The sequence below is a fragment of the Mesocricetus auratus genome, unplaced genomic scaffold (genome assembly GCF_017639785.1).
Source record: "Mesocricetus auratus isolate SY011 unplaced genomic scaffold, BCM_Maur_2.0 Super-Scaffold_100026, whole genome shotgun sequence".
Taxonomy (NCBI): domain Eukaryota; kingdom Metazoa; phylum Chordata; class Mammalia; order Rodentia; family Cricetidae; genus Mesocricetus; species Mesocricetus auratus.
Window position 1 is genome coordinate 20,795,214 of NW_024429207.1, and position 107,134 is coordinate 20,902,347.

Consider the following 107,134-nt stretch of genomic DNA (forward strand, 5'->3'; position numbering starts at 1 on the left):
CATTATTTCCCATAGCCTGAAGGGAACTCATTCACTCCATAATAGGCACAACACTTCACTACACAACAGGCATCTTTTGTGTGAGTCATCTCATAGGATGAATTCATGTAGAGGTCAACCCGGAAACCTACACTTTAGGGACAGAAGACTACCAGAATCACGTATTTGTACTATGTTGATAACAGCTCACCTGCTGTCAACTCAAGTGAGCAAGAAAACGATCCACTGAAAAGTAGGGAAAATGGACTTAAGCCAAGGCTAGCTGCTGAACTTCCCAAGAGGTCTGCCTCTAATATATGACAGGGAGTTGGCCCAGGAAGTGAGGACAGGACCTACAGAGAAGAATCAGCCAAGCCCCACGCAGGATGGACTTACACAGAGTATGGAGAGACAAAAAGACAAACAAAGTGAATGAAAGGAGTGAGGACGGGAGTGGTCAGAAGAGGTGGAAACAGGGTCCCTGGGAAATAGGCATCAGACCACCCAGGAAGCTGACAGTTGTGACAATATCTGTGGATGAACAGACACGCCCACTGCCTTCCTCTACAGTATCCTAAGGAAGTAAGGCATAAAAGTATGTAATCACCAACAGAAGAGCTGTAAAACAAAAATGCAGGGAAGGAAGATAGAAGGAAATGCATAGTGCAAAATTGCACAGAAGGAAGGTAGGGAGAATGCATCTGTGGGCTTTAGAAAGGGCTTCACAGACTCATAAAAACAAACAGACAAAAAAAACCTATCCATACATTAGTAGAAGTTACAGCATTCCCAGGACAGGAAACAGAATAGACAAAGGCCAAGAATTGAGAGAGAGAAGGGGGCATTTGATAAATGGACATGGAGGAAGTGTGCGGGAAGTGAGGCTGGGAAGCAGGACAGCTGTTACCAAAGAGCCCTTGTGAGTGCCAGCACAGACCTAGGTCTGTGTCCACAGCACACCCAGAAGCCAGGTTCAGCAGTGGACTGCATCCATCAGGCTGAAGTTTCAAGAAGGCTGAGTTGTTAAGTCACAGGGTGGCGAGTACACGTGATAGAAGAGACTGCTGAAGGAGAGAAGGAAGTATAGAAGGAAGGAGGAAGGGGAGGGTTTAGCAATTCTTTGTCAGTAAAGTATACTCACACCTGCCTTGGAAGTACACCTCCCTTTTCAACTAACTTTTGATGACCAACAAGGCTGAAAGTTGCTTTTCTAAAAATCTTATTCATCGTTTCACTGTAATTGTCAACACATAGGTCAGTTATACTAGTTATTCTCATATTTGCCTCCTGTACCATTTTAAAAGGCAAGTTCTTATCTATGCTCAGGTCTGAGGCAGAGTCCACAATGTTTTATTTCTAACATGCTTTCTGGTCATTGGTTACATGCTGGTCAGTAAATCACGGCTTGAATAACCAGGCCATGTACAGTTCCAGAGCTAAACAGACAGCAATTTTGTTTTCTGAATGCAATTAAAAGAGTTTAAAATACACATCTGGCCCAAAGGTATGGAACTGCACCCCTAAGTACTGGAGAGGTAGAAGTCAGAGAATCACAAGTTCAATGACATCCTGGGCAACTTAGTAAGATGGCGTCTCCAAATAAAAACACCAAGAAGGGCTTGGATTAAAACTCAGTGGTAGAGCCCTTGCCCGGCATGTGTAAGATTGGCCCTATGTTCAAAACCTAGCATCACCAAGCAAAACAAATTTATTATGCCTCTGTCACTTTGATGTCTATTTTCATAGTACATGGGTGTGGCATGTTTTCCAAGTGAATGTGGGAGATGCTTAACTTACTTTGAAGCAATGCAACTCCAATCATTTCTCCATTAGCCTGGATCCCTTCTGACTGTGACCCTACACCACAGTGGCACCTGCTGGTCAACTGATGAGTTACATTTAAAATCTATACAGGAAGGCTCAAGATCAAAGCGGCATCAAGAGAGGCCACTCACTTCAGACTTTTCTTGAAGTGAATCTTCTGGGGCATAGGACTAGGGGAGTTATGTATAACTTATAAATTTTATTGATATAAAGGATCATAGCACGTGATTCATAACTTATGAAAGATAGAATGCACTGTGATAACTCTGTATAGAATTGGATTCTCATAGAATGCCTTAGCTTATTTTTACCCAATTTGTGTAATAGTTCCTAACCTATAATTCCAGTCCAATCATTATTTGACAGAGAGATAAAAAACTAAATGGTTTATCCCCAGAAACAGCTGACCTGACAAGGGTTAACTCTTGAATCCCAGGCTGATGCCTGGGAATCCAGCACGGGACTGATCAAGACCCCCTGAATGTGGGTGTCAGTGAGGAGGCCTAAGTAATCTATTGACCCTTGGGCAGTAGATCAGTATTTATCCCGAGTATACACATGGACTTTGGACTCCCATCCAACAATATGAGATGCACTCTCACCCTGAACTCTTGGGGGAGGGTCTAGGCCCTGCCCTGGATGAAATGACAGACTATGGACACCCCCATGGAGGGCCTCACCCTCCCTGGGGAAATGAGGGGATAATGGGGGGGTTAGGGGGAGGGCACGGGAGGAGGGGAGGGAAAGGGAGAGTGACCTGGAACTGACTCGTGAAGCAACCTTGTTTCTAATCTAAATTTAAACTTATAAATAAATAAATGAAAAAAACTAAATGCCAGCTGGGTAGTGGTGGCAGTGGCACACGCCTTTGATCCCAGCACTTTGGAGGCAGAGGCAGGCAGATCTCTGTGAGTTCAAGGCCACCCTTGTCTACAGAGTTCCAGGTCAGGCAGGGCTACACAGTGACACCCTGTCTAAAAAAAAACAAACAAAAAACCTAAATGCCTGGTTAGCATATAATTTAGCAAAGAAACCACCAAGTCACTGTTGTCACGAATGCAGCCCTGATACTGATGTTGACTGGCATTTTTGTTTGCACTCAGAAGTCGAAGGAAAACAACACAGATGTGTGCTAGAACTTCACTCATTCATCAGTACAAGCCTGACGTCTTCATGGGACTTGATAACAGTTTTGAATACTGGAAGACTGTCTTCAATTCAGAGGCTATTTACAACGTAGCAGCCTCAGACATGACACAATTTTCTTAATATCACAAAATGGAGAGGTTTAATGAAAAAGAATGTCTTTCAATATTTAGAATGTATTTCAAAATGTACTTGTTAAACTCCAAAATAAGTCACGGCATTCCAATGCACAATTAACAAGTGTTGCAATCCTCAGTGAAAAATGTCCACATTCTATTTATTTCCCAGACTTCTTTATTTTGCACGAGGACCAAATATAACTTCTACCACACTATTAAGACCATGGTAGATGTATCTAATTATGTTAAACATCCAATTCTGTAATGAGTGTAGCTATTAATTTTCTTTTTATTTTAAATTTAGATTTAAATTAGAAACAAGGTTGCTTCACATGTCAATTCCAGGTCCCTCTCTATTTCCCTCCCCTCCTCCCATGCCCTCCCACCAACCCCCCCAATATCCCCTCATTTCCCCAGGGAGGGTGAGGCCCTCCATGGGGGTGTCCATAGTCTGTTGACACAAATTTTAAGTCTAATCCATGTTAACATTTTCCCATCTCTCCTTGAGTAGATGGTCAACAAAACAAAGAATCCAACCTGTGTAGGTGGCATTTTCCAACTTCTTTAGAATAAAAATCACATAGCCAGGTCGGTGAAGAACCCCAAGATGGCCGGGTGTAAATTTGCTCTAAAAACCATTGATTGGGTGTCTTTTGTGGAGATCATACCCCAAAACCAAAAGACAACAGAAAACACCCTAAAGTCTTAGAATGAGACCTCCCACACCAGGTTGGCTAATCTGCGTGAGAAACCACCAGCGAGTGACTGGGCTTATTACAAGGCCAATGTGGCCAAGGCTGGCTTGGTGGATGGTTCTGAAATGCCTTGAAGATTCCAGTGCCCGAGGATAAATGCACAGCTCTGGTGGACAATGAGGACAAGGAAGATGTGAAGAACTATGCTGAGCTCGTGTATGAATCCAAGGTCAGGATCCAGGAAAATGAGAAGCCCCTGGAGAAAATTAAGAACATCATCTCCTTTGATCAAATGACCATTGATGACTTGAATGACGTCTTCCCATCGAGAACCTGTGAAACAGGACAGGAGGGAGTACCCACCCTTCATTCCACACTCTGGACATTAAAATAAAATGTTTACATACTGAAAACAAAACAAAAAAACATAAAAGTATGCTTAACATGATGGTTAGGGCCCTGCCAATCAAACTATAAGATACCACTTCACGGCTATCACATGGTTTCTTTTAGGAAGAATGTATGTGCATGTGTGTGTGAGAGAGAAAAGCGTTTATTAAAAATGGAAAGAAACTGGAGACTTTATGCTTTGCAGATGGGAATGTAAATTAGTATCCCCATTGTGAAAACAGTACCATGGTCCATCAGAAAATTAAAAATGGATCCAGAAACTCCAGTTGTGGGTGTATATAATTTATGTATTTATATAAAAGAAATGAAGCAGGGAATAAAGTAGATACTTTTCCACCAAGTTGTTAACAGTAGTAGTATTCACATTAGTCAAAAGGTACAAGCAACCCTACCAAGCAAGAAATGTAATATATATACGTGGTGATATATATTCAACTTTAAAACAAATGAAAATTCTGACCCATGCCACTATATGGATAGCACTTGTAAACAATGTGTTCAGTGAATGAGCCAAACACAAAGGAAAATATTGCACATTCTATTTTATGAAGTATCCAGAGCAATCTCACTCCAAGGCAGAGAACAGAAGCGTGGTTGCCTAGTGCTGGGAGGAGGAGAGAACATGGTTCTCATTCAGAGTTTTCCTTTGGGAAGATAAAATTTTCTGGAGGCATATATGGGTGTGTTTAATGCTAGTGAACTGTACACCTAAAACAGTTAATGTATATAACCCTATTTTTACCACAACAAAAACTAAAAAGGTAAAAGACAAAGAGATGACCATGAATCCATCTCCACTCATGTAGAGGTTGAGTGAAGAACCTAGACTCTCACTCTTAACAAGACTATATAAGTGTTCAAGCATCCATGCCTGAATGTTGATGAACAAAGTAAAATAGGGAGCCGGGGCCATTATCCTTGTGGACTGACTCATCATTCAGAGAGAAAGAGGACATGAGACGGAGAGCATAGACTTCCTCACTGCTAGACAAAGACAAGATGAATACAGAGAAGGTATAGTCCACAATGTCCATTGTTGCCCAGCAAAGAAGGAAATCACACACACACACTTCAGTATCATTGCACACAATATGGAAAGTTGAGCTTCCATGCCTGCCCACCAGTAATGAATGCTATTAAAAGCAAAGTGAGGTGCCAAGGTTTACCCCTAATTGACAGCGATAAAATTGTATACCTCCCTTCCATTGCTGGAGAGGTGTTATAAAGTCAGTTAAAACATGTTAAGGCATGGTTGTTATATGTCCATGCTTCCGTTTAAAAACTTCACCCATTCTAACAGGACTCAGGAAGCTCTCAGACTAGACGAGAAGGGAAGAACGGAGGGAAGGGGAAAGTCAATGGATACAACAATGAACAGACTGGGATTCTTGGAGGTGGGGAAGGAATTACAGTAAATGTGATATTTTTGCATTTCTGATGCTCAAAATAACACTCTTGAAAAGAACTAAAGAAATAGAAAGTATCAGCATGGTAACTAACAAGTTTCAAGAAAGATCTGGAAGACACAAAACAAATATAGATGAAAATTTTCATACAAAATAATATATAATATCTAGTTCCTGAAAACTCACTGAAAATCAAAAGTGACAGAGATGAAGAAAATAATCTATCAAATAGAAGCTTGGGAGGGGGAAGAAATTATCCTAATTATAACAGAGAAAACAGAATAGAGCAAAACACAGAGAGCCCAGGCCTGCGGGACACAAGATTAGCGCTTATCTTTGCAGTTCTGAAAGGAAAGCAAGGGGGAAAGCTGGAAATGTACATAAAGAAATAAGCTGAAAAATCTCTTAAACTCTGGGAAAGACAAACTGACAGATTCAAGATGAGGAAACACACATGAACACAAAAAATAGACATGAGAGTCCACATCAAAATGCATCATAATTAAAAATCTTAAAATTAAGCCAGGAGGATTCTGCAGGACAGAGGATTCTGGTTCAGTGCCCAGTACCCAGATCAGGTAGTTCATAGCCGCACCTTTATAGGCACCTACACACATGTGGCACATAAACTCAGTCAGGCACATACCCATTCACATAAATAAAAAGCAAGTAAATAAATCGTTTTTTAACTTCCTAGGATAAATGATAAAGAAGGAGTATTTGAAAGTTCCATGAAGTAATGCCTCCCGTACTCAGGCAAAACAACTCAAAAAAGAACTAATTTTTTTTTCATCAAGAAACTACGGCAGAGTTGCAGAGAGGAAGTAATGAGAAAAGGGGATCAAGACCAGGCTGGAGAAACCTACAGAAACAACTTATGACAGGGAATTCAAGGACCCCAGACTAATAGCTTAGAAACCAGCATAAGACTGTTCCAGACTCCCTGAATGTGGATGTCAGTTTGGAGGTCTGGGCAATCTATGGGGCCTCTGGTAATGGATCAGTTTTTATTCCTAATACACGAATGAACTTTGGGAGCCCAATCCACATAGAGGGATACTCTCTCAGCCTAGACACACGGGGGAGGGTCTAGGCCTTGCTCCAAATGATATGACGGACTTTGAAGATCTCCCTGGCAAGCAGAAAAGGGATGAGGTAGGGGGGCAGGGGGGCAGGGGAGGAAGGAAGGGAGACAGCACTGGAATTTACATGTAAAAGAAGCTTGTTTCTAATTTAAATAAAAAATGCATACAAGAAAAGTTCCACAGAGCAAAGCATGAAAGAAAAGAAGAAAAGAAAAAGAAAGTATGGCAGCAAGAAGAAAGTGCCAAGAGCTGAAAGGAAATGAATATCAACCCAGAGTCCTATACCAGCAGACATGTCCTTGAGGAGCAATGAATTGAAGATCTGTTCAGGTGGAGGAAATTGTGTTTTGACATAAAACCACCTTTTAAACATGGCTTAACAACTTCTCTGACAATAAAGTGAGTTATCGAAGAAAGAATATTTAAAAATCAGGAAAAAAGGGCTCACTAAATAAGGGGCACATTGAACAAACGCTTTCAGATCTTTTCAAGTTGCATACCTTAGTATTAGTTATAACATGTCCCGATGAGGCTCTAAAAGCCTCCTGAGCTGATGCTTAAGGCAACTATAGGCTAAGAAGTTTAAAGGGGGGGACAAAAGTAGATTCTGTTTATTTACCCACTCAACTTGGCAAATCAACAACACTGGCTCTGTCTATTTCTTATTTTTTTGGAGGCTTCAGGTTTTGTTGGTTGGTCGATTGATTGGTTTTGATACAGGGACTCTCACTGGCTTGGAACTTACCAAATAGGCCATGCTGGATCAACAGAAAGCTCCAGAGTTCTGCCTTTGCCACTTCATCACTATTGGGATTATAAACATACACCATCATGTGGGCTTTTATTGTTCGTGTGGGTTCTGGGGAATCATCTCAGGCCCACACATTTGCAAGACAAGTGCTCTACATGCTGAGCTATTTCCCTAGCTCCATATATGATTATCAAACTGTACACATAAAATTATATTAAAAGCCAAAATTCTAAATTTACTCCCAACTACAAGTTATATCATTTGGAACACTTGTAAAGAAATACTTACAAAGGCAATGATGGACATATGTTGAATATAAAATAACATAAAGAGAGATATCATGCAAATATTAATCAAAGAAGAATCACTAACTCCTACATTAATTTGAAATAAGATATACTTCAAAGTCAACCACGTATAGAGAGGGTTACTATATAATGATCAAATTTTGCCAAGAAAGCATAGCAATCCGAGGAGGTATCAAAAGGTAGAGCTACAAAACATGTGACACAAAAGATAATAGACCAGACAGTACAGACAGAAGCAGTCACAGCTGAAGATGATAATGTTTAAACATTGATAGAACATTAGATTAAAAAAAACTACTGAAAATTTAGCCATCATCCAGTAGAATCTGATTGATACTTAAAAATCACCTTTTATCAGAACACATACTTTCCAAGGGTGTGTGTGTGTATGTGTGTGTGTGTGTGCATGTGCAGACGCACACATGCATGTAAAATTGTCACAGACATTTTAAATTTTTGTTTTTAAATCTATTTTAAATTAAAATGTAATTGAATCAATTCTTCCTTCCTCCTTCCTGCCTCTAGTCAGTTCTGTGCCTCCCTCTTTGCTTCTCAAAACCATGGCCCTTTTCTTCATTATTGTTATATATACTCATAAATACGTAAGTAAAACCTGATGAATCTGTTGAGTGTTGTTTACATGTGGATGGTTTTGGGAAACACCACTTTGAATTGGATAATCAATTAGGGGGTCTCATCCCTGGGAAAGACTAATTCCTCTCTCAGTAATCTTTGATATTCATATGTAGTTCTTTTAGGGATGGGGCCCTGTAAAATTTCCCCCTTAAGTGATAGCATGTCTACTAGTGTCATTTTTCAGATCCTGTTTAAGAGCCATGCAGTTAAGCTATCATCAGTGTAGCTTCCCTGTCATTTCTAGGAGCCAGAATCTCACAACAGATTCCTCGGTCTTAGTCTAGTTTTAAAATTTTTTAATTAGCCATGGCTCTGATATATAACCAAGCAATCTTACTTTTATTGTATATGTCCAAAAACATTAAAAACAGATACAAAAACAAAAATGATGAGATAAACAATTAAATCCATAGCACTCAATGAAAGTGCAGCACTAAAAGTCTCCCAACACAGAATAGCTCAAGACCAGATGAATTCACTGACCATTTCCTCAACCTTTTAAAGAAGGTAACACCCATGCTCCTTAAACTGCTCTATAAAAGATAGCAGGTCTTATCAATATGACTTCTTAAACAAGACCTGAACAGTAACACCAGTTGACATGGCAACGTGGATGGGGGTGAGGGAAATCACATAGGTCTCGAATCTAGATGACGAGCTAGAAGCAATTAACAACTGCTGAGAACGCATTCATTTTCCCTGGAGATGAGCTCCCTAAATGGTTACAGACAGCCATGAATTTGAGACGAAGCAGTGAACAGTGTGGGGACATGGGAGAAATCAGAGAGAGATGATATAATTATATTTTAGGGAACGCTACTGAAGTCATTATAAGAAATCAGCATTACTGGGATATTAAAATTAGATAAGGACACAGCAAAGAAGGAAACTTATAGACTAATTTCTCTAATGAATGCAAAATATTGTTCGTATTACTAAGATATAAAACTTATCAATAAAATTCTTACAAGTTGAATTCATAGACACATCAAGAAGATCACACACCATAACCAAGCTTGTTTCATTCCAGGGATGCAAAATCAACATATGCAAAACAAAAAGTATAATTTAACCTATGAAGAGATTTAAGGACAAAAATTACATGATCACTTCAATTGCTGCAGAAAAGTTCTTTTACAATGCTCAAGTTTTTTATGAAAAAATCCCCCCCCATAGAAACTAGGAATGGAAGGAACGAACCTCAATATAGTATCTATAACAAACCCATGGGCATTATGCTAAATAGAGGAAAATCTGAGAGCATTCCCCCCAACACCTAGGAGAGGACCCGGGAACTCAGTTTCTCCACTCATATTAAATATAATTCTCAACAATGTTTTATTACCTATAGCAAAAAATTAAAGAGAAAGTGGGATTCAAATAATAAAAGAAGTCAAATTCTCCAATTCTGCAAGTGACTTTAAAGAAACTCAGGTTAAAGTCACAAAAAAATGTTTTAAACAAAATCATAGAAGAAAATTTCACCAATCTAAAGAAGGGGGTGCCTATCATGGTTCAAGAAGCATACAGAATACCAAATAGGTTAGTCAGGAAGAGAAAGTATATTTGGCACATAAAAATCAAAACACTAAATTACAGAACATAGAATATTAAAAACTACAAGGGGAAAAGATCAAGTAACAAATAAAGACAGAACTATTAGAATAAAACTAGACTTCTTAATGGAAACTCTAAAAGTCAGAAGGGCCTGGTCAGATATACTACAGAGTTTAAAGGACACACACACACACCAAAGGAAGAAGAGGAAGAGCTAGTTCCTTTTTAAAAAATGGTATTAACAAACCATTATCCAAATTAACTAAAAGCCAGAGAGACAATATCCAAATTAATAAAACTAGAAATGAAAGGAGAGACATAAGAACCAGGGAAATACAAAGAATAGTAGTGTGTACTTTAAAAACCTATACTCCACCAAATTGGAAAATCTAAAAGAAACAGATTATTTTCTTAATTCATAACACTTGCCAAAGTTAAATAAAGGTCAAGTAAGCAATTTAAACAGACCTATAATCCCAGATGAAATAGAAGCAGAAATTAAAAGGTTCTTAGCCAAAAAAAAAAAGAGCCTGGGGCCACATGACGATTTTGGTGAAAAATTCTAATAGGCTCTCAAAGAAGAGTTAATGCTGATACTCCTCAAATTATTCCACAAGAGAGTAACAAAAGCAACACTGCACAATTTTTTTATTAAGCCACTGTTACCAATACCAAATGACTCAAAAATCTAACAAAGAAAGAGAACTACCAACCAATTTCACTTATGAACATAGATGCAAAAATTCTCAATAAAAATACTCACAAACCAAACCCAAGAACACATCAAAAAGATCAAGCAGTCTTCATGCCAGAGATGCAGGGATGGTTCAGTATATGTAAATTGATAAATGTAGTCCACCATATTAACAGAGATACAAAAACCACATGATCATAGAATTAGATGCAGAAAAGGCCTTTAATAAAATCCAGCACCTCTTCATTATAAAAGTTCTAGAGAGATTAGTGCTACAAGGGACACACCTAAGTGTCATAAAGCAGAAGGGTTTCATGGGACCCACCCCCTACTGCTGAACTGTTGACTTCTGACAGACTCTGGGTGAGGGAGGAGCCATTATCGTCAGTCACTTACCCACCTGGTGATCCTACCAGGCTCCCGTGGATAGTTCCTAACCCACAGTCACTTGGATGGCCAGGCTAAACTCAATGGATCACCAAAGCACACTTCTTGATTATAGAAGAGATTGGTTGAAATGAAAGGAAGTTGACATGGGTAGAAGGGAGATAAGAAAGGGTGGGAGGAATAATCATAATGCACTCTATAGGAATGAAATTTTCAAAGAACAAAATTGCTTTTAAAAAGGAATTTTACTGTCACTCGATAATGTTTAACAACCAGTATCAGATGCCAACATCTAGGCAAGATCCTCTAACATAGTCACTGAAGACTCTGAACATTTTTAAATATGGTACTTTAAAACTCAGGTATATACATTGTTTTTTATATATAACTGTGCTGCACAATCCATAGACTACAATAAATTATGTAAACAAAGTTTATATGTACTGAGAACCAAAAACATTTATGTAGGCTACTTCATTGTGGTGTCTGCTTTAGTTCTATGATCTAGGATTGTGTACCATATCTCCAGGCTACGTCTGGTTAATATCTTACTAATGCTCATACCAAAGTAGCGCCTGCAATTATGAAGTGCCAATAAGGAAACCGAAGCAGGAGGAAGCAAGCCACGCCCTGCACTTGCTATCTGACCTCTCTATGGTAGCACAGCCATGCTTGCTTTCCAGAACTGACACTAAGTCAGGTGTGGTAATGCCTGCAATGTTAGCACTGGGGATGCTGAAGCTGGAAAATCATGAGTTCAAAGTCAGCCTGAGCTATAGAGAGAGAAAGACTAAAAACAAAACATAACTTCTTATTCAGGTCAACAAGTTTTCCTTTGGATTAAAGGCATTTTACTTCTCCTATCCATCACAAACATCTTACTTGTCCAATCACTCATCACAAACATCTCAATTCTGGTGGTTCCTAGAAAAAAATGAGGATGATTATTCCAGAAAATATGCAACTCCAAAATTTCAAAGAGAAACTTTTTCACCTTCGTCATCGGTCAGAATAAAGAGTCCTCAGGGTAGGAAGTGTCTGTGTTGCATCATTTGCAATGTGGTAGGAAGCCAAAATGGGATGTGCAGCCCTCCAAGCCCACATGCCTTAACCATCCTTCCACATACACAGATTGCATCACAAAGTGCTGGGAATTTATAAGCTTTCCAGGCTTCGAGAATTAAGAGATTTTATTTTTTCTCTGTTAGTTCCCTTGGTCTGTTAAGATGAAAGAGATCACTAAGAACGAATAAATGGAGCTGTGTTAAACTGTCCAAGTCTTGATGTGCTTAAGCTTTTCAGAGTGGGAAAGATGCCAGCTTCTTGAATCCTTCATGGCTGAGAACAAGCTGTGCTCAGGGATTTGAATTCATCACTGACTACTTTGGTTCTGTGTGCCTTACAGCCTGACACCTTGCAGGAAGGTCCCTTAGTAACCATGTATCTATGATTGATGAATATTTGCAGGTTTGCGGACCAGGCTTCTGACTCTTGATCTTTGGAGTGAGATTCATGCTAACAGCTCACTGTGCCCTCTAAAAGCCTTCCTTGCTCTTAATTGCTGCCAATCTCCCACCTTATCTCAGGCAGAGCTGAGAGCTTCAAATTAAAATGGCTAATTGGGTGAAGGCAGAAATGCATCCTTCTAATGAAAAGAGGGATTATTGCTTTCTCCTCAGTTTGCTGAAGCAAAACAAAAACACACATAAACGCTGTGATGTGGGAAAACAAATTAGCTCATACTAGAGCCACAGAGTGTATGCCTCAGCTAAAACCTAAAGTGTTCCAGAGATTCCTGACACATAGCCAAAAGACCCATAGCAACCCAAGATAGCAGCTGCCAAATTATCCAAGAGGCAGCCTAGTCAATCCCTTGCTCAATATACATTTTAACAGTGCAATTTACCTCTACACACGTCAAATGATTTTTACCTAAAGATAATTTCATCATTGCATGGTTTCATGGCATTTTTATTACTGTGGCACCTTATGTGAGTCTCAGGAATAAACAGAGCAGAATAATAAGACATCAAAATAAGGACTGAATGTGAAATTGCCTAATGCAATTGAGAGTTACCCTAAACCAACATGACATCTTTTTCATGAACATTCTGGTGTTCCAGTAATTTCTTATGAACTAATATGGTCTGCATTAAAATCAAATCTGCACTTGATTCAGAAGAGAAGACTATGTTACATCAACCTATTTTATGTAAAGATGTAATTAAAATGTACACGGAGCAAGGAGCAATTTCGCCTTCTTTTATTAAATTAACCTAAAGAAAAAGCAGTATTGCCACAGAGTGATTAAGACCCTCAGATTCAAAGGATTTGAGGGTGAGATAAGTTACTCAATTTGTGCCATTTAAAAATCGGGTCCAAGATGAAGGCGATGGTAATTTTCTTCTGACCATTCATGTCCATGTGTGATACATTTTAATGTGTTTTTATACTCTGTCCTTGAGGGGTAGACTAGTGAGTGCAGTGAGGAGGTACAGCCATGATGGTGGAGAGGGCCGTGGGGAGGAACTACAATGACAGCAAATGTGGGCAGTGAGGAGGTGCCACCATGTTGGCAAGGGGGGACAGGGAAGAGGTACTGTCATGGTGGTGGAGAGGGGGCAGTGAAGAGGTACCATCATGATGGCAAGGGAAGGCAGTGAGGAAGGAAAGAAAGAAGTTGGTCAGCAGGAAATGATGGATTCCTGTGTCTATTCAACTTTTTAAAAGTCGTGCAATGCTTAGTTTGGGAGAAAAGGCAATTCTCTGAGAAATGCTCAAGATGCATAATTAATCATGAGCTAAATTTCTTTCAGTATGTTGTAAACATTGGTGCACATTTATTGTATGTGGTACTGGATTTTGCAGGGATATTTTCATTCTTGTACATAATACACTTTGACCATGTCCCTCTCCATGCCCTCCTATCCTACCTGTTCCACTAGTCCCCTTCAATCCCATAGACACCTTTTCTTCTGTTTCCATGTTATAAATACATACATGATTTTTCCTCTCCATATAAAAATCTAGGCTCCACAGCTGAAACTGTTGTGCTTATGAGTCTGACTTAATTTGAATAATATAAGAATCTCCACCGCATCCATTTTTCTACATAGGAAATAACTTTTTTGTTATTTTGGGAGTTTGGAGGGAGATAGTCCATGATGTAAGTAAATTTTTGTTATCCTTGACAATTTCATACATGTATATGCTGAATCGTGGTCATTTTCGTCCCCCACTGCCCTCTGAACCCTTTCCTCTTCCCAGTACATCCCCTCCTATACTTTGATGGGATTGGTTTGGTTTGATTTGGTTTGGTTTGACCTTGGGATCCACTGAGCTCAATTACATTTGCTAGCATAGGCATACATGGGAGTCCATTTGCTAGAACACGGGCAAAGAGTCAATGCCTATAGCCCGAAGAATGACTCCCCTCCCCCAAGCACTTTCACCTCCAAAAGAAGCGTGATAATCCTGCTACCCAACCTGAAACTGTAATGCACTGTTGGTGTTTGTAAGGCATCTAGATCTCCAAGGGGCTTCTTGAGCACTTAACTGAGCACTTGGGTACTTAGCAACACAACCCATTCTCCAAATCATTTATCAAAACCCAAAGAATCTCCAGCATTCCCTCTCCTGGACCTGTCGCAGGTGCACAAGGACAAGAGAACTCTCTGGGTTCTTCCAGTTCCAGAGGAAACATACACAGCCCCACCCCCGTTTATGCCATGTTGCACAGTTTCCTCCTCTCAAAGTGCTGATGGGAAAAACTGTGCAGATCTTGTTTGTTTGCATTGTCTATGAGTTAATTTTCTTCCCTGTTAAATCTATATGCTTTATGAACATGAGTGTTATGTCAATAGGTATACTTATTGCACTAAGATTTAAAAAGCAATCAAATGAATTAATCAGGCTTGGTCTGTATTTCTGCCTTAAAATGTAATTTAGCGATTTAAAGGCATCAACACCCAAAAGTATTGCCCAGGCTTGCTCCTAATTTTAAGTGGGAGAGCAATCAGAATTAAAATACATTTGTAGGTATGCAAGCACATTTTCTCATGTTCATAGGCGGGTTTTTAATTAAGTCAGAACATTGTACTTAATATGTCATTAACTTCGGTAATAGAAATACAAGCAGAATTCAAGTCCATAAATTCATTCACTGATTCTGCCAAGCACTGTGCATAGGAGAAAAGATACCACCTGATCTTCAAGGAACTCAATATACAGGAGACAAATGGGTAAACAGATTCTAAAAATAATATGAGCCATTCTATAGGCTCCTGGTGCTAAGAGCATACTAGACTAACATATTGCACAGTAACAGGAAAGGCAGCTGATAATTCAGGAAGAACTCTATGGACCATTCATATGGTATTGTAGATGCTACATAATCCAGAATACTAGGGACAATGAACAAATTGTCCCACTTATAAACCTTCACTGAATCCTAAAGGATTGGAAGGTAGAATTCTGCCCAAAAACCATTGTATGTGTTACTCCAGCTCCCAAAGATGTGACTGTGCACACAAGGGAATATGTAACCTGCCCAGTTACCTAGTGAGACCATTTGGGGGAATGGGCTACATTGCTCTCTCCATTCTAGGCTTGAGTATAGCCTGGTGATTGCACAAGAAACACACATACACACAATGTATAATGAAAGGAGGAGGATCTGGACACCCTTAATACCAGCACTCAGAGGGAGATGGCAGCAGAATAATCAGAAGTTTAAGGCTAGCCTCAGCTACATAGTGAGCTCAAATTCTGCCCTCTACATGATATCCTACAAAGAGAGGATGAGGTGCAAGGACAATCTGACTACCTGCAAGAGGATTAGAACAGACTCCACTGAGAACATGGTTAGAATCTGAGTCTAGCAGGATAAGTAGAGAATCATTAAGCTAACATTCCCAGCAAAGGAAATAAAACAGTGCCCACAAAATTGAGAGATAAGAAGACAGTAGGGAGAGTCCAAACAACTTGTAATTACATTGTATAGCCAGAACCTGGATACATCCTGAGGATATCTTGAAAAGTCAAGAAAATGAAAGATATGGCAGTTTTGACCATGATGGAGTAAAGGTTATTTGATTGGAGGGGGCTACTGAGGAGAGAAGAGTTGAAGTGAGTAAAATATAGTTTGCCCACATTCAGAGGAAAGACTATACAGGAAAGTCACTTGAGCCAGAAACCAGAACTGTATGGGCATAACCTTCAAGAGTGAGCATAAGCTGGGTATGCACAAGGAAAACCCAGTGGAAAGGAGTCACTGGTGTCAAAAGTGCATCTACTCTAAAGACCACTAGGACCAGAGAAGTGCAAGGATTGTAGTGACCACAGCCAATTCCCAAGAAAATAGTCCTGTCATCTGCTCTTCCTCTGGCTTTTTAACAAGGACCCTGCATGTTTTCTGTGGAACATTTTAAGTGTGAGACTTGTCTCTTATCTGTTAAGTCCATCTGAAATGACACAATACCAATGTGGCCATATCCATTTTCAGGATCCTGTGTTCTCATATACTCCCTGAAATACAGGGAGATATCCTTGGTGACAAGAAACAAAGTATGTGGTGTGGAAATGGAATGTCTCTGCTCTGTGGTGATACATCTCTACACTTTGCACAACAACTTTCTGACAAAGAAAACAAGGGACTATGTTCATATGTCAGTGAAAATTAAGAAAGAGGATACAAGTATGGTTACCCACTAGTCCCAGTACTTGGGAGGTGGCAGTAGATGGTTCAGTGATTCAAGGCTAGCCTCTACTACACGGTGAGATCAAGGTTATCCTAGGCTATATAAAACAGTCTCTCAAAAAATTAATAAACATATGGAGATACTATATAATGTATACATTAAATGCATATTACTTGTGTGTGTGTGTGTGTGTATACGCATTCGCGTGACAGAGCACAAGTATGGATGTCAAAGGACAACTTGTAGGATTAGTTCTCTTCTTCCACCTTTTGGATATGGGGGCTTGAACTCAGGTCATCAGACTTGGCAGCATGTTCCTTTACCCACTGAGCCTTCTCTATGACCCCCCATTCAATAATTTACCAAGCCAAATATGTTTGAATTTTAATTTTTACATAACTCTTCTTCTGTTTACAATGAAAGAGGAGAAAGAAAAATAGATTTTATCAGTGAATAGCTAACAGATGGAACCCAGAAACATTTAGGGGAGAAGACACAGAGACAACTATGGTTGTCATGGTTTCTTTGAAATGAAGTAAACATAGGGACCCAAATGGACAAGTGAAATCCCCCATTGGGAAGAGCCACATGTTGCTGCTTTCTTTCTTGGATAATTGTCAAAGCAGACTTTGAATGATGGGAGTCCATGCAAGATTGGCAGAGGAACTGTTGCTCACCCCTAGTTGTTCTCATATTAGTAATCTATGCTATCCTTCTACACAACAGTCATAAACAAGTACTGGCCATTTAAAATTGGTCAATTATCCCAGTGGGCAGCACCTAAAAGAAATATGTAAATTCAAGAGAAGATGGGTATGGGCCGAGCCAGAGCTCTGTTTCCCTGCAAAACAGAATGTAACAGAACATTTCAAATGATGAGTCAATTCTGGTAGAAACATTCGGGCCCCTACTCTTTAGCATCATTTTCCGGTCATCTACAAATTTGTTCAAAGCCAGAACTGCCATATAACAGCATATCATGCTTACATGTCAGACGTCTCCCCCAAACACGTTTGTGTGGGTGGTAGAAAAGGAGAGTGAGTGTAGGTAGAGCTCTTTTGAGATTTCCCAGTGCAATGAACGCTGGGCCTGAATGCTGTCAAACAGACATTGAACACGGTTTGGCTGAACTTGCATGTTTCGTCTAGAGGGTCTGATCAAGTTGACACAGACTAAAAAGTCTTTTCCAAGGTCACTTCAGAGGCTGCCAGAGATGAGATCACTATTTAACAGACTTCTCCAGCAAGGCTCTTCTCACCACAGCCAAAACAGATTCTAGTCCACACCAGATCACCACGAGTGGTTCTCTTTTTGTTTTCCATGTCGCCTACGACTGACCCTCCAACTCACTGGAGGACTGTGCAACCTCAATAGGGGCTATTCCAGGGTGTGGGGGGTGATGGTTTTGTGGATCAAGCATCGGTCTGCAGTGATGGGTGGCAATGCTGAGGCACCTGAGCCTCCCACAATTGCAGCCAGGCAGTGTAGCTTCTCCTTGGCTCAGTGACATGTCTTTAGAAGGTAAAGTGTCTCTCTTAGGAGACTGTCCCCAAAGCCCGAAGCTTGCAACATATTTCCTGTTTGGGATTTCTTGCAAATGAAGTGTGGGCTTTGTGAAAAAAACTGACAGGAAGCCTTTCTTTCTGGAACTATCTGAGTATCAGCTTCACCAAGCAATCTGCCCCAGCAATTTAACACTCTTCTGTCACCTCAGAAAGGGCTTCTATAACTTTCTCTACATTTGCCATACTTGTCTGTTCCATGTTGCTTGGGAAAATTTGAGAGTCTTTTTTTGAACAGATGGTCCCAGACTTACGATGGCTCAACTTACAGTGTTTTCAACTTCATGATGTTATGAAAGTAATACACATTTATGGGACTGTACTTCAAATTTTGGATTTTAATTCCTTCCTACACTGGGTTCATGAAATCTGAGACTCTCTAGTGAGTTTGGGTGGCAGCCGCAGGTCAGCCACTAGTGAGGCGCAGGATCTTCAGGGAGCAAACAACATGACTGCATGGAGTACTCTCTGGCTGAAATGGAATTCCACAGTCTGAATGGGCAAAAGGAATTTTTAACTTACAAATGTTAGGAAAGAACTTTTTAAGTCAAGCAACATCTGTTTAGTGTAGGTTTATTTGGGGATATTTATTTTTCAAAAATACATGAGAATACAAACTTGGAAAAGAACAAATAGGAGATAGAAATGATATTGATATAGCTGGAAATGAAGACAGGCATATAGATAGACAGACAAATGCCATGCAATTTACTGTGGGATTTACCTTATGTGATTACAGTTGCCAAAAAGCCCCTCTGCCTACCATCATCCTGATCTAGGAATCATATAAGGACTGGAAAGGGCAGGTTGTTGGGTGCCAGGGGAATTCCAAATCTGAGTCCAAAGGCCCCAAACCAAAACCATCACCATTTGGGGAGAAGAGATGGGTGTTCTGGCTCAGGAAGGGCAAGGAGATGCACCTTTCTAGGCCTCCCTTCATCATGGCTAAATAATAAACTCCCCTGTCTTTTAATATGAGCACCTATCTCAAAAATCTCTTTTATAACTGTGATTAATCTATAACTGATTAATCTAATAACTGATTATTAGCTCTTGGTTATTATTACTTTACAAAGAGAAAATTGGGAAATAACTTGCTCACTGGAAAGCCCCTTTTTCAATTGGCATTACTCATTCGCTATCATAAGTACACATGTTTCTCTGTGAAACTTAGTTTCCTCTTTCTTCTCTTTTTTTCCATTTTTCTTCCTGCTATTGATTGAAATGTCTCTAAAAGCCATTTGCAAAAGGCTTAGTCCCTGTTGAGTGGTATTGTGGGGGTAGGTGGAAGCTTCATAAAGTAGAACAAGTTACAGGAGATTAGATAACCGGGATCCATTCCTTGAGGTGTTTGTGTATGTGTGGCTTCTTGTGAATGTAGCAAAGATTAACATTGAGTTTCTACCTTTATCATCTTATGCCTTACTTTTTAAATTATTATTATTGTAGAGTGTGCAAGTATGTATATAATGTGGGAGCAGGTATATGCCACAGTGAATATGTAGACATCAGAGGACAACTCTGTGGAGTCAATTCTATCCATCCAACTTCATGTGGGTTTGAGGGATCAAACTCAGGTCGTCAGGTGTGTATGGCCAGTGCTTTACCTACTGAGCCATCTCTCAAGCCTGCCACCTTAATTTTGAGACAGGATCTCTCAGTGAACCCAGAGGTCATTGTTGGTTTGACTGCCTAGCCAGAGAGCTTGAAGGATCTACCTGTCTCTATCTCTGTCCCTATTCCCTAGTTGTAGGATAGCAGACTTACATCACCATGCTGGGCTTTGTGACATGTTCCTTAAACAGTCTATTGGACCCCTAGCTTTCCCTCTCCATCTCCATCATCTCTAACTCCCTACCCCTTGTTGCCTTCTTGTACCATGAATTCAGCACACCCAAAATTGTGATTCCAAGTTAACTGGATGGAAAACTCCAAAATTATTAGATGAAATAAATCTCTCCTCCTTTAATCTAGCTCACCATTTTGCCTTAGAGGTGAAATACACTCCCTTTCTTTGTCTTATACTAAAGAACTTATATCATATGCCATTGCATATTGACCTGGGTATCAATAACGGGTTACCATCCCTGGCTTCCTTTCCCATAAGTCTCTATCTGTGGGGTCACTGAGGTCTTGTGATGAGGTCTCAGTCATGGTATGGTCACTTCAGTTCATCAAGATGTTCTAAGTAGCCGGGCGGTGGTGGCACACGCCTTTAATCCCAGCACTCAGGAGGCAGAAGCAGGTGGATCTCTGTGAGTTCGAGGCCAGGCTGGACCGATAGCCTCCGAAACAATACAGAGAAACCCTGTCTCGTAAAAACCAAAAAAAAATGTTCTAAGTAATAGTAAACTTAAAAGAGAAGGAGCCTAAGAATTTAATAAGGAAAAAACAATTAGATAATTCTAGACTGTGGAATATTCTGCAACACAAATGATTTTGACCCTTCATAAATGTCAACATTATAAAAGGCAATATAAGCAGCCAAATTGTTCTAGACTAAAAAAGCAGACTATAAAATCTAATTCAATGTGTGATATTCAATTGGAATCTTAAGTAAGTAGGCTATAAATACCCACCGGTGCTTGCACTGGTGTTGCAGGGTGCCTGATGGGAACAGGCTCAGTCATGACATCTGAACTTTGGAAGACATTCTCCATGGCAAACCTTAAAAACCACAAGAACCTGTTCTTTTTTTAAAGATTTATTTGTTATGAACACAACATCTTGCCTTCATGTATATCTGCACGCCAGAAGAGGACACCAGATCTCATTACAAATGGTTGTGAGCCACCATGTGGTTGCTGGGAATTGAACTCAGGACCTCTGGCAGGGCAGTCAGTGCTCTTAACCTCTGAGCCATCTCTCCAGCCCAAGAACCTGTTCTTAAATGATAGGATTGTATGCTATTTTTCCATGGGAGTTACTAAAAGATGAAGGACTTCAACATAGAGAGGCTCTACATGAAAAGGATACCCTTGACACCATTACTCAAATAACAATCATTGGGTCCCTGAGGCTTGGTTCCCTTGTAAACCTCTGAGAACTGCCTCAGAAACTGTTCAGAAATTGGGTGTCTGAGAGATTCACTTCATTGTTGTTTAGCCAGGAGCCAACTACAGTTCTTACCACCAGAGGTTTGTGATATCAAGGATATGCAGGCACTAGACACTTCTGTTCATCATTTGGTAACTTTACCCAAGAGGCTCACCTTGACCTTTCTCTAGGACACCCCACTAAGGACTGCAATCATCTATGACATGTACCATGTCATCCATGTCAGCTGCCCAGCTTCAATAAGCTCTCTGTGGCTGGAAACCATGTTACATTTTTGGCACTTGATTTAAGTCAATGTGAAGACCTACAGTGTATGAATATGGAAAACAGCACACCTGACAGGCTTACTGTAGAGTCACTAGGTGTGGTGACTATAGTGCGCTCTTCAAAGGGATGTGACAGTCATGTCCTCTCTCTAAAAGAGTTGACCTTGTGGAGTCTCTATAGCATTGACTATAGACATTTCTGAAGGAATTGAACTTGTCGTCTCTATCATCATCATCTCCAGAAGTCTCCAGAGCTGCTGTTCTGCCCAGTGGGGCACTGTCACTGATGTAGTGAACTCTTGTTTGCCTTCATCTACTCCAATCTCCTCCCCTTGAGAGAGATGCTGATGGCAGTGAGCTCTGAGAGAACAACTGCTCATTCTGTGGCTTGCTGCATCATGGTGACGGGAAATTGAGAGTAGAGGCTATTGATTTTTTTACAATGATTTGAATATGCTTTGTCTCCTCAAAAATGCTGACATTAAGAATGGAAACTTCATGCTGTCTAGATGTGAGTCCTTCGGGAGTGGATTAGACTTAGGGAAAGTCATCAGGTGGGATCCCCATAACTGAGTACTGGTGGCTTTGTAAGAAAATGGGGTGTGGGGATGTATCTGTGTTAGAGCATTTGCCCAGAAAATGTGAAACTCTTAAGAGTTAATTCCCAAATTGAGTAGAAACCATGAGGAACAGAGAATACATATATTTTCCCTATCTCTTACAGCTAGTGCCCTGCACAATCCTGGGACTCAAACAGTGAGAAGCCATCATCAGACACGCCCTTCCACGCTGCAGCAGAATGACAAGCCAAAATATTCCTCTCTTCTTCAATACCTACCCCATCTCTGGTACTGTGCAACAGAGCATCTGTAAGATGGCCATCATTTGCACTCTGTCACTTGCAGGTTGACTGAAGACTGGTGTTGCATCCAGGAGAACAGGAAGCAGATCACACCTGTGATTAACCTGATCCCTAGGGATGCTCATCTGAGTCACCTGCCATCTCTCAGGCCAGCAGACTGTCTCAAGGGCCAATGGGTCTTCATATTAATGGTGTGTGAACTATGTAGAATCTGAGTGAATGCAGTCTGTAAGATAAAACTTTGCCTCTTTGGAGCTGCGGCGGCTAAGTAAACACTGATTCACCAGGGCCTTTCTACAGATGTGCACGGGCTGGACCACCGTTTGCTTCCATGGACTCACCACTGTTATTTCCAACCCCCCCCCAATCTGAGTTCTTGTCAAAAATTATGCAACTCCCAGGCAACAGGACTAAACACTGGGGTAAAGAGTGAAGAGAAAAAAAAAGACACACAAATGACTACTTCTAGACATGCCAGCTGTAGAACTGAACTCTTCTTGTTATGAATATAGCCCATTTAATACATTCCATAAATATTGCACACTTATATCACATTTCACGTGGAGTAGTAGGGGCCCAGAGGTAAATTTCATCTCACCAGGCTCTTATGAAAAGAAATAAAAGCTTCCTTGGATGTTTTATGTTCTGCTGAAGCACTGTAATTTTTTATCCCCTACTAGAATTAAGAACATGGTTTGCATCCATTAGACTCACTCTTGTATGCTCAATAAAATTTTTAATTTTATTAAGTTCTGGGCTGTTTATCAAAACTAATTATTTTCTTGTTTTAATACATACACACATTTTCTTATTCCTTAGTTTATATTTTTGTTTCCAGATTTTAAAAAAACTAAAAACCTTCTTGTCCTCATTCATACCTATATCTGCTACTTACATTACTCTCATTTTCAAATAATCAATATCTGGTTTTGCTACTTGTTTGTTTTGAGAGACAGAGTCTAGAGATAGGTTGTAACCTCGATTGGTCTTAATGTTATGATCCTCCTGCCTCAGTTCACTGAGTACTGCAATTGGAATGGTGAGTCATCAATGTCATATTTCTATCATATTGTTGAAATCTCACTTAAGGCATGTTTCAAGTAAAATGAATGAACGGACAAACGAATGAACAATTCTCTCTCCACCACATTACCCCTCTCTACTGTAGAATTATAGAAACCAACAGTGAAGAATAGCCCCCCATGCCATCATCTTACTTCATTCTGTGTCAAACACAATATTCCCTCCCACATCTTCTCAGGAAAGTGTGTACTGGGCAATTGTCAGGTTCAGTGCAAGTTGATACTTGTTTCCCAAAATTTCAGTTTACACTGGAAGGCTGTTTTGCTTCGTTTTGACTCACCCAAAATCAGTCTTTTAAAAGTGGCAGTCTCCCTTTGTTGCCAAGAAAATAACTGACAAAAACTCAAGGTTGCATTTGTGCCGGGGTTTTTTTCCAGATCATCGTTCCGAGTAGACACGATGTTCTCTGGAAAGCAGCAGCTCTCTGCTCACAATCCATCACACAGGTCCCCAGAGCCTGCTACACTTTGTAAGAGAACTGTCTTTATTTCAAGTCTATGTGTGTGTGCACCTGTGCATGTTTGCCTATGCATGTGTGTATGCATGTACAGGCACAAGGACATGCGTGCCTGAGGTTTCAATAATAGCCTCCTTGTTTTTGTTAAACGGTGTCTCTCCCTGAACCTGGAGCTCACAGATGTGACTAAAACCGGCTGGCCAGCAAGCCCAGAGATCCTCCTGTCTCTACCTCCCAGCACTGAGATTATAGGCACGACACAGCATCCATGTTTTTTATGGGAGTGGTGGGGATCCAAACTCAGGTTCTCAGGCTTATGTGATGAGCAATTTACAGAGTAACCCCTCTCCCCAGTGCTGGCAGCATTCTCATGAGCATTCCCAATTTTGTCACCATGGTTGGTTTTCAGGTCAACTTGTCACAAAACAGAGTCATCTTCGTAGGAAGCCTCACCCGACGATTGCCTTAATTCCATGTGAAAAGCCGCCTGATTATGAGCAGAACCTTCTGGAAGCAATGCAGAAAGGGGCAGCAGAAGACCCCCTGCCTTTTGCTCACCTCACTTCCCTCCTGGTGAGTTGACTTCAGTTGCTGCTGCTCATTCCTTCACTGCTACCAAATCCAGTAGCGCCCGACTGCCTTGGTGGACTAACGACCAGCAACTCTCCAGGAACCTCCAAGGTTTTAGGTGCCAGACTGGGACTGCAGAGGTACCCAACCTTGCAGACTGAGCAACTATTGGGTGGCTGGCCTCTTGTGGGGAAATACAGCTGTTGCAGGACCACTCCCACAACTGAGGTCCCTGGCCTCAGGGCTGAGCACCTACAGTTTTCAGCTTCTTGGGTGTGATTTGGCTGTTACTGTTTTAAGGTAACCTAACCTAATAAATTCTTTATATATTAAATTCAAATATATACCCATCTGTTAGTGATATTACTATTTATGATTTATTAAAGCTTACCTCAGCCAGGCACACACCTTTAATCCCAGTAGCCAGAAGCTAGCAGGTGGTGGTATACACTTTTAATCCTAGGACTCAGGATTAAGAAGTAGACAGATCTCTGTGAGTCCAAGGCCACCGAGATCTACACAAGAGTGAATCAGTCTAAAAGAGAATTATAGCTCACGCCTTTAATCCCAGCACTAGAGGGGTATGAAAGACAGGAGAGAGTAGTCAGGAGGAAGCATTCATTCTCCAGCCACACTGAGGAGAGGCAGTAGTTTTAGACTTGGTCTTGCTCATGCATGGATCAGCCCATTCAGCCTGAGCTAAAGGTGAGAGCTGGTGTCCAGCTGTTTTGCTTCCCTGATCTTCAACCTGAGCCCCAGTATCTGTCTCTGGGTCTTTGATTTATTCATGTTACACCCATCCCATAATTTCTAAAACAGTCCCACAAAATAAAAGGACACACAGTGGTTTAACTTATCATTTTTTATTGTCAAGGACATTCTTCCACAAAACTGTTCTTTCTCCCCTTGTCTGAGTAGACTCAGGAGTTTATTCTGTGTATTTGAAAAACAACTTGACTTCATTTCAAAGGCTCTTGGAATATGCCCAGCCTCAAAACCATTTAATAGCCCATCAACTACAGGCACAGTCTTCAAGTCTGCTAATCAGCTCAATCATTGTTTCAAGAATTAAGTCTATGGTATTAGAATTTGAATGTTATTAACAGCATGGGTAGGCTGGTTGTAGAATTTCTTCTCACACTCTACATTGGATGGTGTGGTTCTCACTTTGCAAGTTAAGTAACAGGGAAGGCACACTTATGGCCTGATATCCAGAAGCATTCGTCACCATCCAGTCCTGACTCATTTCAGAAGCCTCAGTGGCTCAGACTGAAGGAACCTTCCAGATCACTGTTCCAAGGAGTACAAAGGAACAAAGGAAGACAATCAGGAAGCCCAGGTTTCTCTTGTTCAGGAATGGGATGGACTCACCTCTGATTGGTTATAATTAAGCTATGTGGCCTAATGTGTTGAGAGGATAAAATCCTTTTTTTTTTCAGATTTATTTATTTTATGAATGAGTACTCTATCTGCATATACAATTGTATGCCAGAAGAGGGCATCAGATTCCACTATAGATGGTTAGCGTGGTTGCTAGGAATTGAACTCAGGAAATCTGGAAGAGCAAGCAGCCAGTGCTCTTGACCACTGAGCCATCTCTCCAGCTCCGAGAGGATAAAATCTTTAGAGTCATCTCTGCTCCTGCTCACACTGTGACCCTTGTAAACCTATCTCCCATTAAGCCCTATCTCCAGCCCTGCTAAGGGAATAAGTTAATGTTGGAGAGGCTGGGGGACTGATGGGGCCACAGATAGGGGTAGAGAAGTCTCTTGTGTGTAAAAGCTCATTCCTGTGTGTTGTACCTACAGTCTCAAACCCACATCACATGGAACACGGGAGAGGGCAGATCTGCTCAGATAAGACTGATCGGGCTTCTCTTCTTTACTATTCCCTATTGATCTTCTGTGAACAAGTAATTGGGGTCCAGTTCTACAGACCTATAGCCATCTCTATGTCCTCGTTCTTGGTCCAGGTACATTAAACAGTCTGGTTCCAAAATTCAGGACAAGGTAATGGAAAAGCAACAAAAGACACTCCTTGGGTTTCAGGTCTGAACTGTACCCATCAATCAAGCAGGAAGATTTTATTAGGGTTTGTGCTGTGTACAAAACTATCAGAAATCCCATGGGGGTTACCAAGAATACTCTGGGCATTCCTCAGTCCCTGCTTGTTCATATTTTTATGATTTATTTTTATTTGTGTGTACATTTGTGTGTGTAAGAGTAGAAGTGTATGGAGGATATGGATATGTGTGGAGATGTCCTTGGAGTCCAGGAGAAGATACTGAATTCCCTGGAGCTGGAATTACAGTCTGCCAAACATGGGTGCTGAGAATTGAACTTGGGTCCTCTGCAAAAGCAGCAAGCACTCTCATCACTGAGATATCTCTGTGCCCTCCTAGTCCCTGTTTTAATAACAACATAAAATCCCAAAGCCCTCCCAGAACCCTTCACCTTCTTTCTCTCAGTCTTACATCATTACATTGCCTCTCACAATGCCTATTCCACAGCAGTAAGCAAATACATATCTAATAGCAAACAAGAACAAAGGGGCATCCCCCTAAGACCATCATTAGTCAATCTGTCGTATTGGACAAATGTTAATCACAGTCTTCTCAAAAGAGTAATGGCTACAGACAGCATCATTTATGTAAAATATAAAGTATGAACATTTGCTTATTTAATCATTACAACTGTCTCACGAGGTTAGCTAGCACAGCAGGCACATGGTAGAATATGTAGAAAGACAAGTAACTTGAGCAAGATAATAAAGATAACACATTGGAGAGAATCCACTCAGGTTATATTTTTCTTACTCTGATGTCATAATGCATAATTCCGTATCCCCTGACTTTTTCCAACATTTTTGGCAATATAATTTATTACTATATGTATTATACTATACACGTTTATTATACTATATAGTATATACAGTGTATATATGTTGATAATACAATATGTAGTAAAGATATTCACTAATAGAAATTTTAAAAACAAAAATTTAAAGAACTATAAGAACATTTTATAAAATATTCAAGACTGCAAAGTTTCTATGCATAACATAAACTAATCACACTGTTCTTCTTTGGGCTTTCATACTACATACTTTGATGATTCCAAGACACACTACTTATGCAGAATTGTGCCCATCCTGCCCTACGGTAGTCAACTTACTCTACACTAGTGCTAGGGACTGCATATACTAAAATTTTAATGTCAAATATTAGGCATTTGCCAGGTGTGGTGGTGCACACCTTTAATCTCAGCACTTGGAAGGCAGAGGCAGTCAGATCTCTGTGAATTTGAAGCCAGCCAAATCTTTAAACACAGTTCTAGGCAAGCCAGGGATACATAATGAGACCCTGTTTTTTTGTTTTTTTTTAAACATATACAGAAATGTAGGGTCTTTGGGAAGTAAGTAGGGCATGTAGGTGGATCAGTGTTGCTATAAAATAAGCCTCAGAGAACTCACTCATGTATTTCCATGTGAATCACAAGAAGACTGCTATCTGTGAACCAAGTAGTCACTGACTAGACACCAAATGGACTGGCACCTTGATTTCCCAGCCTCCAAAAATATAAGAAGTAAATTTTAGTTATTCATAAGCCACCAAGTCTGTGATATTCTATAAAACAACCAAGAGAAACTAAGACAGAACTTGGTATCAGAAGTGGGGTGAGGCTGTACGTGGACGCAAAGTGTGTTAAGTGTCTTGGAACTGGGGAATGGGAAGGCTAGAAGAGATCCCTGAATATATTTAGCAGAAACTGTAATGGCTTTGAAAAATACATAATACCATGTAAGGTTTTTCAAGCTCAGGTCTGTGCTATGCTATGTTCCACAGATACTGATCTGGCTTTTTTATGCGTAATGCATAATATATGACTGGAAAAATGATACTCATTTTCAGTTTTTCTTCTGAGAAACATACTATGCATCCAGTTGCTACTAATAATAATGGCCCTGATGGATATTCCAGCTACTAGAAACTACTCCGTAAGCTGGTAAGAATTTAAGTTCTAAACTTTAGATTTGTTTCATGACCAAAGTCAAAGTTGACTCCATTTCCAGGGACAGAAGTGAAGACTACTTGCAAACATTAGTAAAAATGTTCATCTTCATAAAAATTCTGGTAGGTTTTCTCTGCACTTTCTCATGCTGCTTTGAAACCTTGTTCTTGTGGATAATCTAGATAAAATATACTGAGGCACTAAAGTGGCTGTTGCATAGGCATTCCTTATTGTGGCCCCGTGAGGCAGTTCACAGAGAGCGAGGTAAAGACAAGTATGGCATGACAGCACAAATGTAGGCAAAGTACACTTAGGCATTCAGAGTGCAGTTCTTATTAGCAGACAAGAGCATGTTAGATGGGGAGACATTTCTCACACTATTAACAGCAATTGTCAGAAGCAAGAAGGCATCTTATTAGGGAAAGCCTAGTGACAGAAGAAACATAGGCTATGGAACAAAAATAAATCTTGAAGCATGTAAGTCTCAAATCTGTGGGTACACAAAAATTCCATAATACCACATACCACATTTATTTTCATTGACATGTATTCCATTGTATTTTTGGTAATTCTTTGAGAACTATTACAATGTACTTTGATAATATTTACTCACAAGTCCTGTCTCTATATCTTCCCAATATCTTCCCTGATGTCCTATACCCCACAATGTCATGTCCTTATTTTTTAATAACCCACAGAATCTAAATAATGCTTTCCAAATATTCCTGGGTGTGGAATGAGCCACACGAGCATGGCTAACCTACCAGGGGCAAGCCATTGAAGAAAAACGACTCTCCCTTCCCTAGAATGCATCATCTCTCCACAGCTCTTTGATTGCTGGTCAGGGCTCAAGAATCCATTCCCACTCCATGCTAGAGCGACTGGCTTGACCTTGTCCTGGCAAGCATAGCTGCTGTGATTTCATGAGTGCAGCAGTGCTGTAATGTCCAGAAGGTACCATTTCACTCCAGTCCTCCCTGACCTCAGCCTCTTACAAGCTTTCCGCATCCTCTTCCTCAATGGTCCCTGAGCCTTGGGGAAGGGTGTGATGTACATGACCCTTTTGTAGCTGAGCCCTCCACTGACACTCAGTCTCTGTACTCTGGCCAGTTGTGAGGTGTCTGTGTTAACTACTATACACTGCACAAAGAAATATTTCTTTGGTGTCTGACCACTAGACTACTACTCTCCAGTTACAGAGATCTGAGTTCAGAAGGTTTTTACCTGAGTGAACACAGTACTATTATTTTGCTTTAGGGACAGAGTACCTAACTTTACTCCAGTTTTTAATCTCATGGAATTTCCTCTTCTCTATCGTCCACAAATGGGGAGGGTATGACATAATCAAAAACTTTATTTGGTATAAAAATTCTTAGAGATATACTCCAATGAAGTTTAGACAAAATTTTACCATGGAACTCAGGAAAAAGAACTATGATGGAACAAGATGGCATGAAATATGCAATAGTGACATTTATGCCTTGATGAAAACTAATTGGACTTAAGGAACTCATGCCAACCACCCACGGCTGGAGAGTTCACAGAACCAAGAGGAGAATTTACTACCACCCTCTTCTTAAATCAATATATCTTTTAACTGTAGTATAGCATTTATTCTTACAGCCACAGATAATGGTAACTCTCATCATTATGGGGACCTCATCATATAAGGCTACTCTAGAGACCCACAAGTGGTCAAGATACAGAGAATAAGTGAACATGGGGTGTCCAGGTACATTTACAACACAACACTGAGGAGGGGAAGTATAAACAGGCTCCCACCCACTAACCAGGAAACTGTGCTTAATTTGAAACTGCTAGCAAAGGAAAAATTAGCTTTCCCCAAAGCAGTATCTCAGGGCCTAGAACCACACTTCAAAGCAGGCCTCATGCCCAGGGGTATTTGGCCCACAACACAAACTCAATGATGCTTTTGTACTTTTTTTGTTTAGGCATTTTTTTGTTTTGTTGATGGTTTGCTTGTATATTTTGTTTTCAGTTTTTTTGGGGGGGGAGTTGGAGGTGTCTGTTTTTTTGTTTGTTTTTTTAGAGCAAGGTCATAGAACTGGGTAGGTGGGGAGATGAGGAAGATCTGGGAGGAGGTAGAGGAGGGGAAAGCAAGATTAGAATATGTTGGATGAAAGATAATTCAAGTAAAATGAGAGAGAGTAAAAACAAAACCATACAAAACAGAGAGTAAGAACCAGAGGGCCATGATACCTGGTGTAAGACAGTGTCTTCTAGATAGAACAAGAATGCTGTACTCTTGACCACGTCTTCTAGACACAACAGTGAAGCTGCACCCATGACAGTGTCTTCTAGACATGACAGAGATCCTGCACCCATGAAATCTCAACAGAATGGCTGCCTAAAGTAGACCTGCATAAAGACCATACCAGTCAACATGTCAATGGAAATGGGTGAAATTACATAAGGGCCCATCCCTAGATACAGAGCTACTGGCAGTCAGTGGCTGCTGAGAAAGAAAGAATCCATATTCTCTAGGTATAAGAGCCCTGACAGGTGGTCCAATAGCAAACGGTCAGCCCTAAACACATGAACATACAAGTAACACTAAATGGCTTAGTAGGTTTTATATACGTGTGTGTGTGTGTATAACATTAATAATTATAATCAAATAAGTCATGAATTTGAAAGTGAATAAAGAAAGGAAGAAGTTAGGGAACAGACAAAGATGGGTGGAAATGATGCACTCATGTACGGAACTCTAGAAAAAAATTATTTTAAGAAAGGAAATAAATTTTGTTTATACCTGTAACAGAGCCTTAATCACAGAAACTTCTTTTTGCAGTGGGCAGCAGTCGCTGGAGAGAAGCACAACTGGACAACATGCTGAGAACAGAAGGCTAAAGTACTCAGCCATAAATGGGACATCTATCTCAAACACCTGCCCCAGTCAAGGGTAGGGAAACATTGAGAAAGTGGGACAGAAAGAAAGCAAAAGCCAGAAGATGGGAAGAAGTGTTGAGAAATGATGTCCTCTACACATGGCATTGCCATCACACGATGAACTCACAGCAGCCCGGGCTACCTAAACAAGACTCTCACAAGATCATGTGAGTCAAAATCCCCGCAATAGTGGGAAAGACGATCTCCAGGCTATTTACACTTGAGTATGTGGCCTCTGACGGTGTTCCTGTGTGCCAGTGCAAGGCCCTTCACCCATGCACAGATGACCAGCACTGACTGGATTTATAAGTTAGGGGTGTGCACATTGCAGTGACACTGAGAGAGGTTGGGGGAGAATCACTCATCATTTTTTGAATTGGTCATATTCATCGTATTTGAGATTCTCAAAAATGTTAATTGCCTGACATATTGAGATTTAAGAAACACATGATGAACTAAGCATTTGTTTTAAACATTTATGGAGAGAAGGTAAAGCTACTACATTATTTTGTCAAAGGCATAAATGCTTTTGCAGACCATTTTGAGGATTCCAAAAGAATCCCACTTCATTCAGTACACAGTTTAAAGCCTGAACTTGCACCAACAACCCCCTTTCAAACCTCTACTGCTTTGATATTATTAGATTAATAATAATAATAGTAATACTCCCCTCCATTTCCAATAATCCATATAATATGTAAAATACATATGCTCCTCCCCAAAGAATAACCTTCTCTTGAAAAACACATCTAAGCCAGTTTATTCCCATTTTAGTAAAAGCACCTACAAAATTAAACATCTTAAAATTTCCTGAGGAATTAAAGACTGTTACAACCTCAAATATCATCTCAATCACTTCTTAAGGTATAAGACCCAAGACCTAGGGAGGTAGAGGCTTGCCTAAAATCATGCTGAATTAATGACAGGCTGAGGAGACCCTCTCCACAGACAGATTCTCCCACCAGCAAGGTGATCCTACCGCTCATCACCAGTGTGCTGTTTTTAATCCTCATTTCTTACAGACTGGCTGCCACTGCTGGAGTTAAGAACACAAAGGTGAACACAACAGCTACCAACAGGCTTTGTGTTGACCAGACGTCTCTTCCCATCTAACTGGAATGAAGGCCAATGTTGTTTCTTCTTGTTTTCAGAGGGCTGGTAGGTAGCCAAACAATGTGGCTGAACCTTCTCTGACAGCATTAGAAACCAGAAAATGCTCATCTGCAAGTCTGATGAGAGGCTGTTACGTCATCCTAATGATGATCAGCTTGAACCCAAAGGAGAGCCCAGGGCATTCACCTCCCTCACCTTGGCCAAAGCAAACGGCTGTTCACCATGAATCTGACAATTCTTCCTCTTCTGCTCCACAGTAATAAGAGACAGTTAGTGACATCACACTAACGGAAAAACTAGGAGGAGTCATGTCTTTATAGAAAATTCTACTTCTGAGAGAAATGGGAGGAAGCCACAGGTCATCAGAATGTAGACTAGGCTAGTTGAAAGGACATCAAAGTCAGCACAAGACACCCCAAGACCAGGCAGGTTCTCAGTACAAAGGAGATTTATTTGCCCCAGGACAAAGAGCAGGGGAAAGGGACAAAGACAGGAGATAGAGAACAGGGGAAGGGAAAGGAACAAAGAGGGGGGAGGGATATTTGCCTCTGGATAGGCAAAAGGCAGTTTATAAAGAAAAAAAGGGAAAACCGTGTTAGGATGAGGTGTTTAATTTTGATTGGGCATGTTAATTAGGGTAGCCAAAGGGGGGCTTTTGATTGCTGGACTTTAACTTTGATAGCTGGACATTGGTGGTCATCTTCAGGGGCAGAAGTGGCCAAATAAGGGAACAGACTTTGGAGGCCAGCTTTAGGAACAATCTAACAGTTTAGCAAGGAGAGGGCATGGAGGAAGGGCAAGGTCTCCAGAGACGTGTTTGTTATGCTTGGACCAGCTAGAGCCCCTTCAGAGTGAGGCGGCTTGGGGGTGTAGAGACGAAGAAAGACATGCATGTGTCCTTTGGAGAACAGAGACGCCTGACATGGCTTTTCTTACTCACTCACATCGCTCAGAACAACAGATGGGATCGCTCATTGCCAAGTTCTAATGTGTTTCACTCATTCTCAGCATCACCAAACTGGACTTGCCAAATACCAATGAGCAGCTGACAGGGAGGTGAGTATCCATCCACAGCTAGAGCTGCAGCTACGAAAGCACTTGACCTTAGGGTCAGCTTCCACAGAAGACAGAGCATACATGCGTCCAAACACATAAACTGAAGGCAACCAGTGTCCACTTGAAAAAGTCAATTGTTTTAGTATAAAAATATAGAGGCAACCTCTAAAAGTAATTTACAGATATTAATTGACAGAGCTCTTTGTGAGAACTGTTGCAATTAGTTCTTATTCTAAAGGATACTCAACGGAATAGCTATTATCTCCAAATATTAAGGCCTCCAAGAAAATTAATCTAATTCTGTCATCCTATTACCTTTTAAAATCAGTCCTTAAAGACTAGGCCCCAAAAGTATTCAGATGAAAAATTCTGATTCCTATCCAGCAGCCACCTTAGTGCTTGGGCTTCCCTCTTAGACTGCTGGAAGCTGGGCAGCCACAGCTCTCTCAACGATCGCTCACGCAGGGCCGGAGACACGGGAGATGAGAAGGTGAACAAGGTAGGCTCTGGGCAACTCAGGTGGCTAATGTCTGCCTTCCATTGTTTGGGTGGTAAGCCCTGCATTGAGACAAGGAGAAAAAGAGTTTCAGACGTATCAGTAAGGAAATACAGTCCCCATATTCCTGCCACTCAATAGGAGGACACAGCACACTTTCCATAAAACAAATACTTTCCCTCCACAGTGTCTGCAGTTACATGGTTGAAGTGCCCAAGGGGGCAGATCAACATTTATTGAGACTATTCTGTGCACTGGATACTCTACAGGTCCTAGCTGAAATAGTCTCGCTTCATCCTCCTTGCAATCAAATGAAACAAATATAATCGCCATATTTTACAGAGATAGGAAGTGGCATTCTAAGTACTGTCCCAAAATAATATGTCAGCACACCTAAGACAAAGCCTAGCTTCCCCCAAAGCCCTCTTCCCTCTCCTGTTTGTTGACTTAATTACTTTTCTCCTGTATGCCAATGCCCCATCCTCCTCTGCATTGGAAAAGGAAGCTTTTTAATGTAGTTAAGACAGTTCTTGAAATGTTGATGTAATGTTATTTTTCTATTGCTGTGACAAAACACCACGATGAAGGCAGCTTACAAAGAAAGCAGTATTTAATTGGGTTTACAGTTTCAAAGGGCTCGTCTTTGATCGTGTAGCAAAGGCACAGCAAGAGCAGCTGAGAGCTTGCATCCTCATCTACAAGTAGCAGACAGAGCGGACACACTAGGAATGGTGTGTGTGTGTCACCTCAAGGCATGTTCTGAGTGATAAACCTCCTCCAATAAGGCTACACCTCCTAATTCTTCCCACACAGTTCCACCAAATGGGGACCAAGTCATCATATGCTTTCCTCCCCCCCAAATCTCCCCCTCATACACACATGAAACTTTATGCTTTTTCATGTCTTTTAAAAAACAAAACAATTGCCAGGTGGTGGTGGTGCAACCCTTTAAGCCCAGCACTCAGGAGGCAGAGGCGCATGGATCTCTGAGAGCTCAAGGCCAACCTGGCCTACAAAGCAATTTCCAGGACAGGCTTCAGAAAAGCTGTACAAAAACCCTGTCTCAAAAAAAAAATCACAAATAGGCCTATAGCCTCCCTACTCCTTTTGCAGCATACAAACCCAGGATTCCCTAATCCCTCCTGCAAATAAAATAAAATACTAAACGGCGCCAAAAGGACTCAGTTATCTTTAAGGGACAGGCCACTGGGAGTTTGATCATGTTCCAATGAGTATATGGCATTTTTTTCTTTTTATCTTTTGGGGGGCATGAAGGTAAGACGACAGACCTGGGAGGAATGAGAAGCAAGTGTGACTGGGGTATATTATATAAAATTTCTAAATAATCAATAAAATATTATGCTGGAAAATAAAAGAAAAACCTAAACAGCCTGATTTGTGTTAGCCAATTACTCCTGGGACTTGCCCTGGAGTGTGGCTGACATACCATTCCATTAGAGAAAACTGATTTTCTCTCTTCCACCAGCTATCAATAGCTGGAGAGATTTAAAAAAGTTTCTTTACAGTGTATTTCAGTTAGTAGTGATGTACCGATAATAATTTCTTAGTGTTGACACATGTATAATTGTGATACAAAATGTTAGTTAGCATCAGGAGAAGCTAGGTAAAGTGTATCAGACATCAGCTTTTCATTGTTAACTCTTCTGTGAATAGAATTCCTTCCAGAAAAAAAAATTCTAAAGGCAATGGCAAAATGCCTTAAAATTCCCGGGAAAACTGATGTTCCCACAGTTTATAGTTGGCTAAGCTATGTCATAAACATTAGCGGCAAATGAAGATACCCCACACACTTGTCAAGTAGCCACAGGAGGCTGTCACCAACCAAAACAAGGGAGCAATCCGAGATAACCACAAACTAGTGTCAAGCTGGAAGGCTACCACATACAGTGCAGAGAGCAACAGTGCCCACAGGCACGGTCACAAGACTAGACAATATCCACATGGTCAGACTTTGTCATTACCTTGAGCAAACACTTCAGAGAACAACTTAAGGAAGGATTTGGTTAGCTCGTGCTTTTGGAGGTTTCAGGTCATCACGACAGAGGTCATGCATGGTGAAACAGAATTCAGAGTGGCTGAGAAGATGGATGTACACAGGAAGAAGCCAAGCAAGGCAGGCACTTTCTGTTTTAGATGACGTTCATTTATTAAAGGGGACGGGTGTCATGGCATTCATAGAAAAGTCACATGCATGCATAGAAAAGCACCAACTTGCATGTGTTGGTGCTTTCCTTCTATCTTGTGGGTTCCAAAGAGTAAGCTCAGAGTATCAGGCATAAAAGCATCTTTCTCCACCAAACCATCTTACTGGCTTAAGATATACCTGAAGATACACCCTCAGTGACCCACGTCCTTCACCCAGGCCCTGCTTTCCCGTTCCCACCACTTTACAATAGACTCTTAAGGTTAAACCGTGGATAATATGAGAGCCTTCATAATCTAACCCTCTCTGGAAATGTCCTCATAGACATACCCGCTGTGCTTTCTAATCTAGGCATCTCGGGACTGCCATGCTGACAGTCTCTACTGATCATCATATCCGGAGCACAGCAACTCCTCCAAGAAGGCTCAGCAAAGACTAACTTGGTGACAAGTCATCCAACAATAAAAAAATGATTAGAAGGAAACAAAACTCTGTAGAGATGAGGGACAAGACACAGTGTGCTGTGCAGCTATTGCGGTAGCTGCTGAAGAAAGAAGCAGAAGGAAGGGGAAAATCATCGGCTTCTTTTAAGTGTGTAGGACTATCTGCGGCTTCTACCTATATGCGCAAGTATCTTTTTCTAAAAATAAGGGGTTCGGTATAAAAAATGGCAGTAATGTATCAGGTCTGTAATTATTATCATCCTCATCTATCTCAAATTTAGAAAGCAGAGCAGTAGACCAAAGTTAGAAATCCAATAGCAATTTTGAAGCTACCCAAGGTCAGGTCAGTATACTTTCTTTTCCTTAAACTGCTCACCGGAAACACATGAGAAGACACTGGGGTTTTTCCTCTGAGGGAGAAGAGGTCTATGGGTGAACAGCTTGTCTTAAACATCTGAAGCAACCGTCCAGGGAAGTATGAACAAGTTGACTTGGGAAGGCAAGCCTTCCCCCAGTCCTCCTTCTATTAATTTGGTTTCAGTTAGTTTTGGCACTGATACTACAGCAGCATCTCTGTCTCCAGTAAGGCTTGGACTAACATTAGTGCTTTTCCCAGCACATCTTAGATGAAGAAGTAGAGACCAGAAGGGAAACTGGGGGGGGGCTTTTAATGAAGCCAGAACAGGGGAGGAGAGCAGAGCTTTATAATATGGGCCAAAGACAGACAAAAGAGGGGGGACAGTCACATGCTGTCTCTGCCTTTTTGCTGAGGCTTTTACTGCAGTGGACACAAATGAAAACTGCATTTCACTCCCTTGGACCAGTAGAAGAAGAAATAATCAGTCTATTTCTGGTGGTTTTCAACTTTGGGTCAGTTAAAGGCTGTTGGTGGGACCTAAGATTCCAGATACATGTGTGAGAAAGGAGACAGCTAACTGAATTTACTAACTGGGTTTACCTGTTGGCTTGTGTCAGCCGTGCAGCAAGAAGGGTGAGAACAGCACCTGTTGCTTTCAGTTTATCTGTTCGTTTAAGAGCCCACGTTCCTCTTTTGATTTCTTTTTCACTAAGCAGTCACAAGCAGTTTGAAGACTGATTTCTGAAACGTTAGCAACTGGATGTTGTAAGTTGCCTTTTGGACAATAGGCCCCCTCTCCCAAATCCCTAACTCTTGGACTACCCTAACAATGCCACGGCAAGAGTTCTTTACCAAGACATTTCTGAGCACAGAGAACCAAATTGCAGACCATGAGGACATGCTCAGACTTAGACTCAAGACTGGGGTTGCTCTGGCTAGGCATTGTGTTGGGGTACACTTGGGCAGTAGCTAAACAGATGCTGTGAAAGGAATACCAGAGTGATAACCAGAGGCAATGGTTCATCTTCTCAGCAAAGGAAGAACTCACAAAGGGGAAACTTGGGATGCATACAAAACACCACACAACTGCCCAAACTGATAAACTAAGCTGTCTTTAAAAAGTAATGAAAACTTGCTACAGACAACTTGCCTAATCTGAATCATCAGCCAGCTGGTAACTATTTGGCCACATAACTGGGAGTCCTCCTCAACCAGGACCCTGCACTGATGTTTATATGAGGCCATCAGTAATAAGAGCACATTCCTGCCACTCAAGAGAACGGTCCACTGAATAGTGTGGTGTTAGATTCCATCTGACTGTAACACTACAGAGAAAAGAAACGCATGAAATGTACTGTTGCAGTCTAAGGTTCTACCAGAAACATCTCACAACATGACCTGACATGTGTTTGATGAAACGGTTATGGCATTTTTAGAAGTAACTTAGTTTCTGCATCTCTTTCCAGCTGAAGACTTGAGTAGAAAAACCAGCTGTTTCTAAAACATGACTTTAAAAGAGAATATGGTTCTTAGGCCAGCGAAGAGAAAAGATTCTGAGAGACCTAAGATTCTGAACTCTTCCACAGTATGTTAGGAACCAAATTACAAAGGGTAAGAACACCTTTCCAGGAAAGATGGAGTGCAAACTGTAGCTTTGGGCATTAAACTGGAAAGAGGTAGCTAGCATACAGTTAACAAGGAATCAGCAAAATTTTCCCCAAATTCCTAAAGGTCAAGAATGGTCTACCCAGACTATGGACACCCCCATGGAGGGCCTCACCCTCCCTGGGGGAATGAGGGGATAACGGGGGGGGGGGATTGGGGGAGGGCACGGGAGGAGGGGAGGGAATGGGAGAGGGACCTGGAACTGACTTGTGAAGCAACCTCGTTTCTTATCTAAATTTAAACTGGAAAATAAAAAAAAAAAAGAATGGTCTACCACTGGGCGTTGGTGGTGCATGCCTTTAATCCCAGCACTGGGGAGGCAGAGGCAGGTGGATCTCTGTGAGTTCAAGGCCAGCCTGATCTACAGAGTGAGTTCCAGGACAGCCTCCAAAACAATACAGAGAAACCCTGTCTCCGAAAGAAAGAAAAAAAAAAGAATGGTCTACCTTATCAGTGTGGAATAGCTGGGAGGTCCAAGTGCAAATAACGTTCAAATGACTACCACAATACCACGGCAAGAGTTGGGGTACACTTGGGCAGGAGCTAAATGGTATTGTGAGGTTCTTCTCTATGGGCATCTATCCATACCCAAGGAGGAGTAAAAGCAGAACAAGAAGCACAAAGGATCCCCCTCTTTGGTACAGTGTAAGACTACCAAATGTTAGACTACCTCCATGTCTGTCCTGTTGCTTGCAGTACTGGGAATCAGTCAAGGACAATAGGGCACAAGAAAAGTGGACACTGAAGAATCCCAGATTCTTGTCTTACAAAGAAAACCATCTTGAGCCACCAAAGGAGCCTCAGAAAATCCTTCTACCCCTGGATCTACTTCCATAGGGAAAACAAAACAAAAACCATCTTTCTAGCAGTTGAGGAAAATCTAGAAATGATTTTGTGACTAGCAGGCCATGGTGATACTACAAGTCACCTGCCATTGGTGAGAGACATGGAATTCTCCCACCCAAACCACCCAGAAATACAAAACATAGTCTTTCATTGGTAGGAGATGCAGGAAAATCTACACAGCTTTACCCCTAGATCAGATAAATCAGAGCTGGCCTGAGTTTGAGGCTTCCAGGACAAAGAACCCAGCATGCCCCACCATGAGCCTACCACATCATAATACACAATAGCAGTTTACTACATGGCAAGAAGAAAAACATTGAAGTCTATGAAAATTAAAAGCAAGCAACAAAGATCTTGGACAACTGCTCAATGGTGGAATACTTGTCTGATATGCAGAAAGGCTAAAGGGTCATCTGTAGCACTGGGGGGCGAGAATAAGAGGAGGGGAGATAAACACAAATTCGAAATCCAGTTTCACTCTTAACTAGACTGATTAAAGCCAGGTAATGACAGAAGCATATCCAGTTTTAAATACAAATGTTAGACTACCTCCATGTCTGTCCTGTTGCTTGCAGTACCGGGAATCAGTCAAGGACCATGGGGCACAAGAAAAGTAAGGCAATAGCTAAAAAAGTGTTGCCAAGAGGGAAAGAAATGACTGGAAACAGAAAGGGAAATGACTCAGGCACTGGCATTCTCAAGGAGTGCATTTAAAATGATTGACAGTAACATGCTAAAAATTCACAGTGGATAACGGAGAAAGTAGGTGTACTAGGGTGATTTTATTGAGAGTCAAATGGAAATGCTAAGTTTCAGTAGCTGAAGGGATGTTGAATCCGGTGAGGCCTCTGCTATTTTCCATTGACGTTCTAGGATTTTTATTTTTTAACATGCATTTGCTTAGGGAAAGTAGGGGATGCCATACTGCACATGAGGGTGTCAGAAGACAGCATTGGGAGTCAGGCCACACTTTCCCCCACACAGGTTCTAAGGACTCTAACTCGGGTCACCAGGCTTGGGCAACAAACACATTTACCTGCTGAGCCATCCGCTTATGATTTTCTTCAAGAGGGGGAGAGAAGACAAACAAAACAAGGACATGTGTGGATGCTATGTGGGACCTGTAGGGCTACCAACAGTATCCAACTTGGAACTGTCCCCTCACATCTTCTATCTGTAACAGAAAAAGCAGAGAAATTCCCAGGCAACTCTCATTACAGTGAATCCTCTTAGCCTGAAGTCAGGCTGCTTTATTGGGTGGAAATAGGAAATGTTTAAATACTCTTGTACAGTCAGGCCAGAGAATCCCCCATCTTCCTATAGTATTTAGCATCCTAATCCCTCCAATGTCATCCCAAGTACACAAAATATTGTTTAACATTTTAGAATTTTGACCCAGGGTATGATCGTGGATAACTTTTAACAGTTAGTGTCTGTAATATAGGAAATACTAAGTTTATGCATTCAGTAGATTTAGATAAGTTTGTTCATTTAAATAACGAGGGTTAAATGCCGGGGAGAGGGCTCAGTGAGCAAAAGCACTTGCCTTTAAGACCTGAGTTAGAATCCCTAGAAGCCATGGAAAGCTGGGTATGTGATAGTGTACACCTGTAAACCCAGCACTGCCGAGGTGACATGGGAGGCCACGACAGGGGACTCCCCTTTCCAAAGATCACAGGCAGCTAGCCTGGTGTACACAGTGGTACCACACAGCAAAGGCCATGTTACAGATGTGGTGGAAGATGAGAACCAGCCTGAGGTTGTCATCTGACCTCCACACCTACTCTGTGGTACACATGACCATACACACACACACACACACACACACACACACACACACACACACACACACACACTCGACACATGCTCGCGCTCTCTCCTCTCTCTCTCTCTCTCTCTCTCTCTCTCTCTCTCTCTCTCTGTCTCTCTCTCTCTCTCAAGAATAAAGGAATTCATTCTCTCCTGGCAAGTGTCCAGTTGATGACTTATGATTATGATGAGGCTGCACATCTAGTACCAACAGCTATATCTTGCCAGAAAATTCTGAAATGTGACTCCAACTCCATTTAGTTCTATCTTTTATTACTAGAGTGTACACTCTCTGGCTAATTAATGGAGCCACTGTTAACAGTTGGGATCCTCAGTGCTGTGGCAATTGTCCTAAAAAATTTCTGTCAATAATGAGGATGGCCCTTTGGAAGGCTCTAGCAGAATCTGTACTGTAAATATTCATGCTCCCCAACAGCGACTCTTTCCTTCACAGAGCCCATCAAAGTTTATTTCCATAATTATTCGATGCTGTCTGTTCAAACTGCAAGCATATGAGAAAGGCAATGTCTTTTATTGATGGCCATTATCGAAGTAAGTCAGGTTTTACAGCACTTTTTTCAGTAAATAAAATAGAGATGTTCAAGTAAAACAGTATTGACTATACACATAATTTAATTCCATTCTCTCCTGAATTCCCATAAGATGAAAATGATACATTTTGTGTTATGGTGTGGGATAATAAGAAAAATTAAAACGATGACCAATTTTTGGAAACTGTGGCATTAATAGATGGGTGTAAAATTACTTAGCTGAGCAAAGAAAGCCCAATTCCAACAAGCAGCAAGTCCAACAAGATATTCTGGAAGTTGGTGACAGATGGGACCCCGGGACATGGCTGTAAAGATGGGCTAACGGCAAAACTAAAGCGCCTTGCTTTTGAGTAAGAAGAGCTTAGGTGCCCGTGTCATTATTCTGCACACAAGGGGAGTAGAAAGGAGACCAGGGGAGGAAGAGGAGGAGGAGAGAGAAGGGAAACTGTGGTTGGTATACAAAATTTAAAAAGAATTATTTAAACGATGCTCACTATTCACAGCAAAAACAGGCCCACTTTCTACGAATTTCAAGAGTGGGACTTGATTTTCTTCATAATGAGTTGCATCACACTTTATTTACTTTGTGGGCAGGAGAGGGAGGGAAGTGCGCGCTGAAGGGAGAGAATGACCTGTCTGTTCTATCTCCCATCGCGTGGTTTCTGGGGCTCAAATCCTGGTTGTCACCCTCGGCATCAAGCACCTTTAACTACTGAGCTATCTCACTGGCCAAACAGTGAGACTTTAGATTCCAAGGGTTAAGGGAGAATAGGCTTAGATGAGGGTAGGGCCACAGGATTCCAGAAGATACCTTATTGTAATTCAGATGTGAAATATCTCCCGCAAGAGCTCATGTATTAAAAACTTGGTGCTCAGTTGATGGCACTGTTTAGGAGGCTCTAGGACTTCAGGATACAGGATGTAACTGGGTAAGCTGGTCACTGAGAGTCCTTCAGAGTGTCCCTCTCCCTCTCCTTCTCCCCCCTCCCCTATCTTCTACTTCCATTCTGCCCTGAGGTAAACAACTGGCCACATTCCTGCAGCCATAGTGCTCTCCTGTTAACATTAAAAACAACAAGCTCAAGGCCTGAGAACTGACATTTCTAAAACCAGGAGCTAAAAGAACTTCTGCCCTACTCTGTCTGCATTAGGGGTTTGTCGCAGTGATTTGATGGACTGACTGACATCTCAGGTACCTGAAGGCTCGGCTCTCTCTTGTTACAACCGAGTAGGGCTGTGACCGAATGCATACCTTACCTCCCCCAGGGTGACTCTCCCTTCCTGCCCTATCCTCAAAGTTAACCACCGAAGTCATGGAACTCCTGACAACCATATCCCAACCCAACACAAAAGAGGAGGTAGGCTATGCAGAGCCTTCTTTCTTTAACCAAAGGAAGACAGATTCTGTCTCCTTCCTGAGACACAGGGTATGCACCACAGTGGATAAATGCAAAGGTTTAGTCAGTGAAGCTCACAGAAAAGTACTTGGCCCTGTCACATCCTATCTGCCCCCGACCCTACCATGCCCCCACTCCCTCCCCCTAGCCCCCACCCTACCGCTGCTTCCTTCATTTCTTCCCCTCCTCCTCTCCTGGGTTGTACTCCCTAATAAAACCAGAGACTCATTTTCGCTTCCTTCAGAGATCAGGTGAAGTAGTCCCATGGAGCATGTTTTACCTGATGACAGCAAAGGCTCTACAGCTGTGATAAAGGGTATTAATAAGGGTAGCGCCTAGCCGTCACTAGCTCTGAGAGCGACATCCTGGATGAACCATGAGAAGCCTTTAGCAGACCTGACCAGGCTGTGCTGGCAAGAACTAGGGGAGCACATGGAGCCCATCTTGAGGTGTGTGGGCTGAGGTAAAAGGTAAATAGAATGGCTTTCGCAGACCTGGAGGGACACAGTCATGAAATTCAATGCTGGAGCAAGAATAACTGAAGCTGTTGCTAGTGACATGTTGAATAGTTCCTTGAACCTGGCTGTGCTGTAAATAGAGATGTCAAAGCTTCCTTGGCGTAATATTAAGCAAGGTGGTCCAAAAGCTCTGGGAGCTGGAAAAGCTGGGATAGGTTTTTACCATGTGATTATGATCCCTGTGACAGAAGACATCCCCCTTATGATACCAATATGGAAAGCACTGCTGACAGGACTGACGACATAAAATATAATTGTACATAGGAGTCATAATGTATTTAAATAATAGCAAGTACATAACATGACTTTTTTGATATTATAATTACATTTCTCCCTTCTCTTTCCTCCCTCCACGCCCTCCTATAAACCCCTCCCTGCTCTCCTTCAAATTCATGGTCTCTTTTTTCACAATTGTCATGGCATGTGTATATGTTTATGTATATACATAGATATTCTTAAATATAACGTGTTCAGTCCTTACAGTATTACTTGTATACATGTTTTCAGGGCTGGCACCAGACAACCAACTGGTGTGCTCTACCCCAGGGAAGACCAATTCTCCTGCTCCCAGCATTCCTTGGTTGCCAATGGCTCTTTATGTGGGGCCCAGTGTCAATGGTTATACACACACAAGACATTCCCTTCAGGGAACACTGCAGAGGACGGGGCAAAAAGACTGTCAGAGCCAGAGGATGAAGGTGTCTGCTCTGAGGTTGTGTCTCCTAGTAACATCATAAAATATCACCATAAAGTCTCACCAAGATGATCGCCTGAATGTCAGCTGAACAAGGATGGCACCGATGGACATGCCAGTCACCAGGGGAAAGCCTATGAGGCCTCAGCCATACAGTACATATCTCTTAAAACTATATTATAACATATTTATGGTATCTGGTCCTGTGTTACATACAGGCATTTTGGTACAAGTATGTATGACACATTGAATATCATTCCCTCCGTATCACTCTATTCTCCCCTAAGCCCTCCCATTTCCATTAAGTCCCTTTGTTTCCTAGACAATTTTGTTTTCGCTTTTATGTTATTTGTTCACATGTGGTTTTATCAAATCTATACAATCAAGGAACCACATATGAGAGACATTTATCTGAGACTGGATTAATTCATTTAGCATGATTCTCTCCAGCTCATCCATTTCCTTGCTGACAATTTAATGTCTTTAGAGCCGAAAAAACTCCATGTCTATGAGCCACATTTTCTTCCTCCATTCCTCTGCTGCTGGGTGGTGCTGCAAATATCGGTGTGCAAGTTTCTCTGAGATATATTGATTTGCAGTACTTTACATTAATACCCAGAAGTCGTATAGCTGTGTCATTTGATAGATATATTCTTAGCTTCCTGAGGCACCTCCATACTGATTTCCATTGTGACTCAACTAATTTACATGCCAGCCAGGGTTCTGTTATGACCATAACCTCATCATCATTTGTTGTTTTCACAATGCCTGCCATTCTTAATGGAGATGGAATTTCAGGGTTTTCTTTCTCTGATGACTAATGAGGTTGAGCATTTTTTTCATATGTTTCAATGGCCATTTGTGTTTCATATTTTAGGCTTTGTCTGTTCAGTTCATTAACCCATTTATTGTTTTGCTTTCTAGTGTTAATATTTGCAGTTCTTTATATATTCCAGATATCAACATCCCTGCCTGATGTATAGCTGACAACAATTTTCTCCCATTCTCTATGTAGGCTGTCTGTTGCCTCTGCTGGTAGTTTCTTTTGCTGTGCAAAAGCTTTTTAATTTCATGAAATCCCATTTGTCATTTCTTGAGGGTATTTGCTGTGTTCCTGGGGATCTATTTAGAAAGTTCTTGCCTATTCCTATCCCATACCCCGAAGTATTTTCCTCTAGGAGTTTTGGCTGTTTTTAAATTAAGGTCTTTGGTTCATTTTGAACTGATTTTTGTGCAGGGTAAGAGAGGGGGCTCTAATTTCATTCTTCTGCAGGTAGATATACAGTTTGCCAGCAAAATCTACTGAATAGGCAGTCTTTTCCCCAAGTATGTTTTTAAAGCTTTATCAGAAATATATAGACAGTCTTAAATTTCAATTCTTTGAGATTTTAATGCAATGCATTTTTTATTATACTTATTCCCTAGTCCTCTCCCAACTTTTCCAGATCCACTCCTACCCTCAAACACACTTCATGACTTCTTTATTTTTAGGATAACCCATTCAGTCCAATAGGTATTGCTCACATACTCATATAATCCTGGGTTTGGAGACATCCACTGGATTATGTCCCTATTTACCAGGGGTCACAACTTTAAATAAAACTGAATCCCCCTCTCCCAGAAACTACTAAGTGCCTTCAATAGATCTTCAGCTAGGGGTGGGACTTCCTGACCACCACCTCCCTCCATGCAGAAATCTGTCTGTCTTAAGCTTGCATAAGTCTTATCTCTGCAAGTTCGTATGGACAGCTGCCCATCTATGTCCAGAAAACACTATTTTAACTCTAAACCTAACCCTAACTCATCACCTCTGGTTCTTACTATCTTTCTCTTTGCTCTTTTACAATGATCCCGAGGCTTGGGAGAAGTGTGATGTACACATCACATTTAGAGCTGAGAGCACAGGCTCTTATTCTCCACTCCTTGAATAGCTGTGGGTCTCTGTTTAAACACCATAAACTACTAAAAGAAGTGTCTCTAACAGGGCTGAGAGATATACTAATCTATGGGCATAATGATAAGTCATTAGGACTTGGTTTAATACTATATCTATTTAGCAAAATAACAGTAATAGGTTCTTCCCTAGGACCTGGAGTCTGTCTAGCCATAGCATGTGTTCTTGGCCCTTATAATGGTGCCAGGTATAAGCACCATCGTATGAAGAAGGCCTTAAATCCAACCAGAAAGTGGTTGACTACTCCCATAACATTCATGCCACTGCTGTACCAGTGGGCATATCTTGCCAGGCCAGTCATTTTTTAAGCTCATATAATTCTCAGCTATCTAAGACTGATGGTTACTTTTCTCCTCAAGGAGCATGTACAGCACATTCCAATACAAATAAAGCTACCAGATCAGTGCCTGCTTGCTTTCTCCGTGTTCTATGGCTTGAGTGTACAGGGTCTTTGACAAGAATCTTACCCAAGTTCTGGAAGGCAGTCAACAGTGATGGCGATAGCCCACAACATTTTGTGAGGGAGTCCATGGGACTAACAACTCCAAAAGAAGAGGTCACTCATTCCTATAATTGGCTTTTAGTAGCCTATAGGGTCTAGGAGGAGCATTGTCCTCACATTAAAGGGTGTGTGTGTGTGTGTGTGTGTGTGTGTGTGTGTGTGTGTGTGCTTCTACAGTAGTAGGTTTCCACATGACTTTCTCAAAGGTCTGAAGCATTAGTTGTCCCTCCCCATAATCCCTCTTCTACCCTAGCAATCCCACTTATTCCTTCTTGCTCCATTATTTCTCACCCCCCTTCATGTCATCTGCATTCTATATCCCTTATGTTGAACCCAACCCCGAAAGCCTCTTACAAGTTTCTTGGCCTCTAAAGAAATCCCAAAAATATCTAACGATTCAAAGCTAACATCCACAAATGTGAGAAAACACTCCATGCTTGTCCTTCTTGGTCTAGGTTATCTCACAAAGAATATTTATTTCTAGCTCCATCCATTTACCTGCAAATTTCATGTCAGTTTAGGTCTTCTACTTTTCCACATATGTTTTTTTAATATTCATTTGTCAATCGCTACAAAAATACTTAATAGGCTTTTTATTGAGATTATGTTAAATCGCTATCAATTTTAGAACTGACAACAATACTGACAAAATCCTTGGGCATGATTTATCTGACCATTGATTTAGCTCTTCCTCAGCTTCTCTAAACAGTATTTTTCACTTCTGGTGTGTAATGTTGTCTAAGTGGCCAGACAACTCTAATTAGTTCATATTTTATGGTACTATAATAGTATTTTTAAACAATTTATTTTTCTAATTGTTTATTGATTAAACTATAGAAAAATCATCTTATCAACTTTGTATACTTCAATTTTATTAAGCTGACAAATTAATTCTGCCATTTTTCTTGTACATAGCCTTTGTTTAATATCCTACCTTATATCTTAGGGAAGTCACTAAATATTCTGCTATAGCAGGACACTATAAACTAGATGTTTCTCACTGTTCTGGAGTCTGGGTAGTACAAGTTCAAGGAGATAGAAATCTCAGTTTTGATGAGGTCCTATCTCTGCTGCAGGCAGCTGAGGACTGACTCAGAGCTGACTCTTCGCTTACATCCCCTCCTGTGGGCAAGTCCCTTTAAAAAATCACCCAATCTTGTCCCAGGGACCTGAGACCAAGATGGCCCCCCAACTGCTGCTTTTTGCTTCTGTTAAACAGCTTACTTGCTGTACTTCTACTTGCAACTGACAGCCAGGATATGGATTTTGCCTTTAAAAGCTCCCTGCAGAAAGAACTGGTTTTCTCCAGGCAGTGGCCAGCCAGCTTAATAAGCACTATCAAATTAGTACTCCTGTTCTGTTGGGTGATCCTTGGAGTCTTGGCTCCACGGCACTAGCCTCATTGTTATTTGAAGTCTTCATATAAGTTGAGCATCCCTCGTGTGAGGCCTGAAGATCTGAAATCCAAAATGCTCCAAAGTCGGAAACCTTTTGAGCAACAAACTGACATTCAAAACTTTCTAATTTCAGGTTTGGGATTTGGGGATTAGAAAGTTCGAGTGGCAAAGGCTATGAAAATAATTTAAGAATGAGAAAACTTCAAAAGCTGAAATTCTTCTGATCCCAAGCATTAAGGATTAGGAAAACTAAATTATATTAGCAAGTCTGAGTGTGTGTCAGACAGATCAAGATCAAGAATGGAGACAGAGGTGGCTGGATGCAGGCTGTGGTTGATTGAGAGCAGCTGGCACAAATCCTAAACTCCTTAGCAACAGAATAGGTGTCAGATTACAGGGTTGCCCACGCAGGCGGCAGGCAGACCCCTTAAGTTTCTGATTCGGGGACCCTCTCCCCTCTTCGGCAGCCCCGTGTGTCAATGCCCAGAACCTGTAGCAAAAGTACCCCTCAGAAGAAACATGGAGAGCTTCAGAAGGTCCTGCCTTGTAAGTGTGCCAGTGTCCCCAAAGAGTGAAGAGATCTTCTACCTTCTTGGGTGGCACACCTCTCTGCTAGAAATGGAGAATGGTGGCAGGCAGCAGCCACAGATAGAAGGTCAACACCACACAGAGAGGCAGAGACAGGCCGCCCCCCAGCCCCACCCCTACCCGCACCCCCACCACACACACACACCCACGTTCCCTTCACTCGCCTGCTCCTGTAGCCTACTGTTTTCCCACACCCTGCGGCACACCATACACTCAAACGTATCGATGTAGTTGTCCTGGTTGATGTCTTGCACTCCCCACTTCCGTTCCCGGAGAGCCGTCACAAGTCGCTGGTTAGAGATCTCACCCTTCAGCTTCCATTGCACATAGGCTTCGTACAATCGATCGTCGTGATCCAGTTGTCTAATGAAGCGTGCCAGTTCTTTGGGGTGAGGAAAGTCTGAAACAAGGATGGCGCTTCTGTTACTCGGGAGCCAGTCTGCGATGGTGGGGGATCCGTAATACACAGGCACCACCCCCAGCTTCAGTGGCCTCCAGAGCTTCTCTGTGATGTAATCGTCACAGACCGCATTCTCAAACGCAAGGATGAACTTGTACTGGGCGATGATTCTGTAGAAGCCGTCGGCGTCCATGGAGGCTGGATTTTTCAGTGGCTGAGGAAGCTCTTTGTTTTGTAAACACTGACCATAGGAGTCCACTTCAATGTAAGCCATCAGCTCACGAACATAGGTGTCCCTGTCTGACGGTGGATCACAGTCTGACTGTACGTACACCAGTGGAGCAAGTTTTTCTCTTAGCTTGTTTTTAGACTGCAAAGGAAGCAGGTATCTGCGAGACTTCAGGACTTCCACACCTTCCAAGTACTGGGTGGTCAGCGGCAAGTCGGAGTGCCGGCTGAACGTGGCTGTGTGGTTGAATAAGGTGATGACCGGCTCGTGGAAGAGCTTATAGTTGTTTTTGGGGGACTCTTCATGGAAAAGGGCCCAGTCATGATAGGCTTTCCGAGGCAGAGGCAAGCTGTCTATGTTAAAGTCAGTACCTAGGAGGAGAAAATAAAATACGAATGAATCTGTCCAAAGGACATTTGGGATCTCAGGGTAAGATCATAATACAAAGCAGTGAGATGCTATAAATAATAAGCGCATATGTCACGGCTCCTCCCAAGTGTCTAGAAGCCAATTGTGACTCGTAAACTCCAAAACCAAACAAGGAAAGAATCACCAAATATAAGGATTGTCGTTTTCATTCTTTAAAAAAAGTACGGAGAGGAGTGCCTGGGCAGATTTAAACAGAGGCATTATTCTATTGCCTTCTGCAGGTGGTTCTTCATTCCAGAGGCATTGTCTACAAGACAGCACGAGAAATAAAGACATCAAGGTACACCGACAGTGCCTTAAGAAGAGAAAAGCAAGGAAAGGAAGCCAAAATGGAGAAAAGCAACCGGGCTGGCAGATTGATTAATCGGGTTAAGAGGGGAAGAATCGTGCGAGAGTAGCCTTAAGAAATATGCAGGATGGATTTTTTTAATCCAAAGTGATTGATTTCAGTAGAGTGCAGTTGATCAATCTTGGTCAAATGGCAGACAGGAGGCTTTTAAAGACAAAAGCACTGATAATAGCGCTGTGTTTCGGACTGCTGCAGGGGTAGGCATGAATTAACAAGTACTTCAAAAAATAAAGAGGCATAACAGGCTTATAATTAGGAGTGATTCTGGCTTCCATGGGATTAATTGGAAAGCCTCTGAAATATGATAATATGCAGATAGATGAGATGGATGTGGTCAGCAGTTATTTCCTGACCATGTGGGTAGAGATCCGCTCAGGAAGCACTAATTTCTATGACTACGGAAGAAAAATTGAGACTTTATCATAATATGGAATTTCTGAATGCTCCTGACAATGATACCATGAACACTGACTTGAGGTTGTTAAACATTAATGTAAGGAAATAGCAAAACCAAAAACCACACACACACACACACACATACACACATACACACATACACTCCATCTTCTACCACCTACTGGGGGATTAAAATGTACCTAATAACTACAGCAGTATAGACTATATAGTCTCTGGTGGGCTTGTAAAACTTAGTTACTTATGTTAGTTCAGATGCTCTCAAACAAACACAAACTCTTTGATGCCAACAGTACATCAGGGAGAAATCAGGTAATCAAAAGGTCTTTTAGTTAAAATTGGTAAGAATGAATATGGCAACCAGAAACTGCTTACTCAAAACCTACTGAGCTCACATAGCAGGCAGCATGAGAGTCCTGTGGGTCACCCTGTACCTCCAAGCCAACAGTCCAAGGTCCTCATTAACTATGTGGAACTCAACCCCAACTTCACTGCTAGATTATATCCAAAGTGGAGGGACCAGTGCTTACAGAGACAGCATATATCTCATGCCTGGCTGGCTATGAGGTATGTGCATGACAGGGCATTTCTGACACGCTAGAGGGTCCCTGAGATGCCCAGAATCTGGTGATCTGTTCCCCCATCAAGTGCACGATCCCCTACATGCCGCAAAGTGATGAGGGAACTGAGACATGACCGTCTTTGCATTGGGTGACCACGTGTACCAGTGCTGCCCACTAATTCTTTCCTCTTCACTAGGTCTGCCACGTGTGATGCCAGCTCAACCCAATGGCACACTGAGCAGTGTTCCTGAGCCCCGTGGTACATGTATTTTTCTCATTTGTGACTCAAAACAAAGAAGAAAAAATGGTTCTAAACCTTTATAGGTGACATTAGATTAAGTCAGAGGATACATACTAAACACAGAGAAATTGCCAAAAAGACACCTCTACCTCAGTGATGGCCTTGTGTTCTCAGTCACCAGCAAGAGCAACCTATACATGTTTAGCTGGCATTGGCTATATTTGACATTAAGCATCAAAAAGAACTCTCGCCCACACACTTGAAATATAACACACATGGTACAGAGTCTGATGAGATTGTTCACGGAGGTTAATAGCTATCAGCACAGGGAGGCAGGAGGACACGAAGGGAAGTCTGTGAAGAAAGGCATTCACCATGATGAAGTTGCTGCTGCTGCTCGGAGAGTCTAGCCTGGCAGAGGTCAACGATGGGAAAGGGAACCCATAACATCAAGTTTCTACCTATGCCGTAACAGGGGATGGAGGCCATGTACCTGGAAAAGACATTAAACTCCTGCTCAGAGAAACTACAGGAATGGTTCAAATCTGTAGCCATAGAGGCTGAAAGGATATGATTAAAATAAATGAGGTCCAAGACACACATGGGGCCATACTTACACTCCCAGCATTTGTGGGCCTAAGGAATCCTATCAACTATCTAACAACTGGAAGGTTGAGGATTCCTAGCATTTGGAAAAATCAAAGAATCCTACGTAGTGCATGAGAGGCTAAAGAACAGGGATCAAGGATTTGAGGTCATCCTGGACTGCGTAGTGAGATCCCTGTTTAAAAAAAATAAAACTAGACCAAACTTGACTCCCTTTATACAGGTGACAATGGTGTGACTGGGACAATATATGAGGCCACTAGCAGTGGGTCTAAGATCTAACACTAATGCACAAACTGACTTAGTGGAGTCCATTCTATATGGAGAGATACCTTGCCCAGTCTAGACACAGGGGTGTGGGGGAGAGATGCCTTGGTCCTGCCTCAATGAGATGATGGGACAGACTTAGTAGACTTCCCAGGGGAGGCCTTACCCTCTCAATGGAGCAGATGGGACGAGGGGGGAGTAGGGGGAGTGAGGGGAGTAGGAAGAGAGAAGGGAGGGGGAACTGGGATTAGAATGTAAATAATAAAAAAGGAAAAGAAAAAACACACAGATATACATATCTTTTTGTTGTTGTTGTTTCTGTCTTATATCAGGTATACACAGAGACACACAAAGGTCTAGAATTAACTATTGGATCAGTAACAAGGGTTTTGAGCAAGGAATTCCTACCCACTGGCTGCCCACAACTAACTCCTCGGTGGCACTTGGGAGATTCTTAATCCAGGTCACAGTGGCAAAGCACAACAAAAAATCTCAACTGCAGGGCAGTGTAGGGAGTGTAGGGAGCCCTGACTTTGTGAGGTCCCTGTGAGTGTATTGTTGGCATTGGCTTGGCCATATTAACGACCCTAGCATCAGATGTGTGGGCAAATGGCAAAGTCAGCCCTTCTGATCCATATGCAGACGTTGACAACGTGTGCAGAAAACACCCTCCATAGCTTTCTCTCCTCGGATATTTACGGCAGGATGGCTGCTCCCCTATAGAGACTGCTCCTACAGAGATTGGCTATTCCTGTCTCCTGAATACCATAAGCCTCACCCCCTTGTTTATCTATATATATAATAATCTTCCCTCCTTGCTCAACTGTATGCAATAGCTCTGTCTCTCTGTTTAACTCTATATAATATAATAAATGCAATGAACTTTGGGACTGCTGCAGCTTCTTCAGCAGAGAGCCAAGACTACCCAATCCCAGCCAATGATGTGTCCATCTTTTTCCTTCATTCCCTCGCCACATAGACAAATATGTCTCTGGAGCCTTGCTGTATGCGGCAGAGCAGAGACTCAGAAACCACAAAGCATCCTCCAGTGTTCAGGGACGAGAGCCTGAGCTCCACCTCTGCTGCCTACATTAGTGAAGTGCAGCTTGAAGGAAAAACAGCCACACCAAGATTTCTGAGACCACTATGAAGGGCCAGTCATGCTGTGTTCGTAACAGGAATGGGGCTGAAATGAACCTGTTATTCTCAAGTGTGCCGTGCCTCTAGGTGAGCTAGAATCCCAGTGTCAGAAAGGACAGAAGATGATGATGAGCCCCTTACACGTGCAATCTACAGTAACAAAATCAAAATAAAACAATACTTTGCAGAATATGAGCAGAACTATATTTGCTCATTCACAATAGATACACATAGCTGGACATGGTGGCACACACCAATAATCCCAGAACTTGGAGGGCTGTGGGAGAAAGAATGAGTTCAAGGCCAGACTGGACTCCAGCCTGAGCAACACAGCATGACCCTGTCTCCAAAACCACTATTGAGAATTCACCTCAATGGCAGAACATTGTGCCTAGCATGCACAAGAATACAGGTTCAATGCCCAGTGCCCTGCCCTCCAAAAAAGCTAACTGTTTGAGTGTGGAGTTCCCATTCTCTCCTCTTAATTCTCTTGAGTCTGCAGGGGTAGGAGAATGCTGCAATTAGTGATATATGTCACCTTAATAGCAAGAGAAGTTAAAGGACCTAACTTACCAGAAATACTTCACTTTTGTGTTTGCTGTTTTAAAAAGCATTTCCCAGCACTGGGTGGCAGAGGCAGGTAAATCTCTGAGCTCGAGGCCAGCCTGGTGTACGGAGTAAGTTCCAGGATACCCAGAGCTACACAGAGAAACCCTGTCTCAAAGAAAACAAAAACAAAAAGGCATTTCTCGATATCTATCCGGAGACATACATGAAATATAACAAAACCCTAAATTCCTAAGCACAAACAGCATCACATTAAATAAATCTTCTGTTAACTATTTCAAGCTAAAATTCTCCAGGAAACAGGTTTTAAATATTACTTTGGCCCATCCCCCGAGCTACTGTCCTATACTTAACAAATAGTTAGAAAACACTCAGAAATAGTAAAAGCAAAACGACCACAGATCTCAACTACCACACTGGGGACATCACAGCCTACAGCAGAGTGTCAGTGCTGGACCATTCTAAAGAGGAGTGGCTGAACAAACAAGTGAATGATCTAACTTCAGCTCCAGGATAATGTGTATTACAAGAGTGGCACTGAGTAAAACAATGGAAATGAAAATGCGGCGGTCCATAAAAATCTAGGTTCACCAGCTCATACAGTCACTCCTGCAGCCTCTTCTGTGTAACAACTTTGGACTTAAACTTTGATTTCTCTGGGTTACTTTGTGTTTCCTGAGTATTTATTAGTTCCTTTAAAGAGCTGCCTACGAGCAGAACTTACACACTCAAGTGCACTGTAAAGGGAAATGTAATTTGGGATAAAGTTGATGCAGGCAAATCATGCCAGATGGCTAACTACAGAGTCTGATTTGCAATAGCAGTAAGAGGAGCGTGTGCTTTATGGGACGTGTTTATGTGCCTGCCTCCCTCTGCCATCATCCCCACACAAACTGGAGAAAACAGAAGACAACATGGATTATCGTCCCCACTTAACCCGCAAAGGTTGGCTCACTCATCTAGAACTAAAGAGCCAGATGAGGGAACAGGAGTCAGACTGGCCAATGACAGGAGACCAGAACAATCTCTGGCCCCACCATGAAGCTGATTCTAGAGAGTGAATAAATGAATGAATATGAATGAATGAATATGGGCACCCTCAAGTGCTCGCACAACAACACGCAACAACTTTAGCACTCTGGTAATATGGCAGATACAGTCTGCTTCGAAAGAAACCACAGCTTAACCTAGAAGAGAGAGGTGCTTCCCAAAGTGTCTTCCAAACAAAATATCCCTACCGTGAAGCCAAATAGCCTAGAAAGACCCAGTCCTGCAAAAAATACTCAACAAGGAGAATTAAAACTTCCTGAGAAAAGCTGTCTAGAACAAAGGGAAGCCTGGTGTGCTGTTCAGTGAGTACATTCACTGTTCATCCTGCGAATTTTCTTGACTTATCCACACAACTCCACCAGGTTATTTAGTTCTCCTGGGGGTGTAGGCTGTAAACAACATTTTGAAATGACATCAGGAAGAGGATCCTATCACCTGAAACTAAATTCTGAACAATTCTGAGCTAGCACATGCACCTCTACAGACACCCTGTCTCTCTAGCCAGTTCAGAAGGGGCTCTGACAGAGAGTCCTCCAACTAACTGCTGGGCCCATACTCCTCCCCCTCCTCCCACTAATTCTCCCCGAGGCTCCCTTTGCCTGCCCCTTACCCAATTCACCACCACACTTCCACCCTCCGTCAATTACACCCACTCATCAAGCATGCCTATTCCACTGCCTGACGTGGAAATTTCTCAGTCTCCTTATGGAGCCTGTGCTGAGGGCCACACATTAACTTTGCAGTCCCCTTCCTAATATGTGCAAGGCCTGAAGCAAAAGAAAATTCTAGTCCCACGCCCCAGGTGCCTAAATATTCTAAAGGCTAAAGATCAATCTAACAAGCTATTCAGTGTTCTCTCCTTTTTACCTTTGCAAGCATGACTTTCTGATTACTAATGCATGCACACACACACACACACACACACACACACACACGCACACGCATGTGTATAAAGCAGTAAATTGCATATATCTAAAACAAACTTTTAAAGATTTCCTTTTTGTCTTTTTTAAATATATATAAATATATATAAATGTGTGGGTGTACATACAGTTCCCTCAGATGCCAGAAGATGGTGTCAGGTTCCCTGGAACAGGCATTATAGATGGTTTAGATGGTTGTGAGCCACCATGTAGTTGCTGGGAATTGAACTCGGGACCTCTGGAAGAGCAGCCAGTGCTCTTAACCTCTGAGTCATCTCTCCAGTCCCTAAAACAAACTTTCTTTAAAAGCATGGCACTACATGCCCTTAATCCTAGCATACTTGAGGCCAAGGCAGGAAGATCAAAAGTACAGGGCCAGTCTAGTCTACATAGCAAGTGAGAATAGCTTGGGCTATATATAATGACACCTGTCTTTAAAAAAAAAAAAGTCAGGCATGCCTGTTATGCCAGCATTCCAGAGGCTATGGCAGAAGGACCAGATGATGATTGTCTTTAGAGGCTGGTTGGCTTGAGGTGAAGAAGACAGGAGAGAGATCTTGTTAACATTGTCAATGGTGACAGAATCCTGAGTCACCCAGGCAACAACCCTCTAATTGTGTCTATGAGGGAGTCTCTGGGTTGGATTGAGCAGGTGGGACAATTCTGGGCAGCACCATTCCAGGGGCTGGAGTCCAAAACAGAGAGGAAGCCGGGCAGTGGTATTCACCTGTTCTCACTGTGGATTGCACATGGCCAGCGGTCACAAGTTCCTGCCACTGTGATTTCACCATCATACTGGCAGCCTTGATCTAGGAGCCAAATAAGCTCCTTCTTCCTTGAGTGGCTTCTGTCAGAGTTTCTGTTCTGGCAACGAAGGAAGCCACTAATACGCTGACTATCCTTTCATTCGCTGGGAGCTACCACAGTTGAGGTACCCCTGTTCTTTTTCCCCACTGTTGGGACGACTCCAGAAGCACCTCTGTCTGTGGTTTCTGGGGTTTCTCCCCAGTATCTCTTCTACAGATAACCTCTGTCCTACATCCATCTCTGCTAGTACCAGTGGGTACCAGTGGGGGTTAACATATTCAAAGCAAACAGTAGAAGCAGGAATTTGGGATTCACATTTAGAAATGCTTAGATCCTCAAGGGTGTAAACAAAACTTCTCCTGCAGTTGAACCTGTCCCACGCCATGAAAGATCAACCTATGAATATGCACATAGCTACCTCAATCTACAACCCCAGGTTTCATAGCACCGAAGTCTCCCTCCTCAACCAAACTTCAGCCAAGTCTCCCCAGAGAGCCCTTGACAGCCAAATCCTATGCTCATCCTGCTGGGTCTAGGTGTTTCAAAGAATCCTGATATATAGGGTGAACAAGAATCTCCTACCTCGGGATCCTAACTTCCTATACTTGATGTCTAAGATCGCTGCCTGTCTCCATACTCTTGATTTATTCTCTGCCATTTTCCTCCCACTATCCCCACCTTACTGGTTGGTTGACTATAAACCCCAGCTGTGTTTCCTACATTCATGGTTGAGCTTGGGTTTATGATAAAGTATCTATCCCCTACTGTAGTAAAGCAAATAAAATGTCTTTCTGTTTTTAGTGAGTATTTAGAACAAAACGTTTATGGCCCACAATTTGCTATCACCCTTTGGCTAAGCACCAAGCCCTAAGTACATACTAGCAGTACAGCCTGCCCTGGAGACTACAAACCAGGAGAAATGCCAGTGTAGACTTTGGAAGTGGACTGACATTAGACCTTTGGGGCAGGGAATTCTAGAGTACTATTTCTTGAATGTGATGTTGTGCCAACACTCTGTATTATATGGGACTCCATCCGGTAAACCCGCTCCCTCAGAATCCCTGAACAACTGGCCTGCCATTAGGTCTGGCCAATGGGAACACTGGAGGTCGGAGAGTGAGAAGGAACCTCCCTCAGTGGACCCTCAAGAGGTGTAGAGCCAAGGTTGTCACTCTTCAAGAAGCCACTGCCCCTGGGCTTCACCAGCCCATAGTGGTTCACTACAATGGTTTCTTTTTATAGCCTCCTTCTCTCTTGCTCTACCAGATGGTGCTTCAAAACTGTGCAACTGGTCCTCTAGTGAAGGTCCACTGCTTGTCACACCTAGACTAACTTCTGCCTTCTCATCAGAAGACAAGAGACACAAGGCCCATCTCTACTTTACCTCTGCCAACATCTTATTCCAAAATTTACTGTAAATTTCCTCTCGTTCTTCTGGTCCCTCACTTTTCTGAAAACACTACTTGTTTGTTTCATTCACTTGTCTAACATCTTGTCAGCACCAATGGGCTTTTATTTCCCCTAGTACATCTGGCATCTGGTGAAATGTGGAAGCATAAAAATGCATGGTTCCTTTTTATATAAAAATATAAGAAAAAGAAATGTCTCTATGAAAGAACCATCAAATTACTTAGAGCAAAACAAGAAACCCACATTTTTCATTCCTGTAGTCCACTACAATTCTCCTCTGAGATATGAGTTAAAATGTACAGGACCCTAAGATCCATGTAGCAATAGACAGACTAAAACTTGTCAAAAGAAAACTGTATCAGGGTAGAGTCAGAAAGAAAGCTCAGCAGGTGAAGGTGCTTGCCGCCAAGCTTGGGGACCTGAGTTCGATCCCCTAGTCCCCCCTGGTGAAAAGCAATAACTGGCTCCCAGGAGTTGTCATCTAATTTATGTGTGTGCCACGGCACAAGCATGCCTTCCTTCCCCTGCACACATGCAGTCACATGTACACACACACACACACACACCAAATAATATAATAAATGTACATTTACAGAAATAAATGTAAAAAATATTAAAGTCATGTTAACATTCTTCCATGAACCACATCCTTGTTACTCATACGTGCAGTCATCATATATGGAGTCAGCAGTACCAACCGAGAGAGAGGTACAACCACTCCCAAAGAGCACCGATTTTCTAGGTCCTACTAATTGGACATTAAAACTCTGGAACTTCAAAGAGAAACAAAATGAGTCCCAGGGGATCTTATGATGGTGATGTAAATGTTAAACCATTAGCTGAAATTCAAACTAGAGTATGATGCATACACGCAATCACTGCAGAAGAAAAAAAAAGATTCATTATGTCTGACTAGTTCGAGAGACCGGTGCTGAACTATTGACAAGTACACAGAAAACCTAGTCATCAAAATATTAGGCTGGATTGCTTGCTCAAGACAAACAAGAGAAGCAATCATCGTCTTCTCTGCTTAGCTATGAATATAATAATCTGCATGATGATGGTGATGATGGTTACGGAGTGACTACTGATCTACGAAGCGTGGTAATTTACCATATAGGAGGGAAGACTACAAAAGACTGAGCATGGGTGTTAACAGGAATGAGTGAATGAATTAATTCCTTGCAAGACAAGGAGTAATTGGACAATGCTTAATTTTGAAAATTATGACAGGATGCTATCAAATGTCACACACATACTGATCAGAAATATGAAAGTTTGAAAAAGGGAAAAATGGTTTATAGCAAGGAAAACTTTTTCACGTCAATTGAAACATGTACAGCTGTGAACCTGGCGTTGTCCATGTAAACATCAGGGAGCATTTCCACACTGCTGCACACAGAGCTGCCCTGTTCTTTCAATGGTCACATGGCATTACTCCATTGTATATAATGCAGTCGTGTAGATACTCTCCCAAGATCTCCAGCTTGTGAGGACAGATCAATAGTATGAAAAAGGGATCAAGAAAACACTCTTTTCACAATTTAGGCAGGCACACTGAGTCCCAAGGCACTAGATACAGCAGCTATCTTCAATCACAAATAAAATTTCAGTGCGCAGTATCTATCTGTCACAGACCCTTGGGTAAAAGTATATTTTAGTTAAGTCAAAACCTAATACAGAGTCACTCTACAGTCTGATCAAGATACTAATGACTCACTTTTTTTAAAGCAAGTCTATCTAGCAGGTACATATGTAAAGTGCCAAGTCATTTTACCCCACTTTTAACCTTATCTAGAAGACTTACAAAAATGAATTCATTCTCCAAACCTGTGGTTTTAACTCCGTTTAATCATGGTAAATCTCTCTCTCTCTCTCTCTCTCTCTCTCTCTCTCTCTCTCTCTCTCTCTCTCTCTCTCTCTCTCTCTCTCTCTCTCCTTAAGAGAGAAGCAATGCAGAATAAAGCACTGTCCTCCCATGTCAATCACATCTATAATAACTCCAGTCATGTCTCATCACTCAAGTGACAGACTTGATCAAGGATCTGAGATTTACATTAAGAATCTCCCTGAATTTCATCTTAGAAGCCCAGATCTAATGCTACAGACAAGACTCAACTCTCTGTCAGCAAACAAAAAGCAAGGTGGTAAAAGTATGTAAAACAGCAGAAAACATGTAGTTTCAATTAGCTTTTCTTTAACTGTTCTCTTGAAATATTTAGTACTAAAACATACCACAAATTCTATTGAACTCAAGTGTGTGTGTGTGTGTGTGTGTGTGTGTGTGTGTGTGTGTATGTATGAGATATTCCTTTACACTGTGTGTATGTGTCACTGTGATTGGGTTAATAATGAAACTGATTAGCCAAGAGCTGGACAGGTAAAGGCTAGGCAGGACTTGCAGAAAAAAAAGAGAGCATGAGGAGAGGAGTTTCATAGAATTGTGAGAGATGCAGACAGAAGGAGATAAACTTGTGGTACTGAGAAAATGTGTCTAGCCATTTGGCAGAACACATATAAGAAATACAGGTTAATTTAAAATGTAAGAGTTAACAAATAACAAGTCTGAGGCTATTGGCAGAGCATTTATAATTGATAAATCTCTGAATGGTTATTTGGGAGCGGCTGCTTGGACACTGAGAAACTCGACCTACAAGTGTCTACATGAGATCAGGCCCACAGGAATCGTGGCATATGTGTGGAAGTCAGAAGACAACATTGGGTGTGGGTCCTCACCTTCTACCTTCTTTGTAATAGGGTCTCTCTTGCTCACTACTGTCACTCTAGCTGGTCCATGAGCTGCAGGAAGTTCTCCTGTCTCTGTATCCCAATACCCAGCTGGAGGCATATGGGGTTACTGATGTGTACGAAACTGCATCTATCAGTTCTAGAGATCTGAATTCCTGTCAGGCTTGCACAGCAAGCACTTCACTTCCAGAGCCATCTTCCCAACTCTCAACAAGTCTGGAGAAAATGAATTCATAGTAAAATTAGTTTCTTTGATATTGCTTATATGTAAATTTGAGATATGCATCCTAAATTCCATCCTGTACAGACTATGACTCAAAGAAAGAAAGGAACAGGCCCCAAAAAGGAAATGACAATCCCTACCACTCCAATCCTAATATGAATACCTAACAGGCAAAGCTCCCTGCTTCCTGGCTCACTCACCTCTATCCCTGGGTGTGAGTGTCTGCAGCTGAGCACAGGGGCAATCAGCAGGCAAGCAGACACACAGAGGCACACGCACAGCACATGGAAACTTCTCAGGGAGGGAGCTCGTTATATAAAGTTTAGACTTTGCTGGCCATTCTTGAATTAAGTAACATACTAACTCCTCCATCTGGCACAGCCATCATTTTGTCACATGGAAAGCCTCACCAACATGTGGAGAAATGACAGACTGAAAAATATGTTTCAATTACATTGAACTACTATACAAAACAGGTCTGCTTACTCTGGATTCCTGCTTAAGTTAATAAATAAATGAAGGTCCTTATCACTAAGCCACTTTTAGCCAGGCCTTTTGACAGCTGTAATCTAATATACTTGAATGATACTTGTGTTAGAGTGTGGTTTAATATGAGGAGTTTAAGAAGCAGTGTAGGTGGGACCCTTCCCATTTTTCTAAGGTTAAGTTGATTCTGGCAGTGAGACTCTAGGAAGCAAATATTTCTCCAGGGAAAACTTTTCAAGATGCCCAATTCTCTGCTGGATGCTCCTATTCAGTATCTTCAAGTATCTTGACAACAGCACTATAATTGCACATGTACTTAGCTGGCTCCCCATGGGTTAGGGAGCACTTCAAAAATACAAGCTTGTGTATCTTTGCCTGAAGAACCTAACATACTGCCTACAATCTTGTAGGTATACAAAAGTACTCAGAGAAAACAAAATAAATGTATTGTAAACTCTTATTTTGTAAAACCTCAGGCCAGAGTTTATTCTGTCAATGCTATGTCAAGAATAAGGAAAAGCCCATTCCCTATGGAGAGATATCTTTATCACCCTAGATACAGAGGGGAAGGCCTTGGTTCTTCCCCAAATGATGTGATAGAATTAGATGATTCCCCATGGGAGGCCTCACCCTCTCTGAGGAGTGGATGGGGGGGTGGGGAGGCAGTGGGGGGAGTGGGAAGACAGGAAGGAGAGGGAACTGGGATTGATATGTAAAATATGATTGTTTTAAAAATAAAAAAATTTAAAAACAAGCAAAAAAAAAAAAGAAGGAAGAAGAAATAAGAAGCCAGTTGTGGACTAAAAGGGCATAGCTCAAACATGGATACAGTGGGAATTCTAAAAATGCCTAAATACTGAAATATGGGACAACTCTCCATATAACTGTCAAGTGAAGGGTCTCATCATATCAGAACCAGTTCACCCTGCTAGCTGTTAGCGTCTGCAGCCTGCATTTCCACCCAATGATGTCAAAAAGTACATGTGACCATAAAAATAGATATCAAATTAGAAACTAGGGCAACAAATTGGTGAGAAAAATAACTTGTCTTATGAAATTTTTATTGCCTTATTTTCTTGGGTTTTATTTTAATTTCTCATAACAGTATTACATAGTTGTTGAGTATGTTATCATACCACCTCATTAAAACAATACTGTACAGTAAAATATAAGCGACTCTTCGGTACTCAGCTATTTTTAGAAAATATTTATAAAGTCGGTGATTTGAGAAAGAATTAATGAGTTATAGGCATGGAAAACGAGACTAAAAATGTTGCTCTTAACTTGAGCTTTGAAATGAAAGACCCTTTAGTTGGCTGTAACTTCTTGGTTATCCCATAATGAACCGACCCTACTTGTCCAAGTGTTTATCCTCAGTGGTCAGCCATGGAGAAATACTAAGCTTCATTCTGAACCCATGTGAAATCCTGAAGTGATAACTAGCAAATAAATCAACAACCCAAACATATTAAATGTGTCTGAGAGGCTTTATACAAGACAGATGTACAAGTAAGCAACAAATGAAATTGTGTTTGAAATAGGGAAAAGTTCTGACTTCTTGATGCTTGAAATTTTTCACTATCCAGTTTTGTCTCGCTTCAAATTATTCAACTGTTAAAAATATTCAAATTTTGAATGTAAAGTTGATACTTTTCAGAGATCAGTTTAATAGTATATATCAACATTTTGATGGACCTATTGACCTAACAATTCAGATAGGGAACTAAGAACACATATAAGCACATATGTTCATGGTAACGGTTACAGGTTGGATCTGAGGTACCCTACAAAGACTTGTGCGTTAAAGGCTTGGTGATCGGTCTGCCACTGATCTGCAATGGTGGAACCTTCAAGATATGGGGCCTAGTGAAAGGCAGTTGGGACATTAGTGCAAATACCCATGGAGGATGGTGGAAGGCGTCCTCCTCTCCTCTTTGCTTCCTGGCTGTCATAAGAGCAGCAGATTTACTCCATCACAGGCTCCCCACCAATGTCCTGTGTTGTGTCACTGCAGATGGAATACAGTGAAGCAAGGGCCATGCTGGGAAACTGTGACGTATTTCCTTCTTTTGTTTACCTTAAGTATTTTGTCAAAAGCGCAAGAGGGACGATGGGAGGGGGAGCGGCAAATAAAACTAAGTACATGTACACTAAGGAATCAACATAGCTTTAAAACAAAGTGTGAAAAATATTTAAATATATGTGTGTGTTTATATATATGTATGTATACATATACACATATACAGCATATGTGTGAATCAGCTCAATAAAGTAGACAACGCTACAGGCCAAAGAATTCTACATTAAAATTCTAGAATAACAGCCTTTATTAATACAACTGGAATGTGGCTTGTAAAAGATGAAATTTCATTGTTTCCTGGGAGACTTCTTTATGGTTCAAATTTTTCTACAGTGATATATTCACGCACTATTTGTCTAATTTTTCAAAACCAGAAATTTATAGAGAAAGACAAACGCATAAGAAAGCCTCAGAAATTTAGTAAAGTGTGGAAAGGCTCAGGCACATTCCTAAAGCTGCCACAGGGTCCCCTCTGCTCTGAAGAAATACTGCCGCTGGCATCCTGCCCGCTTGTAAGAGGAGCACGGATCATAATTCATATGGAAAACTATTTGGTACAGTAAACTGCCAGGGGTTTCATCTACCTCAGAGAGCGAAAGCACAGATTAGACTTGAACAGCAGCAGGTGAAGCATTCTGCTAATTCCCACCCTGTGAATTATTGCAGAGGCAGTGATCAACACACACCCTCTGAGAAGCTGTGCTAGAAAAATGCCCTACAGTTCAGGCTAACAATTGGCTACATTTTTAAAATTAAGCCGACATTAAAATAACCAAACTGGAGCCTATCAAACCAAGAACCTTACCTTGAAATAATACCTTGTAGTTTAATGCATTAACCTTCATGCTTTGGACTGGGTACTACTTTTCAGTATATTTAAAAACTAAATGTTGGTAAAGTTGGTGCTCTTACTATAGCATGATGGAAGATAGAAAAGCAATAAAGAATAATATGTACATACTTTTTAAGAAGAAACTAGGTTACAAAAAGAAGGTTTTTTTTTTAACTTAACTAGTTGAAATCAGGTGATGCCTGTGCCTCCAGCAAATACTCTAGCTGGATTTGGCTTCCAAACAGAGCCTCTCCAAGCATCTATCCCTGTCTACTAGTGGTCCCTATAGTATGTCCTAAAGGAGACTACAGTGGCCAGTTAATCCCAATTTATCCAGAATGCCTATTTTCTCACTGAAAACCCTGTAATGAAGGGCCTCCCTGTTTCTGTCAAGTTGAGATAGATCCATACTCCTATTTAAAACAAAACAAAACAAATAAGAACAACAACAAAAACCTTCTAGTAGTATCAGCATGAGCAGGAAGAGCATGTTAACTATGCCTTTTGGTCATAAAAGTTGGCAATGTGGGCTAAAGATCAGAATTTAGTTCCTTGATTGGAAAAATGAGGAATACTGAAAGCATGTTGTCCAAGAAGATGCCAAACACAAGAGGCAAGAGGACAGAGTGTGCAATCCAATTTATGTGTTCTTCAAACTGACAAAAATGAGACTCTAGTGACTGAAATCAGGCCAGTGCTTGCCTGGTTCCTGGGGAGGCAGCAGGAAGGAAGGTGACCTTACAGAGGGCCAGGAGGGAACTTTCTGGAATTTGGACATTTTCTGTGTATCTTGTCTAAGGTAGTGAGTACAGGATATATTTGTCCAAGATCACCAACTGGAGGCTTAAAACATAAACTTCTCCTTTAAATAATTTCAACCAAAGCAATACCTGCTCATGCATTGCTGAGTACCATGTACAACAGCAAACATAAGGGATCATCCAACGTGTTTACCTGCAGGTGAGAGCATATGGTATATACATACAGCCACATGAATATGGAATTATGACATTTGCAGCAAAATGAATGGATTAAAATGGAAAGTGTGAGACACGCAGTAATGGAAAGGGTAGAGAAAGGAATGCTATAAGAAAATAGCTTCAAACCATAAACATAAGTGTAATACATGTTCATAAGAAAGCTTAAAAAAACTGAGTATTGTAACAGTAATCCCTGCATGTTGAGGCTGAAAGAAGGGGATAGTGAGTTGGAGGCCAACCTGAGCTATACAGCAAGACCCTATATTAAAAACAAATTGTTTGCCGGGCATTGGTGGCACGTGCCTTTAATCCCAGCACTTGGGAGGCAGAGGCAGACGGATCTCTGTGAGTTCAAGGCCAGCCTGGTCTACAGAGTGAGTTCCAGGACAGAGCCTCCAAAGCTACACAGAGAAACCCTGTCTCAAAAAAACTAAAAAAACAAAGCAACAAAAAAAAAAAAAACCCAAGTTGTTTAAAATAAAAAATAAAAGCAGAGCTACCATGTGATCTAGCAATCCCAACACTGGGTACATATCCAGTGAAAATAAAATCAGTGTATCGACACGACACCCACTCGCCCATGTCTATTGTAGCACTATTCTCAGTAACCAGGAAATGAAAACAACCCCAGTGTACATAAGCTGATGACTACAGAGGACGAAGCCTTGTCGTCTGTAGCACGACTGGAATCAGAGCTCGTTTTTCTAAGTGACATAAGCCAAGCCCAGAAAGAGCTCATGAATATGCAGAAACTGCAGGGGCTATTGAAGGCTAGGGAGATTAAAGTGGGTGTAGAGAGAAATGGGAAGAGTTGATAGATGGGTGCCAGGAGAAGCAGGATGTCTTAGCATTCCACTGCACAGAAGGGGGCTATCATTAATAATTCTCTTGTGTTTTAAGGAGCTAGAGAAGATTTTTAATATTTATGGTTAATCATGGAAAAGTTATAAATGAAACACTAGGTATGTTTAAACAGACTTAAAGTAATTAGATTTAAACAAGCTAGACATGGGCATGTATGCATACATAATGTATATATGTACTGATGCAACATAACCTGGAATCCTGTCTATAGGTTCAACGAGTGTGTATCTGTGTTTGAAACACTCACTATGTTCACAAGGCTGACCTTGAACTCATAATACTCCCATCTGGATCTCCTAAGTGCTGAGATTATAACCATCACATCTGACTCAGTTTTTTGTGCTTTTATGGATCAGCTTAAAAAAATATTTGCAGTGGGGCTGGAGAGATGGCTCAGCACTTTAAAATGCACATTGTTCTCGCAGAGGACCAGGTTCCATTCCCAGTACCCACGTAGTGTCTCACAACCATCTGTATCTGCAGCCCCGGGGGATCCAAATGTCTTCTTCTGACCTCCCCTGTTACCAGGCACACACACATGGTACACATACATACATACAGGCAGAACATCATACACATAAAATAAATAAAGTCTAAACAACCATTTAATAACGATGAGTAATAACACTGGTCCAGGAGGTGGTCTGGGATCTGATGCCGGTGCCTCAGTGACTTACTTCAAAGAATGTTTGCCCGTTGGCTAGACACAAGTAACAGCCATAGACATTCCAGATAGAAGGACAAATGTACCAACAGGGGACCAGGGAATTTAGACAGATGACCTTCTTTGTACAGATGCAGTCTTTGAACATCTGAGTTTTAGAGTGCTAGGCTTGCCCTGATCCGAGGAAACCATGGAATCCACCTTGTCGCTATGCAACCAGAGATAGACAGCAGAAACCACAGACGGGGTGGTGCTGCCTGCCGGTGGTGACGGTATTAGAGAAAGGGCAGCTCAACCCTTGAAATGACCCACAGGGACCCTTCTGTGAACTTGCACTGAAAATGTCTCAAGCGCAACAGCCAGAAGTCTCTCACTCGATACACATTTGGCAAGGGATAAGGCTTGGGAGCATGCGGGTGTGTGCAAGCACAAACGTTTCTACGTGCCAAAATGTCTTGCTGGTTTCTGTTAGACCACGAGGCGGCTCTTTGCATTGCACCAATTGAGCCAAACATCTTCCTGGAATTATTTCCCGGTTGGGAAATGGAAAGTTGCTGGATGGCCTCTCCCATCTCGCGGTATGTAACAAAGTCTAGTATACAGTGGAGATCCTGGCCCAGTAAAACAGCAGAGCCAATTGGATCCTCTGCAACCTGAGTGTCGAACTGGCACTCAGGGGCCCAACACAGTACCGTCTGCCCAAGCCGGATCCTTCACGACGGCAGTCTGTTCCTGATGGCCACCCCTAACAGCCACTGTGCTCAGGTTTCCTACCACATTCTGGTCCCCTCTGCCTAATAATGTGCATTGGACAGCCGTGGGGTGTTACGGCCTGGGTTATTTAGATGCCAAATGGCGAAAATAAATCCTCCCCCAGTACCTCGCAGCTAGCGCTTGGGAAAATAATGGTACTATAGAGATATCATTGTGTCTGCACGAAAGGAGTTAGAGGATTAGAACGGGTGAATGACGTTATGAGAAAAGGACCACGTGCACTGATCCAAGGTGAGAAAATTGAGATAGAATAACACGAGGTAGAAGGAACGGGAGGCAGGAAACACTGAGGCAGTTTTATCTACAGCATGGCTAGACCGGGGCCAAAATGAACTACGGAATCATATTTTTACATTTTACGACCCTGCTCTCTGACAGACAGGGTAAAGAGGGTGAGTTGATTCCAATTTATTAAATGACTCTGTCTCAACGAGGAAAATCTATAGATAATAACAAAAGACAGACATGGTTGTGCACAGATAATCTCAACGTGCACTCTAGATGGTTGAATATTTATTTTGTATTTTTAAAAAAAGTTGTATGACAAACTAGGAGGGTATAATCTAGAACACCATCATAGCACCAGCTATACACCAAGCACTAGGTTATGAAAGACTAAGAGGATGTAATCTAGAACATCATCATAGCACCAGCTACACACCAAACCCAATGCGTGTCACCAGGTTATGGCAAACTAGGAGGGTGTAATCTAGAACACCATCATAGCACCAGCTATACACCAAGCACAGTGAGTGTCACTAGGTTATGATAGACTAAGAAGGTGTAATCCAGAACATCATCATAGGACCAGCTATACAGCAAGCCCAGTATCACCAGATGACAGCAGAAAGTCCTGCAACTCAAACAGATGTGACAGCTGTTCAGGCATCCTGCACTCATATCTCTCAATGCACATGAATTTGCTGGCTCCTGAGTTTGGATTCACAGACTGCACACTGAGAATCAAGTCTCAGGCACTGTGCAGTAACAGGAGACATTTGTCAGAGCTAACCCATAAACACAGACTAGGAAACAAGCTGTTGTATTTAAAAACCCATGCTCACTGAATACACACTTTTATGCCTTCTTCTGTCTAAAGGCATGGTGCTGTAAAATCTTCAACATTCACAAAACTCAGCCCCTTTGAAATCAGTCATTACCAAGTTGGTTTTTTTGAATGAGGCCTCAACATGTCTTCAAAGACATTAGACACAAGGTCAAAGAAAATGAAAGGGACACACTGAGAATTAAGTCCACTGTGAGCTGATATAAAGCCTCTAGAATAGACAGGGATGGCGTTCAGACAGGCTGCACCTGCTTCTGTTCCATTCACTCTGGCAGTACAGAGACAGACACAGGAAGGCAAGAGTCAGAACTCTGTCACTCGCTTGCCTCACTATGGAGGCACAGCCCAGGGAGCTGCTCAGGCTATTCCATTACTGTTGCTCTGAGTCTAAGTAGAATTACAGGACAATGCCTTCCCAGTTATTTGCACAGACATAGTCTGTATGTAAACCTTTCCAAGCAATTATAAAATCTCTATTTTTCCATCTTAAGACCTTGTATAGAGAAACATTGGAGCCCTGAGGACTGCACACAGAGGATCCGGATCCCAGTCCGACGGGATTCATGGGATTCAGCCCTCCCAGAGACTGCCAGCTTCCAAGTCCCATTCTCCACCCATGGGACAACCAAGGCAAGGGTCCAGACTACCCAGAGTTTGCTAAGGTCCCTATACTAGGACAGCCTCCATCCACGCAAGAGAAAAGCAACCAGGATATTAGACCTGCTCCTACCCACTGGAAAGGAACCGTGGTCACATACCCACCAGGGGAGGAAGAGACTCCTTCTGCACCCACAGGAAGAAATGATGGGAAGAAGACAATACAAAAACACATCCACCAACTGAAAAACCATATGATACCCCCAGAAACTAGAGAATCTACACACACAAGAGCTGAATAGTCCATTGTGGAAGAAGCAGATGAGAAAGACCTTAAAAACAACTTCATGAAAATGATAGAGGCCCTCAAAGAAGATATGAGAAAATCTCTTAAAGACATGGAAGAAAAAACAAACCAAAAAAGCACAAGAAATGGAGGAAAAAATCCAAAAAATGCAAGAATTGCAAGAAATGGAGGAAAAAAATAATCCAAAAAATGAAAGAAAAGACAAACCAAAAAATTCAAAAAAATGCAAGAAAGAGAGGAAAAGACAAAGCAAAAATTACAAGAAACAATTCAAACAGTACAAGGGTTAAAAGCTGAAATAGAGACAATAAAAAAATAAACACAGTCTGAAGGAATGCTGGAAATAGAAAAGCTGGACAAATGGTCAGGTACTACAGATACAAGCATAACCAACAGAATACAAGAGATGGAGGACAGAATCTCAGGTGTTGAAGATACACTAGGGGAAATAGATTCACCGAACAAAGAAAACCTTAAGTCCAACAAATCCCTAACACAAAATATCCAGGAAATATGGGACACCGTGAAAAGACCAAACCTAAGAATAATAGGTATAGTAGAAGGTGAAGAAATCCACCTCAAAGGGGCAGAAAACATATTCAACAAAATCACAGAAGAAACTTTCCCAACTTAAAGAAAGACATGTCAATGAAAGTACAAGAAGCCTACAGAACACCAAATAGAGTGGACCACAAAAGGAAATCCCCTTGTCACATAATAGTAAAAACGCAGAACATACAGAATAAAGAAAGAGTATTAAGAGCAGCAAATGAAAAAGGCCAAGTAACATACAAGATTTTCCAATCAAATGGACCCAAGAAACAAGTGCCAGTAGGAATCCTAATATCTAACAAATTACATTTTAAAATAAAATCAATCAAAAGAGATGAAGGAGGGCAGTTCATACTCATCACAGGAGAAATCCACCAAGCTGAAGTTTCAATTTTGAACATCTATGCCCCAAATACAAATTCACCCACATTCATAAAAGAAACATTACTAAAACTCAAATCACATATAAAGCCCCACACACTTAGTGGGAGACTTCAACACCCCACTTTCACCTCTAGACAGGACTACCAGACAGAAACGTAACAAAGAAGCAAAGGAACTGATAGAAGTTATGACCCAACTGGGATTGGGAGACATCTATAGAACATTCCACCCAAATAAAAAAGAATATACCTTCCTCTCAGTGCCACATGGAACCTTCTCAAAAATCGACCACATACTTGGCAATATATCAAACCTCAACAGGTACAAAAAAATTGGAATAACTCTATGCACCTTATCAGACCACCATGCATTAAAATTAGAATTCAACAACAACACAAATTGCAGAAACCCTACAAACTCATGGAAGTTGAATAATGCACAATTGCACCATGACTGGGTCAATGAAGAAATAAAAAAGAAATTAAAGACTTCCTAGAATTCAATGAGAATGAGGACACAACATCCCCAAACTTATGGGACATTTTGAAAGCAGTGTGAGAGGAAAGTTCATAGCACTAAGTGGCCACATGAAGAAACTGGAGAATAGTCATAGTAGAGAATTAATAACACAAATGAATGTTCTAGAACAAAAAGAAGTAAACTCACCCAGGAGGAGTAGACGCCAGGAAATAATCAAATTAAGGGCTGAAATCAATCTAGTAGAAACCAGGAAACATTGCAAAGAATCAATGAAACAAAGAGTTGGTTCTTTGAGAAAAATCAACAAGATAGACAAACCTTTATCCAAACTAACTAAAAGGCAGAGAAAGAGAGCACGCTAATTAACAAAATCAGAAATGAAAAGAGGGATATAACAACGGACACTGAGGAAATCCAGAGAATCATCAGGGCATACTTTGAAAACCTGTACTCCACAAAATTCAAAAATTTAAAGGAAATGTACAATTTTCTGGATAGATATCACTTGCCAAAACTAAATCCAGAACAGATAAACAATCTAAACAGACCTATAACCATTAATGAAATACAAGCAGTCATCAAAAGTCTCCCAACCAAAAAAAAAGTCCAGGCCCAGATGGCTTCAGTGCTGAATTCTATCAGAAATTCAAAGTTGCAATACTCCTCAAAGTATTCCACACAATAGAAGCAGGAGGTTCACTGCCAAACTCTTTTTACGAGGCTACAATTACCTTGGTACATAAGCCACACAAAGACACAACTAAGAAAGAGAACTTCAGACCAATTTCCCTCATGAACATTGATACAATAATACTCAATAAAATACTAGCAAATCGGATCCAAGAACACATCAGAAAAATCATCCACCATGATCAAGTAGGCTTCATCCCAGAGATGCAGGAATGGTTCAACATTAGAAAATCTATCAATGTAATCCACCATATAAACAAACTGCAAAGGAAAAAACCACATGATCATCTCACTAGATGCTGAAAACACCTTTGACAAAATCCAACACCCCTTCATGATAAAGGTCCTACAGAGATCAGGGATAACAGGAGCATACCTAAACATAATAAAAGCAATATACAGTAAACCAACAGCTAACATCAAACTAAATGCAGAGAAACTTCCATGCAATTCCTCTAAAATCAGGAACAAGACAAGGCTGTCCACTCTCTTCATATCTCTTCAATGTTGTACTTGAAGTTCTAGCTACAGCAATAAGACAACAAAAGGAAATAAAGGGGATACAAATTGGAAAAGAAGAAGTCAAGGTTTCACTATTTGCAGATGATATGATAGTTTACATAAGTGACCTGAAAAACTCTGCAAGGGAACTCCTACAGCTGATAAACACCTTTAGCAAAGTGGCAGGATACAAGGTTAACCCAAAAAAATCAGTAGCCTTATTATATACAGATGATAAATTGGCTGAGAAAGAAATCAGAGAAATATCACCCTTTACAATAGCCATAAACAGCATCAAATATCTGGGGATAACATTAACCAAAGAAGTGAAAGAGCTGTATATAAAGAACTTTGAATCCTTAAAGAAAGAAATCAATGAAGACACCAGAAAATGGAAAGATCTCCCATGCTCTTGGATTGGTAGGATCAACATAATAAAAATGGCAACCTTGCCAAAAGCAATCTACAGATTCAATGCAATCCCTATCAAATTACCGGCACAATTCTTCATAGACCTTGAAAGAACAGTAATCAACTTTATGTGGAAAAACATAAGACCAGGGTAGCCAAAACAACCCTGTACAATAAAGGAACTTCAGGAGGCATCACCATCCCTGACTTCAAGCTCTATTACAGACCATAGTCCTGAAAACAGCTTGGTATTGACACAAAAATAGACAGGTAGACCAATGAAATCAAATTGAAAACCCTGATTTTAAACCACATACCTATGAATACTTGATTTTTGACAAAGAAGCTAAAATTATACAATGGAAAAAAGAAAGCATTTTCAACAAATGGTGCTGGCATAACTGGATATTGGCATGAAGAAGACTGCAAATAGATCCATGTCTATCTCCATGCACAAAACTTAAGTCCAAATGGATTAAAGACCTCAACATAAATCCAGCTATACTGAAACTCTTAGAAGATAAAGTGGGAGATACTCTTCAATGAATTGGTACAGGAGACTGCTTCCTGAACATAACTCCAGAAGCACAGACACTGACATTGACAATTAACAAATGGGACCTCCTGAAACTAAGAAGCTTCTATAAGGCAAAGGACACAGTCAACAAGACAAAAAGGCAGCCCACAGAATGGGAAAAGATATTCACTAAGCCCATATCTGACAGAGGACTGATCTCCAAAACTTACAAAGAACTCAAGAAGCAAGTCTCCAAAACACCAAAGGATCCAATTAAAAAGTGGGGCATAGAACTAAATAGAGAATTCTCAATAGTGGAGTCTAAAATGGCTGAGAAACACTTGAGAAAGTGCTCAACATCCTTAGCCATCAGGGAAATGCAAATCAAAACAACTCTGAGATACCATCTCACCCCTGTCAGAATGGCTAAAATCAAAAACACCAATGACAATTTATGCTGGAGAGGATGTACAGAAAGGGGAACACTCCTCCACTGCTGGTGGGAGTGCCAACTTGTACAGCCACTTTGGAAATCAGTATGGAGATTCCTCAGGAAAATGGGAATCAATCTACCACAAGACCCAGCAATTCCACTCTTAGACATATATCCAAAAGATGCAAATTCATACAACAAGGATGTCTGTTCCACTATGTTCACAGCAACATTATTTGTAATAGCCAGAACCTGGAAGCAACCTAGATGCCTCTCAACTGAAGAGTGGATAGAGAAGATGTGGTATATTCAGTGGAAAAAAAAATGGAATCTTGAAATTTGCAGGCAAATGGATGGCACTAGAAGAAACCATCCTGAGTGAGGTAACCCAGTCACAAAAAGACAAACATGGTATATACTCACTGATATATGGATTTTAGACATGGATCAGGGGAGTGCCAGTCTGAAATTTCACTGACAGAGAGTCTGGGAAACAGGAAATAACCTAAGAAAAATATGCATGGTACCCCAGAGAAAAGGAATGAGGCAAGATCTCCTGAACAGGTTGGGAGCATGTTGGGGGGGGGAGTGGGAACTGGGAAGAAGAGAGAGGGAGAAGAGGAGGAGAGAGTAAGTCATGGAAGAGCAAGAAGGTTGAGTTGGGGGAAAAATAGGGGGAGAACAGGATGAGAAATACCATAATAGAGGGAGTCATTATAGGTTTGAAGAGAGATCTGGCACCAGTGAGACCTCTAGCGATCTACAAGGATGACACCAACTGGCAAACTAAGTAATAGTGGGACACTACCTTAAATGCCCATTCCTGATAATGAACTTGATGACTACCTTATATTCCATCCTAGAACCTTCATACAGTCACTGATGGAAGCAGAGGCAAACACCCACAGCTAAACACTGAACTGAACCCCTGGAACCCAGTGACAGAGAGAGAGGAGCGATTAGCAAATGGGCAAAGAATGGGCTGGCAAAACCAGCAGAAACAGCTGACCTGAACAAGGGGGAGCTCTTGAACCCCAGACCAACAGCTGGGAGGCCGGCATGGGACTGATCCAGACCCCCAAATGTGAGAGTCAGTGAGGAGGCCTGGGCAACCTATGGGGCCCTGGACAGTGGATCAGTATTTATCCCTGGCATACAAATAGACTTCGTGTGTCCAAAACACAAAGAGGGATGCTCTCTCAGCCTGGACTCTTGGGGGAGGGCCTGGACCCTGCCCTGAACTAAATGACAGACTCTAGATATCCCCTATATGGAAGGAAGTGGGGATAGGGTGGGAGGCTGGGGGGGATCGTGGGGGGCATGGAAGGAGGAGAGGAAGAGGGAGCCAGGATTGACATGTGAAGCAAGTTCTTTTCTTAAAAAATGTAACACAAAATGGAAAAAAAAAGAAAAAAATCCAGATCTACAGAGGATTGATCTAAGAGCCAAGCCAATTCTAAAGAGCAACATTTGTAGTTAGAATGTATGGTACCTTTTCTTCAAAGATACAACATGGGGTAGTAAGTCACTGGGGATCAACAACCTGATGAACTGTAAGGAAATTGCCCTGTGTGACTTATTGGTTACAAGTGGAACTGCAGCCATACCTAAAGGACAGGAGCAAAGCCTTCAGTTCCCAGGAAAATGATGTCCAGCCTCAAGTCCGCACGCCCTTCACACCCATCCTACCTAGGGTTTCTGGTGCTGTGAAGAGACACCATGACCTCTTATAAAGAAAAGCATTTAACTGGGACTGGCTTACAGTGTCAGAGGTTTAGTCCATTATCACCATGGTAGAAAACATAATGGTTTGTAGGCAGACATGGTGCTGGAGAAGGGGCTGAGAGTTCTACATCTTGATCTGCAGGCAGCAGAGAGACACTGTCATACTGCTCATGACTTGAGCATATATGAGACCTCAAAGCCTACTCCCACAGTAACACACTACTTCCAACAAGGCCATATCCACTCCAACAAGGCCACAGCTCCTAATAGTGCCACTCCCTATGAGCCAAGCATTCAAGCACATCAGTCTATGGGGGCCATACCTCTTCAAACCACCACAACACCCTTCCTAGGAAATGACTAGAAAACGGGCGATACTCAGGGGGAACAAAACTCAGTAGCTAAACAATAAGAGGGTCTCCACCATAAAGCAGCAAAAATGGGGATAAAAAAACCCTCACGCTATCTGAAATTCCAAAATGAGGATATTCCAGAATATTCAGCAATATTTAAAAAAAAAAGAACAAATGTCCCCTATGAGAAAATCAGATTAACAGGTCATTGTAATAGGAGACAGTTCACTTCAATTTTATACATTTAAAACTTATTTACAGATAATTTTATATGTGTTGGATCTGTCTAATGAAACACAACACTAACCATAAGTAATTAATAAAAATTTCACAAACTTTCAAGATTTAGTTCAAGGTAAATAAAATGTACCCCCTCCAAAAAAAAAAAAAAAGGAAAAGAGAAAAAAGAAATGGAGTCATTGGCTCTAAGCAAGGTTTCCATGGTGACGGTATTGTAAACAATGCTGGTGATGATGATCTGGGATCTATTTACAGTAATATAAAAAAGATGACTTGGGAGCAATCGAAGCCAAACAGGAAGCTGACGGCTGCTGCAGAGGGTAAAGAACAGGAGATACTGTTCATTCTGCGCGCTCTGAGTCTCCTGTGAAATGTGCCATGAGGAAAAGTTAAATTACAACATTATATTGCAATCGATTTCTGATGTAATATAATGTAACCATATTAGATTTGGGGTAGAGAAATATATGCGTCTGGGGAAATTTATTAAATATGAAACTAACAGGCCAGTGAGACGGTTCAGCAGGTGAGGTACTTGCGGCATAGGCTGACGGCATGAGTTCGATCCCCAGGACTGACGTAAAGGTGGAAGGGGAAAACCAACTCTGCAAAGGTGTCCTCCGGCCTCCTCCCATGCTCCATGTCACATATGCACCCTTATGTACGCATTGCACACAATAATAATGTTTTTTTTAATTTGATAAAACTAGGTGCTCAGGGGCTGGAGAGGTGGTCAGTAGTTAGAGCACTGGCTGCTCATCCAAAGGACCAGGATTCAATCCCCAGCACCCACACAACAGCTCACGCCTGTCTGTAACTCCAGTTCCAGGAACCTGACTCTGATCCCCCAAACCAGCATGGTGGGAGGAGAGAGCCAATTCCTGCATCTTGTCCTCTGACTTCCACATATGCATCATGGTATAATACATACATGCACATACACGTGTATTTGTGCAAATGCACACACACAGCATGCATGCACCCAAACATACACACACACACGTGCGCGCGTGCACACACGCACCCAAACATACACATTCCCAAAAAATAAATGTAGTAAGTTTTTGAATGACATCCGATCATGAATGGAGAAGAGGATGAGAAGGTCCCACCCTTCCCTGAGTAAGAACAGACAACAGCCTGAGTGCAGGGCTCCTGAGGTTCCAGACCTCTCTGGAGAGCTACTGGAAGCTGAAAGTTGCTGAGGCAAAGGAAGGCGTTTTCTCCCATAGTGTACTTGCCGGTAAGGTGGCCATGCTCCTGTAAATAACCTCACAGTTGTGACTCTGTAAGCATCCCTAATGAAGCCCTTAGACCACACACCCATCCCAGAAAGGAGGAGGAGCAAGAGGAGGAGGGGGGAGGCAATGGGACAAGGTGACACTCAGGAGAATCCCCTGTTCAAGGCCATCCTCAGTTGTAGAGAATTTGAGACAGTCTGGCTCCATAAGACCTTGTCTGAAAATGAGAGGAAAGGGTGAGAGAGAGCAGAAATACAAACATAAGTTCCAGAGGGAAACTTCAGGATAAGTAATTACGGAGGAAAAGAACTACCACTTTTGTTTTTATTTTCTCAGAGATATGGCCCTTCCTTCCTGCATTGCCTTGAATTGGTCTTGCATTACAATTCTGCTGCTTAAGCCTCCTGAGTTGTGGGATTACAGACAAGGGCCACCGCACAAAGGGCATGCGTGCGTACATGCGTGTGTGTGCACACTTATATTGACTTTGGACATTAAATTTTTAAAAAATTGATGAAATTATCAAAATTCTTCATCCTAAGATAGTTTTTGTTCCACTACCATATAACTCTAACACTGTTTTTTTTCCTTTGTGTAGTGAAACGAAGCGTTAAAGACTGACACATGAGCATTTTAAAGCAAAATTGGAGGAATAAATATCGATGTCCTACTCCATTACTAGGCTTAACTGTACACAGTGCCCTCTAGTGTCACCACATGAAAGCTGTAAAAGAAATGTCCTTAACAAGGAACACCCTCTTGAATCCTCTGTTCTCTTCCTGGGCTCAGTCTCCTGATTCTAGGTCCCAGATTTGGCTAGGACAATTTCTTTGATAGCATTGCTTCACTGTAACCTTTTTCTAAAGGTTTCACTAGATCATCATGGAAACTAGTTAATGATAAATTTAGAGACAAATATGCTCTAAGTTCCAAGCAAATGTTTCTTTAGTTGGAGGAAGAAAAAAAAAACTTTTACTGTTCCCAGCACCTTTTGAATCTGCACATGCTTTCCGAATCAAAAGCAGAGTCCGACAGAAGCTTGACATGACATGGGTTGTGCACACGGAGAACAGGAAGTGACTGTGGCAGTAGCTGCTTGCATGAGCAAACTGGTATCTGCAGGCATCTGAGGATACTGTCGCCATTAGTAACGGCTTCCACGATCTATAGACATCTGAAGGGCAGCTATCCTGTTGCCATTAGTAACTGCTTCCGTGACCCATACTGACACCTACAGGCATCTGAAGGGCAGCTATACTACCGCCATTACTAAGGAACTGCTTCCATGACCCATACTGATGTCTGCAGGCATCTGAAGGGCAACTGTTAACTGTGGCCATGAGTAACTGCTGAACCGAAATTACCTAAGAAGGACAAGGAAACACAGATAATACACCTAAATCATTGCTGCAGGTGAAAATGGGGAGAGTCAATAGCAACAGGCCACACTGATAAATCCCATCCCTTGTAGAAAGGAAAATGTAAAAATTCAACAGCAGCAACTGCCTTTCCACTCACTTGTGTGCCTGAGAAGAATGTGTTTCCTTCCTAAGCATTATTTACTGTTTGATTAAGGTGCATATTTCTCCCAGCCAGAACACTGTCTAGTGTTCAGTTCCCTGCTGCTAGGTGACGGAGAAAGAGCCCAGCACTGCCTTTACCATCCGCACCTTGCCACCATCTAACGACGCCCATACAACCGCCGCTATCGCGTACGCAAAGCGCGGTAATGGTCACCGATCGTCAGTAAATGATAATTATATCTATCAGAATGTTTAGTGGAAGGTTTAATAACTGAGTAATGCTTACACGCTTGGCTTGGCCACCTTCAATGCTTACACGCTAGTTTCATTACCGCTTACACGTTTGTTTACACGCGACACGCTTTACACGCTGCTTACAATGCTTACGCACGTATGCTTATAATGCGAGGAACGAATACCACACGCCGACACGCGCGGCGCATGATAAAGAAAAGAAGAAAAACAGAGATAAAATGCTGATAGTAGCAGTGAGCATGGCGGCGGGCACAGCACCACTGCCAGCGGTTTCTGCCAGCGCTGAGCATGCATAAGATGTTGACGATGGTATGCTACATGGCAACGATGCGGTAAAAGGTAGATCATTGTTATTTACACGTTTACAACGCTTAGTTTACACGCTTATTTACAAAACGCTTTGGCTTACACGCTTTACACGCTTACACGCTTACTATCGCTATTTACTAACAAGTGCACGCTATTTACTAATGTGCTGGCTTAATGCTTACACGTTTATTTAATAAGCTGGCTAATGCTATTATTTAATGTTATTAGCGTGAGGACAGTGAGTGAGGACAGTGAGGACAGTGGGGACAGTGGGGGAAATGGGGTGAGAGCCTCCCCTGTGGGGGGACTCTCCTCAGAGGACCTCACAGGAACTCTCTAGCTCAAGGTCAGAAATCCAGTGTCTCTGAAATAATTCTAACGCTGGTTTCTAGCTGCAAGCTTATAAACCGCTGCCTTCTCTATGCTGGTCTCAGTCTTGACCAAGAAACCCTCACAAAGCGTTTGTCCACTTCCACATAAAATCAAGAGAATGATCCTGACCAAACTCCTCTTTACAGACCAGCCACACAGGATTGGACACCAGCCTAAAATGCAGTTATTAGTTCCCTGGAACCAACAAATACATAATCACGGTAACAGTTTCCAGTGTAACTTTTCTGTGTGTGATGCTGGGAATAGAATCCAGGGCCTTCAAGTACACTTAAATTCTCCTCCACCACGCTGAATTCTCCACCTTTCCCACATAAATGAAAAGAACTTTCTACACCTAGAAAGGTTTTTAAAATGCCACAGTCTTCACAAGGTCTGAGTATATTAGAGACACAAACTTGTGAAGCAAAAGGCAAGGTTAAGAATTCGGATTAGCGTGTGGATGATTGAGAGTTGTGACTGTAACTCCCAGAGCAGGGCACGTTCATCTTTCCACTGAGTTACAGGGGGATCTCCCCAGGCTGTTTCATGTGTATAACACAGAGAACTTGGAAATGTTCATTTCTACCCTTTTCCTTGTCTCAAGGTGCAGCCTGTTAGTCCTGGATCCTGTGGAGGGACAGACCTGGTACCATATATGTGCAGCTGCTGGCCAGAACAAAGTGCCCCTCCTCCAGGTCCACATGTATGAGCCAGTCTGCAGCATGGCTTCCCTGGGTACTGACTGGGGCTGGGGCGGGATCCTCCCAGCCCTGGAAGGACCCCCGTGAAGGAGGATGCCCAGCTACAGACTGAGACATGCTCACACACCCTGCCAGATGCCGCTCCCCGGCTCCTGCTAGAAGCTTCTCACTCTCACCCCATTTTTCGTCTGAACAAATTGTTCTCTGGCTTCTCGGTTTCCAAATTGACATTTCTCCCTCCCCTGGTCTGTTCCTAATTAAATGGCCTGACAAACTTGGTTTGCTAACCTCACAGCGGCTTCTACTCCGACAGCTCTCTGCTGCCCCCTCCTGTCATGATGTGGAACAAGAAACTCTTGAAATTCGCCTCGGTCATGGCGGCTCCTTTGAGGGTGCTAGGCATGCCAGGCACTATGCTCAGTACTAGAAATGCAATAGGGAGCAAGTTGATAAAGGCCTTCATTTTTGCACGCGATACATTAGGAAAGGCGCACACTGTCTGATCACATAGCAAATGTTACATCCCAACTCAGAGGGCTTAGGAGGCGTTTTAAGAGCAGGTATGACCTTGTCAGGGATCAGCGGAAGCCTCCTACTGTAGTGATACAGGCTGAGATGGAAGGATGAGAGGAATAAGGAGAATGAGGGGGTAGGGAACATTCCACAGAGGAGGAAGCAGCACTGTGGTCTCAGATAGCAGGAAATACCGTATTACATGAGAAGAAAGAAAACCAGCCTGTTTAGAGGAAGCTGCAACCTGGAAGGCAGGGCAGCATCTGCCTAGAACTGAAGGAGCCAGACTTTCCACCTGCAGTCTTGGAAGCCACCCGCTGCCTCCTGCTGCCATTGGAAAGGAAGAGCCAGGAAGAGGCACTCATCTCTGCTTTCTTTCAGAATTGTGACGTTAACTGGAGAAACACGGCCGGATTCTCAGGCAGTTTTGCAGAAACACGGCCGGATTCTCAGGTAGTTTTGCAGAAACACGGCCGGATTCTCAGGCAGTTTGGCCTTCCTTCCCTTCTTCGGCTCTCATGTGCCATGCCCAACCAGAGTGCTCACTCAGAAGGGAGCTGGCACTCCTGGCTGGTCAAACCTTATAATGAATATTATGTCCTCACATCGCTCATATCATGTGACTGTGAATTTCTTTAACTGGGAAGATTAAAAGTCAAGTAACATTAGCAGATAGTTGGGTTTTTTAATGTTTCTTAGCTGTGAGGATGAATCCTTTACATGTTACACTGTTCCTAAAAGCAAAAGAAGCCAGGAAGCTGTTAATTTGCTCGTAACGTCTGTTACTGCTTTTGTGCTATCTCTGAAGACAAAATGGCTTTGTCGATTACAGTTTTATTTAAGCCCAATTAAATTATGGGCCTTTAATGGCGAAACACCAGTTTTATCAGGCAGTGCACAGACATTGGTGCCCTCCCCAGCCCCACTCCTTATTGCCACACGCCAGAGATCACTACCCCGGCAAGACTTAAGAGTGTCAGCTCCTATTTCCTTGTCAGACAGACCACACAGATAAGCAAGGATTCCTTCCCACCATAATTCCTAGGAAAACAATGGGGTATTTGGGCTGCAGACACAGAGCATAATTGAGATCAGAGTATCACACTGAAAAATATATAGATATTAACAGCTCAGCTGCCTTTTCCAGCTCAAGTCCCAGAAGGTTGTTGTTCTCATGTTACTTTTGAGGATCCTTTTCCAGTCTGATTTCTATTGCCGTGATTACACACACACACACACACACACACACACACACACACACACACACACCACTCTGAAAAAAAGCAGCTTAGAGAAGAAAAGGGTTTGTTTCAGCTTACAAATTACAGCCCATTGTTGAGGGAACTTAGGAGTCAGAACTCAAGCAGGAATTTGAAGCAAAACCATGGGTAAATGCTGCTTGCTGCTACTGGTTAACTTTTTGTGTGTACCAGGACCACTTGTCCAAAGAATGTGTTACCCGTAGTAGGCTAGGCACTCCTACGTCAATTAGGACCCTACCATCAAGATAATCCCCCTTACACATACCCAAAGGCCACTCTGATCTGGGCACTCTCTCAACTGAGACACCCTTCTCAAGTGACTCTTAGGCTATGTCAAGCTGATAGTTAAAGCTGACTAGGTCATAGATGCTCACTGGGAAATCGGATCAATCCAAGAGAAAACCCTGTGTCATAGTGACATGATGCAGTTTTAAGTTCACTGCAAGCTGAGCTGTAACTGTAATCTTGGGTTATACTCATATAAACCCTGATAATGACTGCTGCAAGAATGACTGCTGTGTTCTTAACTGCTAAGCCATCTCTCCAGCTCCAAGACCTGAGATTTTAATGAGATGGGAATCACTGAAAAATCTCAACAGAGCTCCACAGCTGGATTTCTACACATTAAACATTACACAGCTAATCGTTTGAATAGAAACAGAGAGTCTACTTAAGTCTTCATTAGTTATAGCCATCTTTTCTGTGTTTTATTTTATGTCTACCTTGCCATAATTTAGCGCTGTACTTGGTAGATGGGCATTCAGAGGAGGAAGATCCCCTGGGGCAAAGAACCAGGGCTGGTTAATAACTGTTGTCCTCGGATTGGCTTTTGAGCAGCTAGGAACTCAAGTTAGCAAGAGCTCTACCACTGAGCCACACCCACAGACCTTAGCTGAGGTTTCTCTATCCCTTCCTCTTAGCTGACTCTTACAAGGGATTTCAGCTTTCAGTGATTCCCCCACCCCCATCCTCCTACTGGATATAAAATCTCTGCCAACATCTTTGCTTGGTCCCATTATAGCCTTCAATCCTGTCTCTCCCTTATCTAGACCTCTTCTTTGTACGTCTCAGAAAATACACTCCATTTTCTTCCTCCATACCCCATGTGGTGGTTTGAATAGGAATGGCCCCCAATAGACTCGTGTGTTTGAATGCTCAGGCCCCAAGGGAGTGGCACTATTAGGAGGTGTGGTCTTGTTGGAGTAGGTGTGGCCTTGTTGGAAGAAATACATCACTGTGGAGCTTTGAGGTCTCAGAAGCTCAAGCCTGCCTAGTGGCTCACAGTCTCTTCCTGCTGCCCGCAGATCACGATATAGAACTTGTAGCACCTTCTCCAGCACTACGTCTGACTGTATGCCACCATGCTTCTCACCATGATGATAATGGACTAAACCTCTGAAACTGTAAGCCAGCCCCAATTAAATGCTTTCCAATATAAGAGTTGCAGAGTCATGGTGTCTTTCACAGCAATAGGAACCCTAATATAATCCCTCAAGGGCTCCTACTTTATCTGGGTGTGTTGTTTCTCTTCTGGGAATTGCATGCACAGAGTTTCACATACACAAAGCACATGCTCTCCCACTGAGCTGCCCTGGCCCCTCTCCTATTTCATGAAAGAAGTCTCAGAAAACATTTTTGGATGCTCTCTCCCGCCTTTGGAGAGTCCTCTAACACAGTGGTCCTCAACCTTCCTAATGCTGCAAGCCTTTAATACAGTTCTTCATATTACGGTGGCCGCCAACCATAAAATTATTTTTGTTACCACTTAGTAACTGTAATTTTGCTACTGTAAGTGTGTGGTATGCAGGATGGTCTTAGGTGACGTCTGTGAAAGAGTCATTCAACCCACAGCGGGGTTGAGACCCACAGGTTGAGAACCACTGCTCTAAGGGACCACGAACCAGCCTTGTGTGTACCGGGTAATATCAAAACTACTAAAAAAACACAAACAAAAAAAAAACCTACTGTTTGTCTACACTGCCAACCAAATACAAGCTATGCACTAGACTTTTCTGACAAGAGAAATACAGACAAATGCTTTAGGACACAAAGACTGAATAAACGATGATGCCGATCCAAGAACATTTGTGAGGTTTGTCCAAGACAATTGCTGTTCAGTCTCACCTTCACACGCAAGGTTTAGCTAGTAGAACCAATGATTAAGCGTGAAAGTCTGAAATAGACCCATGGAGCCTTGAACGGCACACTAACAAAAACAGCAAGCGCCTAGCACTTGGTTTTCAATGAGAGTATCAGGAAGTTAGAGATCTAAGGTATGATGACAGTCACAGCTGGGGCATACTGTTAGCATGCCAGGAAGCTGGATAAAGATGGAGCCGCCTCTGAAAAACCACAAGTCCCAGTCTGACTAGAAAATTAAGGGTGAGGCAGAGAGATCTGCAGTCCTGGACAGTCACCAAGCAGAGTCCTGCATTACCAGCCACAGTCATTTGAGTTCCTACCACGATGGGAGGAAACAGTCACCCGAAAAAGCAATCATTACTACATTTTAACTGATAAAAACAGGAAGATTCCATATACTGCCTGAGAGGGGAGAGGGAGGTAAAAGCTCACTATGCACAATGGGGTGTGTGTGTGTGTGTGTGTGTGTGTGTGTGTGTGTGTGTGTGTGTGTTGGAAGACATAGGTGCTCAACTTGTTTCCCTGGGCAGAAGGCACTGGTGTGTTTAAATAAATGTTTATTAGAGGTTTCTAATAGCATCCACAATACTCAGTATTTTCTTTATGCTTCAAAAATTATAGGCAGAGGACAGAAGTCAGTGACAAAGCACTTACTGAGCATATATGAGGCTCCGGGTTCAGTCCTCAGTAGAAATAAGTAAATAAAGATTCGGTTTGGTAGCTGAGGAGATGGAGCAATCAGTAAAGGGCCAACCCCAAAGCAAAAGGACCTGAGGTCAATCCGCAGTGCCCATATGAAAAAGGACCTGAGGTCAATCCGCAGTGCCCATATGAAAAAGGACCTGAGGTCAATCCGCAGTGCCCACATGAAAAAGACAGATATGGTGGCCCACACTTGTAACCCAGAGACAGAGACAAAAAGATCCAGGCTCACCGCCCAGACACCTTGGCCCAACTGGTAAGTCCTGGGTCCCAGAGAAAGACCTTGACACAAAACTCAAGGTGGATGGTTCCTGAGGAATGACATCTAAGGTTGACGTCTGGCCTCTCCATGCAGAGGTACATGCACACACATACATATACCCACATAGACATGAACATGCATGTACACATGCCCACATAAGCATGCACACATATTTTCAACACACACACTACAGAATCATACAGTTCTAATCATGATGTTTTCTTTATCAAGTTTGGAAGACTGGTATGGTGTTGTTAAAAATGACAGAAATTAAACCAAATGTTTTGATTCATGGCTGCAACCCCAAAAGGCAAGAAACTGAAGTAGGAAGAGCAAAAATTTTGAGGCCAGCCTGGGCCACATCATGAAACTCTGTCTCAAAAAGGCAAAAACAGGAAAGGAAATTAATTAAACTCAGTATTTAACTCTTGCTTCATATTAAATCACAACACAAATAGCGGATCACAGTCCCTCATCAACACATATACAACATGAGTTTCTGAATTCAGAACATTTGGATTTTAGAAGGGTTTTTAAAAATAAGTTTCATATCTATGTTATATCACAATTTCAATGTAATCTGCAATTAGATGATGTTCAGAAATAGCACTCAGTACTGTTCTGTGGCCTTTGATTTCTCAGAACAGGCAAACTGCAGCCTGGCCCTGAAGGGCCAGACCTCCCTCACTCTGACCCACATCCACATGTAGCAAAGAAGCAATCAGCCAGGTTGGGATTGTTAAATACTGGTTGAGCATCCTTAATCCAAAAAGCCAAGATCCAAATATGCTCCAAAGTCCAAGCTTTTTGACTTCCAACAATTTTGTGGACTATTATTTTAATATGTGTTACATTTGTTTATGCTGTGGAACATTTGTCTAATGATGCAAAGATGCGTTACATTATTTTATGGTGCATTTGCTTAACTCTGTGAAGCTGTGTTACTTTGCCTGTCTACAACACCTGATTGGTCTAATGAAGAGCTAAAGGACCAATAGCAAGGCAGGAGAAAGGATAGGCGGGGCTGGCAGGCAGAGAGAATAACCAGGAGGGGAAATCTGGAGAGAAAGTGACGGAGAAGCAAGAAAAGAAGAGGCCAGCCACCCAGTCACACAGCCAGACATGGAATAAGAAGGGAAGAAAAGACACAGAAATAGAGAAAGGAAAAGCCCAGAGACAAAAGGTAGATGAGATAATATAAAGTTAAGAAAAGCTGGCAAGAAACAAGCCAAGCTAAGGCTGGGCACTCATAAGCAATAATGGGTCTCTGTGTATGTTTATTTGGGAGCTGGGTGGCAGGCTCCCCAAAGAGTAGAGAGTAAGAACAACCAACTATACCAAGGCATTTTATAAAAGGCAGCGTTTAATTGGGAGATGGCTTACAGTTTCAGAGCGTGAGTCCATGATCATCACTGTGGAAAGTACAGTGGCAGGCAGGCTGGTAGTCATGGTGCTGGAGCGGTAGCTAAGAGCCTATATCCTGCTTTTGAAACCTCAAAGCGCACCCCGAATGACAAGCCTCCTCTATGAACGATCACACCTCCTAAACCTTCCTAAACTAGTCCACCAACTGAGACCACTCATTCAAACACATGAGCCTATAGGGGCCATTCTCATTCAAACCAACACAGTTGGCCAGGATTGTTTGGTGACATTTGCTAAATGCCACAGGCCTTCCACACAGCCAACACTGTGGTCCCAACACATGTTCAGAGAGCTCTGGCCTCTCAAGGTGAGCAGTAACTCGGCTTTGAACAAGGCATTAACAAATGAAAGGAGGAAGGGGAAGCCCAGCTCACCATAGAAGAGGAAGGCCTTGGTCATGGGATGATGCTGGAAGGTCCGGTTGATGGTGAAGAAGCAAGCATCTGCTCCACACTGGCCGAGCCTGCCCGTCTCTCCAGTCAGGGGGGACCACCACAGCACAACCGGGTAGCTCCCAATGTCCATCGCATTCTTCACACCCAAGGCTAGTGCTTCCTTTTCAGGAAATGGGTTAAGATGGTTAGGCTCTTCCTCAACATTTTTATGTCCATCTTGCAAATTGGCATTTTTAAGCTTCTTCCTTTCAAATTTTCCAAGCTCGACCACAACCTGAAAGTGAAGATAACCATTATCAGGATCTGTTTTCCTTTGGCACAACTCCCATTCTCTTGATGGATTTAGCTTCCTGTCAGTCTTCTATAACAACATACCCAAACCTCTTTAAAATAACACTTTAAACCATACAGTTGTGGAGGTCAGGAGCTAGACATGGGTGGACAGTCTAAAATCAAAGGACCAGCATATCGACACTCTTCTACAGACCCCGAGGGACAGCCCACCCTCTTGCTTTTTCTATCTTTCAGGAATAGTTCACAAAGTTTATTTGACTTATAACCTGCTTTCAATGTTTAGATCTATCAACACCACTTCTCTTACTCCTGACCCTGCCCCTCTCTGTGACGGCATCCAACAAGGGTTCTCTGCTTTTAATGACTTGTGGGATTGCCTTCAACTTCTGTGACTAATTCTGGACAATCTCCTGCCTTGTTCCACGGGGTGCTGCTATAAGAGAATACCCGAGGCTGATAATCTCTAATGTGCTTTTCACAGTTCTGGAGTCCAAGAGCAGGAAAGGGACAGGAAGAGCTGGGGTGTGGCTCAGTGCCAGTAGGCTTGCCCACTGCACGCAAAGCCATGGGCTTCATCCAGACACAGGCTATCCACCAAAGAGACTATTTTAGAGTCAGGGTGGTAGCATATACATGCAATCCTAGTGCTTAAGAGGCTGAGGCAGTAAAATACCAAGTTCAGGGTCAACATAGTGAGACCTTGTCCCAAAATAGGAAAGAGAGAAACATCTTTTTACCAGCAACCCACTCCTAAGGTAGCAAAGTTCCATTATAATGGTACTAAGTCCTCTATAAGCAGCCAAGAGCAGCTCCTTTCTAATGGGCTTGCTATTCCTGGTGTGAGAAAAGGGCCACTGACCACCATGCATCACCTGGAGTCCATAACTCCCTAAGGGAAGGGTAAAACTTCGACTATAGTCTCAAAAGTACCCATGCCAACTAAGATGTTAAGACCTTCTCTATGAAAGCCAAGTGCTATTCCAGAAGAATAAAAAAATACATTAGCTTGAAGCAACCCACACCAAGTCAGCCCTTGCCAAGAGCTTCCTCGGCGTTTTTATAATATAATAATGTGGCTCTTCCCCAAAAGCTTGACGGGAGCAAGTTCATTTACAGCTCCAGGCCCTCTCATCATCTGACCTTCCTTCTTACTAATGTACAGCCAGTAACTTAAAGAAAAAGGCTGTCAAAACTCCCTGAGATGGAACTCCAATACAAAATTTGTTCCACATGTCTCACCCACGTCTCCTGTGTGAAGTGTAAGTTCATTTATAAATAATAGAGGCAGTTTTAAGAAGAGTTTTAAGAAGAGCTGTTTCTGCTCTTAATATGTATTTATCCCTAGTTGTAGGAAATATGAGAAAAAGGAAGACATGAAGCAAAACCTTACGGATAAGATCGGTGAAACCCACAATCCTAAGGACAAATAAACCAGTTTCTTCAACATTTCCAAGCCATGGAATAAAATGTGGAAGAAACCTCCCAGACAAAAACAAAATAAAATACAAATGCAAAACTTGAGATTTGCCAGCCTAATGCAGTGTATGGGGATGTGTTTAGTGCAATGTTGTAGAATACTATTTTAAGTAGACAAACATGGGTTACATTTGTTTCTGCTGTGGACTATTACTTTAGCTGTGGTGATGGGGAAGTCCTGAGTATATGTCAATAAAGCACTGCTGGCCAATAGGGAAGCAAGATAGGTGGGACTAGGAGTCCAGGAGGATTCTGGGTAGGAGAAACACAGGGAGTCATCATGTAGCCCGCCAGAGAAGTAATATGTCTGTCCGGTAAGAGAAATAGTTAGAATGGCAGTTGAAGCACTGTTGGCCAATAGGGAAGCAAGATAGGTGGGACTAGGAGTCCAGGAAGATTCTGGGTAGGAGAAACACAGGGAGTCATCATGTAGCCCGCCAGAGAAGTAATGTCTGTCCGGTAAGAGAAATAGTTAGAATGGCAGTTGTGGGGTAAATACTCAAGTCAGAGCTAGCCAGTAAGAAACAAGCAAGGCCAACAGCTTCATAATTAATACAGCATCTTGTGTGTTACTTGGGGACTACAACACCGTAGAGCCCAGGCAACTGGTGAGGAAAAACCAAAGCAGCTGACAAAGAAAAAGCTTCTCTCTACACTGTGGAAAGATGTGTTACATTTGTTTCACCTTTCCTGCCTAAGGCACCTGATTGGTATAATAAAGAGCTAAATGACCGGAGAGGGGGATGGGAGAGGAGGAGGAGGAGAGAAAGAGGTATAAAAGAAGGGAGACACCCAAGGCCAGCCAGCTGCTAGCCAGCTAGATGGAGTACAACATAAGAAAAGGGGAGGGAGAGAGGGCCCCAAGACAAAGCATAGATGAAGAGAAACGGGTTAAGCTGAGCATTCAGAGCTAACAGTAAGTCTCCCTGTCATGGTCTGGTTGGTGGCCTGAAAGAAAGCCTAGCACACTGCAGATTCACAATCTCACTGGAAAAGGGCTTTTCTCTGGGAGAAATCTAGCATGTCTACTATAGAGGGAACTGAAAGATAACTGTTCACTGCAGCAGGTGAGACAGCAGTCATGTGGTTATGTTCTTTAAAGGTTCCAGGCTGGAGGGACAGCTCAGTAACTGAGTACACATACTGCTCTTCTAGAAGACCTGAGTTTGGTTCCTAGGTCCAAACTGCCTGTAACTATAGTTCTATAAGATCTGAAACCCGCTTTTAATTTCTGTAGGCACCCACACAAATGTGGCACACTTGCACAGACAGACAGACACACAAACACAAACACAAACACACACACACACACACACACACACTAAATAAATCATTTGAAGTCTATCTGGTTGGTGTAGGGAGCATACTCACAATTCCAGCATTCAGGACAAGGGGCTCTAGAACAGGAGGACAGTGAGTTTGAAGATAGACCAGGCAGGAGGGACAGGGACAGGGACAGAGACAGATCAACACAATCTCAAAAAGAAAAATGATCTATATATGTTATTAAAACATACTGGGGGATTCTAACCCCAGCCCACCAGCAGACTCCAGTAGCATACCTATCCCATGCCATGCAGTAGGGGTCAGTTGAACTCAACCAAATGCACCAACCAAGAGGCTGCCTGCACCAGGTGGTTGGGCACTATAGTGATCTCTTTGTGACGAGGAAACATGCCCCAGTCTAGCACCACGGCAAACTGTGTGGAACCCACACAGCTCTGGAGCTGTCTTCCCCGGGCTCTGGGGAGAAAACATGGGTCCACCTGGCACCTTGCAGCACCAGCCAGATGGGAACTATTAGAGTGAGCATAGGTATGGTATTGGGCGGGGTAGCATAGACAGACAGCAGACAAACAGGATGGTTCATATCCTCTGGACAGAGGCATATCTGAAGAGGAGATAGAGAAATGGAGCAGGCTGAGGTGAATGGCTTGATTGCCACGCAGGGCCAATGTGACGTCTGGGCCTGAGCTGCTACTGGGACTCTACTGGGTTCCTGACTTGACGACTGACAACTGCGGTCTTGGATGTCCCTGGTCTCTGATACCCACAAAGGCAGAGAGGACAAGGCTGTACAGAGTTGTCCCCAGGCTATTATCAAGGCTACTACTGGCTGCTCTCCACAAACTGATGGTGAGGCCCTATTGCTGAAAGTACTAGTTACTGATGTCACTGAACACGGAGACATCCATCTGGTGATCACCTAGAAAGCTTCACCCCTATTGACTAGCATTCACAGTGGTGGAAGGTCCTCTGCACACTATCAGAGGAGAAAGGTAATGATCAAGATCAGCCAGCTACGAACCCTGCAACCTACAACAGCTCCCTACCTGCATGATATAACGCTACAACAGTGGCGCGAGCGTTACGGGAGTAACCAGTCACTTGTTGCTTGGATTTAAGTGCCACTCCATGACATAGAACTGGACATCAGACGGGACAAGACATGGGCCTACGAGGAAAACTACAAAGGCTGTTGTTCTAATGACACTCTGTTATACCAACAGATCAGTGCCTCACTCAGCCCAGACTAGAGAAGCTTCTTCCTGCGGTCTACGGGAAGCATCGCAGAGACCCACAACTGGGCAATGTGCAAGGAGTTCTAATGGGATGTCTTCATTAAACTTCTCTCCTAGGGGATCAGGATCATCATGGAAGGGGAGGCAGAAAGACTATAAGAGCCATAGGTAATGGGTGAATCCAAGCAAACAGTGTCTCCCAGACAAAACAATACTGATGCACATATGAACTCACAGAGACCATGGCAGCATGCCTAGGACCTGCACAGGTTCAAGTGGATGGTGTCCCAGCACTGAAACAGGAAACTGGACACTGGCTCCCATCCCTATCCAAGAAGCTATCTAGAACTGATACAAGCCGGCAATGGGACAATCGGTTTTCTCCAGTGGATTATCACTGGTGTATCAACCACATTCCATGGCAGGCTCCATGCCAACACAAAAAGAGCTCCATTTTTTCTGTGGGCTTTGTGTTTCATCTTGGCATTCTTTGTCTTATTTTTGTTTGTTTTGATTTTAGTTTTTGTGTTTTCATGCTTTTTTTTTCAGAGAGAGAACATAAGGTTGGATGGGTAGGGAGGCGGGAGGATTGGAGAGGAGTCAGAGGAGAGGAAAAACATGATCAAAATATACTATATGAGGGAAATTTTTAAATAAAAATTTTAAATGGCTAAACGTGGTAACACGACCATAGTCACAATACTTGGGAGGTTAGAGGCAGAAAGATCATATGCTCAAGGTTATCCTGAATATGTGTTAAATTTACATGAGACAATGCTAAAAAGAAAATGTTCTCCCAAATGGGCATGGTGACTCCTTCCTTTAAGCCTGACACTTGGAATCAGATGCAGAAGTATCATCCAGATCATGCTGGTCAATTACTCAGAGTTCTCTGAGGAAAGGGATCTGGGGAGGAAGGAGGTGGTGAGGGCCTAGCAATGAATCTGATCTACACAGCCCAGAATCCCAGTACCTGCAGTGTGACCATCAGAAAGACAGTAGCTGTCATGCACAGGCAAGATGCCAGAAGCTTCCTCCTTTGAATCCGCACCATGCTGCCCTGTCCTGGATGACTGAGAAAAGGCTGGCCTGGCCACCAGGTGTCCTCCAGTCAGCCCACAGCCAGAGACAACTTCACATGGAGGAACCATCTGGATGCCAATTTCCTGCTGGGAGCTGGTCTCCATGAAGGACTGAGATCCAAGGTTCCGAATGAGCCTCGCTTGGTGCTCGGAGGGAACAGCATGTAGTCTTCTTAGGCTATCATCAGATCAGCTGGAGTCCTCAGACACAGCACCATCCAAAAACACTGCAACGAATGAATAATCTTTTAGCCACAGTGCAGAGCTGATAGACATAGGCTTACTGTGTAAAAGCACAGAAGTCTTAAACTAAAAGGAACCTTTTAGGTCATATACCTCACGATTCCTAATACCTAATCATGCATATACCTAACACCTCACTCAGAAAGACATCAACTGGGACCAGAATGGTTGACTAACTTGCTCAAGGCCACACAGCCCCATCAACCCCCGTGTCTTGAATCTCTCCCTAATTTCTCTGCCATTAGAAGACTGGATTCCAGGGTTACTCAGAAGATGTCACTTCCTAACAAGTCTCAAAGGAATAAAGAACTAGACCACACGCGCACTTCCAAAAAGGCTAGGGGAGAAAATAATAAAGGTTCAGGTTTTGGTTAAAGATGGGATAGTGATCAACTGAAGAATCCAACGAGCCCATGGAGGAATTGTGTTTACTGGATTATCTGCTGAGTCTTTTGTGGAAAGCACAACAAAGCAATAGGTTGTGTGGGCAATATAAAGTTCTGGAAGCTTCGGGAAAGATCTTCATGTAATGAACTGGCTGCTCTTTCTGGTGTTTTTGAAACAGGTCCTCATGAAGTCAGATTGGCCTCAAACTTACTGTTGTGGCCAAAGACAGCCCTGAACTCTGAGCCATACCCCAACCCTGACCGTGCCTCCTAAATGCTGGGGTTATAGGCATCTACCAACATGCCCAGATTTATGGGATATTAAGAATGAAACCCAGGGCCTTGTGTATTTGAGGTGAGCGGCACATCAACTGAGCTACCTTCCCAGTCTTTTCAGGAGAGAGAAAAAAACTCTTAAAAGGCACAGAATGGTCACAATAAATGTTTTTTTATTCCTAAAATGTCATAACTTGGACATCCTGGGCAAAGCCCTATGGAGGCAAAACTGAAGCAAGATTGGAGGACACAGGATGTCACGTGTCTCCAGGATGCAGAACTAGAAATTAACTAGAAATATGATGTTGGAACAGGGGTCAGGAGGAAAGGCCTGTATCTTAACAGCATGCTCCTCTCTCGTGACTGTCGTTTTTCATGTGTTTTTGTGCTTGCTGTGTGTCTGTCTGTGAACTCGTGTGTGTGTGTGTGTGTGTGTGTGTGTGTGTGTGTGTGTGTATCTGTGCATGTATTTAACAGCATATTTTTAAAAAGGAGGCCATGAGCTTGAGAGGGAGCAAGGGGATACATGAAAGGGGTTGGAAGGATGAAAGAGAGGGGGAGAAATAATGTAATCATGTACCCATGTAATCATATTATAATCTTAAAATACTTAATTAGTTTATAAAATCATAACTTTGGTAAGTACTTTGGCCAGTTCTGCTCTGAAATCCAGGAATTCTTTCCTAGTTGTTAACCCCAAGACCCCACCACCCACAGTAAACGGTGGGCACACAGAGAACAAACAAGCCTGTGCAGAGCAGCTGTCATCTGGTGGGTCCCAGAGGGAGGGACCAAAGGCTCCAGGACCCTCAAAGGCTCCCTGCCCCGTTCTACTCAGTGCACATCAGCTACACAAAGCGTGGACCCTAGCACTGCGAATTCCACTCTCAGGTTCTAGCATTCAAGCCATATAAATTTGGGGAAATGACTAAGTATTTCTTATCCTCGGTGTATTCACTGTAAGTAATAAACTTCATCCTTTCCCTTACACGACAGAAAGATTATTAAATTTTCATTGTATATGCAAAAGCAATTTACCATAGCTATAATTAATATGACCCAGATTAGGTAGTGAAATATGAACATCTTAGATGGGAATAAAACTACATCACTTTCAGACCAGCAAGATGGCTCAGTGGGGAAAATCACTTATCATGCAAAGCCACCAACCTACATTCTATCCCTGAACTCGTGGTGCAAGACTAGAAACAACTTTCAGAACGCTTCCCTCTGACCTCCACATGTGCTCACTGGCACAGGACACCACATTCACCCCACACCAATCAAATGTACCAGCAAATGAATCACTAAAAGTAAATTTAAGATTGTAACGTTTTCCAACGAGTTTTAAATCTATCACTTCATTTAATATTATTTAAAACCACTTCGGAAAAATAGACAAGATAGGTATTATTCATTCCAGTTGTATACAAAAATGAAACTAAGCCTTACTAAATTTAAGCAATTGGCCTGAGATATTTTTTAGAAATAGGTCTAGAAATCAGGTCACCTGACTCCAAGATCAGCAGAAAGAAACAGTAGCGGCTTTAGGACAGAAAGGGTCTAGAGGAAAGGAAAACAGAAGGAGGAGAGAAATTCTGAAGCTAGTATGATACATTTCTAGCTAATGTCTCAGGACTTTTTGCAATATTTGGTCAGCCAATCAACTACCAAGGAACAAGTCAAGAGTACAAATGCCCTTGCATATAGGAACCTCAAGTTAGGTTACTATGAAAGCCAGAGTGTAGTAAGTTTATGAAAGCTGGCTGTGATTAAATATTCACCACTGAAGAGCAGACTCCAGCATGTGAATTACACTCTGCAGCAACCCGCCAGGCCTTAGGGTACATTTACAACAGTAGCACTCAATCTAACCCACATCAGTTAATTAGCCAGGAGCATGTCATCAAGTCAGAAGCCCTCCAACTGGTGAGGACAGGTGGACCTACAGAGTACCAGGAAAGCCCTCAAGTCCAATGTAATGGCACTCCAAGATGGGGAGGCTCCCCCGTTTCTGTTTCACCATTGCCTGCAGGGTGAGCCTGAGTCCTTCAGGACAATGCCCCATAATATTCTTTCCCAGGACAGAGGACTCTATCTGCTTATAGGCCGTGGTATATAACGTCTGAAATGGTCTCTGACTAACCAACTCCTGACTCTGAGATCTGAGCTTCTGCAATGCATTGCATGCCTGGTGTACACTATCCAGGGTTGCCCATCTGCTGTGTAGAAAGGGTCTGAATTCATGGAGCATCTATAAGTTCTCTCCTACCAAAACCAACAACACCATCATCTTAGGATAATTCCTCTCTTCTTCTACAGAAGTTAAGATTGAGTATCTCAAAGAAAGTTAGCAGATTGTGGTGTCTAATTTCAAATTTTGCCTGTAGATGGCCAGCAGTTGAACCAAGAGATGATCTCTGCCATGTCCCTGATGATGGTGATAAACCGGGGTCACTGGTATGCTTGACACACTGGGTTGTCTCTCTGGAATAGCGACTTCTCTCTCTCTCTCTCTCTCTCTCTCTCTCTCTCTCTCTCTCTCTCTCTCTCTCTCTCTCTCTCTCTCTCTCTCTCTCGGTTTTTCGAGGCAGGGTTTCTCTGTGGCTTTGGAGGCTGTCCTGTCACTAGCTCTTATAGACCAGGCTGGTCTCAAACTCACAGAGATCCACCTGCCTGTGCCTCCCGAATGCTGGGATTAAAGGCGTGCGCCACCAACGTAACAAAGAATGTGGCAAAAGCAATTTATGGGATGATTGGGTTTAGCTCACGGTGTGACTGTACAGCCCATCATAACCAGGCAGACATAGTAGGAGCAGCGTGAGGTGGCTGCTCCTATTGTGTTCACAGTCAAGAAACAGGGATGAATGACAGCCCGTGGTCACTTCCTCCCTTTTATCCAGCACGCAGAATGCTGTGGCCCTCGTTCAGAGCAAACCTTCCCTTCTCAACTCAGCCTTTCTGGAAACACCCTCCTGACATTTCCAGCCATGCTGCCAGGATTCTCACAATCAAAATTCACCATGAGAAATCCTGATCCTCAATGTGTTCTCGTTCTCCTCCTCCTCCTCCTTCCTCCTCCTCCTCCTCCTCCTCCTTCCTCCTCCTCCTCCTCCTCCTCCTCCTCCTCCTCTCCACTGGCAGGAAGGAAATGGGGCTGAAGACAGACAGCTCTAAAGTGACTCTTCTGATTGGTTCTCCATTATCAATAGCAACTGTCTTCTGATTGGTTCTTCATTAGCAACTGGATAATTGATAGCAATTGTTTTTACTGGACTAAAGGTAACACCAGGGAGGGGTTTCAGAAGAATCTAATCATCAAACCTAAATTACTCACAGTAATGCCTGATTTCTCAAACAGGCTAGGTTCTCCCAAGACATTGTCCCTTTACACTGCATAAATCTCCATGTGGTGGTGCATGCCTTTAATCCCAGCCCTCCTAGGCAGAGGCGGAAGGCTTGAGGCCAGCCTGGTCTGCAGAGCAGGTTCCAGAACAGACAGAGCAACACAGAGAAACCTTGTCTCATCAACCAATAAAAGCAGCCCATATTTGCAGCATACAGAAGGGTCTCTCATATCACAAACAAACGGAACTTTCCAGTATACCCCTTAAACTGTGGATGCCCTTAGACATGACACGGTAGGCTGGCAGGAATGTGTCACATTTTCGAGCATTTTTTACTGCCTCCTTTCAATCATGCCACATCACGACTCCTCATTTATCACTGTGGTGGTTGCCCTCAAAGCCCCCAAAGTGGTGTTCTTCCCAATCCCATCCCCCTGGATTCTCCACTCAGGTAGGTATAAGTTAATATCCAGAAGGAAAACAGTGTCTTGCCTCTGACTGAAGTCTGTGCGTGCCTTTGCAAAGGTTCTATGAGTTAGCTTAAAAAGAGGCCCGGGTATGGGGCTGTAGCTCAGGGGTAGAGAGCCCCTGCCTCCCATACACAGGCCCTGTGCCCCATCCCTAACTCTGAAAAAGAACACGGATGTGTACCCCACTCTATTTCTCTAGCTCCCTTTCCTGATCTCTTCCTCGAGGTCTGTGTTCCTGATGCTCCCAGAATGTAACTTGCCTTTTCTGTACTGCTGAGCCAACTTCGAACACCAGTACCTCTTATATTGTCCTAGACATCCCCCAAGAGTTTTTTGGGGGAGGAGAGGGTGATGCTACAGACTGAACTAAGGGCTTCCCACACACTAAATAGGCAGATGATCTACCAATGAGCTATATGATTAGCCCCGTTTTCCTTTTTGTTTTGGGTTTTATTATTATTATTATTTGTTTGATTTTTGTGGGTTTTGTTTTCTCCTGTCTTGTTTTGCAGACAGGGTTTTTTTTGTGTAGCTCTGGCTGTCCTGGAACTCAGCTCTGTAGACCAGCCTGGGCTAGAACTCACAGTTCTGGCTGACTCTGCCTCCAGAGTGCTAGGACTAAAGGCATGCACCACAGAGCCCAGTGCCATTTTCCTTTTTTAGTAGTTCAGCACTTCTTTCTAAAAACCAAGATTTTGCATAACCCTTTTTAAAAAGTATTTAGAAAGCATGTAAATTAAAATAAACTTAACATTTACTTTTTCCAAAACCCATTTCAAGAATACTATCTATATTCATTAATTGTTGTCACTGTAAGAAAACAAACAAACAAATTTACAAGAGGAAGAGCTCACTTTGCCTTTTCATTTCAAAGGATTTCAGTTTATCCTGTTGGAGAAGGATGATGGACAAAATGGCTCCCTCCACAGTGGTGGGAGCACCAGGTGGTGGGTGTTCCCACAAATCAGAACCAGTGGCTAATACCACCTTCAAAGCCCATCCCTAGTCACCTCCTTCCATCACCCAAGCCACACCTCCTAAAGGCTTTACAACCTTCCAAAACACCACCACCAAGAGGACCAAGTGGGCAAACATGAGCCTGGGGGAGAGGGTGTTTGGTGTAAAATGATTCGAGCGGAATCGGGAGCTACATTTGTTGGGGAAATCAATTTTACATAAGTATAAAGGCACTTAAATACAGGCTGGAAAGGTTTTTGTACTATACCATATTTGTGCATACATGTAACACTGGCCAAATTATAATCTTTTCCCTTATCTCCTAGGTATCATCCTAAGGAGGGGTTTCTGAGTTGTTTCTAAGAACAAACTTGAAAACTTCTTTACTTTTGTCCTGGAAGAAAGAAAGATGAGCAATAACACAGTAACAACGGAGTCTTTGATTCACTATTTAGACACTGCCATCTAGCAGGAAGCCAGCAGATAAGTTAGAACAGTTTCAGAATTTTAACACACCTTATTGGTCTTCTGATGCATTGCCTTTGACTTGGAGGCAAGAGACAGGTTTTGGTTCTTTATTTTTTTTTCTTTTCTAAGATAGGGACTGGCTACATAGCCTATAGCCTAGGTTGGCTTCTAAATCACCTTCTACTGCCTTGGCCTCCATAATGAGTGCCGAATGGAAGAGAGAGAGAGAGAGAGAGAGAGAGAGAGAGAGAGAGAGAGAGAGAGAGAGAGAGAGAGAGAGAGAGAGAGAGAGAGAGAGAGAGAGCCAGGCAGTGGTGGTGCACGCCTTTAATTCCAGCACTGGGTGGGGAGACAGAGGCAGGAGGATCTCTGTGAGTTCAAGACCAGCCTGGTCTACAGAGCTAGTTCCAGGACAGCCTCCAAAGCAACAGAGAAACCCTGTCCCGGGGGGAAAAAATGAAAAGAAAAGAAAAAGAAATAAAAGGAGGATACAGCCGCTCCTAGGTATGGTGGAGAAGGTTTACTGTAGATATGAGGAGGACAGTCAGAGACAGGGACAACTGGGACAGTCCAGAATGGACATGACTGGCAAGCTGAGCAGAGAGCCATCTGAGGAGACGGGACAGATAGAAGACCAGGAGACCAAGAGGTCAAAAGAGCTGGCATAGCCGAAACGGCTGAGTCAAAAGAGCTGGCGTAGCCAAAACAGCTGAGTCAAAAGAGCTGGCGTAGCCAAAACAGCTGAGTTATACAGCGAAAAGCAGCTGGAGGAGGATAGCCTAGCCCAGTCCCCTGGGCTGGAGAAGTTTAGGGTAGGGGTGGGACTGAGGGATGCCGGGAGAAACTAGCTGTCATCCAGCGTCAGCCAATAGCGCTGCACTACACCCTTGGAAAGCATTTGAGAGACAGTTCTGAGAGGGAGAGCAAGAGCTTGGTGCAGTCTGTATTGGTGGATGGAAATTCAAGTGTTCAAACACCTGAGCTACTTTATTCAATGCAGAAAACCAATTCAAGACCCACCTGGATCAAAGACCCACCTTTGATTCCACAGTGGATCAAAAAGTCCCAAGACTCTAGTTTGTAGAATGCCATTTCTAGCAGGTCTAGGTTTGGTCCTAAGTGGAGCACTTCATCTGAAAGAAGGGAGCCTCATTTGAAGGCATTAAGACCCTGAGCATCAGCTAGCCTTAGTCAAAACTGGACCTATCCATGGCCAGGCGGTGGTGGCGCACGCTTTTATTCCCAGCACTCCGGAGGCAGAGGCGGGCGGATCTCTGTGAGTTCGAGGCCGGGCTGGGCAGACAGCCTCCAAAACAATACAGAGAAACCCTGTCTCATAAAAACAAAAAGCAAAAACAAAAACAAACAAACAAACAAAAAAACTGGACCTATCCGGGTGGCATGCATTGCCAAACACAAGTCAACTCATTCATAGCCAAGTCTACCAGCTGTTTCAGAACATCATGCTGGTGGCTAAGGGGTAATCTGTTGGGAGTTGTTATGTTAAGAAAAAGTAATTTTGTGTAAAATTTGCTAGCAATTAACCAAAGACGGGGAAGTTCCAATCAAGCATCATTAAAAGTCAAAGTTCTGTATCTTATGATACAAAATGAATCTCATATTGAGTGCCCTAGCTGATTACAAAAACCCCAAAAGGCAACTTGTGTGTGTGTGTGCATAATCAAAGCCAGCTCTTGCAGGCTCTTCGCAAGTATATACTAAAAATTCACAACGTTTCCACTACATGAAAGTGAAAACTGCTACTCGGCTGGGCACAAGATTCTATCAACAAATGTTTCTGGATGAGCACCCAGGTACCAGGAGCCGTGCCCAACCTAACAGGGCAGTGGGACTTTTGCCTGGGGCCTTGCAAAGGAAGTTGAGCTGGCTGCTCCGGGAAGAACCCTAAATCACACCCTCGGGATACTGTGCTCCTCCTCACTGCTCATCAGCCCAAGGCTCCAGTGTCACAAGCTCCCATCTGTGCTGTTGGAGGCCACCTCAGCTTGCACCCCAGTTTCGGGGTCTAAAAGGCGTTGCCAGGGTTTCTAGGCTCATCCAGCAGACGCGAGTTCTTTGCCAGGGCCCAGCAAACTGTTTTCTCTTACACCCCGCTTCCGCGCAGAGCGGCGGTGTAGTCCTGCTAGCTCCAGCAGGCGCCCCAGTCTCCAACCGTCCAGAAGACTCACCTTAGAATTGCGAGCATCAAATACAAGACCCCATCACTGTACTTCTACCAGTCTCTAGGCTGCCTGATGCTCTGCGTACCCCAGAGTCCTCATTTTCTATTCATGCCCCTGAGCTCTCCCGAAGACCCGGAGGAGAAGAAATGGAATGGCAGGTGCAACTCCAGGATCATCCCGCCGCAGTCAGCCTGCAAAATCCGGAATCCACGTTTTCTTGGATGCGGTGTTTAAAAGCTAGCGGTCTCCGCTTCAAAAAACTTTGGACCACCCCTCACCCGTGTGTTCTAGAATGCTTCAGGTTCTGGAAAGTCTGGGAAGTTCTCTATAAAAGCCACCTGGAGCTGCTCTTCCAGAAGACCCGAGTTCAACTCACAATCGTCTGTAACTCCAGGATCCAACACTTCACACAGACATGCATGCAGGCAAAACTCCAAGGCACACAAAACAAGAATACATTAATATTTTCTAAAAAGCCCTCAATAAAGGCAGACTCTTGGTGTCCCTGAGACATGAGGAGAGAGATGAAGGGAGAGGGGGGAGGGGAGAACCAGGTGCAGCAACCGAGAAGCCCAAAGGTACAAAAGAGGGCAACGAAAATGGTTGGGTTACATAGGGAAGAGCAGCCCAGAGCCCTGGACTGGAGTCTTAGGATAGCGGGCTGGATGTGCTATGGAGGAAGGCCCAGGAACTGGTAGGGACGAACCTGGCACCTGGTGGCCAGGTTTGCTTTGATGTGTTAAATAGGCAAGCCATTTGTCCCATGTTTGAAACCTAACACTCAAGTCTCAGAAACTGAGCTCACTCTCTTGTAGGACTGAAGCACAAAGCTGGCAGCAAGGGGTTGCTGTGGTCTCAGTATCTTAGACACCCACACGTTCCTGGTGCCCATGGTGTTGGGAACTGGGACACCTTGGTCAGTCCTCACTAATGAGATTCGACCCCTTGTGAAAAGGTAGGGTGCCCACTTCAAATACTATCAGTGTACGCATTCAAGTCTTTTGTTGTTGTTTTTCGAGACAGGGTTTCTCTGCGGCTTTGGCGGCAGTTCTGGAACTAGCTCTTGTAGACCAGGCTGGTCTCAGACTCACAGAGATCCACCTGCCTCTGCCTCCCCAGTGCTGGAATTAAAGGCGTGCGCCACACTCGCCCGACTGCATTCAAATCTTAGCAGATATGTTACACAGCCACAGCTAATAGTTTAAAAAAGGCATCTGAAGTGGTCTGTTGTTGGGTTTTTTGTTTGTTTGTTTTTGTTTTTCAAGACGAAGTTTCTCCTGGCTGTCCTAGAACTCCTGGCTAGCCTGGAACTCAGAGATCCAGCTGCCTCTGCCTGTTGAGTGCTGGGATTAAAGGCTTACACTGCGGGGCTTGAAGCGGTCTGTGTTGTTGGTGGTTTTAACAAGACCATTGTGGTGCGCAAAAGCGGAAAAGAACAGTAGTACTGCGTTTATTTGCCACTTCCTCCCCCTGAGGCTGACCACCAACGCTGAGCAATCAGAAGTCCCCTTTGGTCCACCTAAATAACTACCCAATTAAAATGCACCACCTCACCCTGGCACGGGGTTTCCCAGTTTACCTTTATAAACCGCCCCGTGCTTATGTGCCACATCCGTCTACCCTCTATCCAGATACAGTCAGTCCTTTGTTCCTCGGGGACAAACGCCTCTGCCCGCTTCCCTTGTCCTCTATGTCCTTCACCACTGCTTCCTGGTCCATTGTAACACAGACCTCCCCTTGCCAGCTGCAAGATCATTTGCTGCTGTTTTCTGCCTGAGTCAGAAAGCAGCCGCTTTAACTTGTCTTCCCTGATTAACAAAGGATCTCTGAAAACAGACGCTTGGATGTGGTTTGTGCCAAATCCAGCACCCCCCACCCCTACCCTTACCTCCCCCACCTTCCCTACCCCACCCCTCCCCTTGTATGGGTCTCCCCTTCAGTACTGGTTGGGTTTTTTGGTTGGTTGGTTTTGGTTTTTTTGTCAACGTGGCACAAACTAGAGTCAATTGGAAGGAGGAACCTTAACCGAGAAGATGTCTCCACCACATTGTACTGTGAGCCACTATGGGGGGGGGCATTTTCTTGATTAATGATTGATGTGGAAGGGCCCAGTGCACTATAAGAGGTGCCACCCCTGGAGATATAAGGAAGGTGGCTGAACAGAGCATGAAGAGCAAGCCAGTAAGCAGCACTCCTCCATGGCCTTTGCTTCAGTTCCCGTCTCAAATTCCTGCCCTCACTTCCTGTCACAATGGACTATGAACTGCAGGTTAAAATAAACCCCCCACCCCACCCAGCCCCAAGTTGCTTTAGGCCTTGTGTTATCCCAACAACAGACAGCAAACTAGGACAAAGAGAAAGGACATTGTAACAAGCTGTAGAATACTCATGTCTTGCATAGTTATGAAATATGTGGTAAACTCTCCCCTCTAGCCACTGCCCACATATAGAGCACACACACACTGATATTTTATGCCTTTAGATGTCAGGTAGAATGGTAACTGTGCCTAAAGGTATAGCTGTGTCCCAGGTGGGGGTTTGTAGACCAGAGTGTAGACCTGTAGACCAGGCTGGCCTTGAACTCACGGAGATCCACCTGCCTCTGTCTTCCAAGTGCTGGGATTAAAGGTGTGTGCCACCACCGCCTGATATTGGTTGTAAGTCTTAGGGTTTAACAACCGAGCTTTCTCTCCAGCCCTCTTACTCACATTTTAAAGGAAAGCAAATCCCAATACAAGCTACAAAATAGATATTTGAAAACACAAAAGAAATTTTGCTGGTATTTAGAGTTCAGAGGGGACCGGGAATGTTTTGGTTAACAGACAGTGTAACTTTGGGATGATGAGAAAATTCTGGATATTGATGTATGGTGGCGATTGTTATTCAACAATGTGTATCTGCCTAATGACATAAACTGAACACTTCTCCAATGCAGTTTCCTCCAACGGAGTCAGTCTCACTAGTTATATTAACCAAACTTCAGGGTAAGCCCCATGCCTAGCAGTAGCTGACCAGAATAAAACAAATTCAGTGATATTTTTGTAAACGTTAGGCCCCATTTTGTTTTCATTGGCCACTTTTTATCTTGTTGGTCTTTCGCTTATATATTTTGGTTTCCATCTTTTGTGTGTTTTGGGGTGGTGGTTTACGTATATTTCATTGTTCTTAGATGCGAAAGGACATGCATTGGTTTGGGTGGTGGGAAGTGGGAAGGATCTGGGAGGAGTTGGGGAGGGACAAGTGTGATCAGATATATTGTATGAATTTTTTCAATGAAAATTTTAAAAAGGAAAAATAAAAACCACCCATGGAGAGTCATGAAGCGTAAGGCCATAAATTTCTTCTCTGACTTCATTTTGTATCGCTCTCCATTCACACGGCTGCCTTCCATGGCTGTGCAGGATCTTTGCTGGTAAAATCAATAAGACAAGGTCTTTCCCCAGACACTCGCACAGACTCTGCACTTCCTGGCACACCAGTATTTTAGTTACCTTTACTTGATGCCTTGTTTGAAACAGCCTTCTCACCCCTCCCCAGTCCTGGTCCTATTTGCTTTTCTCATTCAGCACGATGTGCTGTTTGTTTGTTTTGTTTTCTGCCCATCAGAATCTTTTAAGTTTTCTGAAGGCAGAATGGAAAGACGTCATGTTTTCACATTTCAGGCGCATTTTAAAAATGCAGCCTGTTTCCACTGGATCAAACATTGCAGAATTTCTAATGATTAATAGATAATATAATACATATATAATACTTATACCAAGAAATCTGTGCATTATGAAAAATATGATCTTTTCCTTGGAATTTTAGACTCTCTGTCCTTGTGGACTGGGGTTACAAAAGCATAGTTTTCTTTCTTTATCTTTCAGCTCATAAACTCTTGAAGAATGCCTCAAGAAGACTCTGTTGGAGATTGCTTTCAAAGACAGAGATCTAGGATAGAGGATCAAACTGTCAAGTGAAGAGGATTCTTAGCCTTGCTATTTCAAAACCACTCCACAGATGGGTGAAGACTGCCAGCCAGTCCTTTAAGTGAATCCAAGGACCCTCGGGGAAGGTTTCTCTGTGCTAAACGCAGAGAAAGAGAAGAGGGAGATGGTCGAGTCACTTTACTTAAAAATGAAGCTCTTGGTAGCTACTTTGTCCTGCCTTCTACATTTTCCCACTTTGCTTCAAGTACACCTGAGTCTCAAAGCAGATGCTCCTCCTGTCTGGACCCTAGAACCCTTCCACTTCACCAATCCAGAAGGGCGGGTGAAGGTCCTTTTTTGTTTCTTTTGCTTTTGTTTTTTTTTTTTTTCCAGACAGGGTTTCTCTGTAGGTTTGGAGGCTGTCCTGGAAACTTGAAGACAAGGCTGGCCTGGAACTCACAGAGATCCATCCGCCTGCTTCTATCCCCAGAGTGCAGGGATTAAAGGCGTGTGTCACCACCATCTGTCATGAAGGTCCTTCTTAAAGACAAGGGAGGAAAACCATAAGCATTATTCGTTTCATCCCCAATAAAACTGTTCTAACAAATCTCATTGCAGATAGGTGCTCAGTTATCAGAGTCACTAATACAAAAGTCTAAAGCAAACAAAATATATATGTGAGAGACCTCTCTGCCAGAATGCTGGGTATTTCTCCTTGGAAAGAATGTGCTTACAGTTTCTGACTGACCCACAGATGTGGCTTCCAGAGCACAATCATGTGGGAAAAGTGGCAGGTTACAGAATGAGGCAAAAATCTCTACCAACTACACATCTGATAGTGGATCAATATAATTAAGAACTGGACATCAAGGAAACAAATAACCCAATTAAAACAGGGCACAGGTCTCCTGGGTTGCAGTCTATGCAACCTGTCAGCTAGTGAGAAATAACTTTCCACCATTCCCCCATTGAGCTTTCCGGGACTCATACCTCCCCAAATGTCTTGGCATTGACTCAGTGTTGGATCTTGATGGTTTAGGAAGCATCCTTGCTTCACTAAGCTGTCATTTATTTCTTCTTCCTCTGTGTAGCTTTGGAGCCTGTCCTGGAACTTGCTTTGTAGACCAGGCTGGACTTGAACTCACAGAGATCCTCCTGCCTCTGCCTCTCATGTGGTGGGATAAAAATGTGTGCCACCAATGTCTGACTTGTCATATCTTAATTGTAATGAAGTATTTTATTGAAATATTTTATTTCAATGGTTAGCTGTGAGAAGCAATACCACACTGCCATATTCTGTTACTGCTGTTTGATCAAAAACACAATCTAAGTACCTGGATTTCTTTTTTAAGACCCCAAGAGTTTACTGTGAAGGTTGCCTACACTTTGGGTGTGGTTTCCTCCTGGTCTCATTTCCTACTGTTATTTCCTCTTGCTCTCTAACCCACATTTTCCCTTGCTAGTCTTTCCTCCGAGCATCTCCTTATCTGTGGGACTCTGCATTCACTGTTTATCCTTCCTTCACAGACACTCTTACTAGAGCTTCCCCTCACTGGCATTCCCTATTTAGTTATTGCTTCTACGGAGCTCTCCCAATAAATAACCCTTTCTAAAACCAAATCAAAACAAAACCCCTCTATCTCCACTAACTTCCTTTACTTTATCATTAGTTATCACCATCATCATTGTCATCATCATCATCGGCATGTGACCTCCCTTTACGACTCAAGTTCCTGGACAAAAGCAATCTTCCTATCTCTGCCTCCCAAATAGTTGAGAGTTGTATATGGTGCATAGTTGCTTCATTGCTTTCAAAACACTTACTAGTACCGAAATACTACACTATACAGTGTATGATTTATTTTCTTATTTTCTGAATCCCTGTTACCAAGTAAACACCTTGAGGGCGTAGAACATTTTCCCTCTTTGCTGTTGTTTCCCTAGACCCTGGGACTGGATCTGGTCCACGGCAGCAGCTCCAAAATTACTTTATTTAGTTATTTATTGGTTTTACGAGACAGGGTGTATTGTTTTGGAGGCTGTCGGTCTAGCCCGGCCTCGAACTCACAGAGATCAGCCTGCCTCTCCCTCCC

At 42.5% G+C, this 107,134-nt stretch overlaps 1 protein-coding gene and 1 pseudogene across 1 annotated transcript; one reads left to right on the top strand and one right to left on the bottom strand.

Moving 5' to 3' along the window:
- The first annotated feature begins 3,675 nt into the window (after nucleotides 1-3,675).
- Nucleotides 3,676-4,157, top strand: LOC101841775 (annotated as a pseudogene).
- A 21,244-nt stretch (nucleotides 4,158-25,401) lies between these two features.
- Nucleotides 25,402-101,333, bottom strand: Fut10 (fucosyltransferase 10). Its single transcript, XM_005066601.4, has 5 exons — nucleotides 101,140-101,333; nucleotides 92,695-93,030; nucleotides 87,409-87,703; nucleotides 49,190-50,025; nucleotides 25,402-34,201 (listed from the first exon to the last, which is right to left on the bottom strand). The coding sequence occupies exons 2-5, from the start codon at nucleotides 92,773-92,775 to the stop codon at nucleotides 33,968-33,970; spliced, it is 1,446 nt and encodes a 481-aa protein (XP_005066658.1). The 5' UTR covers nucleotides 92,776-93,030; nucleotides 101,140-101,333; the 3' UTR covers nucleotides 25,402-33,967.
- Nucleotides 101,334-107,134: the final 5,801 nt, after the last annotated feature.

What these genes read in the sequence shown, in the direction of transcription:
- Fut10 (XM_005066601.4), bottom strand. Translation starts at nt 92,775, where the DNA reads ATGGTGCGGATTCAAAGGAGGAAGCTTCTGGCATCTTGCCTGTGCATG. An exon ending in TTCTGATGGTCACACTGCAG is followed by an intron (nt 87,704 to 92,694) that starts GTACTGGGATTC and finishes CTTCACTTTCAG; the next exon opens with GTTGTGGTCGAGCTTGGAAA. An exon ending in ACAGTAGGCTACAGGAGCAG is followed by an intron (nt 34,202 to 49,189) that starts GCGAGTGAAGGG and finishes GTCTCAATGCAG; the next exon opens with GGCTTACCACCCAAACAATG.